This window comes from Cornus florida, unplaced genomic scaffold (assembly GCF_030987335.1).
Source record: "Cornus florida cultivar Cherokee Brave unplaced genomic scaffold, ASM3098733v1 CherokeeBrave_3.0.0_Hap2_Chr05, whole genome shotgun sequence".
NCBI classification, from domain to species: domain Eukaryota; kingdom Viridiplantae; phylum Streptophyta; class Magnoliopsida; order Cornales; family Cornaceae; genus Cornus; species Cornus florida.
Window position 1 is genome coordinate 46,350,057 of NW_026775575.1, and position 144,179 is coordinate 46,494,235.

General features: G+C 36.2%; 1 protein-coding gene and 1 long non-coding RNA gene across 4 annotated transcripts; both read right to left on the reverse strand.

Moving 5' to 3' along the window:
• Positions 1-22,620: 22,620 nt before the first annotated feature.
• LOC132306396 (uncharacterized) lies at positions 22,621-40,437 on the reverse strand. Of its 3 annotated transcripts, none has more exons than XR_009481966.1 (3): positions 39,876-40,364; positions 23,170-23,532; positions 22,621-22,894 (listed from the first exon to the last, which is right to left on the reverse strand). It is a non-coding gene; the product is annotated as an uncharacterized LOC132306396 (long non-coding RNA). The 3 variants fall into 3 exon arrangements; XR_009481967.1 differs by having other exon boundaries at positions 23,185-23,532; positions 39,876-40,363; XR_009481965.1 differs by lacking the exon at positions 23,170-23,532 and having other exon boundaries at positions 39,876-40,437.
• A 9,091-nt stretch (positions 40,438-49,528) lies between these two features.
• Positions 49,529-71,500, reverse strand: LOC132306397 (uncharacterized). The gene is made up of 8 exons (XM_059803777.1): positions 71,280-71,500; positions 68,980-69,011; positions 58,550-58,650; positions 58,378-58,450; positions 58,194-58,225; positions 50,401-50,491; positions 50,193-50,304; positions 49,529-50,097 (listed from the first exon to the last, which is right to left on the reverse strand). Exons 1-8 carry the CDS (start codon positions 71,397-71,399, stop codon positions 49,789-49,791), a joined length of 870 nt encoding a protein of 289 aa, XP_059659760.1. The 5' UTR covers positions 71,400-71,500; the 3' UTR covers positions 49,529-49,788.
• Between the last annotated feature and the right edge of the window lie 72,679 nt (positions 71,501-144,179).

A 144,179-nucleotide genomic window follows, 5' to 3' on the forward strand; every position in this document is an offset into this window, starting at 1 on the left:
CGATCTTCTCCAATATAGAGGATATATAACAAAGTAATTTACAAGATACAGGAAACTTCTTAAACTAAAAAATTCTAAAAAATAAATTACAATATAACAATCAATTATCCTAATTATAACAATTAATTACGAAATCAATTTAGGAGAATTTACATAAATACATTAGGAAATACAATTCATGTTGACAATTTTGTAGTCCATAGCAGGTTATCTAGGGTAAGGAGTGTCTTGGATTGCCAACCACAAACAGAAAGAGTGTTTTGGGATACAAGAAGCTAACCACACCAACTTATGCCAAAATATAGGATTAGATGGTGGGATAAGCCTTGAGTGTGAGCTTGAGTGAATAACTTTTAGTGGGAGGGGTGTCCATTCAATTAGGTTATCAAAATTATGGGTTGGGTTAGGAATGTTATTGATTTCACGGAGGGATGAAATCAGGTTTTGGAGTTGTAAAGGCCAGCACCATTGGTTATTAGAGATGATAGATGATGCTTTCATGAATTTATTGGTATGTCATCCTTGTCTAGGATTAGCGGGAGAGATAGTCCATTCAACTTATGACATGGGTTTGGGAGTTTGGAAAAGAACTGAGGTAATCAATTTGGGGCTTGCGAAATTGGTAATAAAAAATAGTATTTTTTTAATAATGTAACATATTCATCAAATTGGTATATGTCACATAATTCTAATTTAGACAGAACATGGTTTGAATCCACGGAAAATCAAATCAAAATCATTAAAATTAAAAAGGAGTTTAGTTTTCTGCCGTTTTCCTTTTTAAGGCTGATACCAATGTCTGAGCCATCCTAATACATCGCTTTGTAGTGTTGTAGCTATATAATCAAGGAATCTTTCTTTCTTCCACATTTATTTATAATTAGTGATTAGTGTGGACAATGATTGTGCCCAGTCATCAATTACTTTAAGTTGATCTTTGAAATGTATGTTCGTAAGATCTAAATAGGTCCCGTGTTTGGGTTAATACCCACGATTGTAAGGAACTATTAAATAAGAATTGTAGATTTTAAATTGGATCCAAATTAAATAAGTATGTATTTGTATGTGTATACTTGTATTGTTGTTGTGTTGTATTTACTTTATTTTATGGTTTTGTTTCATTGGGTCGAGTTATTAGATTGAGCTTTATGCTACCGGGGCATGGGCATCCATGGGTCAGTATTGAATTCGAGTCGAGCCTATTGGCGGGCTCAATTGGTTAGCTTTAATATTACAGTTAGATTAGTTGAGGGAGATTACAGACTATATATATATATATATAGAGAGAGGTGAAGTTAAAACCCTTGATTGGAAGTATCTGTGTACATTCTAGTTCGTGGAAGGGAGACCAAGAGAGGACTGCAACCCTAAGCTGAAGGCTTGAGAATACGAGTTGCTACCCTATAAACGCGAGGCAAGTACCTTTCTTCTCTTCCCTCTTTAAACCTATAAACATTTTAGCTATGTGAAACAATATTTACATATATATGTATACGCCTACACACTGTTAAGTCATAATTCGTTTGGAAAATTCTTAAACATAAACAAATAAACAACCTGTTAATTCTGAACTGTAGGGTTTAAATATGTCGATCATTTTGGTTCTGGTATTCTGCTTTGAAACTATTTGTTGGTTTGTATTGTTGGTTTGCATGCTTTAATCTGTTATGCACAATTGATAAGGGGTGGAAATTCGTTGTGACGTCCCAGATTTTTTGGTATTTTTCGGCCATTTTTCTTTTTTATTTTATTTGTGCATGGGGATACGTGTCACGGTGTTCCGATAGTTGTTTGGGTCGTTTTTTCGGGTTTAGAACCCTTAGAAACTTATTTGGGTTCATTTCGGATAGTTTCGATTTTCGTGTCCAGGAGGTGCAGGGTGGGCCCCGTAACCGATTTCCGTGTTTGTAAAATTTCTCGACAACACAGTGTTCTTTGTTTACGTTGGGACTATCCATTTTGCACTGCGTTGTGTCGTTTGCGAGTGTTTAAGACTTAAACGGACTATTTTAAGCATTTAAGTGGGAAACGGGACCCACGGGTTGACTAGCACTATATAAGGAGGACTTAAGTTATTTTTTTGGCCACAAAATCATTTCTTCTTCTTCTCTACCAGCCATGGCTCTCTCCTCTCTGTAGTTTTCTTTTCTTTTTCCTTTTGCATACTTCAGACAAGGATTTTATCTAGCTCGGGTGAAATTTTGGCGACGTCATAGAAGGAAAGCTTGACGAGGGTAGAGCTATGTGTCTATGGTTTCGGATTTTTATTTGAAGTATTTAAGAGATTTTGGGTGAAGGCGAAGTTCGGATTTTAGAGGCACCATAGAAGGATTATTTGTTCTCCTTCGCCTCCTTTTCATCTTATGGAGTTGGTTTTGCGAGAGATGCATTTTGTTTTTAGTGGATTAGGATTTTCATCCTAATTTGAGGTAAAGGTGTTTAATTCACGGACTCTTTGTTGATTTGTGAGTTATTACGTGTTATTTGCATATATTAGCATGCTATGGATACCATGTTTTAGTCATTTGATCGATTATGTAAAAAATTTAAGTAATTGACATGCTTTGTATGATGTTAGATGTGTAAATTATAACGACGCTGACCGGGTCTTAACCCGACCTGAGAACACCCAAAGGTAAAATGATCATTTTTACTAAAATAGTGCATTAAAGGTCATAATAAAGTCATAATGGTCATTACTAATCAAATTGATTCACTTACGGATGAAAGAATCAACCCCGTCCTCAAATTTGTCCACTTAGGGTTACAAGGGTAATTTAGTCTTTTTGGAGCATGCAACGCATTGGAGACCTTACAACTGTCATCTAGGTCATATCTAGTCACTTTGAGTCATTTTTAAATGAAAGAAAACAACTTGGTTCGAGGTCACCCATTCTAGGGCTAAAAAGGGTAAAAATGTCATTTCGGTCCATTCCGCTTGCATTCCAATAGGGCCATAGTGATCTAAGCCCCCTAAATACCCTGTGGGACCCATACGTTGAAGCTCAGGGCTAACGAAAAACTTTCAAAAAAATAGTACCTAATTTTTAATGCGGCTTTGTCGATGTAATCGGAGAGCTTGGAGGGTGCCCCAAGCACCCCAGCGCATGCCCCGAGCGCTCGATGGACATCCTCGGAGTGCTTGGTAGGCACCAGCACTTGGGTTTAGGGCTGCAAATGAACTGAGTTGCTCATGAACAGCTTAAACTTGGCTCCTTAAAAGCGCAGTTCGGGCTCGTTCATTTAGTAAACGAGTCGAGCTCGAGCTTAATTTCTAGGCTCGTTTAGTAAACGAGCCAAGCTTGAGCAACACTGAGCTCGACTCGTTAGGCTCATGAACAAGCTCGTTAACTTTTAAAGGTCCATTTTTATTTATCATTCTACATTAAAAGGGTTTAGCCCATATAAATACCATTTTGTGCCAACTCCCATCAATTCATTAGTAAGGCCCAATAATTATATAATTCATTAGCCCATCATCCAAATCAGATTTAACCTCAGCCACTAAACTTAAATTCATCTCAGCTGTTGGTTCTTTTAAATGATAAGAATAAACCTAGACTTATATCTTTACAGCCATAAGACTTCTTTTCAGAATTCAAATGCGCTACATGATCTCGCCGGCAGCCATCCTCATGCGACAAGACTCTCTCTCCTAAATTGATCTTGAGGTTCAGCAATGCAATATATGTGTAGATCGAGTTGATTATGCTAGAGAGTTGATGAAACATTGTAAGCTTTGATTTCATCTTGAATACATGTTCTATATTTTTTCTTTTCCTTTCTAGTTGGAGAAGGAGATCGGCTGAACTTCTTTCTTGTTGGAGATGATTGGATTTCATGGAAGAAATCATGGCGATTTCTTGAATCGGTAGTTGCTGTGTTATGTAATCGAGCCTGAGCCGAGCCTAAGCTTGTCAAATTTCTGCCTATTTTTCTCGCCCGAGCCCGAGCTTAGCTAGGCGAAGCTCGCCCGAGCCCGAGCCGAGACTGAGCACCTCTCTGAAGTTGACGAGCCAAGCCCGAGCAAGCCAAAGCTCAGCTCGGCTCAGTTCTTTTGTAGCCTTACTCGGGTTGTGTCTTGAGTACCCAAGCGCACACGCCGAGCGCTCACAACATAGTAGAGAGCGCTCAGAGAAGCCCAGAAATGGGTTTTTCGTCCCTTTTTGCCCCCGTTCGTGATCCTAAACACTCGTTTGGTCATTTTTTTACCTCCTTGCCCCTATCCTAACTCACAAGCATGTATAAATGCGAAACATAAAATGTCGAAATGCATTTTTGAATCACCTCTCATTTCAAAACTTCAATGTGAAAATGTAGTTATAGTCTTTATCACTTCCATGTCCAGAAGAAATCAAAAGTAGTTCGAACAATTACAATTACAAGTTTAGACCCTTACGGTCACAATTACAATACTTTACAAGGAAATGAATAGCCTACGCATTGGTTACAAGAAAATCAAAAGAATGCTTCCGTTAGGTCCGTTGTTAATTACATATTTGCCAAAACTTAAAAAATGTTAAAGGAAGGGGTTAGTACAGAGACTCAGTAGAAGATGCCTAAAGCGCTAACTTTGGACTCTTTTAAGCCATACAACACACATTGGGGATTAAGATAAACCAGAGTCATACTTAAGGAATTTTATAGCATTTAAATCACAAATCAACCTCGTCATGAGCACTTATACAACTCATCAAAATATTGAATAGAATGAAATGCGATGCATAACCGTCCTCAAACTTGGTCTCTACCGACCCTAGCTCATACCGAAAATCGCTATCCAATTTTACCAAGGCGAGATTGAGTTACCATCCCTAGTTCCAAATTCAGCAACCATTTGGGGCTTAGTAAACAACTTTTCACATCCTAAATCGGCACATGCTCCCTCTAAGCCGAATTAGCATCGGACTCGCGAAATCTGGTTTATTTTATAAAAATCCCTTTCAAACCATTTTTCATTCAACTTTCCCACCATGCCATGCATGCAATTCAATTCATCAATTTGGCACCATTTCCATTTATATGACATCAATGGCATAAACATGGCATTTCTAGAATTCAAATACAATCATGGCATTATCATCAATATAGTCACAAGCAAGGCACTTTATAGCAAACAAACTATAAACATGCTCAATATAGAACTTCACAACATTTCAAAATTATGCTAGCAAGGGCGGCTCAATATAATTTAAGGACTTAGGCGACAAATATAAAAGTTACTTTTTAATTTCTAATATATAGTCCATCAAATTAATCTTTGTTGTCACATAATTGATCATAGAGTTATTCAACTTATACTTAAATTTAATGAAAAATAAGGAAAAATATGTAAAAAATAAGAAGGGGAAGAAAAAGAAAAAAAAAAAGAAGATAAAAGTTAAAAGAATAATATGGGAAGTTTTACAAATAGCAGAGAAAAAAAGAATGTGAATGAGGAGGAGAAAGAGGGGGAAAAAAAAAATGAGGTGAGATAAAGATAAAAAAATTTTGGGCTTACTATTAAATCTCTTTTGGTCACCGTTCTCACTGTTGATGTGGACCAATAAAAAATGGACATGTCTTTTTTCATTACCAAATTAGTGCTATATCTGATTTGGTAAATGAAGATGTACTCTACCATATCTGATTTGGTAATTAAAGAAATGTATCCATCTTTTATTAATCCACATCAGCAGTGATGATGGTGTACTGGGTACATCCTCATTGGTGAAGACCTAAGTATTGTCCATATAAGAAAATAAAAAAATTTGGTTCTTTTCCATTCGGCAGAGTTTAACAATATGAAGAAAATAAAAATTTTAAGAAGGTTATAATATCAATAAATAAATGAAAGTTATAATATAAGGAAATAAAAAGGGTTAATTCCATTTACTCCTCCTGACCTTTGCCAATATTCCACTTACACACTCTTTACATTTTGTAATTCCACCTAAACCCCTTGTCAGTGACGGCCGTCCACTCTACTAACGGAAATATATGATTTTACTATATTGCCCATGAATTATATATTAATATTTATAATAAAATGTATTTGAAACTAAAAGGTCTAAACTACCCTTTAATCCTTGTCGTCTTAGTGGTATCTTCATGTTCATCCGGTGACATAGATGGCCTTCTTCTCCATTTACATACGCAACTGCTCTGTCAACGGCATCGGCGTGCTCGCTAGCATCGGCGCTTCCATGCGGGGTCGACATACATAATCCGACTGCCCTCCACGTCGTCGATCAACACCAAACACAACCAAATACCCAAACAAACCCAACCTCACAGCCCTTCATCAGAATAATTATAGCCGTCGAATGGATGGAGATAAACCGAATGGTGTTGCCGATTACGGGATGGGGATGGACCAGATGGTGGTGCTCCAATGGTGTTTTCCTGTGGTTGAGAGAGAATGTTCATTTTTTTCTCTCCATCTATTTCGGCTGCCGACTGTGGGGGTTGGGGATGGTGGTGTTGATTATGCCATTATGATCGACTCTGACGGCGGTGCTTTCACTTCGGCTCGCCTTTGTAGTACCCATTGCCGGCGAAGTAGAGATAATCAGGACTTAAAGACACAGTTGAAGACTCCTGATTGAAGTGCTAAATAGATGGCTAGTGATTGGTCTACGATTTTGGGGAGATCAGGAGTGTCAGTGGGCGTTAAAACAGAGGACGGTTAATGAGGAGGCAGCCAAAACGACGTCAGATTGATGGTAGTGATGCAGCGACCGTTGTTGTCATTGTTTCCTCTCCTCTGCATCCTTATGTATTGTGCTTGAGAGATACCTATCAGAATTTTCCTCAGATTGGGATGGGATTGGACGGTGGTGGTGACAGTCATCATTGATATTTGCTGAGGTTTGTGGATACAAGGGTTAGAGATATCTCACGTGATGTAAGAGAGAACATGTAATTTTTGTGGTCATGTAAGGCTAGTTTTGTTATTCTGCATTGATTAATGAAGCTAAAGATGTCATTTTGGACATTGGAAGGGCAAAATTGACCTTGTAATTATTTTTTCCTGTTGACATAATGACAAACCGTTAATGGCTTCACGGCAAGAAGTAACTTGATATCTAAATCAAAAGTTTAGGGAAGGTAGGTGAAATTATGAAACGAAGAGGGGGTGTAAGTGAAATATTGGCAAACGTCAAGGGTGTAGGTGGAATTAACCCAAATAAAAATTGTGGGGCTTTTTTATTGGCTAGAGTTTGATAATAGGAAGGAAATAAAATTTTTAGGAAGCTTATAATATAAAGAAATAAATAAATAAAAATTTGAGGCCTTCTATTGGCTGGGGCTTTAGGCGACCGCCTATGTTGCCTAAAGGTGGAGCGGGCCCCGCATGCTAGGATTCATATTCCAAGTATTCTTCTCTAAAATAATATCATACATGTTTTTAACATAAAAGGAACACAACTTCACATCATTTAATAACATGCTTTCATCATATCAACCCACAGTCATTTTAATTCACATTTTTCACATCCAAGAATGAACTTAAAAGAAATCAAGCAAGGATGTTCAATGAAAGGAAAAGTTTAAAGCTTTAGAAATCCTTACTTCAATTGTGTGCAACCAAACAAGCCCTTAGTGCAAGCCCTAATTTCAAAATTTTCTAAACCCATGCAATAGTGGTGTCAAATGAAAGCCATTGCCAAGTGGAGCAAAACTCTCTCTTTGCTCTTTATCAAAATCCTATTCTAATCTTCTCAAATCAAAGCTTAAAGTACATAAGACACGTGTATAGAGACATGGAGAGAGAAGGAGAAAGGTTAGAATGATAAAGGAGATGCCTAAAATGGGAAAGAGAAGGGTGGGCGGGCTTTGTTTTGTAATTGGTTGTGTGGCTTTCCTTGAGCCATGCGTCACTTTGTGAGTGAATCCCCCTTTAGCTAACTTACTATCTTGCCCTCACTTAACTTTGTAATGTCATACTTGTCCCATAAATATCTTCCCAATGTGTGTATGTATGTGTGTGTGTCTATATATATATATATATGTATATGAAATGCCAACAATGCCTCTTACTTGAAATGATAAAACCTAGAGAAGTTTCCGAGCCCGGAAGTCATCTTGACTTTGAAAAATTCTTAAAATGATCCCGTTAATTCTAATTGGCTCAAAATAATTAAAAATGCATTTCTAAAACTCTCAGCTCAAAAAAATTACCTAAACGGCTCTCGGGCCCACGTAGCATGCAAAACGATGCACGAAAAATAAATTAAAAAAAAATCCAAAAATTCTGGGACGTTACAATCTACCCTCCTTAAAGAGATTTCGTCCTCAAAATCTACCCTCCTTAAGAAGGACACCCATAACCGTTCACCTTCCCGTAGAACACCTCACAAAACCCGCAAGACTATGAGCTCATAAACCTTATTGCCTTTGACACCGGATGTTAGGCAATCACACACCACTACCACTAGCAACACAATGTTCACCGCCCTATGTGGGTGCTCATCATATGACATCCTACCATGTAAACCATTGAATTCTATCCATGGCTTAAAATAAACATCGGGTACACTTTACATATCCACACAAAACTCTGAAGCTCATGAGAAAAATGGTCACTAAACCACCAAACATAGCGACATCCAACCTCAACTCATCCTTTGAAAGATACGCAAAACTTAAGACAAGGGATTCCGATTATCACATAATGAGCCTCAAACCTAAGTCTACACATCCCTGATAGAGCACACATTCGTTATCTAATATATAGCTACACCATCATATAACCGTATAAGCGATTACCAAATGCAACATTTAGTATCAATATACTCAATACCTCCCGAGATAACTAAGAGTTATTCAAATTATATGGCGCACCATCAAGTACCCAGCATAAATATAACTCAGTTTTCAATTGATCTAACCATCAAACTCTATTGGACATGTAGTCTGGCCTAAAGCACCTTGTCATCCGAAACAATTTATTTGAATCCACAAAACACTATTGTCTTCAAATGAAAGTCTCTTTCAGACTAAATCAACACTATCACGCCGATATAACACATAATACCATGCCCCCACTGTCGCTAATCACTCGAAACAATCATTAACCTTTGACTCGACATCGTGTTAAACAGGGGCTGATTTCAGGAGAAATGGTTGGCCAGGCCATTCTTATAATCAATCTTGTCTCAACACCAACATCGTTCCCGTCCTTAGGTCTAAACCTCAAACACAATCTCATAAAGTTTATACAATAACTATAAGATCCATTCATCATTCTACGAGATCTCAATAGCTATACCATCATACACATTGCTCTAAGCATCCCAGTCATACATTAATCATACAGCTCATAGTGAGCTAAAAGATAATGCAATACTAAATTCCATAATCAACGACCAAGCCGAAAAGCTCTCTGGTCCACTCTTAACAACCCGTACTAGAGAAAATTCCATGATATTATTTGATCCAACAACTGTCTCATTAAAATACCTCATAAGACTATCTTTTGCCTGCAACCTCAAAACCAGAGTCAATCATTTCCATTATTGCTCAAAGGAATCCCACATTCACTTCTCTAACTATATAGTACTCAAACGATATCGACACTCGTTCTCAAGACACTGCTTAAACCAAACATCTATAAACGCATCTGAGTACACGACCTACACATCGCCTAATCATCCTTGAACTTACAATTCACAACATATCTCCTGGCCATCACCGCTAGCATCAGATACTAGGAATACACAATCACTACTCAGCAACTCATGCCTTACACTCCACCTGTCAAGACAACTCTAAGAACAAACACTACTAACACCAGAAACTTCACCTCTCTCTGTGGGAATAAGTCAACCAATCTAATCAAACCTTTACTAGAGACCTCAACAATAGAGAGAACCACACACAGGTCCGCCCATCCACAGGCGCGCGTAACTCCTAAGTGGAGAAACAATACTCGCAACCAATGATGTCCTTGTCAGGACCGAAATAAATAAAATGAGTATTAAACTCCGCTCTCATAAGAGACTGACAATTTGGATCCGGGCGTTCCTAACATCCCGTCACACACTACTCGTCAAACGTCCTGCCATGGACACCTATTTCACTAGAGATGAAACTAAACTCCTTACACATAAGGAGATAACCCAGTTAAGACAACACCTATAAAACTTCCAACCATATGGAATCCGGACTCGTAACTATGCAGCCTCACCATAAGCCAACTGTCTCGCTCTACGAATGCCTATCGAGAATCCTATGGGAACTCGACATTGGAGCATCGCATACCAAAAGCCCAAATGCCCATGCAAAATGAAACGAATCTGATATGCAACACGCGCATACCAAGTACCAGGAATGCAACAAAATAACCCCCCGTTAGAACACTAACGTACATAAATAAAAGCATTGAGAAACAGTCAACACCACTTAGGACATCACGTCCTACCCCATCAAAAGAAGTAATCCTCATAGTGACAATCTCTACCTTATATGACAGTAATATTTCACCATCCATTCCAGCTCTACTTTCTTATATGACACGAACACGGTCACCATGCACATAAGACTCATGACCTCAGTCATAGCAACCTACTAACCTATCAGAAGATCGACACCCCTATACGGCAACACCGTCCTTACTGACCCTTAAGAGACAAAATAGTCTACATTCGTCTCGATAACCGCTTAACCTTATCACATGCCAAATTGTAATCAACAAGCAACCTACATCCCATCGAATGTCTATCTCCATTCTTCCCTAATGACAGCTCGAACTTCTCATCCCATCAAAACAACAAGCTACTACTAGCTAACTCATCTTTTAGCATTTCTAGGACGACACCACAAAGTGTGAGAGCGTACATCACTCTCGATACTCCCTACAACAACCACTAACTCACCACGAGAATAAGATTCCCTATGTAGCAACGCCATGTCAACAAATCCTAAAAGGGAAATGAGCACCGTAACCAGAGTGCTCAATGCCCAATTGTCTCATCGAAACCAACTATTATAATAATCAGTAGCTAACATATAACTGGTCACTCAAACTTTTCTTCATAAGGCAATCTACATACCCAGCTAAAGAAACCTCACACCCTAACGTCAACATCATTACCTTATTTTTCACCTATCCCTCGACACCCTTGGTCCCAACAAAAAATCAAATGGGGCTACCTGCTAAACCTACGAGATCATCCTCGTCTTGAATCATTCCAATAAACACTTCACCCCTGTGGATCCTCAGACAATGAGTACCACTCCCGATACCCCAAGTACGCTCTAAGAACAAGTCCGGTTCATTACTCTATGATTTTAAAATATGATCCACGAGCTGACATGGTACCTACCACATACCACCTCGCCCGGAAACAACTAAACATCTCAACAACCATAACTGTCAGCATCATGCAATTCCGTATTATCCAACAAAAATTGACCACTATACATTACCTACTTCCCACTCATCAATCGAGCCATTCAATTGACTCATCGAGAGTCAAAACACCCATAACGTACCTCCATAGGTTTCCAAAAATGGAAATCATCTCTCAACTCATAGGTTTCTAAACCAACTTCTTACAATACCACTAAATGAATCACATTGACCAGTCGGTCACCCAGCAACGACATGACCCCATACAATACTTATGTCAATCCATACCTACCAGGACCAAACATATCTCCTTAACCTATTAACTCTTGATCATTTTACGCACGCATGATGATGGTCGTCTTTAAATGATTTGCAAAAAGGAATGCTATGTGGTTGGTAATGGAATTTCTAATTTAATAGGGTGTTTTCATAAAATGATCCGCGTTTTCAAGCATATGATGTTTTACTTACTTTATGAAAGTTTTGGGACCGGTTTAAAGTCATTTACAATGTCACAAGTGAGCCCAAAAGGATGTTAAGTGCCAAAGGCACTTAAAATGGACCAAAAGCATAAACCTAGGAAAAATTGGTCGACGTGTAAGCATTTCACATAGACCGGCATCTCATTTATTTTGGATAATAGCCATTTTATTGTGCAAGACCCTTACCGGTCGACATCTGATACCCAAACGTCGATCGACTTCCTAGAACCAGTCGACGTGTAGGCCTTTACCCGTCGACCGAGTCTTGTAGCTTTCCTTTTTCTTTTCTTTTCCCATTTTGTCCATTCTCAACCCATTTAATGACACTATTGGGTACTATAAGGATTGGTATTATGTATTAATTATGTTTGGACCAAAGAAATGACCGTAGTGCCTTTGAGAGTCCACGGGTTCGAGTAATGACCTAATTAATGATTCGGACCCCCGAGTTCGGGTCGTTACATTTTTGTTCACAGGTTGTTATGTTGACCTAAGAGTGTTACACTAAATAGATCAGCCCGAACACAACCCGTTTAATAATCGTGTCAGGAACTCTCAACAATAACCCGACTTGTTTATTAAACGTGTTACACGTGTAACCCGTTTAATAACCTATATACAAAAAAAAAAAAAAAATTATATTATTTTAATTTTTAATAATTCCCAATCAAACAATAAATACTAGAAAAATATAAGTTTTAACCCAACCAAATTATTAAATAGTCTTTAGTCTGCAAAAGAGTAAATTATAAGATACAAGTTTAGATAGTAATTTTGGAACTCAAATAAAAATTTATTTATGACACGTATAGTTAAACGTGTATAAACAGGTTATACAGGTTGAATCTCTCAACCCAAACATGACAAGATTAACTAAACGGGTTAATCGTGTCAATCGGTTTACAACTCGAACTCATTTAAGGTCAACCCAAACCCGCTTAACTCGTGTCGTGTCAAATTCTGTCACCCCTAATATTTAATGAGGGATGATCCTATATTATAAGTATTTTTAATAATGCATCAATTTCTATTGTTTTCTAGTATTGCCGGGTATGTTAAGTAATTGTTAATTGATTATTTAATAAAATAATCACTAAAGTTTTGGAATTAATTTCTGTACACAAAAATTCGATTAAATCTCCAAAACGATAGGTTTTGACATAGCAATTTAAAAAAATTACTAGTAAAATCTAGTTTTTGGGGCTCTGCCTTAGACCCTGCCAAGGGGTGCCTAAGAAAGGTCACGCCGCCCCTTGGACCTCCAAGCTCAGTATTAGAATTATTTGTGTGAACCTTAGTGCTACACCGAAATCAATAACGGGAACAGTTTAGTTAATTCCATGATATATGTGATATAAATGATAATTATCATATTATGAACGTGGAATATGTTAGGAAACCTGTGGCTGACTGTTAACATAGTGTCACAAGTACCTATTGGCATAGTTGATTTGCTATTGCATGGTTAAGTTGTTGGGGAGGTGATTTAGTTGCATGGATGGTTGAGTTGCCTATTTTCTTATGCATATAATTGTTGAACACATATTTATGGGTTTAAGTCAGCGGTTATATTTATTATTTTGTTGGTTTCAATTGAGAATATGGGTTTATCGATTCTCTGTTGGGTTGTACTAGAGATAACTTGCTCGTGGGATTAAAAAAACTTTTGTTAATATTTCAGGTTGGAGACAATTTCAGTTATAGGGTTAAAAACTCAGCTTTCCATAGCTTGTCGTGATCATCCACTCTTTTCCAGTTTATTTCAATATATGGTTTATCATTACTTTTTTCTAAACTTTAATGGATTATGGATAGTACTGATGGATTTGGATTCATTTAATGATAACATTTCTTTTCGCCACTATTTCTTTCATTATTTATATATTGTATTATGTGCTTATTTATTATCAGGTGTTGATGAGCCCTATTTTTTGTGTATAAGTTTGACCAACTTATATATGAAAATTAGAAGGTGTCACATTGGGTAATCATTTTTTTATTTATTAATATCGTCTTTTCTGGCATACAATCTAGTGTGTTAAATTATGTGGCTAAAAAATTATTACAACTCAACTTGCATAAACCTTACAAGAGAAGGTTGTATGTTGGCTATAGAAGTGTAAAGGTGAAGCTTCCAAAGGAAGCTTTGCAATTCTTGGGCAACAAAAATTATTCTTTGGCAGCAAGTGTCATTTGCCTTCCAAAGGAAACGTTGTAATATACTTGGACACCAAGTATTTTTTTGGTTATAAATAGCCTTGCACTCATTCGATTAAAGGCATCCGAAATCATCAATTGAGTGAGTTTGTATTGGTATCATTTTGAGTGAGAAACATTGGGTGTAATTGGGTTTTGGGTGTGATCCACTTTGCCTTGTATCTCTTTATTTTCGTAGTGAAATATTGTTTTGTCTTTTTCCTGTGACCGTAAGCGTAGCCGAACCACGTAAATTATTGTCTCGTTTATGTGTATGCTATTTATTTTCTTGTCATTAAATTTTTTTTTTTTTTTTTATTTCTCATAAACTCCTATTCGATCCTTATTTCATAACAAACTGGTATTAGAGCTTTTGGGGAGTTTTTTTAGATGTCGACCAGATACGAGATTGAGAAATTTGATGGTAAGATTACCTTCAGTCTTTGGCGCATTAAGATGCAGGCCTTGCTGACTTAGCAAGGTCTAAAGAAGGTGTAGTTTAGGAAGGACAAGTTGCCAACAACTATGTCCAATGAAGACAAGGATGAGGTCGATAAAAAGGCGCGCAGTGCGATTATTTTGAATATAACTGATGAGGTGTTGTGTGAAGTTATTGATAAAGACACAGCGATAAAGTTATGGCTGAAATTGGAGATTCAGTATATGACGAAGTCTCTCACCAACACAGACTCTACCTGAAACAGAGACTCTACACCCTTTGTATGAAGGAAGGTATGCCTCTTAAGGAACATATTGATAATTTCAATTCTATTATTATGGATTTGAAAAATACTAATAGTAAAATTGATGACAAAGATCAAGCCCTTAATTTGTTGTGTTCTTTGCCTCCTTTCTATGATCATTTTGTTACTACATTACTCTATGGAAAAGACACTATTATTATGAAGGATATTAAATCCTTATTGAACTCTCATGAGTTGACGAAAAAAGTGTCTGGAATATTAGAGATGAACAGGCTGAGGGTCAATTTGTAAGAGGCAAAAGTGATACAAAGGATTGTGATAGTAGGGGCAAATATAAATCTTATAAAAATTTAGAATATTACTATTGTCATGAGATAGGGCATATCATTAGGCACTGTCCCAAACTAAAGGCAAAGAATGGGAATGGCAAAGAGAATGTTCAAGAAGCAGCTTCTGTGGCAACTGCTACAACGTTTGATTTGGAAAGTGATGAATATGTTCTCATAACAACCATGTGTTCATATATGTCACTAGGTATGTCATTTAATGACAGTTAGATTCTTGAATCTGGTTGTTCCGTTCATATGTGTCTGAGTAGGAATTCTTTCTCCTCATATAAAGAGGTGAAAGGTGGTTCGATTATGACGGCAGATAGGAAAGCTTTCAAAATTTTAGGAATTAGAACAGTCAATATCAAGACGCACAATGGGTTGGTGAGAACATTGTCAGATGTACGACATGTACCAGATCTGAAGATGAATCTTATTTCAGTAGGTATGCTAGATTCCAAAGGTCACACGGTTGTAATAGAGGGTGGAACAATAGTGGTCGTGATGGATTTTCTTGTGGTGCTATAGGGGACCAAGGTGAAAATTTTGTATTTTCTCCAAGGGAATACAGTAACAGGTGGAGCTACTACAGGATATTTTACCGTTCGCAGAAATCTGCATTCAGGTCTTGGAAAATAAGGAGTTAGAAAGAGAAGTGACGATTCTAGTTCTCAAAAAGGTTGTGAAGGGACTACATAATATGATGGGAGAATGAAATCCGTTTTTAGATGGCAACCGAAATTGCAGCAATCCTTACAGGGAGGCAAACCTATGAAGATAGGCGTGATATTGACTTGCAATAATCTTGGTAGCAATGGGATAGTCTATTTAAGTGCCATTAAGATGCGTGGGTGGTTGGAGAATGTTGCTGAAGGAGATGTCAAACTTAGGGTTTCTAAGGGTAAGCACTAAAAGTTTAACAAAAATACTAAAGGTATGTTTGTGGCTGCGCAAGACATGCATGGACTGAAGAATGAGAGCCCGAGGGTTAAGTTTGAGGATGACTCAAACTTAACTAAAATTTATTAATTTGTTTTGTGGAGAAGATAGATTATTAGCAGATATACAGTGGCCCAACTTGCACAAAGCTTACAAGAGAAGGAAGTATATTGGCTACAGAAGTGTGATGGTTGTTGATATACGTGCCATGACGTCTGCTTAAGTGGCACCATTTCTGAAAATAAGCACACTTGGCCAGTACTTATCTGGCGTGCTTCTGAAAGGATAGTATCCTCGAGCTACTTGTCCTATAACTGAACTCACTGGTCGAGGAAGGGGTCGCTACCCTTCCTCTTTTGTGGACGCGCCCCGCTCTAGTCGGATGGGCCCCTCCTCCCCTCTTTTCCGAAGTTGCTTCCTGCAGGCGTAACCTCAGGCATTTTTCTCTTGAGCTCCCTTTAACTGTAAGGACCTAGAGACACTGAGCTAGGATAGAGCCTGCGGGGCCGAGAAGGCGGAACCCCGAGGAAGGCTCTTTCCCTATCTTCAGTTGCGGGAATCTGAGTATCAGTGGTTAGGTGGCTTAGTTCTAAGGAATCGCCTCACTTCGAGGTCTACACAAAGGGGAGAGAATGTTTAATACCCAATAGCTGAGCTTGAGTAATAGACCACATAATACTCTAAATGTATATCTCACAGAATTACTATTGGATAAAGAAAGAGCTACCATTATGACCAAGAGTCCTTACCTAAGTAAAGCGACCATTGGATAAAGAGGAAGTTAGCTCTCATGACCAATGGTCCTTACCTAAATGAAGTAGTATAAATAGGGCTTAACCCTAACCATTTAAGGGGGCTGAAAATACATATACACTACCATAACTATAACCATAAGTAATGGTCTCCTAGGACTCGTGATACCATTGGTGTTAAGCAAATCTGTCTTCTCTCTCTTAATCTCCTCTATGGAGTATCCCTTGTGCTAGCTTGGAGCTCCACTCAGTCTCTGATCTCAGCATTCTCAACAGACGTGGAATGATCTCCTCATCCTATTCACGAACTACCATCAACAACGGTGAAGCTTCCAAATAAGCTTCCAAAGGAAGCTTTGAAATTCTTGGGCAGCAAGTGTCATTTGGCTTCCAAAGGAAGCTTTGTGATATACTTGGACACCAAGTATTTTTTTTTGGCTATAAATAGCCTTGCACTCATTCGATTAAAGGCATTCAAAATCATCAATTAAGTGAATTTGTATCGGTATCATTTTGAGTGAGAGAGTTTGGGTGTAATTGGGTTTTGGGTGTGAGCCACTTTGCCTTGTATCTCTTTATTTCCGTAGTGAAATGTTATTCTGTCTTCTCCCCGTGGACGTAGGCATAGCTAAACAACGTGAATTCTTGTCTTGTTTGTGTGTGCGCTATTTATTTTCTTGTCATTAATTTTTCTCTTAGTTCTCATAAACTTTTATTCGATCCTTATTTCATAACATAGTGTATGATGTACTTGTATTATAATTTGCTCCTGGATTTTCAACATATTCAACTTTGACTATGGCGGGGAAGACCTATTCTTCCTGTTGTTTAGAATAGTCTCCAAAAAACTCTGGATCTAAATGATCATATGTTTTTCTTTTGCGAGTTGAAGACTCTGGCTAGGGATTAGCTTGGAGTTCTTCATCATATAATTCCGATGAGTCTTTTTCTTCATCAGATTCTTCTGTAAGGATGTTAATAATATATTTATCCAAGTCACTTCTGAAGATCATATTTATTTGATAACCAAAATAATCTAAGAGATTCTCATATTGTAAAGAAGTCTCTTTGATCTGATTAATGATGTGATTTCTTTCATCAATCAAAAGATTAGATGCAGTTTTTATATGTCTCTAGCAATCAAGAAGTTGTACTATATTCTCATATTCATCTTTGTCGAACTGTTTTGTTTCTATTTGAAACTTAAGAATATCTTTGGTTCAATAGTAGAGATTTTGAGGTTGAGAACTAGAACTAGAAATCTTAGTCTCTATTATTAGCGAATAAAGGTGTTCTAGTTTTGCAACCTTTGTTTCTTTTAGCCTTTTTAGTGTGAGATCAATTTTTCGTTAGTTTTTGTGCTTTCTATCAGATCTAGAAGTTGAGCTAAGTGCTCAATTTTGACATTGATAACATCAATAGCCTCTTGTATACAACCTAGAAAAGCCTCTATATTCGTGGTATTGATGTTATACTTTTCTAAGAATTGTCTGTTCGAGCTACTTGCTATATCAATTAAGGCATTTATACTAGCACCAATCTGATTTAGATCGGATTCAACATCCTTTTTATGTGAACTATATGTTTATAATTAGTAGGCTCTTTTACTAATCATTTACAAATACAATCTATAGAGTTTTATGTTTGTTTTGCCATTTTAGACTGTTATCGGTACGTAAAACCACCTATTACTGTTTCGGTGCCTAAAACTAAGTTCCCTAAAGCCTAAATGTCTTTCAAATGAATTGGTATAAACAAAAAATATGGGCTATGAACAGAAAAAGATAGGTATATGCGTTTCATAACAGCTAAAAATGAAGCAGCATAACAGAAAATAAAGTTGAAGCGGAGAACAAGATTTGAACCAAAAATACTTTTTTTTTTTACCAGAATATAACTAGATATGAAATATTAAAGAAAAATTTATAATAGAACACTTATAATAGCGACATCTCAATCCCATTTTACTATTGATGGGAATAATAGGTGATGATCGAAGAATGAAGGTCTATGTTCTTTCATATTTGAAAGCAAATAGTGAATATATGTGAAGCTTTTCCTTCTTTTTTTTTCAAAAAAGTGAGCTAGAGCTTTGTTTCTCGCTTGAGCTGGAGCTAAACACAAGCACTGGCGAGCTAATCCCGAACAAGGTAAAGCTAGGTTCATTTGCAGCACTAGAGGTTGATGTTTCAATGAGTTTGGTGGATTCATTTAAACTCAATGTGAGATAATGAGTGTATTACCATCAAAGTTGAGTCCAACTGGTGTCTTAAGATTTGTCATACTTGCAAGAGCTTTTGCAATATCCAAAAAACATGCCCCAAAATTAATCAATAGTGGGTACTCAAGCAATTTATTCCCAAGTCAAGGACAGGAAACCGTTGATGGCTGGATTGTACTATAGTAAATTGTGGAAAGAACAACCTTAAGAGCAACTCCAATGCTCTTTCATTTGGGCTGTCAAACTCAAAATTTGAGAGGTGTGTAAAAAGTGGGCTCTCCAATGGGCTTTCATTTGGGCTCTCAAATTTTGAGAATGTCAAATCTACTCTCAGATATAGGAGCTGCCAATTTTTTTTGGCAAGTCTTCTAATCGCTCTGTACGACGCTGTTTGTTCGCTTTCTATCTTTGTCCAATATTTTCCTGTCCATTGCTTTCCATCTCTATTTATTGTTTTCTATCTCTGTGGTTGTGCTGCACTGTCGTCTCTCTCCCCCTCTCATCTGCAACGATCGACGATTATCGACAGTGACCGGGTAAATTCTCAGATCTGTATTTTCTCTTCCCCTCTCATCCTCATATATGTATATATATATAGATATATCTCTATTCTTAGATTTGTAAATTTTGTTGAAAAAACTCAATTCTATAATTATACATGTCATGTCTTCTAGTAGGCACAAACCCCTCATCTCCTCCTTTACCACGCTTCTTCTATGCTTCCCCCCTTTCACTTTTTCTTTCTCTCTCTAAATCCGTATTTTGAAAAACACAATTCCGCCTAGGATGCGTAATCTACCTCTCCCGATGCATCAGTATGTTCTAATAAGAACATAAAAAATTGTTTCTTTTGCCAATTTTTTTTTTTTTTTTTTTTTTTTTTTCCAAAGCCTTACAAGATATACGATTTTTTTTTTTTTTTCCCGAATTAAGAATAAGATTTTGGCTTGAGCCAATCATATTTTTAAAGCCATATTTTTTAAATAGAACATAAACTCGAAGCATTTAAGGAAAAAATATGCATGTACTATACTCTTTTAGTGTATAGTATTGATTTTTTATGGTTGAATAAGGTTTACTATTTATGAATAGCTGATTTCAAAATTTAAACCCATTTATTGTTTTTTTTTTTTTTCCCCTCTTTTTTCTCTCTCTCAATCATTTATTAACTATTTCAAAACTTTATTTCTATAAATCAACTATTTTATTCGCTAATTCAACTCATTTCTTCAAGAATTAAACACAATTAATTCCATTTTGTAAATTAAACCCGTATGGTTTAGTAATGAATTTTTATGGTTGAATAAGGTTTACTATCTTCAAAACTTTGTTTTTCTTCTATTAACCAACTATTTCATTAGTTATATCCATGTATGTGGAATAAAATGAATGTGCTTTTACAATATCAGTTGGATTCTTCTTGGAATTAATGTTTTAGAATTAAGGTTTTTGAGACATTAATATTGTTAATGATATATTATAATTGCAAGAATGTCCAGAGAAAGCACACCTTTTTTTTTCCTTCATATATTGAGTTCCAAACTTTGATTTGGTTATGTGCATAACTCAGAAAATTTATCATTGGTAGTTGAAAATGGTAGTTGGGAATGATAGTTGAAAAAAAAATGGTGATTGTGTTAAAAAATAGTATTTTGGATGAAATGTACCATTAGAGCAGAATTGCTAAAATATAACATTTTGACACTGTAGCACATCTCAAAATATAGATTTTACATGCAAAAATAACATTTTGCATTGGAGATAGTCTAAGAATCCTAATCATTGTGTCCCAATTGGTCCCACACTTTATGCTCAACTAATAAATAACTCTTTTCCAACTTTAGTCAAACAATGAAAATCATGATGCTCATAGATCTAACGAACACATTATAATCCTTGTCACTTCTGATTCCTACATCCCTAAACAACATAACCATCCCCTTAACCAAACAACCTCATAATGTACCAGATTATAATCCTCAAGCCAATCCCAGTAAATCCAACCACCCTATAAACATTACTAATTTCTTAAAGTACCAATTGGTTGTGATCCCACCAACATATTCTTCATTTAGCTAAAAATTCTTCATCTTCTTCTCAAAAGTCTGAAGCTTTATCAATTTTTGATGAATAACAAGGAAATACAATTCTTTTTGGTCTTATAGAGATCAAAGTTAAAGTTTCAAATGAGAAGCATGTTATAGTACTATATCTTCATGGCCTCTTATTAATAACAATTAACACTCTAATTTAAGCTTAATTTGAATTCTTTGGAATCCAATGTCTATAGTTCAATGCCCAATTGATCCATTGTTTTGCTTCTCCCCGTGATTAATGTATAGAATTTTTTTTTTTTTTAATTATTATTTATGATTCTTACTCAACTAAGGAAAGAAGACATTTATCACATTCTATTTTTCGATTAGTTTCTCCATGATCGTTTTACTATGGATTCTCTCAGGTGACAAACACCATCAAATTATATTCTTAAAGGAAGGGTAACTAAGAAAGTTGGGCTCCTCATATCGACAGGACATGTAAAATGACTTACTGAAAATTGATGGGTAAATTATTTTTGTTAAATTTTAATATATTTTTTCTTATTTTTTATGACAACTAAACACCAGAAAATAAAAAAATATTTTCTGAAAAATATTTTACATCCAACAATAAGTGTGTTTTTTTTACCCCTTGATGTGTCTGATCATTCTCTTGCGGCAGTTAAGTTGGATTTAAATGAACCTAGGAAATCCACCCTCTTAAGTTTTCCAAATTTTGGGCTATCCATCATGACTTCCTTCCTATAGTGTTTGGTATTTAGTCTACTGAGATTAGGGGTAACAATATTTGACACTACACACTAACACAACACGACACGAATATGACACGAGATAAGAGGGTTTGGGTTTGAGCTAATCGTATTTGTTTCGTAATCGTATCGACACGATTGACTCGCTAACTAAATGTGTTGTGTTCGTGTTTGACCCTGTAAACACAATTATGACAGGATTAACCTGATTAATTAAACGTGTCAGATAAATATATCGTGTTCGTGTAAAAAATGACTTAAACGTGTCTTTTCGTGTAGTGTAAAGTCTTATCCATTTATTAAACTAGTTACGCGTGTCGTATTGTATTACACGTGTAATAATCGTGTCGTATTCGTGTCAAGTGTCTTAGACACGATTAATAATCGTGTTGTGTTCATGTCGGCCCTAATCGTGTTCGTGTTGTAATCGTGTTAACACAAACACAACACGCCAATATGAATTACCACCCTTAACCGAGATTAGTGGTTTGGCCATGTATAAAGTAGTTCAAAGCTTAGGCCTTGCTTGGATTGCATTTCTGAAAACTGTTCTTGAACAGTTTTCAGAGAATCAAAATAGAGAACAGTTCTCAATTTTTTCAAATTTCAAACCTGCTTGGTTAAGAGAATTTACAAAACAGTTTCCGGAAAACAAAAACTCATAAAATTACTTGGTTGTATGAGTTTTTGAAAATAGTTTTCTGCACTAAGAAAATAAATAAAAATATTATTGTACCTCACTTTTTTATTTCTTTAATTTATGAAATTAACTATTAATGTATATGTATATATATATTTAAATAAGTGTTGGAGGTGAATTCATTTTAACTAGTATTCTTTAACTTAATAAATATTGCACAAATACAATATATCAAGTTTAATTAAAATTTGACTAAATTTAAATACAATAAAAGAGTTACATGAATTACTTCAAGTGTCATATGCACTTTTAGTTGAACAAACATTAATTTTAGTGATACATAACCAAAACAAAATATTAGAGAATTACACAAATAGCTAATCAAAGCAAAACATTGGAGAATTATAAAAGTAACTTCATCTAGCATTGTCTCTGAATGACGCCCACATTGGACTCGTCAGATGAGTTCTAAGGGCTCCCATTTGTGCTGCACCATCATCAGATAAATTAAGTGCATTCAGTAAACCAATATTTAATATTAAGACGTGTGTATTATGCATGGATTGGGATAGAGACATTTAATAAGATGTGTGTATCAAAAGACCCATTCATTCATAAATTGCATCCATAAAAAAATAAAAATAAAAATAAAAATAAACTTTCTACAAAAGAAATTGAATCCAATGATATTCAACTATAATTTTTTTTTTTCATTAATGAATATGCTATATTGAACCAAAAGATCAAGCATTTAGTACATACTTAAAGAGGGCATACCCTCCATGAAAAATCAACATGGACTGGCTGACAGACCACTCAAAACGGCAAAGAAGCTTGGATAAATGATGATGATGCATCAAGAATAGTGAACCATACATTCATTTTTTTTTGCCAAATCCCCCAAGAAGAGAACAACATTTTCTGAACTTGTTGTCTGATATTATTATCAAATTATATCACCAAATCATGAAGAGTTGAAAAGGAAGGTCAGGCCCAATGAAGCAACCGACAAATCTAAACCCAAACAATTGGTTTGTATCATCATTAATAGCCTCCCCACAATTGACACAAATGGATGCCAGTTGAAAAATGCTCTACCGTAGTTACAAGCACAAACATGGCTAGCTGCAAAAAAAATAAAAAATAAAATAAAATAAAATCATGCAAGTCCAGCAATCAACTGAACATAACATATTAATACCAGATGATAAAACATTCCTAAATTAAAAACTAAAAACTCAATCCTCAACTCTATCCCCTGAACTAAACCAGATCACTTGATCCAAAATGAATGAACACTCTTATGGTAAAAAACATCCTCAATCTTCATCTTTAAAAAAATTGAACTGAATAAAATTCATTAAATGAAGATGACTAAATATGAGAGCATAGTTAGATGTACCAAATCAAGGCAATCAAAAAGAGGGATGTGTTTCCTTTTAAATAAGATCAAATAGAAAAAATGCTAACATACCATAATATCATGTAACGAGTTATCTCTGCAAAGTCCAAAAGATTATATGAAACAACTAAAACACATTTTTATAAACAATAAGAACACAGTACATGACCAAACAATCTAACATACCAATCAATGGGTTAGGATACTCAAATTGAATATTTCTACATTCTCATAACTAAAGTTATAACCATAAAGTACTGTAAATTTGATCCATTCAATGGTTTAGGATAAGGGGAGGAAGAAATCAGAAAATTCCAAACTAAAAAGTAATTGACACATTCCAATCCAGTAAAAAATTTCAAAAAATACCTAGAAAAAAACTTAATCGGAAGCAAAATCTTTTAAATACAACCAAGGCAAGACCAATTTGGAAGTGGTGATGACAAATTTGTATTTTATTAACTCCTGAAAATGTCAAAGGTAGATAATAGGAATCACCAACAAAACATATAAGCTTTATTTGTCAAAAATAAAAGTCTAAACAAGCTATCATATTCACTCTTAATACACATCAATGTGCCAAACAAAGGGAGCTATCATATTCACTCCTAATACACATCAATGTGCCAAAACAAAAGGAGAGAGAAGCACTTGGAATAAACTAAACCAAAAAAAAAAGGGATGCCCTCTATAATGAATTTAGATATCTAGAATCAATTTTCCAAAGAGATAAAAGATTCAATACTAAACAAAATGGGATCTAACCAAATTTGTCATTTAAAAAGTGGTGTAAACAAAAAAAGTCCTTTTGACAACATAAAACAGAACACTAGTTTAAGTTTCATTCTCCAGAATAGCAAGAGGACCACAACCACTATGTAGAAAGATCAAATAAAAATTGCTCATCAAATAACAGGGGAAAAAAATGAACTTTTGAGTCCAAGTGTAATGTTTATGATTATATATATGTGTGTGTGTGTGTGTTAAAAGAATTTTTTTTATTTTAGCTGCGGGACCCACTCTTACTTTAAGGCATTATAATGACTAATGGGTCATTGCAGACCCATTTTGCTTCTTTTTCTTCTCTCTATGAAATATCTCTCCCTCCCGGCATTTCATTTTTTTTTTTTTTTTCCCTCCACATTTTAGGCTTGATCTAGCTTTATCCCTTTGGAATTTGTTAAAACGTTGTGAAGCAAAGTCGGAGAGCTCGTTGAGGCCGTCGATTTGATAGGAGCCAAGCACCATTTAGCCCAACCCTTGGATTTTGACATTAGGGCTTGATTTTGGGAATTTTGGGGCTTTTCTTCAATTAAGAGGTAAGGATTTCTAATCCACAATTTCTTGTACTTTGTGAGTTAATTCTTCATAATTTGTGCTATAACATATCTAATTTGTGTATATTTCATGCAATATTTGTTATATGTTGTATATGAGGTATGAATAATTATTAGTTGGTATATGATGAATAAACATGCTGAAGTAATGATAATTTCATGCCTATTGTGTTTTATGTGCTGAATTTTGTGACTTAGAAATATGATGTAAAATTTTAAAATTTTTCTACAAGGCATGTATATTGTGAATATTTAACTTGCAAAGAATGAAATTCTTTATTGGCATGACATTGTGAAGTATGAAGCACCCATCCACTTCATTGGGAAAGAAATGGGAATATGGTTTTGAAAGAAATGAAACGGGTTTTTGGGGAAAAGTTTTGAAAGGGTTTGCAAAAAACTCGGCAGCCTAGGAGTTGCCTAGGGACCGTGGCGTTAGTGTGGCCTAGAAGGAATTGGGGAGAGCGCCCTAGCGTGGTTGAGTTACCTGAGCCTTAAATGATGCCATGGAATTGCCATGGGTTAGGGACAGTTAGCCAATCCTTCTCTCGTGGCGCCATGGAGTTGCCATGGGCCGGGTTATACTAACGGTTTAGAAATGATGACGAAAAAGGTTTTGAAAAAAAAAAAATGGGGAGCGACATTGCACTTTATAGCACGACATGGTTCATTCATAACTTTGGTTATTGTAGTTGATGTTATTATTTTATTTCCCTAGAATGCTATGATCCCATTTCCCTGTCTTCTATTCTTTGTTTGGATTTATGGGGTTTTAAGAGGTGTGTCTTAGGCACCTTCTACTGAGCGGCTGGCTCACACCTCTATTTATTAACATTTTTCAGGAAATGAGAAGGAAACGGCGGATGACATTCCACCACAGGCCTAGTATAGAATAAATGATCATTTTATTATTTTTGTATCTAAGTTCCACTATTTTTGTAAAACTTAGCATATTGTATTCTATATTGAGACTTGTGGACTCTTGTTATTGTAATTATATTCATGGGCTGTAACTTTAATATACGATGTCTAAATGTTGAAAGACATGGACTTTTGATCTTAGCCATGTTTTTAGGCTATAATTATGATATTTGGATTAAATGTTATATGGTTGTTGCACCATAAAATGAGCTATGTTAAGGCATAATGAATGGATGAAAGAAATGTTGAAATATATTATTTGCATTGTGTGTTGGGACATGTTAGATTAGTTTTGAAGGTCCAAGAGATGCCATTTCATTTTTATGTACTTTAACAGGTTGTAGAGGGACTTTTTCTACGGAGGTCATGCCGAAAATTATATATATTATTATGATTATTATTTTGGTATCTTTTTGGATTGTTCCAAATTTGGTATCAGAGTGATGGTTCAAAAACCCTTAGGACGACGAGTAAAGTCTGCATAAGATTGTGTGGGAAGTTATTTGCCTATCTATGTGGCTATTTGCTAAAGTGTTTTGTTATTTGAAAAGCATGCTTAACTGTTTACGTGCTAACGTGCTTATGTGTTTATGCCAATGTGCTTATTGTATAACCTTGCATGCTAAGTGTTAGTATAGTATCATTTTGTGTTGAGTCGTTCTCGGTTGGACCTTAGTGTCATTGTTATTGAACCATTTTCTCATTTTCTTTTTTTTTTTTAGCACAATGCCATAGCGAAAGGAACCAAGGGGAGTTGGCTCTAGGCCGACAAGGGGTAATGTTGGTGAAAGCTCTAGCTCCAATCCTGCGGAACTAGTTGAAGAGGATACACTTCTTAGGGGCTTGATTCCCCTAAGAGGTGTTTCCACTAGAAGGGACGATGTTGAAACGCCCATTAAAGAGGGTGAAGGTTCGGCTGAACTGGTACTGAATCGTTTGTTGCAGAATGCTTTGAGGGCTACGATTGCTTCTCTTCCATAGTCGGTACCACAACTGGTAGTTTAGACAGAGGAGACGGAAATGCAAAAACGTCTCAAGTTGATTTCAGGGTTTGTGAAGCTTATACCAGTGATGTTTGAGGGTTGTGTAGATCCAATGGTAGCGGATGATTATCTCGACCAAGTGGAAAACCACTTAATTTCTATGAATGTGTTAGATGATCAGTTGAAAATCACTTTGGCCACTTACAAATTTTCTAAGGACGCCAAGCTTTGGTGGAAGTCGGTCACTAACCAGCACAAGGTGGAGGACATGAGTTGGGATATGTTCAAGGAGCTATTCTATGAAAAGTATTTTTCGATTACCAAGAGGTGGGAGTTAAGGAAACAGTTTGATGATCTTATACAAGGCAATATGTCAGTGACGGAATACAAAAACAAGTTCACCTCTCTTTCTCGCTTTGCTCCTGAGTTAGTGAGAAATGAGGTTGACAAAACAAGGAAGTTTGTTTCTAGTCTTCATTACCAAATGAGGCCATTGATAACGGCACAGTACTTCAAAGTTTATGCGGACTCACGACCAGCTAGGAGAGATACTCCTACTATGTCAGCACAGTAGTCAGGTGTTCAGGTTTGCAGTTCATAGGCACAGGCACCAAAGAGACGTGTCTTTGCACTTACGCAGGCTGATACGTCTTCTGGTCCATCAGTTCTCCGAGGTATTTTCCTAGTGTTTGGTTCTTGGGCTCGTGTTCTGTTTAATTCTGGTGTATCTCATTCCTTCATCTAATCATCATTTGCACTTGCATCAGGGTTAGAGGTCAGTTTCATGGATCGAGCGTTTTGTGTTGATACGCCAGTTGGGGTTTTAGTGTCCTTGAGCCGAGTTGTGAGTTGTTCCGTCGTGATAGCTAGAAGGACTTTTGTGTTTGACCTTATCCTCTTGGAGATGACAAGTTTTAATGTCATTCTCAGGATGAATTGGTTAGCTTCATTTCATACTACGATCGATTGTTTCAGAGGAAAAGTCACAGTTTGTACTCCCAAGGGAGATTGCTTCTTTTTCATAAGAGATCGGAGTGATTCCTACACTTCATTGTTTTATGGAATTCGTGGAAGAGGTCATGGTGATTGCTTCTTGGCTAGTTTATTAGCTGAAGAAGATGATGTTGTGGAAAAGGATTATCCGGCAATTGTTCATGATTTCTTGGATGTTTTTTTAGAGGACTTGACAAAGTTGCCTCCATATCGAAAGGTGGAGTTTACTATTGATTTGATGCCCGGTACCGTATCGATTTCTATTGCACCGTATCTTGTGGCATTAGTGGTGTTGGAAGAATTAAAGAAACAGCTTGATGATTTGAGGATGAAAGGCTTCATTCGACCAAGTGTATCACCGTGGGATGCACTGGTCTTGTTTGCTAAGAAGAAAGATGGTTTCTTGAGGTTGTGCATTGATTATCGGAAGTTGAATCATGCTACTATCAAAAACAAGTATCATTTGCCAAGGATAGATGATTTGTTTGACTAGTTGAGGGGAGCTTGCTGTTTTTCGAAGATTGACTTGAGGTCAGGCTATGATCAGTTACGGGTTAGGGATGAGGATATCCCGAAGACAGCGTTCCATACATGGTATGGGCATTATGAGTTCCTTGTTATGCCCTTTGGCGTGACTAATGTGCCAGCGGTATTCATGGATCTAATGAACCGTGTCTTCCATGATTATCTGGACCAGTTTGTGGAAGTGTTCGTGGATGATATCCTTGTGTATTTACGATCTTAGGAGGAGCACGAGATCCATTTGAGTATAGTGTTGCAAATTCTACGGGAACACCGTTTGTATGCCAAATATGAAAAGTGTGAGTTTTGGTTATAAGAGGTGAAATTTTTTGGGCATGTTGTTTTAGAAGGTGGGGTTTCAGTTGATCCTTCAAAGATAGAAGTAGTTCTGAATTGGGAGCAACCCAAGAATGTTTTTGAGATCCAAAGGTTTTTTAGTATAGCGGGCTACTATCGTAATTTGTGAAGGATTTTTCCTGTCTAGTAGCTCTTATGACTAGATTGACCCGAAAGGGAATTAAGTTTACATGGAATGAAGCTTGTGAGTCTTTCTTTCAAGAGTTGAAGACAAGATTGACTACAGCTCCAGTCTTAGTGATACCCGAGCGTGGCTTGGGTTATGTGATTTATTGTGACGTTTCACATGATGGTTTGGGTTGTAAATTGATGCAGGATGGTAGAGTAGTGACTTATGGGTCTCGACAGTTGAAGACTTACGAGCTTAACTACCCTACTCATGACTTAGAGCTAGCGGCAATCATGTTTGCTTTGAAGTGTTGGAGACACTATTTGTATGGTGAGAGATTTGAGGTGTTCTTTGACCACAAGAGTCTCAAGTGTCTTTTCTCCCAAAACGACTTGAACAACAAACAGAGGCAATGCGTTGAGTTCTTGGAAGACTACAACTTTGATTTGCAGTATCATCCGGGTAAGGCAAATGTGGTAGATGATACTTTAAGCCGAAAATCCCGTGGGACTTTGGCTAGTTTAGCCATTCGAAAGTGGAAGATGCTTGAAGATTTTGCAAAAATGGGATTTTATTGCTTCGATGATGATGATGGCAGTGAGTCAGCATTCTTATTTAGTCTCGTGACTCAGCCTACTCTTGTCGGACGAGTGATTGAGTCATAGAGACAGGATCCGGATTTGGATGCCATTTACACATTAATCTCCAGTGGTGAGATAGTGAAAGATTAGACCTTACATGTAGATGAAGGTCTTCGATTCAAGGGTTTATTGGTTGTTCTTACAGTTTGTCGCGAGGAAGTCTTACGGGAGTTTCATACTTCCTGCTTTGCAGTTCATCCAGGTGGTACCAAGATGTATCACAATTTGAGACGTCAGTATTGGTGGAATGGAATGAAGAAGGATGTTGCACAGTTTGTGGCCAGATGCCTTGCCTGTCAACAAGTGAAGGCCGAGCACTAGAGACTAGCTGGTTTATTACAGCCATTGCCTGTAACGCAGTGGAAATGGGAGCAGATTGCTATGGTTTTTGTGACAGGTCTTCTTATGTCACGGAGGGGAAATGAAGCTGTATGGGTCATCATTGATAGGTTGACCAAGACGGCTCACTTTTTGCCTATTAAGGTAACAGATGACATAAAGGCACTTAGTGTGCTATATGTGAAAGAGATTGTCAGGTTGCTCGGAGTTCCAGTGTCTATTATTTCAAATAGAGATGCCAAGTTCACCTCAAAGTTTTGGGAAGGACTTCACATAGCGTTTGCCTCACCGTTGCATTTCAATACGACATTTCATCCACAGACGAACGGCAAGTCGGAGCGTACCATCCAGATCTTAGAAGATATACTTCGGGCAAGTATGCTTGATTTGGGAGGTAGTTGGGACGATCACCTTCCACTTATTGAGTTTGCCTACAACAACAGTTATCAGCCGAGTATTCAGATGGCTCCATTTAAGGCGTTGTATGGTAGACCTTATTGGTCTCTTTTTTGTTGAACTGAGGTAGGCAAACAGCCGCTTTAGGACCCAACATTGTACTTGAGACTACTGAGAAGATTAAGCTGATCAAACAGAGGTTGCTTACAACTTAAAGCTGACAGAAGAGTTATGTGGATAGGCGGAGACGGCCGCTATCCTTTGAGGTGGGTGACCATATTTTTCTTCGGGTTTCTCAACAGAAGGGGTTGATGAGGTTTGGGAAGAGTGGCAAGTTGTCGCCACGATTCATTGGACCTTTTGAGATCTTGGACCGTATAGGAGAGGTTGCCTACGGATTGGCATTGCCACCATAGATGGACAGAGTCCATAATGTTTTTCATGTATCGATGCTATGGAAGTACGAACTGGATCCATCTCATATTTTGAGCTGGGTTGAGGTTGACATTGATGAGGATGTTTTCTACGAGGAGAGACCAGTTCAGATACTTGACACACGGTAGAAGGTGTTGAGGAACGAGATGATACCATTGGTAAAGGTTCTTTGGAGGCATCACGGAGTTGAGGAGGCTACTTGGGAGCTCGAATAAGAGGTTTGCTCCAAGTATCTAGGGTTGTTTTCTCCCTCAGGTGTGGCTTGATTTCAAGGACGAAATCTTTTAAAGTTGGGGAGAATATAATGTTTAGCGTAAAGTACAAAAAAACCCCCTGAACTATTGGCCAAAATGCAATAAACTGAACTAAAAAAAATGCAATTAACCCCTGAACTATTGTACTTCGTTGCAATTTACCCACTCTGGTCACCGACAGAAATTTTTTGACCCTAATCAGGCACGTGCAAGCCATTTTTTTTCCTAAATGCCCATTTCACCCTTGTCATACAAAAATACCAAAAAGCCTTTATTACCTAAATCCATTACCCTAATTTGTATTTGTGTTTATCTATATATATATACATATATATATATATGGATATATGGATTTGGTCTCTCTCTCTCGATGACAACAAATATCACAACTCATGTTTTCTCAACTCTCCAATCATTGATTTGATCAATCGATGAAGCTTGGATCCCTGATTTTAGGCCAGATGATATATATATATATATATATATATATATATATATATATATATATATATATATATACATATATATATCGAATTTCTTGAAATTTTGTTATACAACTATGTCAAATAGGCATCGGCGTCGTCATCTCCATCATCAGAGAAACGACACTAATAATTAAAAAAAAAAAAAAAACAGAGAAATCTTTCTCAACCGATCGTCTTTTTAGCCTCGCCGGAATTGCATCACCATGGTTGATTCCACCGGAATCACATCACCACCATGAGCCCATCATTTACTTTGCCAATAGTTTTTGGAATTCCAGCTAGATCGATTATGTCAGATGCACAAGGGCGATTTATATGTATAAATTTACAGACAGAGGGAGAGAAGAAAGAGTGGTTCAAATTGAAGAATTAAGGGAATGGGTTTTGGAAAGAGATTGATCAGCAGGTAAGGGTTTCTTCAATACGTTTCCATGGGTAGCTGCTTTAATTTTGCTAAAGAAAATAAATTTAAAAAGATCGAGAGAGAGAGATCCTTAGCTTCAGAAGCTTGGTGGTCTCTAAGCGAGTCAGCACAAAGGGAGAATGAGATATAGCTGAGGTGGTTCACATCTTTATACCTAAGGTTGTTGATAAAGTGCTTGCTGAGGTGCTAATTTGTTATTGGCTCTTCAGATTACAATCTGCCATGTCACTAGGTTTAATTTAGGCCTAAGAAAGTTTAATAAAACTACGTTGTTTTGTATAAGGGCATTAATGTCATTTAACATTTTCGGTGATGGAGTTTGCCCGGAAAAGTTATTGTTGTCCTTAATTGCAACAAATTGATAGTTCAAGGGGGTTATTTGTAGTTCAGGGGGGTTAGTTGCAAATGGCCCATAGTTCAAGGGTTTTTTTTGAACTTTACCCTAATGTTTATGATTTTATATATATATATATATATATATATATATATATATATATATATATATGTTAAAATAATTTTTTGATTTTTGCTGCAGGACCCACTCTTACTTTAAGTCATTATAATGACTAATGGGTCATTACAGACCCATTTTTGCTTCTCTTTCTTCTCTCTACGAAATATCTCTCCCTCTCAGCATTTCATTTTTTCTTTTTTTCCCCTCCATATTTTAGGCTTGATCTAGTTTTATCCCTTTGGAATTTTTTAGAACCTTGTGAAGCTAAGTCTGAGAGCTTGTTGAGGCCGTCGATTTGATAGGAGCCAAGCACCATTTAGCCCAACCCTTAGATTTCGAAATTAAGGCTCGATTTTGGGGATTTTGGGGTTTTTCTTCAATTAAGAGGTAGGGGTTTCTAATCCACAATTTCTTGGACTTTGTGAGTTAATTCTTCATAATTTGTGCTATAACATGCCTAATTTGTGTATATTTCATACAATATTTGTCATATGTTGTATATGGGGTGTGAATAATTGTTAGTTGGTATATGATGAATAAACATGCTAAAGTAATGATAATTTCATGCCTATTGTGTTTTATGTGCTAAATTTTGTAAATTAGAAATATAATGTAAAATTTTAGAAATTTTCTACAAGGCATGTATATTGTGAATATTTAACTTGCAAAGAATGAAATTCTTTATTGGCATGACATTGTGAAGCATAAAGTACCCATGCACTTCATTGGGAAAGAAATGGGAATATGGTTTTGAAAGAAATGAAATGGGTTTTTGGGAAAAAGTTTTGAAAGGGTTTGCGAAAAACTTGACCACCTAGGAGTTGCCTAGTGACCGTGGCGTTAGTGTGGCCTAGAGGCAATTGGGGAGAGTGCCCTTGCGTGGTTGAGTTACCTGGGCCCCAAATAATGCCATGGAGTTGCCATGGGTCTGGGACAGTTAGCAAATCCTTCTCTCGTGGCACCATGGAGTTGTCATGGTCCGAGTTGCACTAACGGTTTGGAAATGATGACGAAAAAGGTTTTGAAAAAAAAATGAGAAGTGACATTGCATGGCATTGCACTCTATAGTAAGGCATGATTCATTCATGACTTTGGTTATTGTAGTTGATGTTATTATTTTATTTCCCTGGAATGGTGTGATCCCATTTCCCTCTCCTCTATTCTTTGTTTGGATTCACGGGGGTTTTAAGAGGTGTGTCTTAGGCACCTTCTACTGAGCGGCTGGCTCACCCCTCTATTTATTAACATTTTTCAGGAAACCGGAAGGAAGTGGCGGATGACGTTCCACCACAGGCCTAGTATGGATTAGATGATCATTTTATTATTTTTGTATCTAAGTCCCACTATTTTTGTAAAACTTAGCATATTGTATTCTGTACTAAGACTTATGGACTCTTGTTATTATAATTATATTCATGGATTTAGGGTTGAACACAAAAAAGTCAACCTTTTCTCTCAACTGAAGCGACTTAGGTTTCTCGGACGAAGCCACGGCTCTAGGGCTTCGGACACCGGTGACCTCCAAGGTTCACTTGGGATTGGCGTGTGAATGATGAAGGAGGAGGGTTCTTCCTCCATGCCGCCGATGGGGGTGGATAAACCCCATACAGTTGATCCTAAAAAAACCTCATGGACTAGTTTTTTTCAGTCCTCTACGACCCAGTTGAAGAAATTGCCTTTTATGGAAGAGAGTAGAAACGAAGATGTAATCCATATCCCTGATGAAGAAGTTGAAGAAGAGGTGGATTATTGGAAGTATTCGGTGGTGGGATACTTGATTGGAAAACGGCCTTATTTTCCCCATTTTGAAGAATTTTTACATAGAGTATGGAAGAGTTTCGGAAAATTCAATTTGGTTTCTTTGCCGGATGGGTTTTTCATAGCCAGGTTCGAGAATGAGGAGATGAATAATTCGATCTTGCAGAGAATCCACACTTATCAAGGGCGGCCAATGATTTTTAAAAAATGGGACAGGAATGTTAATCTTGAAAGAGAAGTATTGGGTTCGATTCCTGTGTAGATTAGGTTAATAGGATTACCAATGCATTGCAGGAGTTCAATGACTATTGCTAGGGTTTGTTCCAAATTCTCCAATCCATTGTTCCCTGATGAAATGACATTATCAAGGAAAAAAAGGAGGGTTTGTATAAGTTCAAGTAGAGATTGATGTGTTCGAAGAAATACCTGAAGAAGTGAAAATTAATGTTCATGGCATTGAATGTGCCATCAGAATGGAATGTGATTGGAGACCTAGGATTTGCAAGAAATGTAAGGGGTATGATCACTCTAAAAATAAGTGCCCATTGCAGATGCTGAATGGGTGGTAAAACAGAAGGGTAAGTTTGTGCCAGTGGAAAATTAAGTAGAAGTAGAGGGAACTAATTTTGTTCGGCAGAATGATGAGAAAATCGATGGTGGAAAAGCTGAGTCTAACCAGTTGATGGTGTGTGAAGAATTGGACAATGTACCTTCAGTAGAAGTAAGAAATCAGAAGCCAACAGAAAAGGGAGTGTACTATCCATTGGCAAGTCTTACACTGGAGGAAGCATTTTCAGTTAGTGCTAAGGTGAATACCATTATTCTTAATGAAACAATTTCTGATGACAATGTGAATGTGGTTTTACCTATCTCTGATATGAAGGAGGAGGGTGTTGTTAAATCAAATTGTCCTAATAACTATGTATCCAATCCATTATGTTCAAAGGAGGAGGGATTTAAAGTTGGGGAGCAATCTGGAACTAATCAAGTCATGTCCAAAAAGCAAAATAAAAAAAAAAATAAGAAGGTTGAGATTGACACAGAGAACATTAGACTTACTAGAGGGATGGTGGCTGCAAACCCACCAGATCCTTTGACTTAATGATAGGTCTTTGAATGTAAGGGGGCTCAACATGAAACAGATGCAATTGGAAGTCAAGAATTGGTTGAGCAAATTCCCCTTATCTTTGGTTGGTTTGGTTGAAACTAGAGTGCATGAGTCTATATTCTAAGCTATCTTACAGAGACTCAAACAAAATTAGAGATGGATAAATAACTATAGTGCTCATCATGGTGGTAGGATATGGTGTGGTTGGGATCCTTTGGTGTTTGATGTCCAGATCCATGATATTAGGGCTCAAGTTATATTGCTGGAAGTCACAGTTAGAGCTAGAGAAGGGAAGTTTTTTGCAGCAATTGTCTATGCGGCAAACTCAATAGTCGAAAGAAGGCAGTTATGGAGAGATTTGCTACACTTTTATCAAATAGTACACAGGGCTTGGATTTTAATTGGTGATTGGAATATTGTGAGGGATAATCATGAAAAGAAGGGTGGGAAAGATCATCCTCCTGGGTTCTCAGAGAATTTAATCAGTTAATTGATGTTTTAGGCATTACTGACATACCAGTATTGAATGGAAGCCACACATGGTGTAACAATCAGTATGGCAAACATAGGATTTATGGCCAATTGGATAGAGCTTTTATGAATGATGCCTGGCATAACTTTTTTCCTGCTTCACAAGTACTGTTAACCCCTCATTTAATTTCTGACCACTGGGGATTGTGTGTGCAGTGTCAAGATAACATAGCTTCGGGTCCTAAACCATTCAGGTTTTTTCAAGTGTGGAATGCTCAACCTATTATTACTCAAGTGGTGGAAGAAGCTTGGAAGAGGAAAGTAAAAGGGGATCCAATTCAGATCTTGTGGCAGAAACTGAAGATCACAAAAGCTGTTGTTAAAAATTGGAATGCTATGAAGTTTGGTTCTATGTTTGAGGGTGTATACAAAGCCAGAAGTAACCTTGAGGCCTGCCAAATGGATGTACAGCAAAAGCCAATGGATACTGATAGTATTCAAAAGGAATTTAATGCTAGGATAGAGTTTGAATCTGCATTAACCAATGAGGCTGTAATTCTTGCTCAGAAGGCTAGAATTAGATGGGTAAAGGATCTTGACATAAATTTTAAGTTTTTCTTATCAAAGGATCAAGCAACACATAACATGTAATAACATCACTGTGTTGGAGGATGGGATGAAGTTCTCACTTATGATACAAACATCATTCAGGACAGGCTGATTAATCACTTCAGGGACCTTTTTACTGAACCAAACTGCACTGATAGTCAAGTATCGGAAAATTTTATTAGGAAAAAACTGATAGTGGTAGAAGCTACTGCTCTTGAGGCTCCTATCACCAGGTTAGAGGTAAATCAAACTGTATTTGGAATAGGGGCTGATAAAGCTCCGGGACCTAATGGTTTTACACCCAGGTTTTACCAACAGTTTTGGAGAATTGTGGAAGAGGATGTCACTAAGGCTGTGCTGCATTTTTTTCAGAATCCAGTTATTGGCAAAGGTATTAACAGCACCTTCATTACTCTTATACCAAAGAAGAAAGAAGCTATTAAAGTATGGGAGTTCTAACCTATTTCCCTCTGCAATGTTCTGTATAAAATCATCACTAAAATTCTAGCAGTTAGACTTAGTGATTCTCTTGGAAATTTGGTGGGACAAGAACAAAATGCTTTTATCAAGGGAAGGAAAATCCAAGATAATATCATTTTGGCTCATGAGTTGTTGAAAGGTTTTTGACACAAGCATACAAAACCAACTATTGCATGGAAAGTGGACATCAAAAAGGCTTATGATTCAGTAAAATAGGACTTCTTGTTCCAGTTGCTGAATAAGTTTGCCTTTGGTACTAGATGGATTGGGTGGATAAAAGAGTGTATCTCAACTTATGGTTCTCTTTGTTGATTAATGGTAGTCCTGCAGGGTATTTTCAACCAAGTAGGGGATTGAGACAAGGCTGCCCTTTATCTCCCCTCTTATTTACCTTGGTGATAGAATACCTTTCAAGTATGTTTGCATTTGAAGTTAACAGAGGTACATTAGTGATTTCTGAGGCTGCTAGAAAGGCTGGGGTACCTGTTTCACATCAGTTCTTTGCAGATGATTTGTTGGTAGTGGTTAGAGCTAATTTGGGCAGTGTTGTGACTTTGAAGAGGCTTATGAACAATTTTGAAATTAGCTCTGGTCTGGGGGTTAGCAAAGAAAAGTCTGAAGTTTATCTAACAAAGACAGTAAAGAGAAGCAAATCTGTATTATCTCTCTTGGGATGCAAGCTAGGCAAACTTCCATTCAAGTACCTGGGACTTCCTATTTCTGATAAGGCTATGAAGATTAGAGACTATAAACCACTTACAGAGAAAATGATAGCAGCTACCACTACTTGGGCAGGGTTGAACCTGTCTTTGGCTAGGAAAGTGGAATTGGTAAGGGCAGTCATCACTCCCCTGGTGCATTATTGGACGTCTGTGTTTTCTTTGCCTACCACAGTGATCAATACTATTAAGAGAAGGATGAGAAACTTCATTTAGGGGCATGTGGATAATGTTAAAAAGCTCCATGGTTTAGGGTGGAAGAAAATTACTTCTCCTAAAGCTGAAGGGGGATTTGGTATCAGAAGATTAATGGATATTGATAGAGCAGCAAAGTGTTCTCTGGCGTGGAACTTTCTGATCTCAAAGGATAGGCTGTGGGTGGCTTGGTTTAGAAATTACTATGTTATGAATACAACTTATTGGAAGGCTGTGGTTTGTAATTCATACTCATCTATCTGGAAGAATGTTGTTGCAGTAAGGGAGATGATGTTGGTAGGCTGCAGTTATAGAATTGGTGATGGTTCTTCCATTGAATTGTTCTTAGATCCCTGGTGTGAAGGTTTTTTATCCCAGAGATTTAGTTATAGGATGTTGAGAACTTTGAATCATGTGAAGGACACAGCCCTAAATTATTTAATTACAAATAACTCATAGGATATGTCTAAATTTTTTGATGAGCTTCAGGAGGTACTTTAGTTCTGTAAACAGTTCAATATTCTTGGTGGATCAGATAAGGTGTTGTGGCAAAGGGAAGAGTTTAAATTTAGAGCTGCGTGAGAGGTTTGTAGGAGCTCTAAACCATAAGTTAGTTAGGTTAAATTGCGTTGGAATAGGGGAAGACCTAGATGGTCAATTCGTGCAACGTTAACTCTTTAAGAAGGGATTTTGACTCATTCTAATCTACAAAGAAGGGGAGTTCAGTTAGTGTCTATATGTGTTTTCTGTTTGGTGAATGTGGAGAGTACTGAACACGCTTTCTGTCAGTGTGTGTATGCAAAGAAGGTATGGTCTAGTTTGGGGGAGATTCTAAGTTGGGACATTACAGATTGCTTATCCATGGAGAGATTTAAGACAACATTAGTGCAACAATTGGAGATTAACTCTTTCAGAAACAAGATGCTTAGGATGGTGTTTTCTGCCACTTTGTATTTCCTTTGGAATGAAAGAAATCGTCGTTTACATTATGAGGGTCCTAGAGACTATATTATTTTGGTTAAACGTATTATTTGGGATGATATGGATGTCTTGAGGGTATGCCTTCAGGATATCATAGTGTCTTGAATCTCTATGTTATCTAGGGTTTTCTGGCTGTATCCCTCTATTTGTGGGATATTTTGAGGGTTCTCCTCGTGTGTAATTGTACTTTTAACTTGATATATATATAATTTCTGTCCTTTAGGAAAAAAAAAATTATATTCAAGGGCTGTAACTTTAATAAACGTTGTCTAAATATTGTAAGACATGGAATTTTGATCTTAGCTATGTTTTTGGGACTGTAATTATGATATTTGGATTAAATGGTATGTGGTTGCTGCACCATAAAATGAGCTATGTTGAGGCATAATGAATGGATGAAAGAAATGTTGAAATGTATTATTTGCATGGTGTGTTGGGACAGGTTAAATTAGTTTTGAAGGTCCAAGAGAGGCCATTACATTTTTATGTACTTCAACAGGTTGTAGAGGGACTTTTTCTACGGAGGTCATGCCGAAAATTTTATATATTATTATTATTATTATTATTATTATTATTCTTTTGGTATCTTTTTGGGTCGTTATACCAAGATTGAACAAATATAAAATAACAGAGACCGGAAATCAAAAGTCAATAAATGATGCAAATTAATTAAAAAAATTTAAAAAAAGGAGGAGGAAATTATCCAATAAAATTATCCTATTCACATTCAACAGAGAACCCAAATATGAATAATCACATACCAATATCAAGAAAGATTGGGGAGAGTTCAAATCCTTAATGGGTTTTTAGTGGTGTTTGTTATCTAACCATAATTAAATAAGATTACAAACAGTTCAAATTGTAGACAATCAAACCAAATTGAAAGTGTTAACAACTAAAGTAAATAATCAAACCTCAACCCAACACAACCAAATCCAACAGGTCAAATAATTAATCCTTAACCAAAGCACATAAAATTGGAAGTGTAAACAACCACAGAAAATCCAACACAACCAAAGAAAATCATCAACCCTCAACCCAAATCGGAAGTGTGAACAACCACGGAATATCAATGAATTTGTGAGAGAGTTTTACCCGAACGAAGAGAGACAACTGTAGGCAGAGAAGCGCAGATCGACCATCATTAGACGAGGTTCAAGAAACTGAAAGATGGGTTAAAGAGAGACTGTAACTAAGAAATTTGAGAGAAAATGCTTGAAGAGAGATTGTAAGGAGGGCTTGTATGGCTGAGGTTATAAACGAGAAGGGTCCGTCATTTTTTTTAAGCGAACAAAGTGTTCTCCGTGTTTTCCCTTAACTAATAAAAGGTTTTAGAAAATTCAGAAAACAGCCCAAAGTTGTTCTCCAAAAACCTTAACTCATTTATCTCAGTTTTTCAAAAACAGTTTTTAAAAAACAGAACCAAGTAGACCAATTTAGGAGTTTTTAGTTTTTTGTAACTATAAAAACAGAAAAATATTTTGGAAGAATCAATCCAAGCAGGGCCTTCAATTGCTTAGGAATTCTACCATAACCATTTCAGTGACTGTCTCTCTTTAAATCCTAAGAACACAAAGTTAAGAGTTAATATATATATATATATGTTATTCACGCTTGCACGTCTTAAAGACCATTAAGAATCATTCTTTTAAGGGCGGGTATGACAATCATTTTTGTTCTGTGTTTTGCGTTGTGAGTGGTGTTTATTGTCGAAAAGAAATTCAATAGAAGAAAAAATAATAATAATAATAATTGGTATTTCTCAAAAAAATTGCACTGTAGCAAAAACATTATAACAGACTTTTTTTAGTCATTTTATTACTCAATTTTGTAACATTTATTTATTATGTTTTATACTTTTGCTTTCAAAAATCTTGTAATAGATTTTTTTTGTTAACAAACATGCTTCCAATCACAAATGAACAAATTCCACAACAAAAACGCTATTTTTTTTTTTTTTTTGCCTTGCCATGGTGATAAAAAAGTTATATCTTTTTCGTTAGAAGCATCAAAGTTAGGCGAATTTGTTGTTTATAAGCATCAGCTAAGCGAGTGGGGATGAATGATCCAACTTTAGTTAAACAGAAAATTATGCAATATTTTCATTACATTCTGGGCTACAATTTGTTGTTTGTTGTAGCCCTTTCTATTTCAAGATTCATTTCCTTACCTACCTCTATTTCAAGATTCATTTCCTAATAAAACTCCTGACTCAAATGGATTTAATACAAACTTTGTTCGAGTAATGTAAGTTTTTTTGACAGATGGTAAATATTTGGAGATTAACTTTAGTTATATTTTATTTACCAAAAAAAACTATAGTTATATTTTCTTAGCCCAAAATTTCTAATCAAATGCTTATTTATAAAAGACTTTTATTTATTTATTTATTAACTCAATGGACCGCAAATTAAAATCTATTCTCTAACTCCAAATGCTCAATTTAAAAAGGCTCATATGTGCATTAGTTTGGTTTTGATGAAAATTAGTTGAAATCCTTGTGAAGAAAATAATTAATTTCTGTATTTTCATTTTTACAACTCCATCATACAACCAATGCCTCCCAGACAAGTTATAAAAGAAATTCAAAAGAGGGAGATAACTTTTTGAACAATTGTTTTGAAAAGAGAGTAATCGATTCGGTCGTAACCCTTTTTTAAAGATCTAATATCATTATACACGTTCATAAATCAATTGTAATAGGTATGATATCCCATACTAATTAATTGGTTGTTAAACCATCCCAACTGTGAATGTTTTGATATATAATCCGTAATACATTATTATATATATTAGGGATCATATACCATTTAGTCACGCGTCTGTACAAATGCACTAGATGAATCAATTATGCACTCCATTTTGCACTATCAATTGATGGATTTTCCTCCCAATAGATCTGTAATACAAAGAATGTTATTTAATTACATTAGAAAATTTTAAATCATTAAGAAAAAAAAGAAAAGAATATTAAAAAATCAATCATAATAGTTAAAATTACAATATTTTGAAAAGTTATTAATATTATCAAAAAATTTATGATAAAATATATATATTTCTAAAAAAGAGAAATAGTTTTAGATAATAAAAATAACAGATTCAATAATAAATAAGTTGATACCTTTATCAAATGTATTAGTTTCCTCCTATATATCATCGAAATAACACTGGTGATAACAAAATGCATGATAAAAATGTAAAAAGTTTTTGAGTAACTTGTAACATTATTTCACTACATTCTTCACTTTTTATAAATGCCATTTGTCACGATTTTTGAAGAGATCATACCAATGAAACTGGTTGATTAAATGAAAATTTTATGCACACACTAATAAAGTTGGTTGATTACAATGAAAAATTTATGCAACTAACAATTCTATTGCGAACGTTCAAATAACATTGCCAATCACAATTCTTCATGCTAACTATCAACTCGTAATGAAATAGCTACTTCATAAGATGCAACACCATGAAACAATTATGCAACGGAGTTGTCACACAAGTAACGCTAAATATTGCATTAACGATGTAAATTTGTTATGATGTAAAGGTACATAATGAAAACCACACAGACGATGATCCTGTATAAATAATAGAAGTATAATTACAATGTATTAAAATTTAGAAAAACTTTTCGTTGATACATATAACTAAATTCGTCCAATAGTCAAACTGGGTGTATTCGAATTACTATGCCAAAACATGAATCCATTAATAATAAAATCAAGATATAATGATTTAAAAAATCTAAATTAATTATATTTAATCAAATAATTGGCAAAAGAAATATGATTAAAATAGCAAAAAGAGGTACAACAAATGTTAAATAATTCGAATTTTGTATGTATCCTAATTGAAGACATTATAGTGTTACTGTTAAACTTGTATATTGAGAAATCATATGTATATAAAAAAAATTACACCGAGTCCCCTCATGTGTAGTGGTCACGTGCACTAATTATGTATTAGTAATATAACATACTACATCGTAATGGAATAGCTATATCACAAAATGCACCATCGTGATACAATTATGCAACAGAGTTGTTGCATAAGTGATGCAAAGTATTGCATTAACAATAATTTGCATCAGCGATGTGAAGTTGTTGTGATGTAAAGGCAAATAATAAAAACCACGTCGGAGATTATCTGAGTTTGTACCTATATAAATAAGAGGAGCGGATTTATTACATATTAAAATTTAGAATTTTTTTTTGGTGATACATGTAACTAAATTCTTCGAATAGTCAAGGTGGGTGTGTTCAAGTTATGCCAAAAAATGAATCCATTAATAATAAAATCAAGATATAAATATTTATTATATTTAATCAAATAATTTAAAATATAATTAAGATAGTGGAAAGTGGTAGAACAAATATTAAATATATCTAATTTCGTATGTATCCTAATTGAACTGATGATTATAGTGTTGCTATTAAAAATCATATATGTATATGAAAAAATAAAATAAAATCTTTTCACATTAAAAACATTTTAGTTTTGGAAGAAGATATTCAATACGTCGGGCATGTCATTTTATTGGTATGCTCAGCGAATAAAAATACATTATTCTATAAAATTATGTACCACTAATTTTTAAAGACCGCTCTCAACTAGCTGTTGTTATATTGATTTTTATTGACCAAACATATCAACAACATGGTATGTCCGGCGCACCTAATATCTACTCATATTTTGAATAGACATTAAATATAATATTTAAAGCATTTCAAACCCTTCCCCGAGCACCAAAGCTTACCCACCATGGCATTACCAACATTCTCAAATAAGAAAGAAGCAATTGTGATATGTCAGCTCGACTATCTTTAAGAATTGAACGCCACCGTCATAATTCAATCGCTTAACTTTGAAAGAAGCATTTAAATGTATTTTCATATCACCATTTTAAAGGTAAAAAATTAAAATAAAATAAATATGCCTATGAATATATCAGCAAGATACACATATATGTAATTTAAGCACAACAATTATTTTCACAATCAATAAAGAAATTTGAAACAAAATCACTCAAAGTCATTCAAGCTATAAAAAACCCTAACCAAGAATGATGAAGATACTATGAAGATGGAATCCTACAACTTTTTTCCTGTTTCCCTTTCTCTCCCTCTCGTTTTTCTCTCTCTTGTTTTTCTGTGTCTATACTTTTGGTTTAACAAAAGGAAGGCAGCAATAGGTGTAAGGTTGTGCAGAGACGTGTCTCTTGGGTTGGGATATAAGTCCCGGGTTTTAGGAAGACTCATATGGTTTTGACACATGGCTACCACCAAGTCAGATTTTGGTTTAATTGCAATATCACCCCCTACTAAGTAAATAATCACACAAATGCCTCCAAATAAAATCTCATAACTTCAATAAATCATACTTTATACCCAATGTCATTAATCATGATTAAAAGTCAATAATCATGATTAAGAGTCATAAGCACGATTAAGTCATATAGCACGTTTAAGAGCCACTAAACATAATTAAAAATCACTAAACACGATTAAAATGCCTAATTAAATCTTAGGATATCACATATAAGTATAAAAATCTAATAATGTATATAAGAAATAAAAAAATAAAAATAAAAATAAAAAAACTATGCAATATTTGACGTGAATAAATCACCTTTTTCCAATAATTTGTTACCTTATTAAAGTATATCACTTATTTTAAACTATCAAATTGGGGTTTATGTTGAATTTCTTCTGGCCATTCTTTATACATTGGAAAAGAAATGGAATAATGGAAAGGGGAAATACTACGTTCTATTATTTTTATTGACATAAACACATTCACACACCCACCTTTGTTCCTATAGTGTGTGTATATTTACTTCGCTTTAAGGTTTCTGTTCACTTTCTTTTTGCCCTCTTAGGGTTTGTGACCTAGCGATATCGGGTTCTTACTTCCCAAAAGGAGGTCAGGGGTTCAAGTCTCGGTGGAAGAAGATTTTTTTTTTTTTTTTAAAGCTACGAAAGGTTTTAAGCGATAATAGTTTTTGAATTTTTAGCGTTCCAACATTATAAGTGATGTTCCTGACTCCCTGTCACTTAAAATTTTACTTCATTTTTAGTGACTCTTATCGTTTAAAACTAACATTGTTTGAGTAATGTAAGTTTTTTTTTACCAAAAATATCTAATCTGATGCTTATTTATAAATTTATTTATTTATTTATTTATTTATTTTTAACTTAATGGACCGCAAATTAAAATCTATTCCCTCAAAATTGCAAATGCAATTGATGCCTACATTTGAACAATTGTTTTGGTAATAATGGAATATATAACAATTCTAACCCATTCTGCGTATGTCATCATTTATTGAAAGAAATATACATTGGTTATATTTTTGTTTTTGGTATTCTTATATAAATTCACAGCACCTTTAATTGATCTTTTTATATGTTTTATACGGCTGATCTTTGATGATTTGATGGGAATTTTTACCTATTGTTCTTTTATGGCTTTTTGTACCGTTTCCAATTTTTATTTCAGTAAGAAATACCCAAGTACGTGAATGGTTGTTGAAAATATGCTTCTTTAAAAGGGACTATGATTTGAGGTAGAGAATTTTGAAATAGCTCATCTTTGTTGATTGTTATATATTTGTTTTCATGCTGTATGTTATCACTAAATTAGACATTTTTTTATTTTTAATTTTTTTTATACCATTGACGCAATACGTCTATAATTCTACTAATTAATATTTCATTTTAAAATGCTATTAATTAATATTTCATTTCAGATTTTATAAGAAATTTGTGGTGGTCAAATTTTCACTTTATTTTACTAATGTGTTTATAGTTAAACCATCCATGTTAATAGTTTAATATATAATTCGAAATATATTATTATATTATGCAATCTCACGGGATGTATACAAATGTATTAGATTTATCCATTATCCACTTCGTCCGGCCGATACAAATGTATACACTATCCACTTGATCAACCTATTTCATCAGTCATAGCAATTGATGGATTTTCCTTGGAAGATCTGTAATACAAAGTATGATATTTAATTACATTAAAAAATTTTAAATCATGAAGAAAAGATGAAAAGAATATTAAAAAATAATCATAATAAATAAAATTACAATATTTTAAAAGGTTAATATTATGAAAATTTTGGTTATATATATATATATATATTTCTAAAAAGAGGATAGTTGTAGATAATACAAGTAACAAAGTTAATAATAAATAAATTGATACCTCTATCAAATGTTTTAGTTTCCTCCCATATCCGAGTTTTTGAGTAACTTATAACATTATTTCACTATATTCTTCACTTTTTATAAATGCCATTTGTCATGATTTTTGAAGATAGATCATACCAATGAAGCTGGTTGATTAAATGAAAAATTTATATGCACACAACAATTCCATTGAAGATAGATCATAATAATGAAGTTGGTTGACTAAAATGAAAATTTTTTGCGTATAACAATTCCGTTGCAAACAATCAAATAACCTTGTCAATCACAATTCTTTATGCTAACTATCAAGTCTTTACACAACTAATATGTTGGGTCTTGGGACTAAGTAATATGTATACTTCTATTTTAAAAAATAATCCATACATATTGACTTCATAGTTTATACGTAAGTTGTAAGTAGTTCAAAATAATATACGTTATTTCATACATACGTTCTTAATATATACCATAATTTTCATTGAACCGAACCCAAATTACTCCTACGTTGTTAATTATTAGGCAAAAAAGTATAAAACCTCCTTAACTATCAAAAAAATCAGCATTTTATTTATTTGAACTACAAAATCGAGCAAGTCAGTACAACAACTATTAGAAACGTGCATATTGCCCTTGCCAGTCACTTCCGGCACATTTCCGTCCGACGTCATTGTACATTTACAAAAATACCTATTATAATTAACATTTAAAAAAAGACAAATAAAACTAAAATTTTGAAATACCCTCAATACCTCTCATGCTGTATACGTCTTATATGTGTATTTGTATTTATATGTTTGGTGTCTTAAGTTGGGAAGTACGGTTATGGAGCTACCTTTTAAAGAAGATTGAAATGAAATCCTAACTTTTATTTATTATTTTGCTTAATTAAAGGTATAACAATTGATTATTAAATCAATGTGTATTGCTCAGAGAACCATTTTTTGCTTTGAATAACAAGGGGCTTCATCATAATTTTTTTTTTTTTTAAATATATATTTAAAGTAAAGTTTTTTCCTAAAAGATTTATTATAAATAAATAAGAGAGTTGAAAACTTTAATTTAGTTATAAGAAAATATTAATAACTATTTATCATTACAGTTTTTCTTTTCACTTCTTCTTCTTCTTTTTTCTTTTTTGTGATCCTTTAAATTCCTAATTATATAAGGTAAAATAAATTAGCACATATAATATTAAACACCTAATTGCGCCTAAACCTTTTGCTTCAGATTTGTTTGTTAAAACAAATGGAAAGAGTTTCTTACAGGAAAAATGGTTATAACAGTCACATTGAAGGGCAATATTGGAATTATAAAAAAAAGATAAGTCACGTGCTAGAGTAGTAGGCCGGAAAGTAGCCGGAAGTAACTGACATGGGGCAAGTTGCACACTGTTTGATAGTTATGGTACTGACTTACTTGATTTTGTATTTCAAATATGTAAAATGCTGATTTTTTATAATTGATGAGGGTTTTATGCTTTTTTGCCTGATTATTAATCATTCATGACCAGCCGAAAATCCGCTCAAACCCACCCAAGGCACCATTCTCCCTAATAATAGTTGTGATGCACTCAATGACTAAAGAGATAACTCCAAAACTTTCCACCAAAGTATCTTTATATTTTCAAACTCTACAAAACTTTCCACCAAAGTATCTTTATATTTTCATACTCTACAAAACTCTCTACTCTTCTAATATTCTCTTCAACACTCTACAATTCTCTACACGATCATTTATTATTTATTTATAATGTCTTTGATTTACTTACTAGGGGTAGAAAATAAAAAAATAAAAAAACTAAGTTTTCTTTTGCTATTAGCATTTGAGCATCTTTCCAATAATTTTGTGACACTTATAGGGGAGAAGAATAGAACCCGAATCCCCTCCCGTGTAGAGATTGTGTGCACTTATTATTATCGATAATACAACACACTACATCGTAATGAAATAGTTACATCACGAAATGCAACACTATAAAACAATTATGCAACGGAGTTGTTGCATAAGTGATGTTAACGATGTGAATTTGTTGTGATGTAAAGGCACATAATGAAAATTGCGCAAAGATGATATAGGTTTGAACTTGTATAAATAATAGAAGCAGAATTACTATGTATTAAAATTTAGAAAAACTTTTCGGTGATACATGTAACTAAATTCATGGAATAGAGTTTGGGTGCGTTCGAGTTACTATGCCAAATAATATTTTTAAAAAAATTAAATTAATTATATTTAATCAAATAATTAGCAAAAGAAATATGATTAAAATAGTGAAAAGAGGTACAACAAATATTAAATAATTCTAATTTCGTATGTATCCTAATTGAAGCGATTATAGTATTATGGATAAACTTGTATATTATGAAATCACGTGTATGAACAAATAAAATACACCGTATCCCTCCAGTGGAGAGGTCACGTGCACTTATTTTGTATTGGATCCCCTCCAGTGGACTTGCACTTATTTTGTTGTACTAGTAATGCAACACGCTACGTATTAATAGAATAGCTACATTATGAAATGTAACACCGTGAAACAATTATGTAACGGAATTGTTGTATAAATAATGTAAAATATTACATTAACGATGTGAAGTTGTTGTGATATAAAGACACGTAAGATGATTTAGGTTTGAACCTGTAAAATAACAAGAATAGAATTACTATGTATTAAAATTTTCTAAACTTTCAATGATACATATAATTACATTCATCAAATAGTCAAGCTGGGTGTGTTGGAGTTACTAAACCAAAAAAATGAATCCATTAATAATAAAATCAAGATTTAAATATTAATTATATTTAATCAAATACTTAAAAATATGATTAAGATAGTGAAAAGAGGTACAACAAATATTAAGTATGTATCCTAATTGAAGTGATGATTATAGTGTTACTGTTAAACTTGTATATTGAAATGTAAATGAAAAAATAAAATAAAATATTTTCATATTAAAAAAAGGTCTCTGTTTTGGGAGAAGATATTCAATGTACCGAATGTTCCATATTATTAGTATGCCCAATCAATAAAAATACATTATTTTATAGAATTATGTCCCACTTATTTGTGAAAACCACTCTCAATTAACTATTATATTGATTTTCATTTGGCTCAACTTAGAAAGAACCATTTAAATGTAATTTCACATCACCATTTACAACTGCAAAATTGTAATTGGTAGTTAAATAAATAATATAAAGAGAGGTGATGGACCCGAGGGTTCACAAGACTAGGAACAAATCTGAAAAATCACAATTGTTGAATTGTGTACGTAATTGGTAGCCAACTTTTAATTGAATTAGGAAACTATTAACCTAATTTTAAAACGTAAAAAACTAAAATAAAATTTAAATAAAAAAAAAAAAACTTACAAAAATTAAAAATGCTACACACTTTTATAAATAGTATATAAAAATTGAATTGTACGTAATTGGTAGCCAACTTTTCTAAATGCAGGCAATCACCAATATCCGCCTAGAAGCACTGTTTGATCCCAAATGTAACTCTTCAATACCTACTGATAAATTTTGAAGTAATTGAAATAATGAAAAATGAAATCCATAATATAAACCAATCCAGCCAGGACATGATATCGATCCAGACAGTTTATGCAGCTATACTCCCGTAAATATTGATAAACATCAAATTTTCTAAATGGCGGCAATCAAAAAATATCCACTGAGAACTGTTCAATCTCAAAAGTAACTCTCCAAGGTGTAATATTAGATTTTGAAGTGATATATATAATCATATACACCAAGCCATCAATTCAAGTATAAACACATCAGTTCCAGAAACAATACTACCCAGCTGTTTGAAAATCCCCGAAGTCGTCATCTGGTATATCTTGTGCGGTTTGCTTTTCAGGATGTGGTTCTTTAGATTGTTCGGTTGCTGAGCCCGAGACTTTGACTTCAGAAGTTCCTTCAAGACTAAGATTTGAAGGCGAGTGTGAGGGAGACTTCTCACCAGTAACAGGAGAGAGTGGTGCTGGTGGAGGTGGTGGAGGTTTGATGCATAACGCAGGCTCTTTCGGACTACCCTTTTCCTCCGGTGGTAGATTATTCGAACTCTGCTCAAAAAATTTGGACCTCACAGTGCCACCACCTTTCTGTTGACACCAAAAGGAGTAAAAGTTCTATCAGACTATACAAAAACACAGTTTGTCACTGGAAAAAAACGGATAAGAGATGCAAGAGAGCTCACATTTTTTAAATTGAGGACAAGGGTCTCCCCATCTTTTAAACTATAATCAACTGAGGAAGTTTTCTCGTAGTGCTGTTCCATCTCTTCAGCAGTTTTCTTTTTGTCCAAGTACCTATAAACAATTAAAGAAGATAGCTAGTTCATACAAGTTTTAGGTGCTGGGAAATCATTTGCAAAATCAACTGTACAGCTATGGTCGGGAGAATACTTCATATGGTCATGAAGAGCAGCTTGGAAGTCGTAAGCTTGAGGTCTTTCTCGAAATCCAATACCGATGAAAGCATGCCGAAGGCGACCATCTGTATGAATTTCAAACAAGTATGATTCATGGGAGGGGGGAAAAAAGGAGGCAGAGAAAAAAAGATGGTGTAGCATTAACGGTTAATAGTTTTTAATGCAAGCGAAATACTAAAGGGCTAGCAAGGGTCCATGACCCAAAGTTTGCAGTTTGATGGGCTCTCAGGAATGTTGCTATTACACACATAATTGAAGGTTCTGCTGTGATGAAAACAGTGAGTTATTTGCATTTAGACTGAGTTAACCACAAAAGTAGGTGGTCAATGATTGTAGCATATATAAACTGGAATTTTGGCACAGTATACTTAAAGGAATAAATACACACCAAGTCTCAGTGTGCGTGATTGAAATACAAGGCAAAGTGGGAAAACATGATAACTCAAGTGACAGAAGTGCAGAGATGGGTGCAGGTACCTGAGTCACTGTTGACACTTAACCATCTTGAATATGGTGGATATTTCCTCATTGTTAATGTTCAGTCTACTTCTTTTCCTGTTGACACTTAACCATATGCCAGTACTGTTACCACATAGCCACCACCATCGTGGTGGCCATACTGTTAGAGATATTAAAAGCCATTCAAAGCCCAGAGTGCCAAATTCAATCTCTAGATACCCATATTAGCCACAACAACCAATTTCAACAATAAAACTAAGAATAGAAAGAGCAATCAAGACCCATTTACCCATAACCGATCAAGCCCTAATTCATCCGATAGAAACTCCATTGTCCCCCACCCGCGGCGGGTAGACCCCAAATTGACATAGTAGAAAATGATTTGAAGAAATGGGTTGGTGCTTGTCTAGGAATGGCATACAACAGAGACTAAACTCATGGCATGATGGAATTGGACCCGGTCAGAACTGGACTTATGTGTTTGTGTGACCAAAGACCAGATTGGCACTTTCACCTACTTCCCCTCCATCAACTTCCAAAAGGTTACAGGAGGAATTGGACCCATTCGTGTCAACAATCGCAATGTCATCAATGTCCCCTTCTCTAGACCAGAGCAGAGTTTGATCTTCTGATCGGTGATTGGTTTTACACCGATTACAAGGTAAGCAATGATCACAAGTGGTAGTCAGTGTTCTTAATCATTCCTTTGATGCTTATACTTTAGTTGCTATTGCCTTGATAGCGGGAGACCAGTTTGGGATGTGCTTTTTCAGCGATCTTTTTAGCATTGGGAAATGGATGATGTTTTTGGTTTTTTTGAGTTGTTGTATAGCCAGGTGATCCGGGGACGAGGTAGGGACTCTCTTGTTTGGATTTCTTCTGCTAGGGGAATGTTTAGTCTGAGATCTTTTTTCGGATGCCTGCTGGACTCGGATGGGGTGGTATTCCCTTGGAAGGCAGTGTGGCAAACTAAGGCGTGTGGGGTAAAATTTTGATGCTGGATAATTTGATAAGGAGAAAGCTTATCACGGTGAATTGGTGATGCATCTATAAGTGCAATGGCGAGTCGATTGATCATCTTCTCTTGCATTGTCCAGTGGTGGTTGATTGTTGGAACCTTTTGCCATGTTTATTTGGAGTTTATTGGGTCATGCCTAGATCTACGAGAGGTCTGATAGACATCTGGAGAGGGGGTTGGGTGGGAGCATAGGCTCGAGGGTTTCGGATGATGGCGCCTCTGTGTCTTTGGTGATGTTTGTGGAGGGAGCGGAATAAAAGATCCTTTGAAGGAGAGGGATCTTCCATCAGTGTTCTGAAATCTTCTATTATTAGCTCTCTCTGTTTTGGGGGTTCGGGTAGACTCTGTTTTTCTGCTGAGGAGACTATTGAGTTTTTCGCTTCCCTGGGGCCTTAGGGTACCCAGGTTATTATGGTTTTGTTAGGGAAGCATTCCTCTTTTGAACGCTTTTTTAATGAATTGCTTATTTATCAAAAATATATATATTTTAGTTTTTGGTTAATTGTAACAGGTGGTTAGGTCATGGATGCAAATCAAAATGATGTCTCTTGCTAATTTTCCTGACGTGTTCCTGATGAATGGCAAAGCCCCTTATGGGATTTCAAATTCATTAGCCTATGAGTCCTTCACTTCAGTGAGAGAGAGAGAGAGAGAGAGAGACGTACATAGAGAGAGAGGTAGGGAGAGGTGAGAAAGGATTAAAATGTGGAATTAAAATAGCATTTGCAACGAGGGCATTTTGGGTATGCTAAAAGGGAAAACCCGGAATAATACATTTACTTTATGTCAAATGTCACAGAGGGGGGTAGTTGCACCTTTTTCCGAAATTAGGGCTGACACAGCTCATTTTAAAAAGTAATGGGTGATCATGCACAAACGGTATATCGTATGGGTGTGTTTTGCACTTAACCCAAAAAAAATTCCAAGCAAGGTGATAAAGTTACAATGAACAGAACTATTTAAAGCAACCAAGTCAAAAGCGTGGTCAAGTCTTCTAATCCATCAACTCAAATAATTATTAGAAGTAATATTATTATCTTTAGTTAAACATCATAGTTCGGTGGTTTAGCACTTGATCACAGTGCCACTGGTGTGGTTCACCTCAAAGCAGCAACTTTATGGATTATCAAATGTTAGGTCTCTTGAATCCTCCATCCCCAGGACCCTGCCGTAGCGAGACCAGAATTGAGTAATGCCCCTTTTAAACACCATGACATTAGAACTAAAATTGATCTTATTGGAGCATCCACTTGACATTTACCTACATGACATCTGGGGCAGCTTGGTGACCTAGGCAAATGCATATGCCAGCTATCTAATTTAGACTCTGCTGCATGGACACTTCTAATGAGTAAATTAAACATTTTAAGCATCAGACATAAATGCCTCACAAATTCTAAAATATAGCAACCCATACTTGCATTTTAATTTTTGAGAGCAGTCAACTTTAAAATCCATTGCATAACCACACTATATATTAGAACTAGTAAAATTGGACTATGAGGATTAACTGGGTTGCAATTTATGGGGCTTGATGGCTGCTTTATTAAAGGGATCAGTTCCAAGCAAAATATTCCTGACTCTCTCTAAACAGGTTGGATTTGGTACAGACCCTGGACCAATCAACTCAAAAGCAAACTTGATAAGTAACCTTTCTTAAGAACTAAGAGGAAGAAAATGGCAACATAAAACCAACAAGATCAATATCTTCATACGTCATTTATTCTGACTATATATGGCTAACTAAGGAGATTGGCAATCAAAACCAGATGTGGAACTTCTTCAGATGAAATGTGAAAAAATTAATTTTAGTTAACTAAGTGCTCCTTGATGGTTTTTCTTCCAGTGTCTGCTGCTCTTGACATGCCCCTTGATCTCTTCTCTATATCTCTTCTCAATCACAAAGATTATAGTTGCATTGGTGAAGGATTATGTAGCTGTTTCTCAAAATGGTGAGTGTAGTCTTGTCTGGTCACAAGATTCTTCAAGTGGGGAACAGAGTCAGTGGATCACCTTTTAATCCCTTCCACACAGAAGAACCACCAAGCACCATCCTCTTCTTTTTGTTTAATTTGACTGCATTATGTATTTCAATATTTATGTGTATTATAGGTATAATGGACCACTGTTTGGGTAAATGCTCAAATTGTCAAGCATGAAAATTCGGATTCAAATTTAAGAACAGCCATTTCATAAAAACAATATTAGAAGTTAGTTCATACCTAGTCTACCCCCACAACAAGACCAAAATGGAGCTTTCTGTACAGCAAAGGCATACATATCTATGAGTTTGAAAAACATGCAAAACTTACATATACATGTACATATATATCCTTAGATGCTCTGCACCATGTGACACTTAAAACTGCCAGACTCACTCCGAATTATTAACCCAGCTACTGCCTGTCTTGCCTTAACAAGATTGATTTTCTTTAACCGGTACATCAAGTCGAATGTAAGTGTCCACTTAGTTTCTCGTTTTGTAAAATCCACTGGCTCCATACTTTTGCAATATGGAGCATCTATTTCAAAGAATTATGATGGCTTGGGTTCTTCAATGCTACACTAAGGAGTTGTCTAAAAAGAGATGGAAATTATAGCAGATGATTCCTGTTGAATTCTGTTGGGTGGTTTTAGGATACTAAGATAAAGATCGTTGAGAATATAGAGGCTCCAATGGTAGAAAACAAGATCCAGTTGCTCCATCAAGTGCCGATGCAAGAGGACAAAGAAATGTCTCTATTTGTTCTAGAGATGATTTAAAGTAAACTTTACTAATAGAAATGAGTTTGCCACTGCTTCCTATAGCTGTTGTATGCTGTGATGATCAGACTGCTATTCACATTGCATCAAATCGCAATACAGTTTTCAATGAAAAGACTACATGTATTGAGATTGAATGCGACTTTCTGAGAGATAGTTGCTTGTGGTGATGTTCAATGAAGTATACTCTAGTCTGCATGTTTACTAATGTTTTCTCTTGCACATTATCATTTAGTTTTGCCTTCAACCATTATAATATTCATCTGCTCCTTAAGGGGAATAGTGAGTACATAATGGAAATATTGCTTTGTAACAAGTACATGTGGCAGCCAACACGATTAGGTACATAAAGTTAGGTTGGAAAATTACATAACAAAAAGTGCTGTAACAGAAGAGTTTTGGTTAGAACTAAATGTCAAGACTAGATCAATTGACAAAGCATCAAAGTCACAATTGGTTGAAGAGTGCGAAAGAGTTTGGGAATGTTCTCAACATGGAGAGTAATCATTATTTTGGACCATAACTACAATGATGTTGAGTGTTTTAGACCATGACTTCGGAAAATAATCATTTGAAAACTTGTTTTAAGCTTGAAAGTGTTCTTGAAAATTTTGGGATGTGTTTTGAGTGCTTTTCTACGAAACAGGGCGTTGAGAACCAGTACTTACGTTTGGCACAAGTACTCGAGGTCACAAAGAATTGAACACTGACTAAGGTTTAACTTATTTTTCCAACCTTTTTTTTTTTTTTTTTTTCTGAATGAGAGGTATGGAACTAGGGAAGAATAAGAGAAGAAACTTGTGGAGATTCCATTCAAATCTGTTTATATCAAGTTTTCTGTTTTCTCAATTTTCTTTTTCATATTGATCATTTATGTACTTCTGAGTTTGGGCATATGGTACGTGTGTGAGATCTACAATTGTCATGGTCATCATCATCATTTTCACAATCAAGTCTTGAGACTTTGGTTCGTGATTTGCTGGCTAGCAACCACTGCTAAATAAGCAGATTGTGAAGAGTAAATCTTTTTGACATAAAAAGCAGCCGACTGGATATTTTAAGGAGTTTGGACTGGATGCAGACTTTATACATCACAGATACATTGATGGACTGCTGATTCTAGACTATAGACTCTGGGCTAGCAGAGTTACATTATACTCTTTATTAGTGGATTGTTGAGCTCAGATATCGTCCTAGTGGTTTCTCCTGTTTCCCCTTTTTGAAAAAAAGGAATTGTGTCACATGTATGGTTGTTTGGTTTATTTTTATCGTTTGTGAACTAATATTTGATAATAAGATAAGGGTGAGAATAAGCAATCGAAATAAATTAGAATATATTAACCCCTTCTAGGTTCTAGTGCAAACCCAAAGTCCAATTCATTTTTGATACACGCAACTCTCACTTGGTATAAGATACTTGGACTACAAATATATATTAAACTTTCAAAAACTATATAGTATTAAACTTGCACATAAGGTTGCCTTACAACACAAGTTAGGAACTAAACTGCCAACTCACATTGTGACCACTAACCTCTTTCATTATCCTTGTATGCCTAGATGTTTTTAGTTGAGATTAAATTGATTCTAACTATTAATTCTCAAGAATTTAACAATACAGGGTAAGTCTAAGTGTAAATTTATCTTGACACCCCTCTTCTTCTCAACTTTTTGTTCTTTGCCGCCTTCTTTCTCATTTATTTTCCATGCAATATAGTTGTATTTCAATGGCCAAATTGCACTAAACCAGCCTGTAGTTTCAAAAACTTGCAAAATACCCCCCTTTTTTGGCAACAAACTCCTTCAATTTACAAACGGTCCTTTTTTGGCAACAAACTCCTTCAATTTACAAACGGTTGCAAATTGCCCCCTTTTGGCTGACTGAGAACTAAATAGAGTCAAGGGATGGGGTAAAATTACATAAAAACCCATAGATAAGAGTGGGGAAGCAACCCATCGTCATTCACAGAAATTCCCTAACAACGTCTACACAAACTGTACCAGTTTTGTTTTGTAGTTATTTGTTTTTGATTGATAAATTAAGACATTGTACTGCTGATAGAAATCTATTTAGCTTCTGGTTGGCTTATGATAACGAAATTGTCTAACCCTAAAGTGCAGCATTACAAATAGAAAAATCTCAGGTAACTTTCTGCTTCAGGTTTTGTTATTTCTGATTCAAAAGCACTCCACCAACTTTTGCAGCCTCATGGATCAAACTACCAGAACTGCATCTTGTCTGCTGTCAATGCAGGAATTGACATGGTAGTGACTAAACTCTTCCTTAAATGACCAAACTAGAAGGTTCTTCCACATAATTCATGTCTCCTTTTTTTCTTACTAAGAAAATTTGCAGGTGATGGTACCTTTCCGATACGAAATGTTTTTGCAGGATTTGTTGCATCTTGTGGAATCAGGGGAGATATCAGTGGCCAGAATTGATGATGCTGTTGAATGAATCCTGAGAGAAAAATTTGTTTCTGGACTTTTTGAACATCCCCTGAGGAATAGATCTTTGCTATATATGGTTTGGCTGCAAGGTAACTTTCCAAATTCGATATATTTCCTACTGGCTTCCCTCTGGCACCGGAATGGCCAGAGCATAGGCACTTTTGGTGCTCAAGGAATCGAACGGCTCGATCACAGTACAATATCAGCTCCTACAAATCAATCATGCCATCGAAGCTTTCGTTCGACGTGCCCAATGCCACCACCAAGTACTCCAGCGACGTCATGAGGATATTTGCGACACTGACATTGGTGAACAACATGATGACGGTGAACCAGGTGTGGCAGGTCGGCAGTTCAGTCACCAACGGCCATCTGGACAAGCACGAGTTCCAGCCGGCCAATCTGAATGCAAAGAGAACACGAGAATTGACAGCAGCGCCGAACAATTCAACAACTGGTGCTACTAACACTACTACTACTGGAGGACCGAGTGGGAGTACAAGGATTAGATATAGCCATGTTGCCTCCCCTATCTATGGGCCTTAACTCCAGTTAGTTCTCAGTCAACCAAAAGGGGGTAATTTGCAACAGCTTGTAAATTGAGGGTGTTTGTTGCCAAAAAAAGGAAGTAGAGGCGGTATTTTGTAACTTTTTGAAACTACAGTGGTTTAGTGCAATTTGGCCTATTTCAATTTACACAAAGGTTATAGTCATCAATGTTTCAAAGCTGATGGATATCCATCCTTGATATACGATTGTGCTTTTAGAAAGTGATATGCAAACAAAAGTACCAAAGATCAGGTAATGATACAATGAACTCTGATATTAAGAATGTCTATAGAGTAATTATGTTGCCCTAAGCTGATCTTCTAATTTGCCTTCTCCACTTCTTTCCTTTAAAATTTATGTTATCAATGATAAATGAAATTATAGAGAATGTAACAAGAAGCCAGCTTATGAATGGATAAGAGCATGTCAGACAATCATTATGCTATTTTAATGAACAAAAAGAAGACATTTTTAATATAAAAAAAAACATAACTTGAAAAGGATATGGAAGAAGCATTGTAAATTACCAATATTCTCTTCTACGCGAAGAACAAAGTATCTGCAGAAAATATGTAAATGAAAGTTTAGACACTACAGATACCAGGTTTTGAAGTCAATGATAACAGTAATTTTGTTCATAGATTAAAGAACCCTTTTTCTGACATTATTCAGCGAAGATGGAGTTTTGATCCAGTAATAAATGCACCAAACCTGCTGCTATCGATTACAGGCTCTACTGGATGCGGCTCTCCATCTCTCAAAAATGCCCGAGCATACAGTTCACCTATTTCGAATATATCAAGTGATTAGCAGAAATGATATATCAATAATGCAAAAGAATATTCCATGCTATTTTTAAAATAGTAACTCAATATAACCGCACCTGTTGTCTTATCTTCAAGTTTAATAATGCATTCTTCTCCCTTGCTAATAACTTTCAATGTACCCTCCCATGCCCACTTATTAACATCCCATTCATCAGCCCTACAAAGTTTTAGAATTAATTAACATCTCTATCAACAGTACAAGCAAAATAAAGTTTCAGCAGTAAGCATTATCAGCAGCAAGAATTGCCATGGTATTTGTGATGTTGTGGCCCGAATTTGGTGTCGGGTCGCAATGACCAGTTTTTGCTCATGGGTCGTGGAGCCTAATTAGTACTATCTTTTTTTTGATAAGTAAAATTGTATAAAAGCGCTCAAAAGGGGAGCGAAACCCAAGAAAGAACAAAAGGCCACAAAGGACCTAAGCCTTCAAAGAGGCCAAAAAATCAACAATCTCCTCTAAAGAACTATAATCTCTCCCTGAAACCCAACAAAAAAGAGTGGAAAGAATAGAGAATTTAAGCATAGAAATCGACATCTCCTACCCTTCAAAATATCTCCTATTCCGCTCGAGCCACAAACACCGCCATACACACAGAGGTGTAGCCCTCCAAGCATCCCGAATGAGGGCTCCCACAAAGCAACCACTCCAGGCCTCAATCAACCCTCTCACAGAACAAGGCATAACCCATGGAAACCCAAACAAGCCAATCATCAAATCCCAGCAGGCTCTAGCAACGGTGCAGTGTAAGAGAAGATGATCCACTGTCTCGTCATCGCAAAGGCACATATAACAATGATTAACCACCACCTGATTTCTCCTCCTTAAGTTATCCTAGGTTAAAATCTTTCCCAGAACAGAGGACCATGCAAAAAAGGCCACCTTGAGAGGAGCCTTTGAGCGCCAAATGGACTTCCAAGGAAAGAAATCCCTAGGGTCATCCGTGAGGCACTTGAAAAAGGACCTAACCTCGAAACGCCCCTGAGAGTTATCAGCCCAAGTCCAACAATCAGAATCCTCAGCCACAATCCTCTAGCGATACAACAGATCCAAAAAACGAATAGTCTCCTCAATCTCCCAGTCCTGAAGCAATCGCCCGAATCGAACATCCCACACCAGTCTCCCATTATCAAGATGATAACAGTTGACCACCATGGCCTGCCTATCCGTAGCAATCCTAAAAAGCTGAGGAAAGGCGAGAGCGAGAGGAACATCACCACGCCAAACATCCTCCCAAAAACTAATCCTCCTATCATCCCTGAGTCAAAAACAGATATGATTAACAAAATCATCCCACCCCTTCCGAATTACTATCTTGTAGCCCGATATATAAGGGCGCTTAAGGTTTGGAGCGTGATCATCAAGAGACGTAAAAAATCGTACAAAGAGAAAGAGAGGGGCTGAAACTTGTAATCTCCAAACACATAGTGAAGTCTTTTGCCAGATCTCCACCGTGGACGTAGGCTTTGCCAAACCTTGTATAAATCTTTGTATTCTTTGTGTGGTGTGTTTGTTTTTCTGTTGTGTTTCGTAATTGTTTCTTGGTTCGCTGCATTTGTTGTAACAGTCTTTGAGTGCAAATAGAAAGCAGTGCCCAAAGCACAAATATGTTTACATGATGAGATCCTAATGTGAAAAAATGTATATAATTAATATAAAATTTGGTTTATTAATGGTTTGTTACTTTTATACCAAATCAAACTAAGTTTGAAGAAAAGTAAATCTGAAAAATTGTTCTACAAGAACACCAACCTTCCAACACCCCCATAATATTGTGTAAAAGAAAAACAATGGTTCATTTTCTGCTCCTTCTACAAGCGTCATAGATGAAGGAAGAATGCGATGACCTATTGATCAGATGGTAAGCAGAGGTCAACCTAATTGATCCATGTCTAGGGTCAAACAAGCAGGGTAGATTAGGTAGTAGTGCTTTTAAGCCGCATTATTGTAATGTTCCATCGTGGATCTTAACAAAAATACTTAATCTACCCAACTAAACAAAACCATTTCCCAACTACTACGGGTTGGCTATATCAATCCTATATCAAATAAAATAAAAAAAGGGGAAACTATATTATTTATTTATGAACTTCAAATTTATAATTTCCTTCCGGATATCTTCACAACAAAAATCGCTATTGTAAAACCTCTATCACCACAGTTTGTGAAATTCTTCAATATATTACCACAGACGGAAACCCTATTAAAAAACCCCAAAAAAAAATCATGATGCTAAATACATCATCCAATAAAATTGATGCACTCACTCCTACGACTTGATTTTCTTAATGATCAAGAACAGCTAGAAAGGGTAATCAATTCGTAGTCACGAGATGGAAAGCAATCAAGTGGTGAGACATCCAGAATAATTTTGTTCTACATGGATTTGAATAGGCTGCACCAAACTGAACTGATGATCTACAGTTTGATTTGGTTCTAACATTTTTGGAACTCTAGGGACCGGTTTGGTGACCAAACGGAACCGTGTGCACCTGTAGATTTGATGACCCTGATCTTAAGGATTAAAAGAACTCCATCTTATTTATTATAGCAGGGTTCAACAGACATATAGACAACACTAATCTTGTCATTGATGTTGCAACTTTAATGAGTACTCTATGTTCACAGAGATTGCTCATTTGCTGAGCAGTATGGGAAAAGTTTTAGCTCAGGAAGAAAAAACTTTCTTTTAACCCGTACCTCTTCTTTAGACAAACTCCAAATAGTTCAGCCAAAGTCAAAACCCTTCTTTCCACTGATTGGCCTCTCTTCTTTCCACTTATTTCATATTATTATTTGGCATCTTTGCACCTGCCCCAGCAAGCTTCTTTTTGACCTCTATGCTCCATTCCCCATGTATCCACGTCTTCACTCAAGATTTTATAGATTCAACCACAGCAAGCAGGCCAAGACCAGAGCCAGCTCATTCAGCCTCAAACTCTTGCCTCCTGTTTTGCTAATGCTTTTATTTCGTGTTTTTTGCTTTTGCTAGTGTATTGTAGCGAAGTAAAAGCACGAAGCATGTTTGGTAATATTTGCTATTATTTGAATAGTACCGAAGCGCTTTCAAAATTGAGGCCAAAATCGAAAGCATCAAAATGATGTTTTTGTTTGCTTCCGCACTGTAGCAAAACATTGTTAAAAAATAAATAAATTTTTTTTCTTTCTAAAATAACATTTTTAACTAACCATTTAAATTTTCAACCAAACATGCTTTCATGTTTTTGCTTCTAAAAATCTTGTAAAAAATTTACGTTGCCAAACAAGCTTCTAAATAGTGTTGAACACGCTCTAAAGCAGAAAAATTGCTTCTGCTTCAAGTCAAAGCAAAAGCACAAAGCAACTATGATTGCCAAACGGACCCTTGGACTTTCTCACCATATTGGTTTAAAATTTATGAGGATGCAGCCTTAGTTGGAAATTCAGAACCAGCAGCTGCAGGATGATCGATTCTTCATGCAAGGAGAATCGATTATTGGATTTAGCATAAACCAACTGATGCAGCAGTGGGTAGGGGGGATTCGAAAACAGAATTCAAGTAAATAAGAAAGAGGTTAAGAAAGAGAGAGAGAAATAGAATAAGAATAATAGGGGAAGAAATCAGAATGAGAGAGAAGAGAAGAATCACAGAGGGAGAAATCAGAATTGAGGGAGAAAAACAATAATTTCTGAATAATAATCAATCATCAACCATCAAAGCTCTCTTTCACAATGTCTAAACCAACATATAAATAAGCATCAAAGAAAAACCCTAAAATTCCTATTACCATAAATAAAACCCTAAAATTCAATAATAATTATAAAAGCAAAGCCCTAATTCTATCCTTCTTTCCCACGTCACCAATAGTAGGTGTGGGCCATATGGACTTCAAGCTTTCAGGCAGGCCCGGTTCTCCATCACCAGCATTACTGCTGAGGTAAAAGGAATTTACGATTTAATAGAGGCTATCCTTGAAGTGATTTCTGAGTCAGACAAGTTGTGCCCAAGCAGTTTTTCTTTGTTATGGATTCTCAGATGCAGAGCTGGACCTTAGTGGTTCACTTAATCATAATTTCAGCACTCTTAGCAATAGGGCTGGTATGCCATCAGACTCGTGTGTAAAGAGGCTAACGCATGTACTGATGGACTCAACATTATGGCCAGAGCACCCTCCTGGAAAGACTATTTTCAGACAGATTAGCTCACTCTTTGAGTGGGGATGCCACTAAAGCTCCAGTCCCTAGATGGTAATAGATTTTCTTGCATTTTCTCATTTATTCTTTCACTTGTATCAACCAAAAAAACCAAAGTGGAGTCTGGCGTGAGAGAATTATAAACTTTGATTCCAAAAGAAGACATGAAAATCCAGCAACATGCTACTGTTCAAATGTGCTGCAGCACGGTGCATATTATGTCATTCATATAGGAAAATTCAATCTATAGGAAGTACGGTGCATATTATGTCATTCTTGGCACCATAATTCATTTTGTACACATTCCAACACGTAACAGGAAATAAATTTAGTTCTGTGTAGTATGACATGGCTACGTGTTCAATTATTTCACATGCACTGGTAATTACTGTTGGGTGTGAACAAACAAGACCTAATTTTTGAAAGAACATTTTGATTTCATTCTGCAAAATTTCAGGACAATAGAAAAGTATGCCGTCTCATTACAGCCAAGGAAGTGTATAACAATCCAGAATCAAACTGAAGGTCTTTCAAACAAGCCACAGCTCAATATGGCATGTACTTCCAAAGTGAAACTGTGGCATTAGAGAACTTCGCATCGTGTAACACAACAATGAATTTTCTATAGTAAGTTGCAATCATATAAATAAAACTACAAAACAACACAAACTTTCAGATGCATAAGGATAGCCACTAAACATTCCCCTCTTGCAAGCAGCATGGTGACATCAAGGCCGTCCTATTAGGTTAGTTATTGTGCATGCACGTTCAATTCACAAATAATGTTGCACTTGAAGTTCCCTCCACTCTCAGGAAAGGTTGCACAATGAGAAAACAATTTAGGAAGAAGTTCGAAGACAATAGTTCCAGCTTCAATAAAAATTCATCACGTCATTAAGATTGCAAGGCAGCCATTTTTCCATTTTCTATCACTCCCATCATCACCAGCCAAAAGAAAAAAAAGGTTCTCAAGGTATTAAAGCTTCGTTCACTTATTTATCTAACAAATACCAATCACCTAAAACTGGCATGTACTTAGAATTCTCAGGTGTCATATTCTTCTACTTCTTATCATTTTTGCCGTTGTTTCTTCTTTTTTCATCGGATCTCCCTCTTGGGTTGAAAAAACATTATAATTTGTGAGACAGCAATAGTAAGGTAAGAAGATACAGTTGCAGTTAGCCCAGATTATATGTTGAAAAAAGAAATATTCGGTCTTAATAAGACCAGATTTTAGGGGATATGATAGGAGTGTAAATATAGATAGTCAATGACTATGATTAGGAAATTATGTTAGTGTACAGCTTGTAGTTACAGCCTATAGTCACAGCCTGTAGTTTCTTTTTTTAACTCCTTGTGTTTCCTATTTAACTAAAGCAGTGTAAACCATTCTTTGTACAGCAATATACAGATTCTTTTCAATCTTGAAATCGCCTATTTGGTATCAGAGCATCTTACCGATTCTTCTGGAAAAAAAAACCCCTAGCCGTCTCTTTTTTTTTTCTCTCCTCCAAACAACCCTAATCACCATGTCTGATGACGTACCTGAGTCCAAGACCAAGACCTTTGAGTCCCAAGTCCAAAACTCTCAGCCACACTCGGTCCAGATTACCACAATTCGGCTAAACGGTGAAAACTTCCTTCGCTGGTCCCAGTCCGTGCGGATGTACATCCGAGGCAGAGGCAAAATCGGCTACCTAACAGGAGAAAAGAAGGAACCGAAACCTGAAGATCCATCCTACTCGACCTGGGATGCAGAGAATTCGATGGTGATGACCTGGTTGGTGAATTCTATGGAGGAGGACATCAGTTCTAATTATACGTGTTACCACACAGCAAAAGAACTCTGGGACAATGTCAACCTAATGTATTCAGCCCTGGGAAATCAGTCTCAAGTCTATGAACTAACGCTGAAACTCGGAGAGATCTGTCAAGGAGATAACCATGTTACAAAATATTTCAACTCTCTAAAACGTTTGTGGCAGGACCTTGATTTGTTCAGCGATTATGAGTGGAAATCGCCTGAAGATTGCAACCATTACAAAAAGAAGGTGGAAGACAACTGCATCTTCAAGTTTCTCATTGGACTCAATTTCGAGTTTGATGAAGTGAGAGGCAGAATAATTGGACGACAACCCCTGCCTTTAATCGGTGAAGTCTTCTTCGAGGTTCGAAGAGAGGAAAGTCGCAGGCTGGTCATGCTTGGAAAAAAGTTATCAAATGGTGCTGTTGAGACCTCTGCCCTGGTCGCATCTGAAGCGAATATTGGCAGGAAACATAATGAAAAGCCCCGTCTTTGGTGTGACCACTGCAACAAGCCTCACCATACCCGTGGAACCTGCTAGAAAATTCATGGTAAACCAGCGAATTGGAAGAGTAAGTAGGAAGGCAGATTCAACCGAGCACCATCAGCTCATGAAGCCAAGGCACTTCCCTTTAGCAAAGAACAGATGGATCATCTTCTAAAATTGCTGAAATTCAATTCCTCATCTGATACTCCTAATGCTTCTCTTGCTCAAACAGGTAACAACCCGAAGGCCTTATATTGTCGTTCAAATTCCAGTGTTACCCCATGGATCATTAATTCAGGGGCTTCTGACCATATGACAAGTTTTTCTCATTTATTTCAAACTTATTCACCCTATTCTGGCTCTGAAAAAATCAGAATAGCCGATGGTTCTTATTCTCCTATTGCAGGCAAAGGTTTGGTAAAACTTTGAAAAATTATTGATCTTAAGTCTGTCCTTCATGTCCCTAAGCTTGCTTGTAACCTTTTATCAGTTAGTAAATTGTCCAAAGACTCTAATTGTCGTGTTATCTTTTTTGAATCCAATTGTGAATTTCGGGACCAGAGCTCGGGGAAGACGATTGGCAGTGCTGAGATGATAGATGATCTCTCCTAGGTTGAAGATGATATTTCAAGTAATAAAAAGGCTCAAGGTTTGAGTAGTTTTCGTTCTATCCCTGTTAGAGAACAAATAATGCTATGGCATTTTAGACTAGGGCATCTTAGTTTCCCTTATCTTAAAAAATTATTTCCTACTTTGTTTAAAGGATTGGATTGTTCATCTTTTTATTGAGAATTGTTTTTTATCAAAGAGTCATCGTACTACGTATTCTCCCAAACCTTACCAAACATCAAAACCATTTTATTTAATCCATAGCGATGTTTGGGGCCCTTCTAGGATCACAACTCTTTCTGGAAAAAAATGGTTTGTGACTTTTATTGATGATCATATACGTTTGTGTTGGGTGTATTTAATAAATGAAAAATCTGAGGTTGAAAAATTATTCAAGGATTTTTATATGATAATTGAAAATCAATTTCAAACAAAAATTGGCATTCTTCATACTGATAACGGCACCGAATACTTTAATGAAGTTTTAGGAAGTTTTTTAACGGAAAAAGAATTTTTCACCAATCCACTTGTGTTGACACGCCCCAACAAAATGGAATTGCTGAAAGAAAGAATGAACATTTATTTGAAGTTTCTTGTGCCATCATGTTTTCAATGATTGTTCCTAAGTATGTGTGGGGTGAAGCCGTTTTAACAACAACATATTTGATTAACAGGATGCCTACTCGTGTTCTTAACTATTTTACACCCCTTGAAAGCCTTAAAAAATCTTTTCCTGAAACTCGGATTTATTCCAAACTGCCTTTGAAAGTATTTGGGTGCACTGTCTTTGTTCATTTACCTAGTAGACTTCGGTCAAAATTGGATCCTCGGGCTGAAAATTGTGTATTTGTTGGGTATGCCCTGAATAAAAAGGGGTACAAATGCTTTAATCCGAAAACCAAAAAAAAATGTTTATCAGTATGGATGCCTTTTTTCTAAAAAATCATCCTTATTTTCAGAAAACTTTTCTTCAGGGGGAGAAAGAGAGTGAAGAAATTTTTTGGGAGATTTCTACTAATATTCCCTTACCTAAAACTATTGTCTCACACTCTATTACTCTGAACACTGATCTTTTTAAACAGGGAAATGATGTTTTAGAATCAGGAAACCCGGGGCCTCCTAGTCCTAATCTGCCGAGCCTTACTGTATCTCCAACAGGGGGAGAAATCCTATCAACAGTTCCAAAAAAACCGAATCCTGAGCTTCTGGTTTATAACAGGAAAAAGACTCATCAAAAGAGTAGAGAGCCTACTATTGTACCTGAGCAAGGCCAATCAGAGGTCCCGAGCAATGACTCCCCGAACACTTAAGGTACTCTAAATCCTAACTTGTCTACAGTTGTCCCTACTATTTCTGATTGTACAGAGTCACCTAGCCAAGTTCCTGTAGACCTTGATATCCCTATAGCTGTTAGAAAAGGAATCCGAACCTGTACCCAGTATCCCATTGCCAAATACTTGTCTTATGATAAACTTTCCCATAAACATAGGGCCTTTACTTCAAATATTTCTCACTTGTTTGTTCCAAGAAACATTCAGGAAGCACTAGATAATCCGAATTGGAAATCAGCAGTGTTAGAGGAGATGAATGCTTTTAAAAGGAGTGGAACGTGGGAGATAGTTGACTTGCCCAAAGGAAAGAAAAATGTTGGGTGTAAATGGGTTTTCACTATTAAGTGTAAAGCCGATGGTAGTGTGGAAAGGTACAAGGCAAGACTTGTGGCGAAAGGTTTTACGCAAACGTACGGCATTGATTACCAAGACACGTTTGCTCCTATAGCAAAAATAAATTCTATCCGAGTCTTATTGTCGTTGGTAGTCAATTCTAACTGGCCATTACATCAGTTGGACATAAAAAAAATGCCTAAATGGAGACTTGGAAGAAGAAGTGTTCATGAGCTTGCCACTTAGAGTGGTTTGAACACTTTGGAAAGGCTGTGAAGAGTCATGGGTATCATCAGAGCCAGGCAGACCATACCATGTTCTACAAACACGGTGAGGAAGGGAATATTGCCGTTTTAATTGTGTATGTGGATGATATAATTTTGACAGGTGATGACATTGAAGAGTTGACCAGACTGAAGAAGAAACTTGCTAAAGATTTTAAAGTCAAAGATCTGGGAGCATTAAAATACTTCCTTGGAATGGAATTTGCCAGGTCAAGAGAAGGAATTTTCGTGAATCAACGAAAATATGTACTTGATTTGCTTAATAAGACAGGACTACTCAGGTGTAAAGCTTCTGACACTCCAATTGAAGTCAACCTGAAGTTAGAAGCTGCCGAACCCGAGAATATGGTTGATCGTGAAAGATATCAAAGATAGGTGGGAAGACTAATTTACTTATTTCACACACGCCCAGATATAGCATTTGCAGTCAGTATGGTGAGTCAGTTCATGCACTCTCCTAGACAGGAACACTTTGAAGCAGTGTACAGGATTCTGAGGTACTTAAAGGGCTCACCAGGTAAAGGACTTATGTTCAAGAAACAAGGTCATTTGCAAGTGGAGGTGTACACAGATGCTGATTGGGCAGGCAGTATAGTATAATTGATAGACAATCTACCTCAGGATATTGCACCTTCGTTGGAGGAAACTTAGTCACGTGGCGAAGCAAGAAACAAAATGTAGTAGCGACGAGTAGTGCAGAAGCCGAGTTCAGAGCACTCGCCCATGGGATTTGCCAAGCTATGTGGTTAAAAAGACTCCTTGAAGATTTTAAGGTTACTGTTTCTCTCTAATGAGAGTCTACTGTGACAACAAGGCTGCCATTTCAATTGCTCATAATCCAGTCCTCCACTACAGAACCAAACATGTGGAAGTTGACAAACACTTTATCAAGGAAAAGCTTGACTGTGGTATGATTTGCATTCCTTATGTCTCTACTACTGAACAAGCTGCAAACATCCTTACCAAAGGACTACACAAGAGACAGTTTGAAGTTTTAAGAAGCAAGCTAGCTATGGAAGACATCTACAAGCCAGCTTGAGGGGGAGTGTTGAAAAAAGAGATATTCGGTTTTAATAAGACCAGATTTTAGGGGATATGATAGGAGCGTAAATATAGATAGTCAATGACTAAGATTAGGAAATTATGTTAGTGTACAACCTGTAGTTTCTTTTTTTAACTCCTTGTATTTCCTATTTAACTAAAGCATTTTAAACCATTCTTCGTACGGCAATATACAGATTCTTTTCAATCTTGAAATTGCCTATTTTATATAAATAAACGGGCACGTTTTCAGATAAGTAAAGGATCATTATGGATATGAAAACTAAGGAAAGAATGGCAGTAATAAATTTGTTTTTCCCTATTGAGCAGCATAACACAATAGAGTTCAAATGCCAAATATGAACATATTACATCAAATGCATATCAGGAAAAAAAAAGTTTTAATCATAACTGTTAATTGACTACCTGTAGGAAGCTGCACTTTTCCTTGGAGGTATCTGCAGAAAAAATAGAAAATAAAATATTGTTGAAATCATCATAACTTCTAAGCCATCCATAAAAAAGAATAAATAAAAAGTAAAAATAATTCTCTAAATGTCAAATAAATCTGGAAACTTTATTTAACACTAAGCTTGGCTTCCTCCATAAAGTTTTAATTTGGCTTATATGCTATAAATCACGCAAGTGAAAATTTTGTACATGCACCAAACTCATAGTGGAAATATGCCAACCTTATAACTGATATGCAAACAACAATGTACAATAATCCAGTGCTGTTCCTGCCTATGCAGGGTGCTGCTAGGGAAAGGCTAGAGAAAGACCTAACCTTTGGCATAAATTAACACAAAGTGCCTGCTCTCATACTCAACAAGCATCCTCAGACTTGTCAAAGAAAAACTAGCAGTATATATCAAAATCACATCCACTGAAAACAGGCAAATGCAGTTGAGAAAGGAAAAGCCTAATGAAATTCTTAATTCAGCAGCCTGAACTTTAATCAAGTATATGATAAAGACTACTAGACACACAGCATTTCAATTTTTGACAGTTCACCAGAATTATAGAGTATCAACAATCATCAACCAGTCACTTGTGCATAAATAGACAATAGATTGACATGGAAAGGCAGAAGTGTGAGATACATGCTATAAAGCAACCAAACAAACCATGAATTAAAAATGTCAGAAATAAACACCCTAAACCATGGATCTTCCTTTCAAATAAAGAAATTCAAATCTGACACTCATGGTCCAAATTATCAATAAAAAATTTGGATATATTAAATTAGAAAAAACATCATATAGAGAACCATTTTGATAGATATACTATATCAAACTTGTCCTGTGAAACGTTTCCAATCAAAATGAAATGGGAAGAAACATGCCTCATTGTTTTTCAGTCCTTGGCACAATCTGAGATTTTGTTATATGAGATGATAGGAAGTTTCATTTATCGAAGCATCAAATAGTTGCAAGATACTATAACTAAAGAATTCCTTTTTTCTTAAGGTATTAAACCCGATTTACCGATCTAACCATTAAGAGAATCTGTTGCCGAAGCCTCTATCGTATCTCTTATCTGGCCTACGTCATTTCTGGTTTTATTAGTTAGGGCAAGCAACTTTCATCTTCGCCCAAGTAGTACCTCCTCCTTCCAAATGGAAGGTTGAGGGTTCGAGTCCTCAATGGAACACAATAATGTGTGAGTGTAATATTCCTACCAAAAAAATTTAATTAAGTTATTAGATTCAATGGTAGGGCCAAAAATTAACTTTCAATTTGAAAGAATAATACAGTTTACTCAACTCTAACATTCATGTTTATTCTAAATTTCTAATGACTTTTATAATTTGTGTTCATCACCATTAATACCTCAAAGAGGATTCAAGTGTAAAAGTTAAAGGGCCTGTGAACAAAAAATTTATCTTTCTACAATTTTGCTCATATAAATGCAACCAAATAAAACCTTTTCCGAACTATTTATTAGTATTAGAATTATAATTATTGATCCACTTAATCATTTTAGTAAAAGTTAAAGGGCCTGTGAACAAGAAGTTTATCTTTCTACAATTTTACTCATATAAATACAACTAAATAAAACCGTTTCCGAACTATTTATTAGTATTAGTATTAGTATTATAATTATTAATCCACTTAATCATTTTATTTTTAATATTTTTTTAATCCATTCTGAAAGTCCATAGATTCTTGAATTCACCTAGACCTTTAACCATGATACAGAATCATGTACATGAAATTGAAATCTTCGTATCTCGACACTGTTCATTGAGCTTATATCATGAATATAGAAGAGACCGAACTTCACTGGAATCTAAAAAAAAAAAAATGACTTCCTTTGTATCCTTAGCAGATTATTTTTAGCAACAATTACAAAAGTTGACAGCAAATGAACAGAACATCAAAAGGCTGTAAACATTGCACATAAAATTAAGAAAAACATGGGGAAAAATATAGTGCAATAACTTCCAATGTAACACTGGAGTGACAGAGAAATTTGAAAGATGAACAATACATCTATTTCAATTTGATCCAATCTAGATTTACTACCACTATCTTGTCTCGAATTAGATGTACCCAAATGAATGTGCAAGAATCAAAATAAGTTTATGAATTGGGAATGAAACATTGGTTCCCAAAACTACATCAATGAAATTGCAACACAGATACACCCAAAAGCACATTCAATAACATAGTTATACACATGAAGAGATTCGAAAATCAGAGAACGGATAGACATAGAATTACCAAGTAAACGTAACATTCAGGGACTTGAAAGAGAACAAGCTCTACTGGTTCTGCGTCTTCGTTCTCATCTACGGCACCCTGGTTTTCTTGCTCGCTGGAATCCTTCTGTTCCTTCTCCATGATCTTGGGGGGGGGGGGGGGGAGTTTAGAGAGAGAGAGTGAATTGAGATCGGGGTGACAAGAAACAGAGTAATCGATTTGTGACTGGAGACCTCTCTGAGAAGTGCGTGAGCGAAATTTGGGACTCTGGGACTGTAATTTCTTAGGTTGGTAATTGGAATGGAAAATTATGTATAGGGTTAAAATCATAAAAACCCTCGTGTTTTTAACAACTATCAACTAATCCTTTCAACTAAAGAAATTATTATATTAGTCCTTGATGATTTAAAAAGGCTATTATATCACTCATTTCAGTTGGTTTTCACTCTAAAATTAATATGATTGTATTGCATGCAACTGTTGCATTATTTTGTTGACCAAAATAATAATATAATTCGTAACGATGAAATTACCCCATCTCATGCGTTGGTTTTCAATTTAAAATTAATATAATTATATCACGTGTAACAGTTGCATTATTTTGTTGACCAAAATAACATTATAATTCGTAATGATGAAATTACCTCGTCTCACGCTATAATTTTAGTTTAATAAAATATTAATATACCATCGAAGGCATTATTGTCATTTCACAATAACTTAACGGTTCCGTCCCATAAATGGAACAACGTAGTAATTTTTGCTAGTTCAAGGAGATTATTTGATAATTAAGGGAGTTATATAACGTTTTTTAAAATAAGAAGGGGGTTTTATGATTTTAGCCCTTATGAATATACTAGTATAATTTACATTCACCTCCTATAAGGTATAGTATAATTAAGCGAATCTCTATAAATTTAGATATTACACTACTTTCTCTTCATATTAATATTTATAACTAGAGATATCATTTTAATAGGATTAGGAGTGGATTTGAGAAGAAAGTTTAAAATTCGTGAATTCCCATCCCTACCCCGATGAATAATTAATATATAAATAAATATTTTTATATTTACTTATATTTTTTTTATTTCTTATGATAATTTTAAATTTTAGTAACATTTATATTATTATGATCGTTAAATATTTAACTATATTAAAAGAAAATTATAAAAATTATCTTAAATTTGTTCAAGTTTGAATTTATTTATTTATTTTTTTTCAAATATGTATATCGAGGCGGTCCGAACACGCCCGGGCTTTGATGCAAGGCGCGACCAAACGGGGTTTGGGAAAAAAAATTTATTGGTCGTACTATTTTGATAAAGGGGTGCCCTGAACCTGCCCTATTGACATCCCTACTTGTAACGGTTTAAATTGAACATGTTATTGGTAGGACTTTGAGGATTTTGCGGGCGGAATTTTGTTTCTAAGGGGCAAATTGAACATTATAAATATTTTTTTTCCTTTCAACATATATGACAAATATATAGGAACTTATTTTTTTTCCTTTCAACATATATGACAAATATATAGGAACTTAAATTACAATACAAAGAATCAACATTAGGTTTGTGCGTCACATACGCCATTTTTCAGCCAAATTTCATCATTTGAGTATTTTTTTTTGTGTTTTTCAATGAAAGCAACCAAATTTTTTAGATTTTTTTTAATTTTTTTTAGTAATCGAGTTAGACATAGATTTATATATATTTTTCCTAATTATCTTATTTTAGTAATTAGGTTCTTATTATTATTTTTTTTTCTTAATTCTTAAAGATAGTGCCATATGGGGTTGTTTTTAATGATGTATGCAACCTAACACACCCTAAACATATATTAGGGGGCAATTAGCATATATCATTAAATGAAGGGAATTTAGATGCACGTACTAAAAAATGTGTTTTTTTACACATTTATTTTATATAGCAGAATTTTATTTTGCACTTTACTCTATTAGTGTTTTTTTATTATTATTATTCTTGTATCCCCTATTTCAATATATATATATATATATATATATATATATATATATATTTTGGTGCATCTCATGTACTACTCTACATTTTAAAGCTGGCACGATCGTCTATGGTCCATTGATTAAATTTCTCTCGTTATCACAGCTGTTTATAAGGTTCACTTGTACTGCAGAGGGGGACTGAATTGACCATTCTGATCGTGCTTATCCATGAAGGACAAAACGTGTAGGTGATGGGTTGGTGGAGTTGTTCACTTGATTTTGAAGGAAGATGCCTTAGTTTTGTAGAGACCATACATGGGGCTGTTGGGTTTATTTCCTTCTATATGAAGGAAAGTTCAAGTGGATTTTATTAAAGCTCAAAACTCAGCTTTAGGGTAAATAACCCTAAGGAAGTCAGAATAAAAAGAGAGAGAGATCAGCCCTAGCTTTTTTTTCTATTCTGCCCAGATTTCATCAAACATCCGATCCTGCTTCGTCCGTGGTCCAATCGAGCTGAAATTTGGAGGAGAGGTTCATGACTCAATGAGTTAAAATCTGAACGGTAGAGATCGGATTTTAAGCTTAGGAACAGTGAATCGTACCCATGAACAGTAACCGGGTTTTGGTTTTTTTCTGTTCTGCCCAGATTTCATCAAACACCCGATCCCGCTTCGTCCGTGGTCCGATCAAGCTGAAATTTGGAAGAGAGGTTCACGACTCAATGAGTTAAAATCTGAATGATGGAGATCAGATTTTGAGCTCAGGAACAGTGATTCGTGCCCGTGAACAGTACTCGGGTTTTGGTATTTTTCTCTCCAATTCTCTTTGGTTTTTGCCAAGATTGTTGCTATCTTGATGAGATGTTTTGTAGCCTCTAATTGCGATTAGAGAAAACTTTGTGTACCCATTATTTGGTTGATAGTGGAGTTTTTAACTGTACTAGGTCCCGTGGTTTTTCTTCCTCACACTGGGGAAGTTTTCCACATAAAAAATTGCTTGTGTTCTTGTGGCTTTGTGTGATTGATTTTCTTTTCTATTATTTTCAGCACATATAAAAGTAGAGATATACTATATTTACTTGCTTATAGGAAGAAGAATTATTCCGCTGTATTTGTTTATTGTCATCTCTCCCAACAAAGTGGTATCAGAGCCAGGTTGACAGATTGTCAGGTTGGCAGTTTGAGTTATAGAAACAAATACGAGTAGAATGATTAATCTTAATTGTTCAAATTATCACATATGGAAAGGAAAAATGGAGGATCTTCTTTATGTGAAAGATTATTACCTACCGGTGTTTAGTGCTGAAAAATCAGAAAACAAGACTGTTGTGGAATGGACTTTGTTACATCGACAGGTGTGTGGGTATATGAGGCAGTGGGTAGATGATAATGTTTTGAACCATATTAGTGGAGAGATAAATGCACGTTCTCTATGAAGTAAGCTTGAACAGCTATATGCTAGAAAGACTGGAAATAATAAATTGTTTTTGATTAAGCAAATGATGGCTTTGTTTATCTGATCACTTGAATACATTCCAAGGAATTATTAATCAGCTGGTTGGAATGGGTATTAAGTTTGATGATGAGATACAAGGGTTATGGTTGCTTGGTTCATTACCAGACTCGTGGGAGACGCTCAGAATTTCATTGTCTAACTCCGCTCCAGAAGGTGTAATCACAATGGATATGGCTAAGAGTTGTTTGCTAAATGAAGAGATGAGAAGAAAAACACAGGGATCCTCTTCACAGTCAAAAATCTTGGTTACAGAAAAGAGGGGGAGAAGTAAGAGCAGAGGTCCAAAGAACAGAGATAACAGCAGAAGCAAGTTCAACAAGTTTGCAAATGTTGAGTGTCATTATTGCGGGAAAAAGGGACACATCAAGAAATATTGCAGGCAATTGAAGAAAGAAAACAAGAATGAGAAAGGGAAAGGAACTAAGAATGGAGATGACAAAGATGGTGATGATAGAGTTGCTACCACCACTCCTGTAGACTTCCTCATTGTTTATGATGATGAGACGATAAATGTTGCATACCATGAGACCAGTTGGGTGATTGATAGTGGTGCCTCAATTCATGCTACATCTTAGAAGGATTTCTTTACATCTTATAAATCTGGTGATTTTGGAATAGTAAAGATGGGCAACGATGGCTTGGTTAAAGCCATTAGAATCGGGGATGTGTATCTGAAGACGAATAATGGCACGAAGTTAGTTCTCAGATATGTGAAACATGTTCCTGACATTCGTTTGAATTTGATTTCTGCAGGTAAACTTGATGATGAAGGGTATTGCAGCACTTTCAGTGATGGTCAGTGTAAGCTCACTAGGGGTGCTATGGTTGTGGCTCGAGCCATAAAGCACTCTGCACTGTACGGTCTACAAGCAAAGATCTCCAACGACATTGTTAATGCGATGGAGGATAATGATATAGCAGAGTTGTGGCACAAGAGACTGGCTCACATGAGTGAGAAAGGATTAGCTCTACTAGGAAAGAAAAGTTCACTATGTGGACTGAAAAGTACACTTCTGAAAAGGTGTACTCATTGTTTGTCAGGGAAGTAGAGCAGAGTCTCCTTTAAGAATTCCCCTCATTCGAGAAAGTCAGAGATACTGGATTTGGTACATTCAGATGTGTGTGGCCCTATGAAGATGAGAACACTTGGTGGCTCCAGATACTTTGTGACCTTCATAGATGATCATTCAAGGAAGTTGTGGGTATATACCTTGAATTCAAAAGACCAAGTGTTAGCAGTGTTCAAGCAATTGCAAGCCCTAGTTGAGAGACAGACTGAGAAGAAACTGAGATGCATTCGTACTGATAACAGTGGAGAGTATTCTGGTCCTTTTGATGAGTATTGTAGACAGTAGGGTATCCGGCATCAAAAGACAACTCCGAAAACTCCTCAGTTGAATGGCGTAGCAGAAAGGATAAACAGGACACTGGTTGAGAGAGTGAGATGTTTGCTTTCACAAGCCCAATTGCCAAAATCCTTTTGGGGGGAAGCATTGAGCACAGTTATTCATGTGTTGAATCTTACACCCTGTGTTCCTCTACAGTTTGATGTGCCAGACCAAGTTTGGACAGGTAAGGATGTCTCTTATAATCATCTGCGTGTTTTTGGGTGCAAAGCATTTGTGCATATTCCAAAAGATGAAAGGTCCAAACTTGATATGAAAACGCGACAGTGTATATTCCTTAGCTATGGCTAAGATGAGTTTGGATATAAGCTTTATGATCCAGTTGAGAAGAAATTTGTGAGAAGCAGAGATGTCGTGTTTGTAGAAGATCAGACGATTCAGGATATTGAGAAAGCAGGGAAATCTATGTCTCAGCAAGGTGATATCTTGACTGATGTAGATCCAGCTCCTCTGAAGAATCTGCCATCTCAGGTTGAGAATGATGTTCAGGATGACCACCAGTGTATAGGTGATGTGGATGTTCCCCTACAAGTTCAGGGAGATGTTAAGACTGATGAGCAGTTGACAGCGCCAGAGATTCCACCAGAGATTCCATCCAGGAAGTCTCCGAGAGACCGACGTCCTTCCACTTGGTATTCAGTAGAGCAGTATGTGTTATTGACTGACGGGGGAGAGCCCCAGTGTTTTGTAGAAGCAATAGAAGATGAATACAAGACAGAGTGGGTTGAGGCCATGCAAGATGAGATGCAGTCATTGCATGATAACCACACCTTTGAGTTAGTAAAGCAACCTAAAGGAAAAAGAGCTTTGGAAAACAAGTGGATTTACAGGAAGAAGCCAAATGAGTTCTCTTCACAGCCACGGTACAAAGCTAGATTGGTTGTCAAAGGGTTCGGTCAGCGAAAATGTATTGACTTTGATGAGATCTACTCTACAGTCGTATAGATGTCATCGATCCATATAGCACTCGGCCTAGCAGCTAGTATTGACTTTAAGTTGTTTTCACATCTAGAATGTCATCGAACCCGCGGGCGCCTGCCCAGAACCTGCGGGCGCCCACCAAAAGTGCCAGAGTCCTTGTAAAGGGGTGGGCGCCCGCCGATCTGCAGACATAGGTGCATGGGCTACATTATTTCTTCCAATGCTGTCCCCTTGACCCATTTGTGTTGTCCTGATTTCTCCTAGGGTTGTTGAGCCACGAAAATAGAGGGAAAATAATGATGTTTTTGGCTAGATAAGGGGCTTGAGGCTTGTATTATCTCATATCTCATTTTTGTAAATTTTAGATAGAGAAGTATTGTAAGCAAGAGGATTGTGTGTTTTGTGGCCTTGAGGTGCAAAAATGGTGGGGTTGATGATCATTTCTCCTTCCTCTATTACATCCATGGGCAACTAACTCCCCATCTAGGAAGGTGATGAAGCCCTCTCTAGCAAGCATGTTCTAGTTTTTATTTATTTTGGGGGAAATAATGTGTATATGTGGTTATTTCACAATCTAGAGCATTCATTTTGATGTAATGAATTTTAATCTCTATAAATGATTATGTTGAAGCTATTGTCTTGTCTTAGATTCTAATTTCTAATGATTATATGGCTTGTTTTTTTATAGTGACAATGGAAATGAGGTTGTGGAATGGTTTTAATGGCATAATGTTTAGGAAGTTTGATAGTCTATAGCTTAGGGCCTTCCTTTGATAGACTATTCTTGATTTCTAATTTCATGTGCTTTTATCATATGATTAAGGGCTTGATAATCTCTAGCTTAGTGGGCATGTCTAAGGCTGCATCTTAGTTTAGGTGGTCAAAGCATGTAAAACTTTGATAGGTTATTCTTGCCTATTGATTTCATGAATTTCTTAAAGGTAATGTAGCAATTTTGTATTGTTGTATTCCATGGTCATATGTATATGTTGTTCTCCCAAGTAAATCATTCTCTAGCATGTTTATAGGGTAGGTAGTGAATTCACTTTACTAGTCCTCTCTACCTAGATTTCTTTCCTCTAAATTTCTTGCAAATTATTGTTTTATGTAATTTTAATTCCTAATTCTAGTGACAAACCAACCAAAACTCTATACCCCTTTCATCATACTAAAAGTGATTTTACAACCTTGGTTGCCATAAACTAGCAATCCCAGTGGTTCGACTTACCCGTCCAATAGCCCTATTTTACAATAATTTGTGCTATTACAAAGGGTTGATTATTATTGATAGTCGACGAGACCCATCAATTTTTGGCACCATTGCCAGGGATTGCAAACGGTTTTGTAATCGAGGTTCAAAGATTAACTTTGGTTTGATTGTGAATATTGTGTTCTTGTGGATATTTTCTTGTTGGTTTCGATTAATCTGTGTTTTAAGTGTTCTTGTGAGATTCTAGGTACACAAGGCTTACCGAGGGAGAATTGAAAATATCGTAAGTCTAGAGGACTCCAGGTAAGTTTTTCAGTATTCTAGTTTCAGAAATTGTGAATATCTTGCATGTGGTTAAATTAGAGATAGTTACATTGTGAAGCCTTTGTCGAGGCTATTTATTATTTCTCTATATTGTAAAGCATCGGTCCTGGTCGTGGCCATTTATTTTCTGTCTTGTTGATAATTGAGGAGAAAGGGAACATCGTATATGGAGGATATGGTGATAAATTGTTATGTTTGTTGTGAATTATGTTGTTGATGTTGGGCCGTAGGTTACTATCCTTACCTACTCTTGAAGTGCCAATTGATATAAATTCACTTGAAAGAACTCTTAGAAAAAACCTTAGGGAATCTGAAAATTTAAAAGGAGTTAATCTTGAGCTTAATCCAATAGCTAATAATGAAGAAAATGTCGGGAATGAGAGAATTAATAATAATAGGGCTGAAATTCCAAATGTTGTTCCTATGACTCTTAGGGACCATTTCATCCCTACAACTTATTCCTCCCCTTCTTGCATAGTGATGCCAAATATCGATGCAGCCCAATATGAAATCAAATCTAGTACAATTCAAATGCTTCCTTCCTTTCATGGCTTGGAACATAAGGATCCCTATAAGCACCTTGATGAGTTCCTTGAAATTTGTTCTACCATCAAGCTGAGGGGCTTCCCTGAAAATGCTCTCTATTTGCATCTCTTCCCATTTACTTTAAAAGATAGGGCAAAATATTGGTTGAACTCCCTTGCTGCAAATTCCATCACTACATGGGCTCAATTGCAACAAGAATTTCTAAAAAAGTACTATCCAGTGAGTAAAACCAACCTAATGAGGCGTTCCATTCTTTGTTTTTCACAAAGCAATGGGAAACAACTCCATGAGACTTGGGAAAGATTACAAGATCTCCTTAGGAAATGTCCGCACCACCTAATTCCAAAATGGCAACTGGTGCAAGTTTTTTATGTTAGTTTAACCGACACCCATAGATTCATGGTTGACTCATCATGTGGAGGGATGTTCATGTCTAAAAGTGCGGATGAGGCATGGACCCTACTTGAGAATCTGAGTGAAAACTCATTGCAACATAATTCTCATAGTGCTCCAACCTCAACCAATACAAAAAACACCGACCCTTGTCAACCAAAGACAATGAGGGAAGAGTCTTCTTAAGTGGATGCCATAGCTCATAAATTCTATCAATTAATAACACCACATCTCTCTCCTTCCTTATCTTAAAATTCAGCTAGTACGGTGTGTGCATCATGCACTAGTCCTTTCCATCTCTCAGAAGATTGCCCCACATCGGAGCAATTTCCTAGTAGCAATCAAGAGCAAGCAAATGCTATGTTTTCTAGGCCCGGAAATAATTCTTATTCTAATACCTATAATCCGGGATGGAGAGATCATCCGAATTTCTTGTGGAAGCAACCCGCCCCACAACATTCGAATTTTCAAAATCAAGGGCATCAAAATCAGCCCTTTTCTTAATTTCAAAATAGGCAATTTCAAGCCTCTTCAAGTTACTGTCCCCCTTATAATCCAAATGTCTCTAATCAACCTCTTGTGTTTCTAACTGATGAGATTTTGGCTGCAAACAAGCAAATGATGGAATCTCTAAACAAGCAAATGTTGGAATCCAACAAGCAACTCTTGACATCATTGTAGCATACTCTCCAAATGATTCATTCTCATACTCAGTCAATTGCTAAACTTGAGAATCAAGTGGGGCAAATAGCCACTTTCATGAACCAACTTCTTCAAAAAGATAAGGGAAAACTTCCTGCTCAACCATTTGAGAATCCTAGAAGGATGCATGTGATTGACGAAGCCCCTCCTCCGAGTAGGCCTACTCATGAACAAGTCCAAGCAATCACCACCCTTCAGAGTGGTCGAGTTGTGGATAACAAAGTTGATGGAAGAAACAATGTCAAAATTCTTCCTCCCAGCGATCCAAATCTCCTCTCTTCTAATCCAAAGTTCACTCTTGAAAATCCAAAGTCTAGCACTGAAAATTCCAAGCTTGTCAACCCAAATGTGGAGACTTCGTATGAGCCTAAGGCTCCGTTTCCTCAACGACTCCAAGAGTCAACACATTTTGGGAACAAAAAATATAAAATTCAAGACATATGGGAAGTCTTCAAGCAAGTAAAAATCAACTTGCCTCTCTTGGATGCTATAAAGCAAATCCCTCCTTATGCAAAATTTCTCAAGGATTTGTGCACTCAGAAGTGCACTTATAAAAATCATTTGCCAAAGAAGATAAGATTAACTGAAAATGTGAGTGCAATCATTCAACACTGTGCTCCTCCAAAGTATAAGGATCTGGGCGCCCCAACTATCTCGTGTGTCATAGGCGACAACAAGATAGAGAGGGCCCTCCTTGACTTAGGAGCTAGTGTGAACTTGATCCCATATTCAGTTTACTTACAACTTGGGTTGGGAGATCTTAAGCCAACCTCCGTGGTCTTGTAGCTTGCTGACAGATCGGTCAAGCACCCATGAGGCATTCTTGAAGATGTCATAATCAAAGTGGACAAATTCTACTTCCTGGTAGACTTTGTGGTTCTTGACACGGAACCGGTCCATGATCCAAAGAAGCATATTCCCGTAATCCTCGGTAGGCCATTCTTAGCTACGTCTAACGATTTAATTAATTACCGAACCGGGGTGATGGACATCGCCTTTGGAAATATGCAAGTCAAACTCCATATCTTCCATGCAACTCAACATCCTTCTGATGAGGATGATTGTTTTCTTGTTGATGTGATAGATGAAGTGGTCGAAGACTCTCTCCCCTTCATTCTAAGTACAGATCCTCTTGAAACTTGCATGTCTCACTTCGACTTCTCAAACTTTAATATTGACCAAGCCATCCAAGAAGTAAATTCTTTGGTTGACATTGGTGCTATCATGGACTTTCCACCTTGGAAAATGCCAAGAGAACCACTTCCTCAACTGTCCACTACTCCTTCGGTCCCTTCCTTAAAATCTCCACCACAACTTGAGTTAAAGCCGCTCCCAGTCCATCTCAAGTATGTATTTCTTAGAGCAAACAAAACTCTTCCAGACATCATTGCATCAAACCTTTTAAAGGACCAAGAAAATAACCTTTTAGCGGTGCTACAAGTGCACAAAGAAGCTACTGGCTGGGCAGTGGATGATTTGAAAGGAATCGACCCTTCTATTTGCATGCATCGCATTCATATGGAGGACGACGCTAAACCTTCTAGAGAGGTGTAGCGCCGGTTGAATCCCAACATAAAGGAAGTGGTTATGAAAGAAGTGATCAAGTTATTAGATGCGGGAATCATTTACTCCATCTCGGATAGTAAGTGGGTAAGCCCCACTCAAGTTGTTCCAAGAAATCCGGTCTCACCGTTGTTGAAAATTCAGCGGGTGAGCTCGTGCCACAACGCACCACCACCGGGTGACGTGTGTGCATTGACTATCGGAAGCTAAATTATACCACTAGGAAGGATCATTTCCCACTCCCATTCACTGATCAAATCCTAGAGAGGTTAGCCGGCCAAAGCTACTACTGTTTCCTTGATGGTTATTCCGGCTATAACCAAGTGGCAATTGATCCGCAACATCAAGAGAAAACCACATTCACATGTCCCTTTGGAACATTTGCATATAGGCACATGCCTTTGTTGGGAAACATGCAAGTTTTAAAAACTTTTTGAGGGATTTTGATTCATAGATCTTGATTCATCACATAGAGACAAGTTTTATGCAAAAATAAAACATAATGTATCATTCAATTAACAGATTGAATACTTACATCAAAGGTCTGAGTCAACCTTTAAATCTTTCCTCTAAAATGAATGTTCTCACTTATTGTAGATCCCCTAGCAAGATGCATTCTCCTTGGATCTCCATCTTCTTGGTAATTGTTTTGCCTTTAGGAATCACTCATAAGCCTCCATGAAAGACCTTGGAAAATTAGGCTTGTGGGAGCCTCCATTAGATGAGAATATAAACCCTAATTTTCTAGAGAGAGAAAATATATTCCTTTTTTCTTCTCATAAAAATCACCCCTAAAATATACATAGACCATGTATATTTATAGGCAACATAAAGATAAAGAAAAGGAAACAACAACTCCTTCTCAATCTTTAATTAACATGTCTCAAATCTAATAGGATTCCAATATCAAGTTGGGCTATGAGTGAGAATCCATTGGGCCTATTATTTTATTGGTTACAATGAATTAATAATTGGCCCGGTCCATGAACCCAATTCATTTAATTCATAAATTAATTTCTACTCCACTAAAAGAAATTAATTAAACTCCAATTAAATAATAAATAACCTCTAAGTCAATGTTGCAATTTGACCCCTCTATACATAATTAGTTATCGGATAAATAAAGCCATCAATCTGACTACTTAATTAATATATTTATTTTGGTACCTTTGATTATTTCTGGCTCAATCACAATAAAACATTTGTTTGATAAAAATAATAATTTAAATATATAATAAATCATTTACATACGAAGGCCTTCGAATTTACTTTGTGATCAACCATAATCAATACAAAATTAATACAAGTAGCAATGATGCAAATATTGAAAATATAACCCTCTAACTATTAATTACATAACTACCCAAAGTGTCGGTCTAAGGATCTCGAAGAATCCGCCGAACAAATCAAAGTAATTATTAATTAATAAGAGAGTCTATATTTTTCTCATGCTTAAGAGTTAAATGCCATGACAGTGATAGGGAGCAATTGCATACGACGGCTCTCGCAATATATATGTCAACCTAACGTGGATCCAGTTCAAGTCTTAATTAATTATGAGTCCATCCATAATTACCGACTATGAACAATTTATGATTACTATTTATATTCATGTATTGATCGCCATTACATACATATATAAATATCTCTTGTAATCAAGTGGACACTATCAATTCTATAATGAATCGAAATATAATATATTGAATTCACCAATTGTATAAAGCATAAATATTTCAGAAACGTCAAGAACATATGTCACTATAATCTAGATAGGAATTTGCTATGCCAGGGCATATAAATCCCAACAGCTCCCATTTGCCCTCATAGCCAATTCAAATTGCATCTAACTCCAATGTTATCCAGATGACAATCAAAATTATTGATCAATGACACCTTTGTTAATGGATCAATAAAGTTGTGTTCCAATGCAATGTTCTAGCCACAAGTACATTTTCTTGCCGGACAATATCATGTAGAACATGATACTTCCTCTCAGTGTATCTTGTTTCTCTATGGAACCTTGGGTCATTGGTTTGGACTACTTCTGCACTATTGTCGCAATATAGCTCGGTAGGCAGGCTAGTATGCTCCACAACTTCTAAATCAGTGAGATCAAATCAAAAAGGCTTCCATTGCCACCTTTAAGGCTGCAATGTACTCCACCTGCAGGTTTAAGTCAGCAGTTGAAATCTGCTTAACAATCTATTAACTGATTTCCCTTCCATTGAGTGAACATACACTAAGTCATGGACCTCATAATATCTACTTTTGATTGAAAATCAGAATTAGCATACTTGACTAGGACCAGATTATCACATTCATAAATGAGTATGATATCATTGATTCTCCTTAGGTACTTAATGATATTTTTCACAACAGACCAGTTATCAAGTCCAGGATTGGATTGATATCATCTGACTATCCCTACAATGTAGCGGATGTCCTGTTCGGTATAGACCATGGCATATATAAGACTCCCATATGCCAAAGCATATAGTTCCAGTCTCATTTGCTCAATCTCCTCTGCTAGTCTTGGAAAACTACTTACTAGAGAGAGCAATCCATATCAATAAAGCAATAACTCATTCTTTGAGTTATGCATACCAAACCTGGTCAAAACTTTATTAATGTAGGATTATTAAGATAAGCTTATTTTCCTTTTAACCTGATCTTGCAAAAGCTTGATCCTAGGAATATAGCTTACATCTTGATAATCCTTCATTTAAAAGTAATTGAACAACTACCTTTTTATTGATGACAAAACTTCCACGTCATTATAAATGAGTAGGATGTAGGATGTCATCAATATATAGAATTACGAAAAATAATGACATTCCCTTATACACTCATGATTTAATTACTACAAAATTTTCTGGTATCCTTTTGTAGATTAACTTGCCTTCCATAGGTATCACCCTACTAGAAAGTTCTATAAGATCCCAGATTTTATTAGAATACATAGATTCCAACTCTGATTTCATAGTAACTTGCCAAAACCATCTGTATCCATATCGGTTCACGCTTCCGTGTAGTTTACTGGGTCCAACTCATGTTTAACAGGGATGTCCATAACGGTCTCACTTAAAAACATGATTCTGTCGGATTGGATGATAATCCTCCCACTACAATAATGTACCGATGCAAAAATCTGTGTATTAGATGATGTTGACGCATCAATAGGGAATTCATATATTATTCTCAATCTCTATAATAAGTGTGTTCACTTGTGGTACATCTGGTACTCATACCATATTCTCTAACATTATGCTACTAGGTATGTGATTCATTATATGATTCTCCTGTAGATAAACAGTGAGTGTAAACAATCAACTTTTATCATTGAGATCATAAAATAATCCATCCTAGTGACTTTCAGAGTAGCTATCAAATCTATCATGCGTATAATCTGTTTCCAACTTACTTGTCCATATCAAGCGCACATGTGCAAGACTACCCCATATGTGCATGTGATTCAAACTAAGATTTAGTCAACATCACAGCTCAAAAGATATCCTTGAGATAGACTAAGATGGAATACAGTTCATAATGCGCATCGATATCATTAATGCTAAACTCTTAAATGAAAGAGATAATGTAGCATAAATGTTCATAGATCTAACTATGTTAAGCGAAATTCTGTTATTCCTATTTGACACCTCAATCTATTGAGCGTCAATTGCGGAAAACTAGTACACTTTACCCTCATTGACCATATAGTCTTTATACTATCCCAAGAAACACTCATATTCACGATTAGATCGAAGTGTTTTGATAAGTTTACATAATCTGTGCTCCACGTCAGTCTTGACACTTTTGGAATATACCAAAAATTTAAGACTTGTGTCGCATCAGATAAATTTATTCAAAACTTGAGTAATCTTGCTTGGATGTTCATAAGACCACATGTGTCTGTGTGTACTGACTCCAATTATTCTTTATGTCTATTTCATTTAACTAATTAAAGCCCTTAGGGTTATCTATCATTCAATACAGGATTCACAAGTTGGTTTAGGCTCCTCTGCCTCACTAGGTAATAAACCTTCTTTGACCAATCTTTGAATCTCATTTTGACTGATTATAATCCAAAATAGACACTAAAAATACAATGAGTTAGGAATAACATTTTTTCTCTTAACATTCAACCTAAAAGAAGCAATATTAGTTTTTACATCCTGCAAATCTTAAGAGTTTGTGATTATAATATATTAACCATCTTTCAATGCACCAGAAACAATCACATATCTATTCAATTTTATAAAACCAATTTTACAAAATAATAATCCAGTTTTTTTAAACCACAAGTGAAACAAGAATTAGATAGCGTCTAACTTCTGTACATAAAGATAGTTCTCTAATACTAATATCCTCATACTCTCTAATTTCCAATGTAATACTCCCACTGACTTAGCTATAATCTTGACATCAGGTCAAGTTCAAATTTATTCCATATCATCGAGACTTCTGGATTCCTGAAATCCTTGCAACGAATTACAAACATGTTTAGTGGCTCCAGAATCTATCTATCAGGAATTAATAGATACAACCACATAACATGGCTCAATGATTAAATATATACTTTCATATGCCACGTCATTGCTTAGACAATTCATCCTTGAGTGTTTTAGTTAGCGGCAAAAGAAACTATTTCCTTCGCCCTCAACATACACTACCTTATTCCCTTTAACCTCTTGGATACCTATGTTTTGTGCTAGCCTAGTCCTATTATCATCCTTCTTCTTTGCTTTGCCCTTCCACTTGGGCTTAGAAGAAGATGGTATAGACCAGGTTAGATTGATAGGAACGCCTATACTTTTTATTATACCTTTATCTGTTATTAATTCTATAAGAATATCAGCGAGTGTGAACTCAAACTGATTCTTTATTTAGTTTACTCTGAAAGAACCGAACCAGTTTGGTAACAAGGCAATAATCATGTCAACTTGAAACTTACCACCCAAGTCAACCCTATTGATCTCCAGCTTATTTTTAAATAATAAACAATCATTTTCAAAATACAATTTCATACTAGAGTTCGTTAGGCTATCTTGATAATGTTCAAGTCTGACATAGTACGTAGGCATACGCCATATCTAATCTCACTAAAACATCTCATTAAGTATCTCAAAGTAAAGGAATTAGGTATAGGAGTATTAAATACATTTTGTACCCTTACGTTGTGAATAAAATATCTAAATTCCTTTTTCAGTTATTATAAATGAGGTCTACATCCATTGAATATGTTAGTAAGCAGATAACATGGATTAGACATAATTAATCTGAATATAAATGCATTCATACAATAAGCAAGGTGAATTATTAATACTGTTATGCATATAATAAATCTCAATCGAATAAGAGATCATTATCATTATTGGTGAACAACCCCTTTTAATTAATGCGGGTCCCTCAACTTTGTAGCATAATAAATCAACCAATCAATATGTTAATAACTTATCATGTTGGAGGAGTTCATTATTACTATTGTTGAGATTCATTTGCTATTAGGCGAGCACTTCGATTAAAATAGTATGTGGGTCCCTTAACCACTGCATGAAAAATCGGATAACTAATACGCCAATAACTTATTCGGTTGGTGAAATTCATTATTGCTATTGGCGGGCAAATCCCATCATTTCCATATCTCTTAAGACAATACCTTGTCTATCATATGAAATGATTCCCGATTTATTTTAAGTCTTTCTAAAATCACCTAGTATAGACCACTCTGTTGGGGAGCTAACACTATTGATTTTAGATTGAATGTATAACGTTATTAAAGCTCTAATGAAAAATAAAACATTAAATATCTTGTCATTATAATCCAGACTCTTTAAATCATGCGTAGGGCCTTATTTTTAAAGTTTTTATTACAATGAACTTTTAATATTTTTATTTTTATGAGACAACCATTCTTGTAATATTAAGACTCTTCAAATCATGCGTGGGGCCTTATTTTTGAAAATCTAATTACAATATTTTTAATAACAAAGGTCATGGGGTAATGTATAAAAATCCCCGCTCCCACTCAATTTTTTTAATCATTTATAATTAGGGTTTTCATTTTATTCATTTACATGATATAATGTATGTAAAACATCTTGATTTTAATCTAATTAAATTTAGAAAATAACTGGACTTTTAAATGATTTACTAATATTTAATTTGAGACACACTTTAAAAATAATTTACAAAAATAATTTTTCGTTTCCCAATAAGTGCTCTCAAATTAATTAGTAATCAAATCCAATTAATTTTCATAATTTAATTAATATAAATCAAGTCATTTAATTAAATATCATGAATCCAATGCATGAACAAACAATTAATTATTTCATGCATCAGATAAATAAATAAATAACAGACAAAAACAATTTAAATGGCCAATGGATTTAGCTTTTAACATTTAATTGCTCTAACTATTGTACGGGCGTCCTCCAACGGTTTGCAAACACCTGTAGGAAGCTGGTATGCGTCTGGAGAAGCAAAACACAGCTTGGAACGGGCCTGGAGGGCCCCACACGCACTGGCACGCGCTTGGAGGAGCTGTAGCTCAACCCCACGCACTTGCACGCGCTGGGGAAAGGTTTAGGAGCGTGGCACGCGCCTTCATGCGCTGCCACGCGCCGGATAAAGAAACAGGCGCGTGGCACGCGCCTCACGCGCTACCACGTGCGTTGACCAAGCAAAACATGCTGGCGCGTGAGGAACACACGCCAGCTTGATGAAAAAGTGCTGTCTTGATCAGCGCGTGCACTTCACGCGCTCAATTGGTTGGCGGCGCATGTGGTGCATGATCCTTGCGCTACACTGGATCATATCTCATCATCTACCTTCATCCTGTGGTTGTGCATGCGGTTGCACCTTGTTATGGTGTATCGCGAAGCACTGGATCAGCTGGCTTCACTTCCGGCTAACTCCCCGCCGGCGGTAAGACTCCGGTCGCCGGTAAACTGCCGATAAATTCCAGGAAAAATTAATAAAATTTTCCAGAAATTAAATTTAAGCCCAAAAAATTCCAGAAAAATTTCGAAAAATTCCGAAAAAATTGCTGAAAATTCCTGAAGCCTAATTTAACCCTTTTAGACCTTCTTGAAACTTCATAGCATCCTTTGATGAATATTACATGGCTTTAAAAATATTTACAATTTGAAATACAATGGAAAAAATTAAATTACATCATTGAACTTTCAAACGGCTAAATCAAAGACTTAATTACATTCATCTAAAAATAAAATTACATTCAAATAACCTATAAGCTTCATCCATGGCCCAAACAGACATCATCATTCATTCACAATTATACATACATCATCATGTATCAATATATATCAATATATTAATTCATATATCAATATACATCAATAAATAAATATATGCATATCAAAATTGGATCCATGAATGATGAATTTTGATAAAAACATGATTTCTAGTAATGAATCAAACCATGCTCTGATACCACTGTTGGGAAACGTGTAAGTTTTAAAAACTTTTCGAGGGATTTTGATTCATAAATCTTGATTCATCACATAGAGACAAGTTTTATGCAAAAATAAAATATGATGTATCATTCAATTTATAGATTGAATACTTACATCAAAGGTCTGAGTTAACCTTTAAATCTTTCCTCTAAAGTGAATGTTCTCACTTATTGTAGATCCCCTAGCAAGATGCCTTTTCCTTAGATCTCTATCTTCTTGGTAATTGTTTTGCCTTTAGGAATCACTCATAAGCCTCCATGAAAGACCTTGGAAAACTAGGTTTGTGGGAGCCTTCATTAGATGAGAACATAAACCCTAAATTTCTAGAGAGAGAAAATATATTCCTTTTTCCTTCTCATAAAAATCATTCCTAAAATATACATAGACCATGTACATTTATAGGCAACATAAAGATAAAGAAAAGGAAACAATAAATCCTTTTCAATCTCTAATTAACATGTCTCAAATCTAATAGGATTCCAATATCAAGTTGGGCTATGAGTGAGAATCCGTTGGGCCTATTATTTTATTGGCTACAATGAATTAATAATTGGCCCGGTCCATAAACCCAATTCATTTAATTCATAAATTAATTTTTACTCCACTAAAAGAAATTAATTGAACTCCAATTAAATAATAAATAACCTCTAAGTCAATGTTGCACTTTGACCCCTCTATGCATAATTAGTTATTGGATAAATAAAGCTATCAATCCGACTACTTAATTAATATATTTATTTTGGTATCTTTGATTATTTCTGGCTCGATCACAATGAAACATTTGTTTGACAAAAATAATAATTTAAATAAATAAATATATAATAAATCATTTACATAGGAAGGCCTTCGAATTTACTTTGTGATCAACCATAATCAATACAAAATAAATACAAGTAGCAATGATGCAAATATTAAAAATATAACCCTCTAACTATTAATTACATAACTACCCAAAGTGTCGGTCTAAGGATCCCGAAGAATCCGCCGAACAAATCAAAGTAATTATTAATTAATATAAGAGTCTATATTTTTCTCATGCTTAAGAGTCAAATGCCATGACAGTGATAGGGAGCAATTGCATACGACGGCTCTCGTAATATATATGTCAACCTAACGTGGATCCAGTTCAAGTCTTAATTAATTATGAGTCCATCCATAATTACCGACTATGAAAAATTTATGATTACTATTTATATTCATGTATTAATCGCCATCACATACATATATAAATATCTCTTGTAATCAGGTGGACACTATCAATTCTATAATGAATCGAAATATAATACATTGAATTCACCAATTGTATAAAGCATAAATATTTCAGAAACGTCAGGAACATATGTCACTATAATTCAGATAGGAATTTGCTATGCCAGGGCATATAAATCCCAACAGCCTTTGGGCTAGGCAATGCACCGGCAACTTTCCAAAGGTGCATAATGTCCATATTTTTCGATATAGTTGAAAAGTTCTTGGAAGTGTTCATGGACGATTTTTCTGTCTTTGGATCCTTCTTTGACTCGTGTCTCCACAATCTATCCCTTGTACTTCAAAGATGCAAGGAGACAAATTTGATTCTAAGTTGGGAAAAGAGTCATTTTATGGTCCAAGAAGGCATTGTCCTAGGACATGTCATTTCTAAAATGGGAATCGAGGTCGACAAGGCCAAAGTCGAATTGATCTCTAATCTCCCTCCTCCAAATTCTATCCGACAAATTCGTTTCTTTCTTGGTCATGCCGGCTTCTATCGCCGCTTCATTAAAGATTTTAACAAAATATTCCGGCCTTTATGTAATCTACTTGCCAAGGATGTTCAGTTCAACTTTAATGAAGCTTGTTTGGAAGCTTTCAAGAAGCGCCGTACTCTTCTCTCATCAGCCTCAATCATGAAACTGCCCAACTGGTCTCTTCCATTTGAGATCATGTATGATGCATCCGATTATGCATTGGGAGAGGTCTTGGGCCAGCGTGTGGACAAGCTTCCGCATGCTATCTATTATGCTAGCAAGACTCTATCTGATGCTTAGTTAAATTATACCTCCACTGAAAAAGGATTGCTAGCTGTGGTGTACGCCTTGGATAAATTCCGCTCTTACCTTCTAGGATCCAAAGTCACTGTCTTTTTAGACCATACCGCTCTAAAACATTTGCTCACTTAAAAAGAGACCAAACCTTGCCTAATTCGATGGATACTCTTACTCCAAGAGTTTGACATTGAAATCTGGGATAAAAAAGGAATAGACAGTGTTGTCGCCCACCATTTCTCTCATTTGCTCATTGAGAAATCTTCTGAATTTGCCACAGGTCGTGATTCCTTTCTAAATGAGCAACTATTTCAGATTTCTCATTCAAATCTTCCATGGTTCGCGGATATTATCAACTACCTTGCGGTAGGAAAAATTCCCTTCAAATGGTCAAAACAAGAGAAAGACCGGTTCTTCTCCCAAGTCAAGCATTTCTTTTGGGAAGATCCAGAATTATTCAAGTATTGCCCAGATCAAATCATCCGGAGATGTATTCCCAAAAATGAATTCACAAGTGTCCTAAATTTCTGCAATACCCTTGCTTGTGGGGGTCACTTCAGTGCCAAGAAGACCGCTGATAAAGTCATTCAAAGTGGATTCTATTGGCCTTCTTTGTTTCGGGATGCTTACAATTTCTATAAATCTTGTGAGCAATGCCAAAATCTTGGCTCCATGTCTAGAAGAGACATGATGCCCCTCACTCCCATCTTAATCATAGAAATTTTTGATGTGTGGGGGATCGACTTCATGGGACCATTTCCATCTTCTTATGGCTATGAGTATATTTTTGTAGCGGTGGATTATGTGTCTAAATGGGTTAAGGCTGTGGCTACCAAAACCAAAGATCATAAAGTTGTGGTCAAGTTCATTCAATCGAACATTTTCAGTCGTTTTGGTACACCCCGAGCACTCATCAGTGATGGCGGATCTCATTTTCGAAATCATTATCTCAAATCCGTCCTTTTTAAATACTCCGTCATTCATAAGGTTGCCACACCTTACCACCCTCAAACGAGTGGTCAAGTGGAAGTATCTAATAAGAAAATCAAGTATATCCTGGAAAAAATAGTTCAACCGGACAGCAAAGATTGGTCATTGAGACTAAACGATGCACTTTGGGCCTACCGGACAACGTATAAGACGCCCATTGGCATGTCGCCATATCGACTTGTCTTTGGCAAAGCTTGTCATCTCCCAGTCGAGTTAGCGCACCACGCTTATTGGGCCATAAAAAGGTTCAAATTTGATCTTAAACAAGCTGGATCTAATCGCAAATTGTAGCTCAATGAGCTCGAAAAAATTCGAAATGATGCGTATGAAAGCGCCAAAATCTATAAGGCAAAGACTAAAGCTTTTCATGACAAGCACATTGTCCACAAGTCTTTTGCCCCCGGACAAAAAGTTTGGCTTTTCAATTCTCGATTGAGACTCTTTCCCGGCAAACTCCGTTCACGGTGGGATGGTCCATATGTCGTCACATCCATCTTTCCTCGTGGTGCAATTGAACTCCAAGATCCTACCGCTGGATCTCTATTTAAGGTTAATGGCTATTGACTTAAGCCTTATGTTGATGGCATAGTCCCAATTCGCAAAGTAGAGAAAGTCCTATTGATGGACCCAATTTATGAGGACTAATGCGAAATCTTGGTCATCTAGCTATCGACGTTAAATTTAGCACTCATGGGAAACAATTCTTCCAATTTCCAAGCTTCCCTCCTTAAGTGGCCTTGGCCAAGATTTTCTAGAAATTAGCTAAGTGTAGCCAAAATGTGAACTTTTCCAGAATTGTCTCGAATTGTATTCCAAAAGTCACATTTGGTTTTCTTAGTCATTCTAAGGTCTCAGTACCATTTTCGAAAATTTTCAAGGACATTCCGGTAATTTTCTCAATAAATCCAAAAATCACGAGACATTCGGATCTCTAGACTATCACTTTGGCAATTCCACTCCAAATCCTGTTCCCCAGGTTCTACAAGGTGTCTGGGGTCAATGCGAGCTTAAAAATCAAATTGAGGAATTTTTCGACCCATGCCCGGCCTCCGTTAGGCTAAAAGTCCTTTCAATAAAGTGTGTGCCCAGCAGCATTGCGGGTGCCCGCCTATTTCTTGTGGGGGCCTGTCCAAATGGACAGAGAGGAGCGTGCAACCGAGGGTGCCCGCCCATTTCCTGCGGGCGCCCGCCATTTTGGGCAGTGAACTCTTGGGGACCCGCGGGCGCCCGCCCCCCTTCGTGGCAGCATTAAAATGGGCTGGCAAGCCCATTTTAAAACATTCTAAATCTTTCTCTCCCTCTTTCTCTTTCGCCCCACTCTCACTTTCCCTCTCAATTCTTCATCTCCCACCTCAATCTCATCCTCTCCAATCTCCGTCATCCTTCTACCCATCATACATTCATCTTCATCACCCTCAATCTCATCTCATCTTCCAGCACCAAGGGGCTGTTTGGATTCTTCCATTGTTGGTATGTTCTCTTCTCTATCTTTCTCTAAATTTTTTATCAATGGAGGATGGGATTGCATATTTGGAGGATTGGTGATTGTTTGGAGATGGTAGTTTGCCTATTGCAGGTCAAAATTTTGGGATTTTCTTATCTCTAATCCCCTTTTGTCTCTCTTCCTAATTTTGTGCACGCCAGGTGTTCGTTAAATTGCCTGAACCAACTTTTTCATTAGAATAGCGCCCAAAACCTCTTCAAAGCATGCTCGTTCTTCCGAGGGACACTCCGGGGAAGCCCCCACACCAAATTAGGCGGATTGACTCATTGTCACCAAGGCCAAATTTGCCATCCAAGACAGCTTTGAAGTCAATATGGAAACGGCATGGGTGGTCCAAGAATTGACGAACCGTAGCCTCCAATCTCTATTCAAGCCACGCGCTCACTCTTACTATCCGCGCATAGTCCGCCAGTTCTTCTTAAACATGTTCCATTCATATGCCGAGCCGGACATCATTAGGACCACCATAGATGGCGTGACTTTTGAATTCAACACTGAGGACCTTGCCACAGCTTTGGCATGTCCAATGGACTCTCCGGTGGATGGGGCGGGCCTGCCTCTGTACGTTGCTCCTCCAAATGGGCTGACATTGTGGAAGAAATTTGCCACAACCAGTATATCGGCACTTTAACCACAATCACAAATAAATCATTCCTTTCGTGCTGGCTCTTGTTCATGGACTCTGTCTTTGTAAAGAATGTTTTCCCCATCCCTGGGCATTCTGAGCGTAAGGGGGCTTTTCTGTACACCCTTTATGCTGCTGAGAAAGAGCAATGGTTTTGCGTCCCGCAGCTTGTCTGGGACCAAATTCTCAAGGTCTACAATGACCTAAGTTTGCTGAGGTCGAATAATGCCACCACTTGGGCATTCCCATTCCCTTATCTTGTCACCAGGCTCTTGAAAAACCAAGGGTTCAGAGCACCCCGTCATGAGGAGAAGAAGACCGATATATTTGATTTTGACCTTGGGGTTCGGAAGTCCAGCACAGTTTAGCTTAAGACTGCCCGTCAAGCCCACATAGGTGATATACTTGATTGGAGAGCTCCAGCTGTCCCTGTTGCCCTGCCTTAGCTGCTCCTTCCCCTGTTGCGCCACCTCCACCTGCTATGACCCACGCTGATTATTACTCTCTCAGCACTCGTGATGCACTTCACATGCGAGTTGGGAACATCGAAGGCACCCTTAAGGAGACTCTGGAGGGACAGAAGATGTTACAGATTATGCTTCAGACTCTTATTGACCGTACCCCAGGTGGCACAGGTGGCTCATCCTCTACTCCAATGATGGAGTGATTTTATGCTTTTCGTATCTATTTCGCTTTCTAGTAGTACTTTTTAGACTTATTTTGGGCCGCGTTTGGCATTTACTTTCAATTCCTCTTTTAAACTTGTAACTGCAAATCTTTTGCTATTTTGCATGGATATTTGGTTTTTAGGTAAATAAAATTGCAGTTATTTCTATTTGATTAGATTTTTATGATGCTTGCTGTGTATAGATGTGTTTTGATAGATTTTTAGGATCAAGTTTGGGGGCGTGCTTTCGGAATTCACATAGTGGCATATTTTTATAACCGCCACTGAATTTCCTTCTCCACTTGGTACTATTGTTCTTTGTTACCCTCTTTATTTTTCATTTCTCATCCTTTGTCTTCTTACATTGAGGACAATATGACATTCAAGTTTAGGGGTGCATTTTGGTAGCATTTTTGATTGCATGTGATAAATTGTTCATGTAATTAATAGCATCATTTTTTTTAAAGCAATGATAGAGTAATCTAGGAACTTGTTGGAGATTGAAGTATAAGTTTAATACTTTGTGTATAGAGGCAAATGATAGTTTTTGAAAATAAAGAAAAATCTAAAATGATCATGTGGATTCAAACTGGTTTGTATAAATGCTTCAATTAGATTTTCGTCGGATTTCATACTCTTCTATGCTTCACACTGCACAGATGCACACCGGAAACTTAATTGTGAGGCATGCAACCTAATTAACCTTGACCTTAACTCAGTTGATTTGAATTGATGACCTTAATGAATGGATATCTTTGGCATAAAAAAAATAATAATAATATAATATAAATTTGAATAAGGATAATGACTAGCTTAAGTTCGTAACCTTGCTGGCTCGAGTTATTAAGTCCAAGGAGTGTCTTTACACTTAGCACCCTAAAGCCATCCGATTTGGGAGTTGTTGGCCTAACGCTTGCTACATCGGTTGGTTAGAAAGCTTAAGAGACTTAGGCATTGCACGGTCATTTACAAAATTAAAAATAAATAAATATGGTTCGTTGGAGTTCGTAGCCTTGCCAATTCAAGTTATTAAGCCTTAAAAGTGTCTCTACACTTAGCACCCTAAGGCCATCCGGTTTGGGAGTTACTGGCCTAACGCTTGTTACATGGGTTGGTTAGAAAGCTTAAGGGACTTCGGCATTGCATGACCATAATATGTATCATTTAAAAAAAAAAAAAAAAAAAAAGCAACAAAAGTTGTATTGTGACTAAAATCATGCCTTAGAGACCTCATTTTAAAGGGAAATTCAATGATTTGAAGCTTGTGTTTTGAAATTGGAAAAAGAAGGTAAAAGCCGCATATTGGGAATCTGGTTCACTTTCACTAAAGTTAGAGTTGACTTCTATTTAAGAGATGACAATTAAAGTGTTTATATAGACTATGATGTTGATGCATGAGATTTAAAAATATGTTTAGCCATTTTGTTATATCAAGGCTTCATATATGCAAGGTAATCTGCTTAATGATCCCATCTCCAATTTTCTGTTTGTTCCAAGTTACAATTGAGCTTTGTAGGTATTTTCTTGCTCCATGATTAATGCATGTTGATAGCATTTCAAATGTTGTCATTTTGTCAAGAGTTTCATTTTTGGTTTTGTTATGGGACTAGCAAAATGCAAGTTTGGGGGTGTGATAAGCGTCGAATATTGCATATTCAAGCGCCCTTATTTGTATTAGTTAAGTCCATTAGTTGATTATACTGTATATATTAGCCTTAATTGCATGCTTTTGTCTATTTTCAGGTTGGTTCCCCAAAGAGAGTTAAAAGTGACGCTTTGATAAGTTTTTTAAGATCAAATTACGCCGTTGCCTGAGATATTTGTTTGAACCAAGTCATTGATCCATGGAACTCATAACGCTCTATGCAAAAAGTTCTAGGAAGAAGAACTGCGCCAACGGGTCAATCCAAAAGCAGTTGAAGATGAAATGGTGAAAGGCTGAAGCATGGACCCGCGAGCACCTGCCAAACATGGCAGATTCTTTGTAATTTCATAGGGCCCCGCCGTTCCTCGAGGGACCCAGCCGAGACCACCCGCGGGAGCCTAAGCCCACCAAGAGTGCTAGAGTCCTTGTGAAGGCGGGGGCACCCGCCGATCTGCAGACACAGGTGCGTGGGCTACATTGTTTCTTCCAATGCTGTCCCCTTGACCCATTGTGTGGTCCTGATTTCTCCTAGGGTTGTTAAGCCACGAAAATAGAGGGAAAATGAGGATGTTTTTGGCTAGATAAGGGGCTTGAGGCTTGTATTTTCTCATATCTCATTTTTGCAAGTTTTAGAGAGAGAAATATTGTAAGTAAGAGGGTTGTGTGTTTTGTGGCCTTGAGGTGCGAAAATGGTGGGGATGATGATCATTTTTCTTTCCTCTATTGCATCCATGGGCAACTAACTCCCTATCTAGGGAGGTGATGAAGCCCTCTCCAGTAAGTATGTTCTAGTTTTGGTTTATTTTAGGGGAAATAATGTGTATATGTGGTTATTTCACAATCTAGAGCATTCATTTTGATGTAATGAATTTTAATCTCTATAAATGATTATGTTGAAGCTATTGTCTTGTCTTGGATTCTAATTTCTCATGATTATATGGCTTGCTTTTTCATAGTGACAATGGAAATGAGGTTGTGGAATGGTTTTAATGGCTTGATGTTTAGGAAGTTTGATAGTCTATAGCTTAGGGCCTTCCTTTGATAGACTATTCTTGATTTCTAACTTCATATGCTTTTATCATGTGATTAAGGGCTTGATAATCTCTAACTTAGTGGGCATGTCTAAGGTTGCATCTTAGTTTAGGTGGTCAAAATATGTAAAACTTTGATAGATTATTCTTGCCTATTGATTTCATGAATTTCTTGAAGGTAATGTAATAATTTTGTGTTGTTGCATTCTATGGTCAGATGTATATGTTGTTCTCCCAAGTAAATTATTCTCTAGCATGTTTATAGGATAGGTAGTGGATTCACTTCCCTAGTCCTCTCTGCCTAGATTTCTTTCCTCTAAATTTCTTGCAAATTATTGTTTTATGCAATTTTAATTCCTAATTCTAGTGACAAACCAACCAAAACTCTATACCCTTTTCATCATACTAAAAGTGATTTTACAACCTTGGTTGCCATAAACTAGCAATCCCAGTGGTTCGACTTACCCGTCCAATAGCCCTATTTTACAATGATTTGTGCTATTGCAAATGGTTAATTATTATTGATAGTCGACGAGACCCATCATTGTGCAACCAAGAATATATATCAAGATACAAGTAATGTATTAAACCACATTTCATGCACAACCAAGATTTTGGGACACACAATTCATGCCCTAAGTTTTCAACTATGATGGCATGTGAAATGTCAAGAAATCATAGATTGCATCTAAATAGACTACAAAATTAGGATTTAAAACACAAAGAATCCGTTGATGTAATTATACTACTAGTATAAGATTAATGATTTAATTATTTGTTTAACAACACTTGAATAATTAAATCATTATAATGTAAGGGTGCGAGTTCATTAACTACATTAATGAAGCTAAGTTGCAACAAGTTACGATACATGATAAAAAGGCAAAAGCCCCATGAAATACAAGTCTAACTCCTTAGAATCCTAAGTAGAAATTAATTAACCTAACTAATTAATTTCTCTAGAAATCAAAGTTGTCCAAAAATTCTCAAAATAATATATATGAATGTCCATTCCACGGTGATTGCAAATATCACATCAATTTTACAAAGTGAGCAAGATATAATCATGTGGAATTTCATTACTATAAAAATAATTAAATTACTAATTTTCAATAGTTACCCAAAAATTCTTAAAATAATATATATGAATATCTATTCTATGGTGATTGCATATATCAAATCAAAAGTGCAAAATGAGTAAGATATGAACATGTATAATTTAATTAATTTAAAATTAATTAAATCTCTAGATTTCAAAGGTTATTCAAATGACCTCAAATTAATATATATCATGGATTAAGTCATGACCATACCATATATCAAGTCAAAATTGGAAAACAAGTAAAGTACAATAAAGTAGAATTTAAATCGAATTTAAATAAATTTCTAGATCTTGAACAAAAGTAAGCATACAAGTTGTATAAGCATTAATAGTGTGTAATACATCAACAATATAATTTATAACACCCCTTACCTCAATTTGAGATGAAAATCTCAAATCCCCATCGAAAGAAAAGTGCTCCGAATTCGACTATACCGCGGGGTTTTGTCGGGGACAACACGATGATCATTAACCCAAAGGAAGCCCCATGAAAATCACAACTTGACTTTAAACCCGAACTCAAAAGTTGGTCAAAAACGAGTTCTAATAAGGGGGAAAGGTAGAGCACGTCGAGGCCTATAATAAACGTTAAAGCCGAAGACTTATCACCAAGGAAAAGTGGTTCAAAGGAGGAGAGAGAAGGTGGCAGCCATGGCTGCCATGGAATCTGGCCAAGAGAGGGGAGGAAGATGATGAAATATGATTTTTTGACTTACTTGTATTTATAGAAAAACTCAAAAAGTGACCTCAAAGGGCCCCGCCGGGTCCGGAAAAGTGGAATTTGATCTGACGCACTCAAAGGCAAAACTCTGTGAACGAAAAAGAACCAAAATGAAAAAATATGAACAATGGAAGAAACAGCGTAAAAAATCGAGTCCCAAGCAGAGAGATATACTCCGAACAAGTTCGGCGGCAACCGGAGCCAGAAATCCTGAAACTGGTGAAAAACGACCAGAAGGAAATTTTAAGAGTACACGACTCAATGAAATGTGAAAATGAATCCCGCACAAGGATCTAGGCTCAAAACGAGGTATTTTTGTAATAACTTTCGTTAATTGCACAATAGCCCCTCCAAAAAGGGTTAATTGCACTAATGACCCAGAATGAAAATATATTCCAAAAATATTTTCTTAAAAACCCCTGAAATAAAATATTTTCAAAAGATATTTACTAAAAACACCTCAAGAAAAGGAAAAGATTCTGAAAAATTATGCATCCATGCCCCTATGGACACCGGGAGCAATTAGAGTACTTTTATACAAAAGTAAAGATACGTATTTCGTGGAAACCACTTAGAATGAAGATACGTGAAGTCAAAAACTAACTCCAAGCACGAAAAGTGAGGTTGTGCAAAAAAGTGACAAATGGGGAAAATACGAAATAAGGAAAATGACGAAAAGTGAATAGTATCCAAAAAGTGAAAATGCAGAAATGACTCGGTCCTTAAAGGAAGTTGTCAATCCTCACAAAAGAGTCTCAGAAACCATTTTCGAGCACTTTAGATGACACTCAGTGATGAGAAACAGAACTCAAAAAAGGAAATTAAACGAAAAAAAATTTATCCGTAAAATTTCAGGAAAAAGGGAAAGGGAGGAAAATGACCGGGTCATTACATAAAGGGTCCTTAAGCAACTTCAATTCATTTTTCAATTTTTCGCTTAGCTTGCAATTTTTAGATTTTAGCCTTTTTATGCTTAGCTTAGCTCCTTACTTTTCAATTCTCCCTTGCTTGACTTCATTTGTTCAATTCACCTAGCCAATCAAGAATAAACATAATAATTAACTAAAAAGAAAATAAAGTAAAAAACACGATCAAAAGAGTACTAGTTCCTAATTTTTTCCAAAACACGGCATTGCCAAATCAATCCCCGGCAACGGCGCCAAAACTTGGTGTATGTCATCGCATATGCACCAAAGTTACAATGAAAGTGTGGCCAAGTTTAAATTTATAAAGAACCACTACTACCTCTAACTACTAATATAACTAGGGTGAGTAGGGATCGTCCCAAGGGATTGGGGGCTATGTTAATATGGAAACAAGGTCGGATTAGTAGGTCAAGTGATCAAAAGGTGTTTTGATTTGTTAATTAAACTACAATGTAAATAAATTCAATACAAGGCAATTAAAATAAATAAAGGGTAGAGAACAAGAGAGATAGGTCTTGGGATCTAGAGGTCACCACTAAATATCACCATTCTAGACACTCAATGTGTAGTGAATAAAGGGAAAGATGTGTTGCAATACAAAGAGGTGTGATTGATTGAATCAACAAGCATGGATTGACTAATTAAGCATATAATGTCTAGACAACCTAGTAAATAGCACAATATATCAAACTAAGCCATTATTCCTTCCTTTAAGCTCACAATCAACACACTAACAAGTTAGAGAATAATACTACTTGCATTCATAAGTATGTAACACCAAACAACAAGCATGGATTGTCCTCACATCTAAGAAAGTAAAACAACTACACTACTTCTAAGCTAAGGACATGAAAAATAAACTAATTAAACTAAGGTAGAGGCACAATCCATCAATAAATAAGTATAAACCATCAAACAAACCACAAGAGTATTCTATTTAAGCATTATGTCTTGACAATCTCTAGATTCATAGCATTAATACATATAGACATGCATCAATATCACAAAACCAAGAAATAAACACATGAACATCTACTCTAGCATACACAGACATATGAATAGAATGAAATGATCAATTAAAAGTATTAATTAACATAAATCATTGTAAGAACAAGATTCATATATAAATTAAGTGTCAAGACAAGATAACAACACAAATCCCCTCAAAATACAAAGCATTAAGGTCTAGAAGGCATGCTTAGAGCTAATTCAAGTCCCAAGAAGATGTTTAGCCACTCATTGATGTAGTCATCCAACCCTCAAAGGCTATCTCCATGATAGAAATGCTCTTCTTCTTGATTAAAACCCTAGAAGAATGGAGGAACTCCCTAAATACTGTATGTCTCTCTAAGCTCTAGCCTCCTCTCCAAGATATGTGATATGAGATATCTAAGTTATATGAGTTATGTTGAGATATTATGTAAAAATGGCTCAAAATCCTTATATAGGTAACTCAAGTGTCACACCCAATGGTCAGGTTTCGTGCACTAGGGTCCTTTTAATGATTGCACCATGAGCCATCTTTTAATGAGTTGGACTCTGTTTTATTTCGGACTTGAGGAGGTTCGATTGATCGAATTCAGATGAGATCGATCGAACTGTGGCCAAATCCATCGAATTCAGGCCAGATCGATCAATCATTGGCGGCGCCTTTTTGGAATAAGACAAATCTGAGATATTTTTTGGGATATTTTGGGAAAAAGATCAAAGAAGTTCGATTGATTTGAAGAAAATTGGATCGATCGAAGATGGAATTTCTTTGAGAATAAGGATAAAGGGTCTGATCCATCTTGGTGAGGTGAGATCGATCAATGTGAGATTGATCGAAAATATTCTTGATCGATCGAAGTTTGCTGATTTCCACTACTTTGCTTTCACTTTGCTCCATTCTTCCATTCAGCTTGAGATTGCTTCTTTTATGCTCTAATTTGGCTGAATTGACTTATTTTGGGGATAAGCACCTGAAAAGGGCAATACTATGAAATTAGTTTAAAATGGGAAAGTAAGATAGATAAAGGTCCTAGAATACTCGAGCTTAAGGGGTTTAAATGCGCACTTTTCAGCGCTCATCAAAACTGCTTATACCCACCAATAAAAGATCCCATTGGAAAATGGTTGGAACAAAAAGGCAAATATAGCATTATATACATTTTAATTTACTAGCAAATTTCCACGTGTGATACAAGTGATGAAAAAATCATTTAAAGTGTATAATAATAATAATAATAATAATAATAATCATGTAATTTATTAATTTATAATATTGAATGATATATAATTAAAAAAAATTAATTTTATTTTCAAATAATAATGAATATAAATATGAAGTAGTACAATTAAAAGAATTTTGCATTATCTTATTTACTGCATGCAATTACCACAAAAATGACCATTGTTCTTTACCTAGAACTTTTCTTGCATTTATTGCATATATTGTACGTGTCTCACTTGCACTTCGAATTTCTCGAATTGTTTATTAAAAAAATTAATATGTTTTTTGAATTTTCATGAGTAAAAATAAAATTATTTTTACACAAATGGATAAATTTTGAAGATTTAAAAGTCACCGAAAAACATGAAAGCACTATAATATAAAATGCAACAATTTCATACCTTAAACCAATCAAATCCTCTAAGAATCTCATGCATGCAGGCAAAACTTTTTATCCTTTTTGAGTAGTTGGTATTTGAAATTTGAAAGTAGGGCACTTATAACTTCGCTAGATACATTCTCCTCAAACCTGCAATCATAAAAAGTATGGGTAGGTATTCTACGATGTACTTTTCCAACTCAAGTATAACACAATAGATTTGCAAATTGTTAAGGCAATGAAAGGTAAGCCACTACAAAATCATAAAATATTTGAGCAGTTGATTGTGTCAATAGAAGATTTAGAAACAGAAAAATCAATAAATTCGCACTACTTGGTAACACATTGAGACATCTCATCTAACTTAAACATAATAATAATAATAATAATAATAATAATAATAATATAAAAACAAAGTTGTTAATGTTCTATAAATGATGGAAACATTTTGGAGACCAAAAATTTATCTAGAAAAGATAACTTTTTGGCAACACTTCTCTACATTGCACAATAGCTTTGGCCTCATTTGTGCTTTATAAGAGTTTAGACCTAATTTTAAAATTTATAACAAATCACTGTTGAATGGAACAAAAAAATCCAAGGAAGTAATCCAACAGTTAATATAAGATCATTATTAAATAATATTCCTTTATTTATATGTACAACAAACCGAACATGCACAATTTTGGCTCCTTATTTCATTTAGAAGAAAATCATTATTGCGAGGAAATTTGAAAGGTTAATTTTATTATTATTATTATTATTATTATTATTATTGCTATTATTATAATTATTATTAATATTATTGTTATTACTATTACTATAATTACTATTATTATTTTTATTATTACAACTGTTATTATTACTACTACTACTACTATTATTCTTATTGCTATTATTAAAATTACTATTATTATTATTATTATTATTATTATTATTATTATTATTATTATTATTTATTTTTGTTATGAATATTATTGTTATTAATGTTGTTAGGCTTAAGTGCATTAAACCCCATTGAACTTTCTTCTCTCTCCCAAAAAAACCTCTGAAGTATCAAAAAAACACTCAACTCCCTAAATTATTCCACTTGTTGCAAATTGTTAGTTGGCCGTCCAAAATTTAACGCCAAAGGTTGTCACGTGACACACATGAGAGGGCAAAATTTTAAAAAGACCATAATGACCATAATGACCTTTATATGGATTACACACACACACACACACACACACACACACACACACACATGTTATATGTCTGCAAAATCCCCATTTAAGAACTGCAACAAACATTTGGTAGCTCGATCTCTCTCTATCTATGTGTCTCCATTTTAATAATTGCGACTAACCCTTACCGTCTTATTTGAATAGAAGCTTCATTCATAGCCATTAGAGGAGATAAATGTTGTGGTTTTGTGGAGTCTGATTAGGTAATTATTTTTTTAGGAAGATTTAATTGTATGAAAACTTCAAGACTGCTGAAGTAATTTCTTGATTTGATTTAACTTCCTTATTGGTTTAAGGAAAATTCAGTTTCCAGATCTGATTTAAATTCCTTATTGGTTTTGGATTCTACAAAAGGCAAGTTCTTGTAGGACAAGTTTTGGGACTCTATAAATACCAACTCTAATCAGATTTTAGAGGGTGTGAAAAAGTGAGAGAAATTTGTGCCAACACAAGAAAGAGCGATTAAGAGAGATTGAGAGAAAATTCTCCTTGTAATTATTCATCTTTTTCATAGTAAATTTGTTCGGTGTGCTTCATAGACGTAGCTCTAAGATTTGGGTGAACCATGCATATCTTGTGTTCTTGTTTGTGATTTTTTATTCTTAGTGATTGCTTGATTATTTCTCGAACAGCGAACGTTGTTTATTTTGCGTTTCTGCCACAACAACTGATATCAAATCCGGTTGATTGTGTAATGTAACTCTAACAACCGGTATCAGAGCCTTTGGTTAAGAACCTAGGGCACAGAAGGTGTTTAATGAAATTTCGAAAGTCTTTCGATCAGATCTGTCCGTTCGAGTGGGAGTAATGGCATCAGAAGATAAGACATCCACATACAAAATCGAGAAGTTCGATGGCACAAACTTCATTTTCTGGAAGATGTAAATTGAAGACCTCTTGTTTCAGAAAAATCTGTATCAACCTTTGGGAGAGAAGCCAGAGGATACAGAGGATGCAGATTGGGAATTACTTTATAGGAAGGCTCTTGGCACCGTCAGATTGACGTTGTCAAAGTCAGTCGCCTTTAATATCAAGAACGAGAAGACGAAGATGTCTCTTATGGCAGCCCTTTCTAGTATGTATGAATAGCCTTCTGCAGCGAACAAGGTGCACTTGATCAAGAAATTGTTCAACATGAAGATGGTTGAAGGTGATAAATTCAACGAACATCTAAATGTGTTCAACGAGATTGTTAGGCAATTAGAGTCTGTTGATATTAACTTCAAAGACGAGGTCCAAGCACTGCTAATTCTAGGGTAGTTACCCGAGAGTTAGAGTGGCTCTGCAGGGAAGACCAAGTTAAAGTTTGATGAAGTTGTGAGCATGATTCTGACTGAAGAGATCAGAAGGCAAACAACAGGGGTTTCAACCAGTGGTTTGGCATTGGATGTTGAAAGCAGAGGCAAGGGTTCAAACAAGAAGAAGGGCAACGGTAATAGAAACAGAGGCAGATCCAAGTCAGGGAATGAAAGGACATAGTCTCAAAATTTCAGGAATTCCACAGATCTAAGTGATATTGAGTATTGGAATTGTGGAAAGAAGGGACATTATCGTGTTGATTGTAAACTTCCAAAGAAGGGAACCGAAAGAAAAACTGAAGCAAATGTTGTCTCAAAAGAATCAGATGATGCATTGATATGCTCTTTGGAGAGTAAGGCGGAGTCATGGGTTTTAGATACTAGTGCATCGCTTCATTGCACCTCAAGCAAAGAGCTATTTAATAGTTATGAATCGGGTAACCTTGGAAATGTGTATCTTGGTGATGATCAGCCTTACAGTGTTTTTGGCAAGGGTGAAGTGCAAATCAAGTTGAATGGGTCAGATTGGAAGTTGAAGGATGTGAGACACATCCCTGACTTGAGGAAAAATCTGATTTCGGTGGGACAATTGTTAGATGAAGGTTTTGTTACAACCTTCAATGAAGGCTCATAGAAAGTTTCCAGAGGCGCTATGAACATTGCATGTGGTAAGAAATCTGGCATTCTCTACACAACTACCAGTGCTTGTAGGTCTATAGCAGTTGCAGAAAACAGAGAAGATCACAACGTTTGGCACCAGAGACTAGGTCACATGAGTGAAAGGGGGCTCAAGATTATGCACTAAAAGGGGAAACTACCAGGCATACGGGCAATTGATATTGACTTCTGTGAGAGTTGCATAATGGGCAAGCAAAAGAGGGTCAGTTTCAAGAAGAGCGGCAGAGATCTCAGAAAGGAGAAACTTGAGCTAGTACACACAAATGTTTGGGGGCCAGCCACTATCTCATCCATTGGCAAAAAATCCTACTTCGTGACTTTCATTGATGATCATATGAGGTAGATATGGGTTTATTTTTTGAAGCATAAATCTGAGGTATTTGATGTGTTCAAGAAGTGGAAGGCCATGGTGAAGAATGAGAGAGGTTTGAAGATCAAGAGGTTGAGGTCAGACAATGGTGGTGAGTATGGAGACACTGGGTTCAAGAAGTTCTGTTTTGATAATGTGATTAGATTAGAGAAGATTGTGCAAGGAACCCCATAGCAAAATGGGGTGGTAGAACGGATGAACCGAACATTGATAGAAAGAGCCAGAAGCATGCGCATACATTCGGGTCTACCCAAACAATTTTGGGAAGAAGCGGCCAATATAGCAGCCTACCTAATTAATCATGGACCATCGATGCCTTTGGAGCATCGAATACCAGAAGAGGTATGGAGTGCCAAAAAGGTAAATTTTCATGGTTGAAAGTTTTTGGTTGTATTGCATATGCACATATTAGTGACCATGCGAGGGGAAAGCTCGACCCCAAGTCACTAAAATGTATCTTCGTTGGGTATGGCGGAGATGAGTTTGGTTATCGACTCTGGGATAATCAGAACAAGAAAATCATTAGAAGTAGAGATGTGATTTTCAACGAGAAGGTGATGTACAAGGATAAAGATGCAGCACAATTAACTAGTCCTGTACAGAGTAAGCCTGAGTTTGTTGAGTTAGATGATAATCCAGAGAGCATTGACAAAACTCATAGAGCATAGTTCACTGCAGATTCCAACTCCTATGCCTGCACCCAAAAGGTCTACGCGACCTCATGTACCGAATCGAAAATATTTGGATTATATGTTGCTCACAGATAATGGTGAGCCTAAATGCTATGATGAAGCATGTCAAGTTAAAGATGCTAGCAAGTGGGAGCTTGTAATGGAAGATGAGATGAAATCCCTTATCTCTAACAAAACTTAGGAACTAGCCAAGTTGCCCATGGAGTAGAAAGCTCTTCACAACAAATGGGCGTATAGGGTGAAAGAGGAATATGATGGTTCCAAGAGATACAAAGCGAGAATGGTGGTCAAAGGCTTTTAGCAAAAGTAAGGCATTGACTACATAGACATTTTTTCCCCGGTTGTGAAACTAAGTACCATTCACTCAGTTCTTAGCATTGTTGCAGCAGAGGGGTTGCACTTTGAGTAGTTAGATGTCAAAACTGCTTTCCTCTATGGTGACCTTGAGGAGGAGATTTACATGCAACAACCGGAGGGTTTCTCAGTCAAAGGGAAAGAGAAACTAGTGTGCAAGTTGAAGAAAAGCTTGTATGGTTTGAAACAAGCCCCGAGGCAGTGGTATAAGAAGTTTGATGGTTTTATGAAGCGACATGGCTACAACAAGTGCAACACTGACCATTGCTGCTACTTCAAGAGGTTTAAGTCAAGTTTTATTATCCTTCTACTTTATGTTGATGACATGTTAGTGGCAGGTTCTGATTTTGAAGAAATTAGCAAATTGAAGAAGCAGTTGTTTAGTGAATTCGAGATGAATGATCTTGGTGCAGCGAAGCAGATTCTTGGGATGAGGATTAGTAGAGATAAACAGAAAAGTACTTTGCAGTTGTCTCAGGTTGAGTATGTTGAACGGGTTTTAAAGAGGTTCAACATGAATAATGCTAAGGCGGTGAGTACTCCCTTAGCTAATCACTTCCGATTATCTCAAGATCAGTGTCCGAAAACAGAAGATGAGAAAAACTTCATTGCTAAAATTTCATATGCCTCAGCCATTGGAAGTTTGATGTATGCTATGGTATGCACAAGGTTAAACATTGCATATGCAGTAGGAGAAGTAAGCAGGTTCATGAAGGATCCGGGTAAACTACACTGGGAAGCAGTAAAGTGGATATTGAGATATCTACGGGGTACCACAGAAAGATGTTTATGTTTTAGAAGGGCGAAGTGAAGTTACATGGTTATGCGGATTCAGATTTTGCTGGTGAGGTGGACCACAGAAGAAGTACTACCGGGTATGTGTTCATGGTGGGTACAACTGCAGTTAGTTGGGTTTCGCAAATATAGAGGATTGTAGTGTTATCTACTACAGAGGCAGAGTATGTGACGATGATAGAGGCTAGTAAAGAGATGATTTGGTTACAAGGTTTGTTGACAGAGTTGGGATTCGAACAGGTAAATAATGTTTTGCACAGTGATAGTCAGAATGCGATACATCTGGCAAAGAATTCAGCATTTCATTCAAGGACCAAGCATATAGGACTTTGGTATCACTTTATCAGATCTTTGTTAGAAGATGGGGTGTTAACACTTGAGAAAATACATGACACCAAGAATCCGGCTGATATGTTGACCAAGACAGTGACCATGGAGAAACTGATGTTGTGCACGCTTCATTCGGTCTTCTAGCTTGAAGACAGAGAGAAGCGCATCGACATGCATGGGACATGCATGAGAAGAAGATGGAATTGGTTTACAAGTGCACCAGCCTCCAAGTGGGAGATTATTGAGGTTTTGTGGAGTTTGATTAGGTAATTATTTTTTTTTAGGAAGATTTAATTATATGGAAACTTTAAGACTGCTGAAGTAGTTTCCTGATTTGATTTAACTTCCTTATTGGTTTAAGGAAAATTTATTTTCCTGATCTGATTTAAATTCCTTATCAGTTTTGGATTCTGCAAAAGGCAAGTTCTTGTAGGACAAGTTTTGGGACTCTATAAATACCAACTCTAATAAGATTTTAGAGGGTGTGAAGAAGTGAGAGAAATTTGTGCCAACACAAGAAAGAGCGATTGAGAGAGATTGAGAGAAAATTCTCCTTGTAATTTTTCATCTTTTTCATAGTGAATTTGTTCGGTGTGCTCCATAGACGTAACCCTAAGATATGGGTGAACCATGTATATCTTGTGTTCCTGTTTGTGATTTTTTATTCTTTGTGATTGCTTGATTATTCCTTTAATAACGAGTGTTGTTTATTTTACGTTTCTGCTACAGCAACTGGTATCAAATCCAGTTGATTGTGCAGTGCAACTCTAACAATAAATACCTTTCAAGAGAGAGATACGGTTTATGTTTTAAGTTTCAACTTACTACCTTCATTGATCGGTGAATCTCTTTATCTAAATTCAAAGCAACCCTTTATGGTTTGAGTCCTCAAGCCTCATTGCTATCGTCTTTCGATTCCTCAAATAGAGGACTCAATGGTGGGTGAGTATGGTTAAGAAGCCTGATTCTCAGTGAGAACTTGTAGAGATTTAGGCAAGCATAACCGAGAGATTCAGGCAAGCATAGCCGTGGTAGGTGAATTTAGATCGGAGCTCGACATCGGAAATTCTCTTATTCTTTGTTCAAATACTTATTTTTCTAGGTTGATATTTAGATTCCAATCTGCATGCACCTACCACAACCACCATCACCCGAATCAACAACCACAGCTTAGGCTCCTGCCCAGCCTCCATCACTATCGCTCAACAGCTATGGCAGCTTTGGTATCTCTGAAAACCCGAAGACTTCTCCATTAGTGAGTAGAGAGATAGAGAATGGATAGGGAAATGGGGATCTATAAATTAGGAAAAAAATAGTTCAAAGGGGATTTTTCACTTTTGCCTCCATATTATGATGTACATGATTAAGACTTTTTTATTAATCCCAAAAGTACCCTCCAATGTGACAGTATACACCCATCTTCTTATAACAGGCTTTTGCATTCCTTTAAAAAATATTTTATTTTTCCCATTCATTTTATTTTGTTTTTTATTTTCTTAACAAAATCCGCTAGCCAAACATAATTCATTCCCATTCATTTTATTTTGTTTTTGTAGGGAGTTTTCATCCCTGTTGTTTCATGTTTCTTGGAGTCACTGATTAGTTATGGATGAGGTACTGGTTAAGCAGTTAGAGCAATTTTCTCTTTCTGAGGAAGATGATGGGAGTATAATCTTTACAAAGATTGATCTGAAAGACGGGGTTGACTAGTGTGTTGAAACCTTGTTAGGGAAGGTGTTTTTGGACAAGGTAATTAAAGGCATTCTTAAGGTTTTCCGTATCCAAAGTCACATTTTTCAGTTCAAATTTACTGATGACAGAGCAAAATGTCATGTCATGGATACATGCTGTAATACCCACAATTTTAAAAGGATAGTCTCGGTATTTATTTAATTGATTTAATTACATTTTTATTAAATTATATGATTATTTGGCTATTTGTTTATATGTTTATTTGACTTTATTGTTCAAATTGAATTGTGTGATTTATATTGTGCATGTTATTTTATTTTATTTTATTTAAATTAAAGGACGTAGATTTGGACAGTAGTAATGGACCAACTAATTGGGTTACATGAACTACTTGGATAGGAGGTTAATGCGTACAGATATTTACCTATGGATGAATATACATATACATATACATATATATATATATATATATATAAATATATATATATATATATATATGGGTATATATGTATATAGGGATTTTATATTTATTATTATTAAAAATAATATTAACATAACTATGGTTAAATATATATATTTTGTATATATAGTTATAATGTAAATAGTAATATATATATAGTTGTTAAGGTTTTATTAATATATATATGTATGTATATCAGGTTTGACAGACTAAGCTTATACATACATATATGTATATACATGATGTTATATAGTTAAAATATAAATTAACTATTGATGAGCGCTGAAAAGTACACATTTAAACCCCTTAAGCTTGAGTATTCTAGGACCTTTATCTATCTTATTTACCCGTGTTAGTACTTATTTGTGTTTTTGTCTATTTCAGGTCAATAATGTCAAAATGGGCTAAAAACGAGTTCTTAAGGCCTTTTTGGAGTCAAACTAAGTCTTAGCGATGATCCGGAGCAAAAAGAGGCTAATTTGGAGCAAAAAGAAGCTGATACTGAAAAGCTGAAAAGTTGGATGGATCGCAGAAAAGTTGGATCGATCAAACTTTTAGTTGGATCGATCAAAAAAGTTGGATCGATCGAAAAATAAGTTGGATCGATCGAAAAAGTTGGATCGATCGAATTGGACATGCTGGCAGCAAGCTGTCACTTTTTCCGTGCGCGCCCAAAAGTTCACCTACCAAAAAGTTGCGGGATTAAATATTTTTGGGCATATATTCTAGACTTAGTGACTAAGAAAAGGACCTTCTATATATAAAGGGAAACAACCCATTTGTAAAAGGGGATTCTTTAAGCTTTTTATCATTTTTATTTTCTACATTGTAATTTTTATTTCTCTAGAAAAGTTAGAGATTAGGGTTAGAAGAAAAGAGAGAAGTAGAGGCACATCTCAAGAACACATCTCTAAATCCACTATCTCTCCATCTCTAGAGCTTCAAAGAAGAAGAAGAAGAAGAGGAAGAAGAAGATGGAGCCATGTTTGGAGCTTGATTCCATGACTACATCCACCCCCTCCATGATTGACTAGATCTACACTTAGGGCTTGGATGAGCCCTAAGTCTTGTGTAATCTAAACCCTTGTATTTCTATTTTTGGGGATTTTTATATATATTGTTGTGATTAGTGTTTTAGCCTTGTGAATGTCATGAATCTTGGTATATTTCTATGATTTCCATGGTCTAATTCTTCCTATTAATTCTCTAGTTTATTTACATGTCTATGTGTGATTAAATTAGGAAATATGTCTCACATGATTCATATGGGTTAATTCTTCCATTGATTCTCTATTTTAATTACATGTTGTCTTATGTGTGATTATTTGGGGAATTGATCTCTACACTAGTTTTTCTATATTAATTGCATGTCTATGTGTGATTAATTGAAAATCTAGTGATGGCTAGACATTAGTGCTTAATAGAATGCTCTTATTATGTCTCTTGATGGTTCATACTTATTCCTTGATGGATTGTACCTCTCCTTTAGTTTATTTTCATGCTAGTAATGTAGTTGTAGTGTAGTGTTAGATGGGGAGACAATTCATGCTTGTTCTTTGATGTTCCATGTTTTTGAATGCAAGAAGCATATGCTCTAATATTGTGGTGTAATGGAATTTTGAGCTTAATGAAGGATTAATGACTTGTTATGATATATTGTATCTTTCACATGTGTTTAGACAATATATTCCTCTCCCAATAGATATATTGTGGCCTCTCACATGATGTTTAGACAATATATGTTTAACTAAGTCATCCTTGTGAATTATTTGGACTATGAGCTTAATGAAAGGTTTAATGACTTGATTTGATATTTTGTTCTCTTCACATGTTGTCTAGACAATATATTCCTCTTCCAATAGATATATTGTAGCCTTTCACATGTTGTTTAGACATTATACACTTGTTGAGTCACCTTTGTTAGTCGAACCAATTTTGTTCACAACAATGTATTCCCCATTAATGGAAAGCAAGTGGTTAATTACATGAGCTTAGTGGTGATTCCAACACCCTAAGTCCTCTTTTCTCATCTCTTAAATCCCTATCTCTACTTAGTTTTATTTTTCTTGCCTTTTAATTAATTCTTTTCTAGAAGTAATCAACCAACCCAACTCTCTTTTGCAATCATTTGGTACGCTAGAGTCGAAGTTGAAATTCCAACACGTATAATCCCTTGGGACGATCCCTACTCACTCTTACTACGTTAGTAGTGGTGTTGGTAGTGGTTTTTATAAATTTAAATTTGACATAAAAGGCTTTTCTTGAACCACACATTCACTACATTTAGTTTGGCGTTTACGAGCGACCTCGTCAGATTTTGGCGCCGTTGCCGGGGATTAACGGTTTTGTTGGAATTAAACTAGACAATAGTGTTCATTAGATTGCTTCTATTTTTATTTTATTTTCCATTGTATATTCTTTTCTCTTGATTCTCATTATTATTTGTTCAATTAGGTACTTGACTACAAGGAAGGCGAACTTTGGAACTTAAAGCAATCATTGGAGCTTAAAAGCTAAATTTGGAGTTGAAGTGCTAAAGGACCATTGTGAGCAATTCTTGGCACTCTTATATTTTAATTGTTTCACTTCTTTGTATGCTTGTGATAGCCCTTGTTGAGGCTCATTTTATTGTTAAATTTTTGTCCAAGCATAGGCCCTTGTTGAGGCCAATTTTTTCTTGCATTTGGGTTTTAATTGTGAATGGAGGAATTGTTTGATCCAAGTTTGGGGGGGAATTACAACCCTTCACCTTATGCTCCTCCATCACATTTTAATCATTTTGAGATTGAGTCCAATTCATTTCATGCATCATCGTATTATGGACTTGATCACTCATTTAATCCTTCTTATGACTGTTGCCTTCCACCACCATTTTATGATGAATCAATTCCACCACCTTCTAAGTATTCACCCGGATTTGAAGAAAAAATGTTAGCTTTACTTGATGTGCATATTTCACACACTTCACTTATTAATTCTCATTCTCAAAGTTTAGCCAACTTAGAAGCTCAAGTTGAGCAAATTGCAAGTACTCTTTCTCATCAAGAGGAGGAGGAAGAGGCAAATGAAAAAATGGCAAGAACTTCAATGTATATAGATGAGGATGATGAGAGTGAGGAGAATGAAACAAGTGAGCTAATGCCTATCACTCTATCTTGTATAAAGGAGGAAGTGGCAAGTGAGTTAGTGGCTAATCCAATAGAACATAACATGATTAATGAGGACTTTCCTTGTTTTGATTATGATTTTATCTATGATATGGCTACTCTAGAGAGTGAGGAGATGTTGACCACACTTGAGGTAGGAGAGAAGGAGGAGGAACTTGTTGAAGAGGGCCTTCCTTCTATTATCTCTAATGACCCTCTTGAGGAATGTCTTTTGAAAATGTATAAAAATTGTGGTTTTGACTTTAAAAGCTCTAAAAATGAAATAAACTCTCTAATGGACTCCTTAACTTACTTAGAAGGTGAGGAAATGGTAATCTATGAGGAGGAGAAGAGGGATGAAGAGAGGGTGTTTCTTATTAATCCAAATGAGTCTTTGAAAGACAATGTCTCACCAATTATCAATATGGATGATCATTTGAATGTGTTTCAAGAACACAACAAAGAGGCAAGTCTAACCATGATTGATTTTGTTTTCAAGACCGTGGATGAAAGGAACAATATCATATATTTTATTTCTTTTCAAGTCATTCTTTTGGAGGATGATTTTATTGTCATAAGTGGGACATTAAATGAGAAAAGTGAAAAGAGGGTCAATAAGGATGTTTCATATCCAGTTTTTGATTCATTTGATTAGTGAGTTGACCTAACGTCTTGTTAGAGACGTTAAACACTAGTATTCGTAGAGTTTCACAACTCTATTCCTCCCTCATTTCTTTTTATTTTTCATTCTTGTGTACATTCTTCCATCTATTTTTCAAATTTTCATTCTTGTTACCATCATTGGGGCTTAGCATAGGATTTTCTGCACTTTCAGTTCAAAATTAAGCGTTTGGTGCCAGTTCGATCGATCACAAGATCACATTCGATCGATCGAATTATTCTTCGATCGATCCAACATGTGGTTCGATCGATCATGAGTCCCAACACTTAGAAAAATTTTGGACCTACATCCAAATTTCAAAATGCATGCTCTCGGGATCTCCAAATTTTTGAAAGTTCGATCGATCGTAAACCATTTCGATCGATCGAACTATCTTTCGATTGATCCAACATGTGGTTCGATCGATCATGAGTCCCAACACTTAGAAAAATTTTCAGGCCTCATCCATTTTTCAAAAATGTATGCTCTCGGGATCTCCAAAATTTTACATGTTCGATCGATCGAATTTCATCTCGGATCGATCACAGCTATGTTCGATCGATTGAACTTTATCTTCGATCGATCACAACTTTGCCCCTTTGACCCTTTCAATTTTTGACTTTTTCCTATTTCTATTTCTATTTTATTTTATTTTATTTTTATTTTATTTTATTTCATTTAGTTATCTCTCTCTCTAAAAAAAAAAAAAAAGTTTTTGGAAATTTGTTAAAAACACAAAAATATTTTTGTTAATTTTATTTTATTTTCAAAAATTCCAAAAAGATTTTTATTTTATTTTCATTTTTACTTTATTTCCAAGCTTTATTTTTATTTTTATTTTTATTTCAAATATTTAAAATAAAAAAAAAAATCAAATCCCAAAAACATTTTTCTTTTATTTTATTTTATTTCCTTTTATCCGATTTCCAAAAATCCAAAAATATTTTGTTTAACTTTAATTTTTAATTCTTCTAACTTATCAAAAAAAAAAAAAAAAAAATCTTTGCATTCCTTATTTTCTTAAATTTTTATTTACTTGCCTTTTTATTTTTATTTGTGTACATATTTGTTTTGTTTAAAAAATAAAAAATTAAAAAATGAGACGATTTTTTAAAGAAGCATTCCGTCTTGCTAGAGACGTTAAACTTAGCACCCATTTTGCATATTTCTTACATTTTTCATTTTTCTTTGCATGTTTTCACATATATATTAAAAAAAAAAAAATGAAAAACAAAAAGTAAGAAAATTTTATATATACTTGCATTGTACATATTCTTTCCATTTTTTTTTGCATTGTACATGTTCCTTTTCATTTCTTGCATTGCACATATTGTTTTTCATTTCTTACATTGAACATATTCTTTCATTACATTTTGCCTTATTTAATTTTCTTTTTTATATTTTGTTCATGCATTTTATTCTTTGTTTTTCTTGCATTTTGTATATACTTGCTTTCATTAAATGAAAAATATAAAAAGATTCATCATTGTGCCCTTATGTGTAGTCATGCATACTTTATGCTTTAGTTAGGGCTTGATCTTATATCTCTCTTGCATCATGTGTTACATTGCCTTAGAATGCTTGATTTGATTATTCTTATCCCATTTGATATTTGATGTGAGTTTGTTAGCGTGGTTATTCAAGTAGGTTGTTGATTCTAAGTTTGGGGGAGTCGTCTTTCGAATTGGATCATGACCGGGCTTCATGTCTACACCACCACGGTATACTCTTTCCACTTTTTTTCCATTGTTCTCATTGCACACTGAGGACAATGTGCGGTTTAAGTTTGAGGGTAAGGTGTCTTGTTGCATTCTACTTAAGATTTTAGCTTTAAATGCATGATTGAGATTTGAGATTGATGTTAGCTATGATTTTGATCTTTTGAGGACTATATTGCTTAAAATTTAAAAATTGTTTGATTTGAGAGTCCAATACTCCTTGTATGCCTTGTGAATGCCATTTAGGAGTAAATTTTTTGAAAGATTGATATCTTGCTTGCATTTGTGGTCCACATCATCCTGATTTTGTGATTGTTTTGAAATTCATTTTAGGATTCAACACTAGCACCGGCGCACACTAGCATTCATTTGTGGGGTACATGCTTTGTTGATTATTGAATTGGTTATATCCCAATTGAGCTAGTAGTGCATTGAAAGCTTTCATTCTTGATAAAGGTGGATAACAACCCCTTTTCATTGAGTAGTCGGGATTCTTGCCTCATTAAGCAGTGAACTTCTCGCGCCGAAAGGTGGAGGGCCCAAACTCTAGGTTAATAATTGAAAAAAAAAAAAAAAAAAAAAAAAAGAAGAAGTTGCAAAAACAATAAAAGTGAAGACTTCTCCCAAAAGGTGAGAAGTAGGAAATGATTAGATGGTTGTTGTCTTGATTTGTAGCCTAGTTGATTTGAGTTTGTAAGTCCGTAGGGGTGTCTTAACACCTAATGTCCTAAAGCCATCTGGTTTGGGAGTCATTGACCTAACACTTGCTACATGAATCTTCTAGAAAGCTTAAGAGATCAACACATTGCACAATATTTCCATCTTTGATCCTCAATAAAAAAAAAAAAAAAAAAAAAATTGAGTGAAAAGAATAAACGCACCTAGAAGAATAAAGCTTTAATAAAAGGTCCACTCTCTTATCTTAATGATCGGTACTAGATTTGTGTGCTAGTTTGAGGGTAAGGATGTGATTACTTCTCTAGTTGGCTAAGATAGCAACACACTTGATGCCCGACCTCTCACATGGATTCTAGACTTGTTTCGATTTTCATGATCATTTTCTTGATGTGTGGAGGACCATGCTTACTTGTTTGATGTTGAGATTTTGGGAGATTGCTTGGAAATGGTTGAAAAATTGCATACTTGAGGTAGTTTTCTCCCAATGCTTGTTTGTAATATTGGTGCCTCTTTTGAAAGAATGAGCTTAATGTTTGTGGGTATCATTTCTGGAAACCCTCACGAGACTTCACTAGTCCACTAGGGGTAACCTAGGGGTTTAAAAGACTTGTTGCATATGTTAAATGCAATCGTGTTCCATACGAAAGTGGTGCTATCATTTTATTGCTTTCTAGTTCATAGTTGTTTAGTTGTTCATTTCATTCCTTACTTCGTAGTTCATTGCTAGGGACTAGCAATATTTAAGTTTGGGGGTGTGATGAGCGCTGAAAAGTACACATTTAAACCCCTTAAGCTTGAGTATTCTAGGACCTTTATCTATCTTATTTACCCGTGTTAGTACTTATTTGTATTTTTGTCTATTTCAGGTCAATAATGTTAAAATGGGCTAAAAACGAGTTCTTAAGGCCTTTTTGGAGTCAAACTAAGTCTTAGCGATGATCCGGAGCAAAAAGAGGCTGATTTGGAGCAAAAAGAAACTGATACTGAAAAGCTGAAAAGTTGGATGGATCGCAGAAAAGTTGGATCGATCGAACTTTTAGTTGGATCGATCAGAAAAGTTGGATCGATCGAAAAATAAGTTGGATCGATCGAAAAAGTTGGATCGATCGAAAATAAGTTGGATCGATCGAATTGGACATGCTGGCAGCAAGCTGTCACTTTTTCCGTGCGCGCCCAAAAGTTCACCTACCAAAAAGTTGCGGGATTAGATATTTTTGGGCATATATTCTAGACTTAGTGACTAAGAAAAGGACCTTCTATATATAAAGGGAAGCAACCCATTTGTAAAGGGGGATTCTTTAGGCTTTTGATCATTTTTATTTTCTACATTGTAATTTTTATTTCTCTAGAAAAGTTAGAGATTAGGGTTAGAAGAAAAGAGAGAAGTGGAGGCACATCTCAAGAACACATCTCTAAATCCACTATCTCTCTATCTCTAGAGCTTCAAAGAAGAAGAAGAAGAAGAAGATGGAGCCATGTTTGGAGCTTGATTCCATGACTACATCCACCTCCTCCATGATTGACTAGATCTACACTTAGGGCTTGGATGAGCCCTAAGTCTTGTGTAATCTAAATCCTTGTATTTCTATTTTTGGGGATTTTTATATATATTGTTGTGATTAGTGTTCTAGCCTTGTGAATGTCATGAATCTTGGTATATTTCTATGATTTCCATGGTCTAATTCTTCCTATTAATTCTCTAGTTTATTTACATGTCTATGTGTGATTAAATTTGGAATTATGTCTCACATGATTCATATGGGTTAATTCTTCCATTGATTCTCTATTTTAATTACATGTTGTCTTATGTGTGATTGTTTGGGGAATTGATCTATACACTAGTTTTTCTATATTAATTGTATGTCTATGTGTGATTGATTGAAAATCTAGTGATGGCTAGACATTAGTGCTTAATGGAATGCTCTTGTTATGTCTCTTGATGGTTCATACTTATTCCTTGATGGATTGTACCTCTCCTTTAGTTTATTTTCATGCTAGTAGTGTAGTTGTAGTGTAGTGTTAGATGGGGAGATAATTCATGCTTGTTCTTTGATGTTCCATGTTTTTGAATGCAAGAAGCATATGCTCTAATATTGTGGTGTAATGGAATTTTGAGCTTAATGAAGGATTAATGACTTGTTATGATATATTGTATCTTTCACATGTGTTTAGACAATATATTCCTCTCCCAATAGATATATTGTGGCTTCTCACATGATGTTTAGACAATACATATTTAACTAAGTCATCCTTGTGAATTATTTGGACTATGAGCTTAATGAAAGGTTTAATGATTTGATTTGATATTTTGTTCTCTTCACATGTTGTCTAGACAATATATTCCTCTTCCAATAGATATATTGTAGCCTTTCACATGTTGTTTAGACATTATACACTTGTTGAGTCACCTTTGCTAGTCGAACCAATTTTGTTCACAACAATGTATTCCCCATTAATGAAAAGCAAGTGGTTAATTACATGAGCTTAGTGGTGATTCCAACACCCTAAGTCCTCTCTTCTCATCTCTTAAATCCCTATCTCTACTTAGTTTTATTTTTATTGCCTTTTAATTAATTCTTTTCTAGAAGTAATCAACCAATCCAACTCTCTTTTGCAATCATTTGGTACGCTAGAGTCAAAGTTGAAATTCCAATATAATCCCTTGGGACGATCCCTACTCACTCTTGCTACGTTAGTAGTGGTGTTGGTAGTGGTTTTTATAAATTTAAATTTGACATAAAAGGCTTTTCTTGAACCATACATTCACTACATTTAGTTTGGCGTTTACGAGCGACCTCGTCAACTATATTAGTTTATTTTCCTTTTCTTTTCCTTCATGGCTGTTTTAGAGTTGGGGTAAGATTAGGAGTAGGGTTTAGTAGTAGGCCATATATATGTGTGTGTGTTTGTGTTTGGGCAAGGGTTAGAAACCCATTACGTAGACATATAGAGAGGAGGCAAAAATCAGAGGGTTTTAGAGAGAAACAGAGGAGAGGAAAGAGAAGGTGCAGCCAAAGGAGAAGGTCGAACCCAAGGAGGAAGGAAGGAAGGTTGCTCGTGGGTCTAGCATGAAGCAGCAGAGAGGTTCGTCAGCAACCAAGGGTTGTCGAAAAATAGAGATTAATCTAGGAAGAAAAAAGAGTTGGGTTTTATTCAAAATCCGTAAGGCAAGTTTTACTTCTATCTCTTTCCCTTTAGTCTGTGTTCTATACATGCTTAGGATAATTCTAGGACTTTTAAATTATTAAAAATCAACCATTTATGCATGCTAATAGATGAATTACAGTAGATTATGTGTATGTGTATATGTTTGATTAACCTTGAATTTTATTGCATGATTTTTGTTTAAAACTTGCTTAGATTATGCATAGAGGTTGTTAATAATGTTTAGGGTTAATCGGGACTTAAAACAGTAGCCTTAGGACCTTTAACGGAGGATGACGGAGTCGCTAGAGCCGGAGCCGGAGCCGGAGAAGACGGACAACCCAGTTTCACATCAATCAGTTTAGGGCACATGTCGATCGGTTTGCATGAATCGGTCAACGTCTGCACACTTTACGTCGACCGATTTACATGAACCAGTCGACATCTATGATTTTATGTCGACATCTACGATTTTATGTTGACATCTATTATTTTACATTGACATCTATGATTTTTCATCGACATCTAAGATTTTCCGTTGACGCCTGGGGAAAAACCATTGACCGGTTTGGGCCTTAGAGCAGGATATGGATTGTTCGATTAGGGCGTGTTTAGGGTTATTTTAGAAACTACAATGTGGTTAAATTAGCCCAATAAATTACTAGAATGCATAATATACCTATATATACTAAGTATGGAATTTAATTACCTAAATAGTTAATTTATGGAGGAGTATTTATATTAAACTATTTTAACTAACTATCTGGATTGAAATGGGTTATTCACAGTATTTGGATTTATACAGTCTATTTAAGATGCATGTTAATTTCTTATTAAGCAAATTAAATGCATGTTATTTAGAAGTATTGTTATTACTTAACTATATGCTAAGTTAGAAGGTAATTAACTTAAGGGTTAATTAATGGATAGTTTATGGTATTAAACTGATTTAATCAAATAATTGGATTTAAATAATTTAATCATGTTAAGGAGGTTTAAACAATCTATTTGAGATGCATGTTAATTTCTTATAATGTAAATTAAATGCATGCTACTTTGAGTTGTTATTATTACTTATTTATATGTAAGGATTATATATAAATTTTTTATCATGTTATTCTGGATTAATTGATGTACTTCTTTATCCGTTGTATCATATGTTTGATTGTGTGGATTAATGCACCAGTATGGGACAGTGGCATTCTAGAGACGGATTAACCAAAGAAGTTAAGTCCTACCTATTTGTATTATAAGGGAATGGATAAACCATAGAGTTAAGTCCTACTTATTCATGTCAAGTCGACTGAATCAGTTGGATGATATATCGGATATTTTATTTTACGTTTTAGGATAGATTATATATATATATATAGTTATGAGCCATGATATAAGCTTGAGTCTCAGGATCTATGGTTAAGGTGCGTATATTGCTAGGGATGTGTAGTTAGATATAGTGTAGTTGTGTGCCCTGGTTGGTCTAGGTACTCATGCCCACTATATATGCATTTTACATGTTGCCTACTATTCAGGTTGAGGCAACACTATAGTTTAGTGAGGTTCCTTTAGTATATATTTATATAGATACGGACTACTAGTTATTGTTGGATTGACTAGGGTGTATGCGTGTATCGGATCTCTGCTTGGATTGTAGTAGAGTATAACTTATTTGTGGGTCTGACCCACCATTATTTTTCAGGTGCTCATCAGATGTAGAGATGGTTCATGCTGAGCAGAGACCAGTCTATTTCATTCTTCTGTTTCTACATAGGAGATTCTTTTATGTTTCGTTATTTAGATGTACACAGTCATTACTGTTACTTATTCAGTTTTGGTTTTTCTAGGGGTCCACACAGTATGGATTCCCGAATTGTATTAACGGAGGATTAATTGTATCAGAATGATTTTATTATTTATGAAAATATATTCTGAGGTTTAGTTATTGGATTATTGTTTTAGTTTTCTTTCATCAAATTATTTATTCCTATTTATTCTTTTGTACTCTGTGTTCGTTTATTGCCGATTTGTTTTTGATATCCTCGGGCATTTGGGTGTGGGCTGGGCCAACTCACATTCGAAAATCCGGGGGTATCACACATGATTCTGGAGCTTCGATGGTCAAATACTTCTCTTGATTCCATGGAAACCGAAGTTGGTGGTAACGGATTCTTTGTTTTGTACCACGACAATATGGATTTAGGTCCATGCTATTGATTTCCCTTTAGAATGTATTACAAAGGATCTAGACACGAAGGTAGTAAAAAAAAATTTATATCCGTTCAGAAGGTTAAAGTTCAGGAACGCAAAGGAGATGGTCGGCGCTTCTTACGTCTTCAGGTGGAGATTGATATTCGTAAGCCTTTACGACGGGGTGTTCCAGTGATTGTTCATGGTGATTCTAAATGGGTCTCTTAAAAGATGAGCACCTACCTACCTTTTGTTATAACTGTGGTCTCCTCAGGCACATGGTTAAGCACTGTACAAGCGAGAAGATCCACGATGGCGACAAATATGTTGGTGGAATTTCGTTTTGAGGCATGGATGGTGGCTAGCCAGTGGATGGCCAAGGTGGTTTCAGAATTGGATTTACCCACTTCGGTTGATTCTGATAGGGATTCTCAAGGTTGTTTATTGGTTGCTCTAGAGGCTCCGGTGATCGATCTTCCAACCGGAGAGCACGATAATCTATATACTGTTGTTCGAAAAGCTGATGTTCCTCTAGAGACACAACGACACGTTTCCATGATCATTAATGATAGTAGATAGAGCATACTTTCGGCTACATTAATTATAGGTGAAGACTTATCACTTCGTTTGGCGAAGAGCTCTATTGGTGTTTATAGGCTATGCATTAGCAATTGGGAGACTTTATATTGAATGTGGCGCCCACCATCACTCTTTTATTGGGTAAGTGCCCGGTTGATGAAATTACGGAGTTTATGCAAAGAGATAGAGCAGGATATCTTCAGAATGGGCCTGGGCTGAATTTGGTCTTCAATCAATTTTCTCTTGTGGGTTCGGGCCAAATGCAATAGTGGTTTTTTAATCACACTGGGTTGGACATGTCATGCTCGGTGGATTCTTTTTCTGTGGTGTCTCGACCCTAGGTGTGCACAAAATAATGCACAACACCTTGAGTTTGGAAATTAGTGTCAAGTGGGCATCATAGTTAAATTTATAAACCGCTTAACACCTATACTATGTAGTATGAGTGAGAAGGGGTCGTCCCAAGGGATTATGAGGATTGAGCAATGTCGTGGAATCACAATTAGGGCTAGTAGGTCGAGTGATCAAACAATTGGTTGGTTGGTTGATTAAAGAGCAACTAAATTAAATTAAATAATAGCAAAATAGTGCAATTAAGAGTAAGTAAGAGAGAGAGAGAGAGAGAGAGAGATCTTGGGATTTAGAGACCACCACCAAGCAATGCATTTCTATATCATTGACAAGTGATTAATGAGAGCAAATAGTGGGTTGCAATATTGGTATGTGTGTATTTGGTTGATTCAACAAGCAAGGATGACTAGTTAAGCATGTATTGTCTAGACATCATGTGAAAGGCACAATATATCTAAGCAATGAAGTATATATTGTCTAAACAACATGTGAAAGGCACAATAAATCAAAACAAGTCATTAATCCTTTCACTAAGCTCACAATCCAAATACAACCCAAGGATAGAGATATATGCTAATTGCATTCAAAATCTTGGATCATCAAACAACAAGCATAGATTGTCCTCCCATTTAACACTACACTACAACTACACTACATCTACACTATTAGCATGAAAATAAACTAGGGGAGACGTACAATCCATCAAGAGATAAGCATGAACCATCAAGAGAATAACAAAAGCATACTTTTAAGCATAATGTTTTGACAATCTCCAAATCTATAGCATCAATACACATAGACATGCATCAATAACACAAAATCTAGAGATAAGCACATGAACATCTATTCTAGCATACATAGACATATGGATAGAATAAAATGACCAATTGGAAGCATTAAACCACATAAATCATTGAATAAACAAGATCTATATATATCAAGGTGTCAAAACATTAATTACAACACTAATCCCTCAATAATACACAAGATTAAGATATAGAAAGCATGCTTGGGGCTAAATCTAGCCCCAAGAGGATGTCTAGCCACTCATAGTGATAATGCTCTAACCCTCAAGGGCTAATTCCATGGTTGAAATCTGCTCTTTGTTGATGAAGAGTTTCCAATGGTGTCTCTAGTCTCTTCCTCCTCTAAGCTTCCTCTCAAAAAGATGATATGCAAAATTAAATTGGCTCCCCTTGAAAAAACAATCCTTATCCTTATATAGGTAGGTCAAAATGATACCCAAAATAAGCTAGGGTCGTGCACACAATATTCCCTAATGATTGGATAAAGGACAACTTTCAATGAGATGGAATTTTAACTTTTTTGCACTGGAGGAAGTTCGATCGATCGAACCTCAAACTTGGATCGATCGAAGGTAAGTGAGATCGATCGAACTTAGGTTGGATCGATCCAACTGGCTGAGCTTTTTGAAAAAAGACAAATCCGAGATATTTATGGGAAAAGGACAAAAGTGGTTAGTGGGTGGTACAGCTGTGGATATGATCAATCATTTAAATAAGGACAAAAGTGTTCGATCGATCGAAGGATGGTGTTGGATCGATCGAACTTTTGGAACTTTATACTTTTGGGTCAAGGCTTGAATCTATCTTGAAGTGCTGAGATCGATCATTGTTCGATTGATCGAACCTTGAACTTGGATCGATCAAACTTTATTGCTTGTCACCTTTAGTTTCATTTGCTTCATTCTTTCTCCACTTTGCTCATTTTTTTGATTAATCCCATAATTGCTTCAATTAAGCTCTTATTTGGCTGAGTTAGCTTATTTTCGGGATAAGTGCCTGAAAAAGAAAACAATACGAAATCAATCTAAAACGGTAAAGTAAGATAAATAAAGGTACTAGAATGCCTAAGCTTAAGGGGTTTAAATATACACTTTTCAGTGCTCATCATTCTGCACGTGGGAAAATAAGTGCTCCCATCCCGTCTAATACGTCGAAACGTAAGTCAGTTCAGAAACATTGGAAACGTAAATCAAGGAAACTTCAACTATCCATTTCTTAAGAGGACTGAGGTGTTTTCATTAACAGGAAACTTCCAATTCCAGACACTTTGTCTATTGTGAAGAAAGGCAAATCAAGTACAACGAATGAAAACATCTCAATTGGCGAAGCTTTGGTGGATTAAGGTATTGTATATTTTCCTCTTTCTACAGTGGTGGAGGTGGCCAGCCTAGAATAGCACCCAAGATCCCAATGAAGGTTTTGGTGTGGAATTGTCAGGGTTTGGGGAACCCCCTAACAGTTTCCCAGATGAGAAGGATTGTGAACCTTCATTCTCCAATGTTAATTTGTTTAGTTGAAGGATTGTGAACCTTCATTCTCCAATGTTAATTTGTTTAGTTGAGACTAAAAATGGTGAGTTGTATGTGGATAGAATCAAAAGGCTTTTGGGTGGGTATAATTCTTTTATTGTTAACCCACGGGGTCTGGCGGGTGGGATTTCTCTATTTTATCATTAGATTGCAATCTTAAAATGGTGGATTGGAACAATTTTCATGTTACCTGTGAAATTGATGGCGGTTATGGTTTGGGTCATTGGTTTTTTGCTGGTATATATGCTTCCTGTGATGAGAGTACCAAAACTAGTTAATGGAACTATCTCACTACTCTGCGCCAACAGTTAGGTCCAAAATGGTTAATGGGTGATTTCAACTCTATTACTCATCTAGGAGAAAAGAAAGGAGGTGTTAAGAAGCAATGTTGGATAATGAAAAATTTTACACAGTTTATTGATAATTGCGGACTTATTGATGTAAGGTTTCATGGTGTAATCATCGAGGAGTGAGTGTACTATAATGGCCAGATTAGATAGGACTTTACGCTCTCTAGAATGGTTAACATCTTTTCCTCATTGTGCGTTAATCCATGTTCCAATGTTTGGTTCTGATCATGTAATGTTATTATTGCACTCAAATCCTCAGTTAGGGATTTGCTGAAAACGGTTTTATTTTGATGGTCGATGGCTTAAGTATAGGGACTTTCATGATAAAATGGATCAATTTGGTATCATCCAGGTACAGACACTGATCAAGTTATATTAAGTGAGAAGCTGAAGAAGTGCAAAAGCCATCTGGAAGGTTGGAGTAGAACCATAAGAAATAATTCCAATGTACGTATCAAGGCCTTACATAAAAAAAAGTCTAATCTTGATCTTCTTCAACAAATGGGTGCTTCGGCAGCTTGGAATGATGGAGAGCTGTTTTGGAAGCAGATGTCTAAGATTGCTTGGCTCAAACATGGGGATAAAAATACCAAGTATTAACATCATAAGGCACTCATAAGAAGGAAAAAAAATGAGATTACTGGATTAGAAAATTCAGCAGGTCATTGGCGTGATTCTAAATCTGAGGTGAGACAAATTATAGATACTTATTTTTCTGATTTGTACCGGACATCCTTTCCTTCTTCGGATTCTCCGATTTGGAACTTGGCAGATCGAAAGGTGATTGATGCCATGAACCAACTCTTACTTCAAGATGTCACTGAAGATGAACTCAAAATTGCATTGTGGTCTATTGGTCCTTTTAAGTTTCAAGGCCCTAATGGTTTTACCCCGTTGTTCTACCAATCCAAATAGGACCTTGTCAAAAGTGATTTATTTGCAGCATTCAATTCCTTTTTGCATTCGGGTTCTCTTCTCAATTAGTTGAATCAAACTAATATTGCTTTAATTCCAAAGGTGAGGCATCCTGGCAAAATTTCTGAGTTTAGACCTATTGCCTTATGTAATGTGGTTTACAAATTTTTTTTGAAAACCCTTGCCAATAGACAAAGCCTTTTTTGAATTCCTTGATTAGTGAATGTCAAAGTGCTTTTGTTCCTTCTAGGCTGATCCATGATAACATTCTAATTGCTCACGAGGTGTTTCATTATCTTAAATGTCAAAAGTCTACCAAAATAAATTATTTTGCTTTGAAATTAGATATGTCAAAAGCTTATGATAGGGTGGAATGGGCTTATTTAGAGGAAATCATGCTGAAACTGGGTTTTGACCCTAGATGGGTAAATCTGGTTATGCAGTGTGTAAGAACTGTCTCTTACTCTATCATTATTAATGGGGAGGTTAGCGAATTTTTTTTTCCCCTCTCAGGGATTACGACAATGAAACCCTTTGTCCCCCTATTTATTCTTGTTATGTTCTGATGGGTTGTCTTTGATGCTAAAGCATTCTTTAAATCGAAGGCAAATCAGCGGTATAAAGATCTCCAGCCAATTTATTTGCCTCAGCCTTCATTTGTTTGCAGATGATGCTCTCCTTTTCGGCAAAGTTACCGAGGAAGAATCCAGGACTGTCAAGAATCTTCTAGTTGATTATGAAAAAAATTCGGGTCAGTTAGTTAACTTTGATAAGTCTTGTGTCTTTTGAGTCCAAATTCGATAAGGGAACTTATGGACTCTATTCAAAATATTCTGGGAATTATATTAGCTGATTGGAACAATACTTATTTGGGCTTACCTGTTGTAATTATCGGATCTAAGGTTGATTCCTTTAAGTTCTTGGTGGATAAAATTTCAGAAAAAAACAAAGGTTTTGAAAAGGGAGCTTTTGTTCAAGGCTGGTAGAGAAGTGTTGATTAAATCGGTTTTATCCTCACTTCCTATTTATTCTCTTCAGTGTTTCAAAATTCCTCAATCAACATGTGATCGCATCACTAGTAATTTTACAAACTTCTGGTCGTTTGGCAAGAGTGATAAATCGAATATGCGATGGGTAAGTTAGGAAACTATGTGCGAACCTAAAAAATTTAGAGGCGTAGGCTTTAAGTACATTGCTACCCTTAATTTGACCCTTCTTTCAAAGATAGCATGGCGTCTTGAGATGGGGGATCAGTCTCTTTTCTTTAAACTCTTCAAAGCCAAGTATTTCCCAGACTGTTCTTTCATTGATTCATATTGCCGTCAATACACCTCATCGGGTTGGAAGAGTATTTCATCATCTAAAACTTTCTTGCTTAAAGGTTTGAAATGAAGAGTTATAAATGGTAGGAAGATTCAAATTTAGGTAGACAACTGGCTCTCGAATCCTCTTACTTCTTTAGCTCAATCTTCTACTTATATATCCGCAAAGGGTTCATTTAGCGGTTAACTTGATCGATCACACCTTTATGACATGGAAGACAAATATTATTAACCAAGTTTTTAATAATCGAGATGCTAGTCGAATTTTGCATGTTCCTCTTCGACACCTAGTGGGTGAAGATTGGAAGGCTTGGAACCTTACTGGTAACGATAAGTTTTCAGTAAAGTCAGCATATAAATTGGCTTTTCACGAGTGTTAACATCATTATTATCAGTATGATCAAGCTAGTTCAAGTCTCTCACCTTCGAAAGTTGACATTTGGAAGAGCTTTTAGAAACTTCAGATTCCATGGAAAATCCAGTTTTTTCTTTGGCAGTGTTGCCACGGGAAAATTGCAGTCTACTCAATTTTGAAGAAAATGGGTCTGATGGAACATGCCTTATGTCCAGTATGTGGGTTGGAGGAGGAGTCTATTTGCCATATGTTATTTTTCTGTCCTTCAGCAAAAGTGGTATGGCTCCTTAGTCCGTTGCGTTTGTAATTTCCAATTGATTGTTCCACTTGGCAATTAAGTTGGAGCAACGAGCTTTTGAATCTATGGAAACAGGTTGATGAGCGGGATTAACTGTTATGCTTTGCTGCTTTTTTATGTTGGCAAATCTGGAAGGGGAGAAATAGTAAAACATTTTCTCAAACGTGTTGTGGCCCCATTGAAGTAATGGAAAGGGCAATGTTTTATTATCACGAGTACGAATGAGGGAGTGATCCAATTGATGTTCCAGCTGCGTTAGAGCTAACCCATCATTCTTTTCTTTCATGTAGATGGTTATCTCTAGTTGCCTGGCATTTTAAATTGAATGTGGATGTTTCGTTTGAGCCTTCCTCTCGGAGTTGCGGTAGGGGTTTTGTTCTTCGTGATCACAAGGGTTTCCCTCTTAAAGTGGCCTCCATTTTTATCCAGAGGCCTCCATTTTTATCCAGAATGTTGGTAGTGCTGAAGTTGCGGAGGCTTTGGTTGTTAGAGAGGGTTTGGTTCTTTTGAGTCAGTGGGGTTATTTTATGGTGGATGTGGAAGCTAATTGTCTCTCTTGTTAATTTTTCTCCTATCAACTCTCTTTCCATAACAGTGTTGGAGAATATTCAAATGATGTTAGAAGCAAACTTGATGTTGGTTTTTTGTTGGGCTCCATGATCCTGTAATAAGGTTGCTCATAGAGTGAGTAAAAATGCTTTAAGTCAAAAGTGTAATGATCTGCAATGGTAAATTTGGCCTCAATGGCTTTCTGATGTAATGTTGGAGGACTTGTCCTCTGTTTCTTCGTAATGCAAAGCTATGTTCTAGAAAGAAAAAAAAAGAAAAAAAAAAAACGTAATTCATTCAGTCCTATGTATTCTAATATTCTATTACTAGTTTCATTTTTTTCACTTCGTATAAGACATGACATTCATTATTATAGACCAAACTCAAGATTATATATATAGAGAGTTGGTATTCAATCTCTGAGAATACATCTTATTTTCTATCTGAGTTTTTTTCAGACTAATTTCAAAGTTTAAATTATTTATTTGTTTTTTAAAAAACTATTCCCTAAGCCATGATGTTGACTCATTATTTTACATATTATAGTTGTTAAATTTTATTGTGACTTTTAACCGTCATTGCACATTAGACTTATTTATCACTAATTTTTAGGAAATTATAAAGACAAAATAAAGTAGAAGGCAAAGACAATTAATTAATTTAGGTCCATGTATTTACGAACCAGACAATGAGTTACAAACCCAGTTAATGGAAAATGATATTTTTGATGACAATTTTTAACCCGATGATCAATGTCAATTATATCTACCAATTATAATCAACCCTTGCAATAGCACAAATCATTGTAAAGTAAGGCTATCATAGGGGTAAGTCGAACCACAAGGACTGCTAGTTTATGGCAACCAAGGTCTTTAAAATCACTTTTAGCTTGATGAAATAGGTGTAAGGTTTTGTTTCGTTTGTCACTTGGTACTTGGAATTGAAGATTGCATAAAATAATAAATTAAAGGAAAGTAAGAGGAAAGGAACTTAGGTAGAGAGGACTAGGGAAGTGAATCAACTACCAACCCTATAAACATGCTAGCTTATGATTAACTTGGGAAACGAATTAGATATATATGACAATGATATGTAGCGATTGAAGATTACTACACTACTTTTAAGAATTTCATAGAATCAAGAATTAAGCATAATCCCTCAAAGTTCCACATGCTTGACTACCTAAATTAGAGTGTAGCTTCACATATTCACTAAGCTAGGGACTATCAAATCCCTCAATAACTATGGTGATAGCACATGGAGCCAAGAATCAAGAAAAGTCCATCAAAGGGGGACCCTAAATCCATGGATTAACAAGGTTCTCAAATACATGCCAATAAAAACATTTTCACAATCTTATTTCCATTGTCACTATGAAAATGAAAGCAATATAATCATGAGAGGAAATAATCTAAGACAAGATAATCAACTCAAAATGATCATTTATAGACATTTAGGTCCATTACATCAAATGCAAAGCTCTAGATCATGAAAATACCATATACACACTTTATTTCCCAAATTTAAACCAAAATTAGGACATGCTTACAAGGAAGAGCCTCATCACCTCCCTAGAAAGGGAGTTAGTTACCCATGGATGCAAAGGAGGAAGGATAAGAGATGGCCACACCTTTCATTTTCGCACTAGAGGCCAAGAACAACACAAACCCTCAAGAACTCAATATTTCTCTCTAGAACCCCTTACAATATGAGATTTGTCTTTTCATGATACAAGCCACCAAAGATATCCTAAAAATCTTATCTATCTCCCCCAATTCGTGGCTCAGAAATCCTTAGAAGGAAGCCTAGCCATTCATTCAGTCAAAGGGGACAACTTGAGCAAAACCATGGAGTGGGTGGCCAGCTTTCTATAGATTGGTGGGCGCCCGCAGAGCAGGGCGGGCGCCCCGCGCTGTGTTAAAAGGGAGTGTTGTGGCACACGGCGGGGGCCCGCAATGATTGGAGGGCCCCGTATTTTTGCAAAGATTCTGCCTCAATCGGCGGGCGCTCGCAGGTGCATGGCGGGTGCCCGCCATACTTCTAGGCACTTCATTTCATCTTAAACTACTTTTGGCTCGGTCCGTTGACGCGCGCATCGTGGCTAGCGCTTTTTGCAAGGATAACCAGGAGTTCAATGGGTAACTGGCTTGGCCAAAATGAGGGTCCCCGTCAACGGCATGCTTTGATTCTTCAAGAACTCAATAAAGCCACACTTTTAACTATCTTTGGGGAACCAACTTGAAAACAAACAAAAACATGCAAATGAATCTAATATATACAATATGATCAACTAATGCAAATAAGGGCGATTGAATATGCAATATTCGGCGCTTATCATACCCCCAAACTTACATTTTGCTAGTCCCATAGCAAAACCAAAAATGAAGATCTTAACAAAATGACAACATTTGTAATGCTATCAACATACATCATCTATGGTGCAAGAAAATACACACACAGCTCACTTGCAACTTGGAACAGATAGAGTATTGGAGACAGAATCATTTTGCAGACTACCTTGTGTATATGAAGCCTTGATATAATACAATGGCTAAACACATTTTAATTCTCATGCATCAACATTATAGTCTATATAAATACTTCAATTGTCATCTCTTTAATAGAAATCAACTCTAACTCCAATGAAAGTGAACCGGATTCCCAATATGTGTCTTTTACTTTCTTTTCCCAATTTCAAAACACAAGTCTTCAAATCATTGAATTTCCCTTTTAAGTGAGGTCTCTAAGGCATGATTTATTCAAACTACACATTTTTATTGCTTTTTAATATTATTATTTACATAAATATTATGGTCGTGCAATGCCGAAGTCCCTTAAGCTTTCTAATCAACCCATGTAGCAAGTGTTAAGCCAATAACTCCCAAACCGGATGGTTTTAGGGTGCTAAGTGTAAAGGGCTTAATAACTCGAGTTGGCAAGGTTACGAACTCCAACGAACCATATTTATTTATTTTTATTTTTGTGAATGATCGTGCAATGCCTAAGTCCCTTAAACTTTCTAACTAACCCATATAGCAAGTGTTAGGCCAGCAACTCCCAAACCGGATGTCTTTAGGGTGCTAAGTGTAAGGACACTCTAAGGGCTTAATAACTCGAGTTAGCAAGGCTATGAACTTAAACTAGTCATTATCCTAATTCATTTTTTTTTTTTTTTTTTAAATCAATGCCAAAGATATCCATTCATTAAGGTTATCAATTCAAATCAACTAAGTCATGGTCAAGGTAAATCAAGTTACATGCCTCACAATTAAGTTTCTGGTGTGCATCTGTGAAGTGTGAAGCATAGAAGAGTATGAAATCCGATGAAAATCTAATTGAAACATTTATACAAACCAATTTGAATTAACATGATCATTTCAGATTTTTCTTTATTTTCAAAACTATCATTTGCCTCTATACACAAAGTATTAAATACATGCTTCAATCTCCAACAAGTTCCAAATTACAAGATCATTACTTCCCAAAAATTAAATTTATTAACTTACATGAACAAGTTAGCACATGCAAGCAAAAATGCAGTACCAAAATGTACCCCTAAACTTGAATGTCACATTGTCCTGAATGTGAGAAGACAAAGAATGGAAAAGGAAATGAAAAAGAAAGAGGGTACAAGGAGCAATAATACCAAGTGGAGGAGGAAATTCAGTGGCGGTGTAAAAAAATGCCACTTTGTGAATTCAAAAAGCACGCCCCTAAACTTGATTCGAAAAACCTGTCAAAACACTTCTATGCACAATAAGCATCATATAAATCTAGGCAGAGATAAAAAATAAATAGCTGTAATATTATTTAATGACAAACCAAGTAGTTATGCAAAATAGCAAAAAAAGTTACAGTTAGAAGTTCAAAATAAGAGCTGAAAGTAAACGCCAAACGAGGCCCAAAATAAATTCAAGTAGTACGACTGAAAAAAAAAATAGATACTAAAAGTATAAAATCACTCCATCATCAGAGTGGAGGATGAGCCACCGGCGGTCGGTCAATCAAGGACTGTAGCATAGCCTGCAACAATTGTTGGCCCTCCCGAGTCTCCTTACGAAGGTTCGTAAGGGTGCCCTCCATGGTCTCGACTCGCAGCTGAATGGTATCAAGACGGGTGCTAAAAGAGTCATAATCGACACGGGACATAGCAGGTGGTGGTGGCGCAATTGGTGCCGGAGCAGTAGGCGCAGGAGCAACAGGAGCAGCTGGACCTCCCCAATCAAACACACCGCCAATGCGGGCTTGACGGGAAGTCTTAAGCTGGACGGTGCTCAACTTGCATACACCAATGTCAAAAAGGAATACCTCAGTGTTCTTCTCTTCTCTTTGGGGGACCTTAAACCTTTTATTCTTGAGGAGCTTGGTGACCGAGTATGGAAAGGAAGTGCCCCAATGAGGGCATTATTCGACTGTATCACAAAAAGATCATTGTAGACCTTAAGAAGCTAGTCCCAGATGGGCTGCGGGACGCAAAACCAATGTCCCTTCTCAGCTGCATAAAGGGTGTGCAGAAAGACCCCTTTACGCTCAGAATGCTTGGGAACGGGTAGGACATTTTTGGCAAGGACGGAGTCCAAGAACCATAGCCGGCGCAGGAGGAATGACTTATTCGTGCTTGATCTGCGACTGCCGGTATATATGTTGTGGCAAATTTCCTCGACAATTTCAAACAATCTCAGCTCAGCTGGAGGGTCATTGTACAGAGGCTGGTCCAGTTTATTCACCAGAGATGCCAATGGACACTCCAAGGCCGTGGCAAGGTCATGAATGGTGAATTTAAAAGTTGCGCCATCAATGGTGGTCTTAATGACCTCCGGCTCTGCACATGTATAAAATATGTTGGAATACAACTGGCAGACGATGCGCGGATAAAAAGAGCTAGCGCATGGTTTGAATAGAGCTTTTAGGCCACGGTCCTTCAACTCTTGGACCGCCCACGCCATTTCCAGATTTTCTTTGAAGCCATCTTTAATGACAAATTTAGCCTCGGTTTCAATGGGACACTCAGCCCAATTTAGCGTGGGAGCTTCCTCGGATGGTCCCTCAGAGGAACGAGTGCGCTTGGAGGAGGTTTTGGGTGCCATTTGGAAGAGGGATTTGGCTTAGGCAATTTATCAAACACCTGGTGTGCAAGATAAATGGGAAGAGATGCAAAATAGGATTAGAGATGAGAAATCCCAAAATTTTTGTCCTGCAATCAACAATTCATAACCCCAAACAAATACTCAACCTTAACACTATCAATCCCATCCTCCATTAATTCAAAATTTGAAAGAAAGAGAGAGAGGAGACTTACCCAACAATGGAGAACAAAATGCCCCTTTGCTTGGTGGTGAATGATGGAATGATGAGGAAGATTGAAGAAGGAAGGATGTTGGAGATGAGGGTTTGTGATGGAAATAGGGTTAGGAGGGGGAAAATGAGATGGAAGAAAAGGAAGAAGAGAAATAGAGAGGTTAGGGTCGGCTAGGAGGATGAGAGGGAAGTGATATAAAGCAAAATGGCCTTGGAAATGGGTTTATAATGCAAACCCGAGGCATGGGCGGGCGCTCGCAGCGCGGGGCAGGCGCCCGTAATTTTTCAAACTTGTCGCCTCTTTTGGCGGGCGCTCGCAGGTGCATTGGCAGGAACTAGTCTTGGAAAATTGGCTAAACGGAGGCTGGGCCGATGTCAAAAAATTCTCAAATTAGAAACTTAAGCTCCTGCGGACCCTAGATACCTTGTAGGGCATTCGAAATAAGAATAGGAGCTCATTTGCAAAAGCGCTATTTTTAAGGCCCGAATTTCCCGTGATTTTTGGATTTTTTTGAGAATATTGTCAAAATGACCTTGAAAAATTCCAAAAATGGTACCGAAACCTTAAAATGACTAAGAAAACCGAATGTGACCTTTGGAACGTAATTCGAGACAACTCCGAAAAAGTTCACATTTACACTTAGCTAATTTCCTGAAAATCTTGGCTAAGGCAACTTGGAAGAGGGAAGCTTGGAAGTTAAAAGAATTGCTTCCCATGAGTGCTAAATTTAATGTCGATAGCTAGATGAACCATAATGCTGCATCAGTCCTCGTAAATTGGGTCCGTCAAAAGGACTTTCTCTACTTTTCGGATCGGGATGATGCCATCAACATAAAGCTTAAGCCGTTGGCCATTAACCTTAAAGAGAGATCCATTGATTGGATCATGAAGTTCGATTGCACTATGAGGAAAGACGGATGAGATAACATATGGACCATCCCACCGTGACTGGAGTTTACCAGGAAAAAGTCACAAACGAGAATTGAAAAGCCAAACTTTTTGTCGAGGGGCAAAAGACTTGTTGACAATATGCTTGTCATGAAATGCTTTAGTCTTTGCCTTATAGATTTTGATGCTCTCATACGCATCATTTCGGATTTCTTCAAGCTCATTGAGCTGTAATTTGCGAGTAGAACCGGCTTATTTAAGATCAAAGTTGAATCATTTTATGGCCCAAAAAGCACGGTGCTCTAACTCGACTGGGAGATGACAAGCTTTACCAAAGATAAGTCGATATGGTGACATGCCAATGGGCGTCTTATACACTGTCCGGTAGGCCCAAAGCACATCGTTTAGTCTCAATGACCAATCTTTGCGGTCCAGTCAAATCATTTTTTCCAGAATATGCTTGATCTCACGATTAGAAATTTCCACTTGACCACTCGTTTGAGGGTGGTAAGGTGTGGCAACCTTATAAGTGACAGAATACTTAAGAATGACGGATTTGAGATAACAATTACAGAAATGAGAACCTCCGTCATTGATGATGGCCCTAGGCATACCAAATTGACTGAAGATGTTTGATTGAAGGAACTTGACCACAACTTTATGATCATTGGTTTTGGTAGCCTTTGCCTTAACCCATTTAAACACGTAATCCACCTCTACGAGAATATACTCATAGCCATAAGAGGATGGAAACGGTTCCATGAAGTCAATTCCCCACACATCAAAATTTTTTATGATTAAGATAGAGGTAAGGGGCATCATATCTTTCCTAAACATGGATCCGAGCTTTTGGCAATGCTCACAAGACTTGCAGAAGTTGTAAGCATCCCGAAACAAAGAGGGCCAATAAAATTTGCTTTGAAGGACTTTGTCAACAGTTTTCTTAGCACTGAAGTGTCCTCCATATGCAAGAGTGTGGCAGAAATTTAGGACAATTGAGAATTCGGTTTCAAGAATGCATCGCTGGATGATTTGGTCCGGACAATACTTGAATAATTTTGAATCTTCCCAAAAGAAAATTTTGACTTGGGAGAAGAACCGGTCCTTGTTTGACCATTTGAACGAAATTTTTCCTACCACAAGGTAGTTGACAATATCCGCAAACCAAGGAAGATTTGAATGAGAAACCTGAAACAGTTGCTCATTCAGAGGATTTCTCAATGAGTAAACGAGAGAGATGGTCAGCGACAACATTGTCTGTTCCTTTTTTGTCTCGGATTTCAATATCAAACTCTTAGAGTAAGAGTATCCATCAAATTAGCTGGGGCTTGGTCTCTTTTTTAGCTAGTAAATGCTTAAGAGCGGCATGGTCTGAAAAAACAATGACGTTGGATCCAAGAAGGTAAGAACGGAATTTATCCAAGGCATACACCATGGCTAGCAACTCTTTTTCAGTGGTGGTGTAATTCAATTGAGCATCAGATAGAGTTTTGCTAGCATAATAAATAACATGTGGTAACTTATCCACATGCTTACCCAAAACCGCACCCAATGCATAATTGGATGTATCACACATGATCTCAAATGGAAGAGACCAGTTAGGCGGTTTTATAATTGGGGCTGAAGAGAGAAGAGTACGGAGCTTTTTAAAAGCTTCCAAACAAGCTTCATCAAAATTGAAGTGAATATCCTTGGCAAGAAGATTACACAAGGGTTGGGATATTTTACTAAAATCTTTGATGAAGCGGCGATAAAAGCTGGCATGACCAAGGAAGGAACAGATTTGTCGGACAGAATTTGGAGGGGGAAGGTTAGAGATTAGTTCGACTTTTGCTTTATCGACCTTAATTCCCCCTTTTGAAATAACATGCCCCGAGACAATGTCCTCTTGGACCATGAAATGACTCTTTTCCCAACTTAGAATAAGATTTATCTCCTTGCATCTTTGAAGCACAAGGGATAGATTTGGAGACATGAGTCAAATGAAGATCCATAGATGAAAAAATCATCCATGAATACCTCCAAGAACTTTTCAACCATATCAGAAAATATGGACATCATACACCTTTGGAAAGTTGCTGGCACATTACATAGCCCAAAGGGCATACGTCTATAGGCAAATGTCCCAAAGGGGCATGTGAATATGGTTTTCTTTTGATCTTGAGGATCAATTGCCACTTGGTTATAGCTGGAATAACCATCAAGGAAATAGTAATAGCTTTAGTCGGCAAGACTCTCTAGGATTTGATCAATAAATGGAAGTGAAAAATGATCCTTCCTAATGGTAGAGTTGAGTTTCTGGTATTCAATGCACACACGCCACCCGGTGGTGGTGCGTTGTGGGACGAGCTTTCCCGCTGAATTTTCAACAACGGTGAGGCCGAATTTCTTGGGAACCACTTAAGTGGGGCTAACCCACTTGCTATCAGAGATGGGGTATATGATTCCCGCATCTAGTAGCTTGATCACTTCTTTCATGACCACTTCCTTCATGTTTGGATTCAACCGGCGCTGTACTTTTCTAGAAGGTTTTGCGTTGTCCTCTTTATAAATGCGATGCATATAGATAGAAGGGTCGATTCCTTTCAAATCAGCCACTACCCAACCAATAGCTTCTTTGTGCTCTTGTAGCACTGCTAAGAGGCTGTTTTCCTGGTCTTTTAAAAGGTCCGATGCAATGATGATTGGAAGAGTTTTATTTGCACCAAGAAACACATACTTGAGGTGGACCAGGAGTGGCTTTAACTCAAGTTATAGTGGAGATTTCAAGGAGGGATCGGAGGATTAGTGGAAAGTTGAGGAAGTAGTTCTCTTGGCACTTTCCAAGGAGGAAAGTCCATGATAGCACCAATATCGAGCAAATAATTTACTTCTTGGATGGCTTGATTGATATCAAAGTTTGCGAAATCAAAGTGAGACATGCAAGTTTCAAGAGGATCCTTGCCTAGAATGAAGGGGAGAGATTCTTCGACTACTTCATCTACTACATCAATGATAAAACAATCATCCTCTTTGGAAGGATGTTGAGTTGCATGGAAAATGTGGTGTTTGACTTGCATATTTCCAAAGGCAATAGCCATCCCTGCGGTTCGGCAATTTATTGAAGCATTAGCCGTAGCTAAGAAAAGCCTACTAAGGATCACGGGAATATGTTTCTTTTGGATCATAGACCGTTTCCGTGTCAAGAACCACAAAGTCTACCGGGAAGTAGAATTTGTCCACTTTGATTATGACATCTTCAAGAATGCCAAGTGGGTGCTTGACCGATCTATTGGCAAGCTGTAAGACCACGGAGGTTGGCTTAAGATCTCCTAACCCAAGTTGTAGGTAAACTGAATAAGGGATCAAGTTCACGCTCGCTCCAAAGTCAAGGAGGGCCCTTTCTATCTTGTTGTCACCAATGACACACGAGATTGTCGGGGCACCCGAATCCTTATACTTTGGAGGGGTGCTGTGCTAAATTATCGCATTCACTTGTTCAGTTAGTCTTACCTTCTTTAGTAAATGACTTTTAGAAGTGCGCTTTTGAGTGCACAAATCCTTGAGAAATTTGGTATAGGGAGGAATTTGTTTAATAGCATCCAAGAGAGGTAGGTTGATCTTTACTTGCTTAAAGACCTCCCACATGTCCTAAATTTTACAACTTTTGTTCCCAAAATGTGTCGAATCTTGGAGATGTTGAAGAAACGGAGCCTTAGGCTCATAAGAAGTCTCCACATTTGGGGTCACAAGCTTGGAATTTTTAGTGCTAGACTTTGGCTTTTCAGGATCGAAATTTGGATTAGATAAGATGGGTTTGGATTTTTGGGAGGAAGAAGTTGTTTATCTTTTCCTCCATCAACCTTATTGTCTACAATTCGACCACTCCAAAGGGTGGTGATTGCTTGAACTTGTTCATGAGTAGGCCCACTCGAAGGACGGGCTTCGTCAATTACATGAATCCTTCTAGGATTCTCAAATTGTTGAGCGGGAAGTTTTCCCTTATCTCTTTGAAGAAGTTGGTTCATTGAATTAGCTATTTGTCCCACTTGATTCTCAAGTTAAGCTATTGACTGAGTATGTGAATGAACCATTTGGAGAGTAGGCCGCAATGATGTCAACAGTTGCTTGCTAGATTCTAACATTTGCTTGTTAAGGGATTCCATCATTTGCTTATTTGAAGCGAGAATTTCATCAGTTGGAAACACAGGAGATGGAGTAGAGACATTTGGATTATAGGGTAGACAGTAACTCGAAGAGGTCTAAAATTGCCTATTTGGAAATTGAGAAGGGAGCTAATTTTGATGCCCTTGATTTTGAAATGTCGAATTTTGTAGGGCGGGTTACCTCCACAAAAAATTCGGATGATCTCTCCATCCCGGATTGTAGGTGTTGGAGTAAGGATTATTTCCAGGCCTGGAAAACATAGCATTTGCTTGCTCTTGATTGGTACTAGGAAATTGCTCCGGTATGGGACAATCTTCCGAGAGATGGAATGGGCTAGTGCATGATGCACACACCGCACTTGCCAAATTTTGAGACAAGGAAGGAGAGAGATGTGGTGCCATTAGTTGATAGAATTTGTGAGCTATGGCATCCACTTGAGAAGATTCTTCCCTTAGTGTCTTTGGTTGACATAGATTGGTGTTCTTTGCATTGGTTGAGGTTGGAGCCCTACGAGAATTATGTTGCAATGAGTTTTCACTCAAATTCTCAAGTAAGGTCCAAGCCTCATTTGCATTTTTAGACATGAACATCCCTCCACATAATGAGTCAACCATGAGTCTATGTGGGTCGGTTAAACCAGCATAGAAAGCTTGCACCAATTGCCATTTTGGAATTAGGTGGTATGGACATTTCCTAAGGAAGTCTTGAAGTCTTTCCCAAGTCTCATGGAGTTGTTCCCCATTGATTTGTGCAAAGCTAAGAATAGAATGCCTCATTTGGTTGGTCTTACTCACAGGATAGTATTTTTTTAAGAATTCTTGTTGCAATTGAGCCCATGTAGTGATGGAATTTGCAGCAAGGGAGTTCAACCAATATTTTGCCCTATCTTTTAAGGCGAATGGAAAGAGATACAAATGGAGAGCATTTTTAGGGAAACCCCTCAGCTTGATGGTAGAACAGATTTCAAGGAACTCATCAAGATGCTTATAGGGGTCTTCATTTTCAAAGCCATGAAAAGATGTAAGCATTTGAATTATGCTAGATTTGATCTCATATTGGGCTGCCTCAATGTTTGGCATCATTATGCAAGAAGGAGAGATATAAGTTGTAGGGATGAAATGGTCCCTAAGAGTCATAGGTGCTACATTTGGAATTTCGGCCCTATCATTATTGATTCCCTCATTCACGACATTTCCTTTATTTTCGGCCATTGTATTAAATTTAAGTACAATTTCTCTTATATTTTCAGATTCCCTAAGGTTTTTTCTAAGAGTCATTTCAAGTAAATTTATGTCAATTGGAGCGTCAAGAGTTGGCAAAGATAACGACTTACGTCCCAACATCAACCACACAATTCACAATAAGCACAACACTTCTTCACCATAACATCCACATACAATGTTCCCTTTCTCCTCAATTATCAACAAAATAGAAAATAAATGGGCTCGACAAGGACCGATGCTTTGTAAAATAGTAAAATAGGAATAGCCTCGACAAGGGCTCCACAATCAAATATCTCTAATTTAACCACATGTAAGATATTCACAATTTCGAAACTAGAATTTCGAAAAACTTACCTGAAGTCTTCTAGACATATGATATTTTCAGTTTTCCCTCGGCAAGCCTTAAGTCCTTAGAATCTCACAAGAAAACTCAGAACCCAATGTCACCAAAACCAACAAGAAAATATTCACAAGACACAATATTCACAATTAAACCAAAGTTAATCTTTGAACCTCTGTTACAAAACCGTTTGCAATCCCCGGCAACAGTGGTAAAAATTGATCGGTGTCAATTATATCAACCAATTATAATCAACCTTTGCAATAGCACAAATCATTATAAAATATGGTTATCGTAGGGATAAGTCGAACCACAATGACTGCTAATTTATGGCAACCAAGGTCTTTAAAATCACTTTTAGCTTGATGAAATAGGTGTAAGGTTTTGTTTGGTTTGTCACTTGGTACTTGGAATTGAAGATTGCATAAAACAATAAATTGAAGTAAAGTAAGAGGAAAGGAACTTAGGTAGAGAGGACTAGGGAAGTGAATCAACTACCAACCCTATAAACATGCTAGCTTTTGATTAACTTGGGAAACAAATTAGATATATATGGCAATGATATGTAGCAATTCAAGATTACTACACTACATTCAAGAATTTCATAGAATCAAGAATTAAGCATAATCCCTCAAAGTTCCATATGATTAACTACCTAAATTAGAGTGTAGCTTCACATATTCACTAAGCTAGGGACTATCAAACCCCTCAATAACTATGGTGATAGCACATGGAGCTAATAATCAAGAAAAGTCCATCAAAAGGGGGACCCTAAGCCATGGACTAACAAGGTTCTCAAATACATGCCAATAAAAACATTTCACATCTCATTTCCATTGTTACTATGAAAATGAAAGCAATATAATCATGAGAGGAAACAATCTAAGACAAGATAATCGACTCAAAATGATCATTTATAGACATTTAGGTCTATTACATCAAATGCAAAGCTCTAAATCATGAAAATACCATATACACACTTTATTTCCCAAATTTAAACCAAAACTAGAACATGATTACAAGGAAGGGCTTCATCACCTCCCTAGAAAGGGAGTTAGTTACCCATGGATGTAAAGGAGGAAGGAAAAGAGATGGCCACACCTTCCATTTTCACACCTAGAGGCTAAGAACAACACAAACCCTCAAGAACTCAATATTTCTCTCTCTAGAACCCCTTACAATATGAGATATGTCCTTACATGATACAAGCCACCAAATATATCCTAAAAATCTTATCTATCTCCCCCAATTCTTGGCTCAGAAATCCCTAGAAGGAAGCTTAGCCATTCATTCAGTCAAAGGGGACAACTTGAGCAAAACCATGGAGTGGGTGGCCTACTTTCTGCAGATTGGCGGGCACCCGCACTGTGTCAAGAGGGAGTGCTATGACACATGGCGAGGGTCCGAAATGCCTTGCGGGGCCTGCATTTTTGCAAAGATTCTGCCTCAATCGACGGGCGCCCGCCATACTTCTGGGCACTTCATTTTATCTTGAACTACTTTTGGCTCAGTCCATTGATGCGCTTATTGTGGCTAGCATTTTTTACAGGGATAACCAGGAGTTCAATGGGTTACTGGCTTGGCCAAAATGAAGGTCCCCATCAACGGCATGCTTTGATTCTTCAAGAACTCAACAAAGCCGCACTTTTAACTATCTTTGGGGAACCAACCCGAAAGCAAACAAAAACATGCAAATGAAGCTAATATATACAATATGATCAACTAATGGACTTAACTAATGCAAATAAGGGCGCTTGAATATGCAATATTTGGCACTTATCACCCGTCTTATAACCGACCTACGTGGAAAGCTACGTGGAAAACGTATGTGGCCAGATGCCTATTCTCCCATCCTCTTTCCCATTGTCCTCTCATATCCCTAATTTTATCATAAAATTTGCCCTAACCTGGATTGCAAACCCCCTTTATCTTCCTCATCATTTTCTCCATTTTTCTTGTTCATTCATTCTTTCCCACTCCATTCCCAAGTTTATCGCATAATTTTGGGGTTCTCTTCCCTCCGAGACCCTAGCATCATTTTCAAGTTCCTCTGATTCGTCATCGGGTCACCGTCAATCCTGACCTCTAAGGTATACTGTTGTTCATTATCTTCCTCTCACCTCTAATCTAAATCTTCCAGAAAACAGAATCAATCAATATATGTGTATGTATGTGTGCGTGTGATCTTTTTCCATCACGTTGTGTGAAGGATTTGTTGTGGATGTATTGATTTGTTTGGTTTCTGAGAGATGGAGGGAGGAAAAGTAAATAAAAAATTAGGGAAGGGGAAAAAGATCACACGCACACATACAAACACATATATTGAATTCCTGCCTCTGTAGAGATTTGTTGTGGATGTATTGGTTTGTTTGGTTTCTGAGAGATAGAGGGAGGAAAAGTAAAGAAAAAATTAGGGATGGGGAAAAAGATCACACGCACACATACAAACACAAATATTGAATTCCTGCCTTATAGAGATTTATTGTGGATGTATTGGTTTGTTTGGTTTCTGAGAGATGGAGGGAGGAAAAGTAAAGAAAAAATTAGGGATAGGAAAAAAGATCACACGCACACATACAAACACATATATTGAATTCCTGCCTCTGTAGAGATTAGTTGTGGATGTATTGGTTTGTTTGGTTTATGAGAGATGGAGGGAGGAAAAGTAAAGAAAAAATTAGGGATGGGGAAAAAAGATCAC

Excerpts from the sequence above, each read along its gene's own strand:
- LOC132306397 (XM_059803777.1), bottom strand. The coding sequence starts at position 71,399 with ATGGAGAAGGAACAGAAGGATTCCAGCGAGCAAGAAAACCAGGGTGCC. Across the intron at positions 69,012-71,279 it reads CTGAATGTTACGTTTACTTG|ATACCTCCAAGGAAAAGTGC; the intron begins GTAATTCTATGT and ends TTTTTTCTGCAG. Across the intron at positions 58,226-58,377 it reads CCTGTAATCGATAGCAGCAG|ATACTTTGTTCTTCGCGTAG; the intron begins GTTTGGTGCATT and ends TATTTTCTGCAG.